We start from the raw sequence: 142,640 nt of genomic DNA on the forward strand, positions 1-142,640 counted from the left end.
TTAAAAGGCTCTCCAATATATGACAAATTTTCATCGATATTATAGGTTATTATTAATCAGAAACATCGTATTATAAGTACAGGGTTTTATATCTTAAAATTGCAAATATTATAGAAACATTATTCTCTTCTTTTCCCCCACTAAAATTTTCTGCTAAAAATATGCTGCTTTTTTCTTGACATCTATTCCTTACAGAAACAAACTTGAATATTCAATAAGCTTGGGTCACCCTAAAAAAAAAAAAACACTCCCTATCACTCACAATCACAATCGCCATCAGTGTTACAATCACATTGCATGTCAATGACAATTTAATGCATTTCAATCACAATTATATGTTATATCTCGTGATTTTATTGTCTATCGCCGTCTCAGTCTGGCACCCCTTCTGGCCTTCTTTGGTTAAGACATTTATCAAACAATTAAATTGTAATTTGCGCAATCACCAATAAACCATTAAAATTAATTCATGCGCCATAATGATAGACGACTGCCTCGCTCGGTTTCTTGCTCTTTTGCACGCCCCAATGCACAACTTCTGCCCTCTGGCCACGCCCTTCCTCCGCCCCCCGCCCCACTGTCAACCACACAGCTCACCCGATTTACAAGCAAAATCTGTCTGATTTATGACCAAAAATCATGGCATTTAACATCGCGCGAATCTTGCAAGATAATGCCGTCATTATGATTTTAATGAGTTACCAAATGAAAGTGTTTGCTGCGCCAGCAACGTCGCAGTCGACGCCAGCTGCCGTTTTGGCCATTCGCAAAATTGTTTACTCATTTAGTTTATTGGTTTGTTCGTCTTGTTGTTGTCTTGTTGTTGTAGTTGGCGCTTATGTTGCCATTGCCTGCGGCCGGCAACTCGTGCCACACTTTGCCGTTATTAAATTCCTTTTAAACGCGTTCGCGTTTTGCCCCACAACTGTAAAATTGAACAACTCTGTTTGCCATTTTCTGAATCATGTTTCTCCTTTGCTAATTTATTTATGTGAAATTAATGACTGCTCTTTTTGAATACCCTGCATCCAAAAGGTAGCAAAAAGATGGACAAATTTTTGAATGAATTATAAATTGACTTGGCTAATTGAATCTTTTGGACCGACCTGGCATACATAGCTCAACGAGCTATCAGGAATCCCATAATGACGCTACCATCATCGCAAAAGCAACTCTAAAATTACGAATAAAATACTTGAAGTTCTAGGATTGTGTAGGTACAAAAATTGTCAGACTGTTGCACAAGAAAATAAACAATAAACTTTAAAAACGATACATAAAATAAATTATACCACCAACTAATCTATATAGTTTGCTTGTTGTAAATATATTGGTTTCTGTTAAAACGAACCAATTTGTAAATTACTTTTCAAAGTCTACTGTTTTATCATCGCAAATTAGTGTGCAAATTATTACTTTCCTAATACAGTAGTTACACAAAAGCTTGTACTTTTTATTAGACGTAGACAGCTTAAAAATTGTCCCTATTATCAAACAATACCCAAAGTTATTTATAAGTCGATTTATTAGTAAGATTGATCAATCATAAAATTAAATACAAATAGGCTTAAACTAATATAATTAAAAAGACTTCACAACTTTGCATTCAAAACTTAAATGTCTAATCTTACCAATAGTCGAGCTAATTTATTAAAGCGTATTCTTCAGTCAATCTTTTCTATACATACCTATATTTGCTTTGTGCGGGTTGCTAAGAGTGTATCCGAAAAAAACCCAATAATAATCATTGAAAGGGAAAAAATAAGCATTAATTATACTATATGAATGATGTTTGAAAATAGAAACAAAAAACTATGTGACATTTGGTGTTGTTGTAGCAGCGAATTGTATAATATGGGTTAATTAATATTTATGAGTTTTGAATTCGTAAATGTGCCAAAATATTTGTGTAAATCATATTGTGAAACAGAAGTGTCTAAACAAATATTTTTTAGGCTTGTGATTTATTAGTAATGCTTTTAAAGAGAAAGTCAATAAATCAATCACTCTTTGAATAACGTAAGTAAGTAAGTGCGAGTAAATACAAGTTTAATTGAGAGAAGAGTTTCAAATCATTCACCAAACTAAGTAAACAGAATTGTGAAATAATTAAATTAATTTTAAAGTTGAGGTGAGGCATTTTTTAGAAAAAAAAGCTTTTATCGCAAATTGTGGTCAAACAAAAAAAGGGGGTATATGATTATATTATAAAGAAATATAAAATCAAATTGTTTCTTCATTTTGTGTAACAATCAGTTTAATAATTAAACAATTTATCATAATAATTTATAAGTAAAGTAAATAATATAGAATATTTCTATAGCACTTATAATCATTTCCGCAAAAACTTTAACTGCTAGTTGGCAGGAAAGCTCTGTGCTATTACTGAGTAATTACTATGATATAACAAAGCTCTTAAGTAACTTACATATTCTAGTTAATAGCGTTAATCAAATGCTCACAACTATCCAAAGGTTCATTAAATTGCTACTCTTTGTATATTTGGTTTATGCTGATTCTTTATCTGTACAAGTAGTCGAACTAAAGACCTTTCTTTCATATTAGCTTAAGAAACACATTAAATAGAATTTCGAAACAAAAAGTTTAGAGCTGCTATATGTAAATAAATGCAGTCTCAACTTTCTGATAGATGATCTATTAAGTGCGCTTTAATATGCCCTTTGATGAGAAGTCTAGCTCTGTCACTGCAGGTTTTGTCACTTAACTTGTTAGTTGATCACACAACGTCTTGGGTTTAACAAGAACTTCTGGCGAGCAATTTGTTTTTGTGTTTTTACTTTACTATCAAATTTTCAATTTTTTCCTCTTGTGTTATTCAATCAAGAGGCGAACCAATCAACGGCATAGCCACGGGTGTGTATGATTGAAAACTGCATTTTTGTTCACTCTATCCAGTCGGGCTTGCATAAATTAATGCGGCTGGGGTGAAAAGTGTGTCAGCAGAGACGACTTTGTTAATAAAATTCAAATTCAATATGTACTTTCGTTCTGAACGCCCTGTGCCAGCACCACCTGTACACCCGTATACCTGGCCTTATCGGATGCGGGCAAGGTGCCCGGCTCATCGAGCTAGAAAAGACAATAAAGCCCGTAACTAAATGACCAAAAATATACAGAAACATAGGAGAGAGATATAGAGAGGGGGCGGGAGATGGGGAAGCAGCGGAGCAGCAAAAACATTAAATTCGTATGCAGTCGCTAGAATATTTAATGAATATTGAATGAGCGCAGCAAGCGCTTTCTGTCGTCGTTCCGAGACACTCTTCTGGCTGTATGTGTGTGTGTGTGTGTGTATCTGTGTGTGGAGCTTTCTCAATGGGTACGGTTCAGTGGCAATGTTGAAACTGCAGCTGAGTGGGAAACCAGTTTGTTGCATGTTTTATATTGCTGGTGTTCTTTCGCTTTGAACTAATTCGAGTTGTATGTTTGTTTAAGACTTTATTGATTTTAATTTAAAATTAGCATGCTCGTTACCAAGTTGAAAAGTCAGAGGAAATGGCATACTAAATGGAATTAGGAACGAGACGGGGATGGTTCAAAAAAGAAAAGGTAATGCTAATTCTTATTCCATTGTTAATTGACAACTGACACACTTTCTTCTTCGTTTGACACATTTATTTATCCTTAAATAGTAGTGGTTAAATAAATGTGTTCATCGGAAACTTGAGATAATCAAGCATAATCTGCAAGTTCCTTCGATTCCTGCCTTCCAAACTAGCGTACTTTTCAAAGGATTGAAAAAGTGAAGGGAATGTGGATCGCCCAAATCATTCTCCTCAATTAAATTCAAACAAAAATATCTCTCGGTCAAGAAAAAATTGGCTCATTTCAGTTATTTATTTGCTTGTCTTAGCTCTTTGCTTGGGTTAATTTAAAATAGTTATTATAGAATGGCCCACAATCGCATTTGATTACAGGCCCATTTAAATGAATTATAAACCTGGAAAATTGCGGAAAAGTTAATTGAATTTTCCCAAATATTCAATTGCGTGAAGATGCGATTCCAAATACAAACATGACAGCGAGCATGGCCAGAAGCGTGAGGCAAACCCATAATTTTGACCGCACGTACATTCACATCGTCATATCTATATCCATATATGTATATCTGTGTAGGTATACTCAATAGTTTGGCGCGTACAATACGGTAATGGAGCAATTACTATGGTGGGCCGCATCGAAATGTGGCAGTCAACAGTAATAACAACAACTATGTATGATTGTGTGTGTGTACACTGATAGAAAATGGTTGTTGCTTGTCTCTAATCGAAATCTGCTTAAGTGTGCTTAAGTCAAGACCAATCGGGATTGAACAAGTCCAAGAAATACCAAGAGAAAATTAAAAATTGAATGAGAAATTTTACTTCCATTTTACCCAAAAGTTAGGGCTTAACAATTTGAATGTTGATTTAGGCATTGGAGAGTGGTTAAAACTGTAAAAGGGCCAAGAAATTCCCAAATAATATAAGTATAAATGTCACTTTAAATATAAACTACACTTAAATGCATTCCAGAAGATTCATAATAACAATACAATTTAACCTGATTTAAGCATTCAAAAGAGGCCTAAACTATTAGAGCGGCATGAAAACTCACTTAAATAACAGGAATGACTAAAAAAGTGTTTTTTTTGTTAGTTTGAACTATAATTCCCAACTCTGTTTTTGAATACTAATTTTCAGCGATTTTGTTGAACATATTTAAAATAATTTGTGTGGCTTTGAATCTTGTAATTCAATTTAAGGTTTTTCAATTGATCGAAAGAAGCTACTTATTTATTTATTAATATATCATTTGTTCATAATTACTAACGCCTGACTGAAGAATGTGGAGTTGAAGTTTCTATATATAACAGAGGCTAGAATTTATTTTTTATTCCCCATTAATTAAGCATCATTAATATTTTATATTTTATTTATTTTTTTTAGTTTTAACTTTAAGCTAGCCCATAAATAAATAAATAAATAAAATAATATTTTATACTAATTCCAATCAATTCAATGATTAATAAAAAGGTGCAGCTAACAAACGCAGGTAAAATTTTTAAAATGAAATCAAGGCAAGACGATGCTAAAACGGTCTAAGATCAAGATTATAGTAGAAAAAGCTCTGCTACTGTTTGATAACGATTTAAGCATAAAACTCTTAAATTTTTCTCTCTGTGTATGTACCGCCAAAGCCCAGCAAATATGGGTGAATGGGCTCAGGCACGACGCTGCATGGCCTACTGAGTGGTCGATGTTGTGTGGCGGATGGCGGTTGGTGGATGGCTGATGAGCGGGGAGTGTTTTGTTTGTGCCGCTGCTGCCGGCGATGGCATGAGCCGAGCGTTGAAGCGGCACAAGTGCGGCTTGCCAAGGCGGCCACACGGCTGCCGAATGGCCGGCTGCCCGCCTGACAGGCTGGCCGGCTAAACGTAACGCTCGAGCGAAGCGGCAAATTGTAATGCAAACGTTTTAGCCAACGGGGCATATCAACAGTTGGCTTGGACAATACTTATATTGTATGTATGTAAGTGTGTGTGTGTGTGTGTGTGTCTGTGCTGCAAAACATAACTCTTTATTTATGGCGTGTCGTTACATTTTTGTTGTACCTTTTCCTTCTCTTTCCCTTTTCCCCTTTCCCCTTTCGTTGGCGCATTTTATAACACCCGCTATAGTTGCAACGGCTTCGTTACGAAGTCAACGATAAGAAATTGACGCTTATGCCTTTCCCATTGCTACGTTTTATGCTTTTTTTCTCCCTCCCTCTTTTGCATTGTTTTTTGCACCTTTTGTTTAAGCATAATAGAAGACACAAATTATTATGTTGCCTCGCTACCGCTCGTTGTTTTCTCTCCTTTTTTTAATAACTTTATAGCTTAAGTTTTGCTAATTTATCTCGTCATTGTTGACAAGCCATGAAATAATGCTCTTTGTCTGATATTTCATATGTGTTTGAAAATGATTTAATTTAATTCAATATTACAAATATGCACTCAGAGAAATTGAGAAAGAGAAATTTCAAAAGAAGGTCTTTATGTTTTAGCCTAATAGCTTAATTTTTTAAATAGAGTTCGGTGTAGTCTTTTCTTTGAGTCTTTGTTTCACAATAACTTTCCAAAAGCAGCAAAGTGGAGTTCCTAGGGTTTTTCTAAAAGACTGCTTTTCTCTTGAGTTTCCTAAAATTAAAGTCAGAAAACGAAACATTTAAAATTAGTTGTAATTATAAAATGAATATATATATATTTTTTTAAATCTGTTTAAGCTGCTAACTGAATTACTTGTAGTTTTTAAATTTCTGCAGTAATAATAATAATTAAACTTTTAATTAATGGCTGCAATGAATGCTTGGATGAAATATATATTAGCTTAGCTTAACATTCTATAAGAATTATGCACTTTTATTAAATCATAAGAAATTAATTAAAGTATTCTTTTATTCATTATTATTATTATTATTAATTTGTGCTTTTGAACATTGTTAGAACACAAAATCGTGGGTTATATTCAAATTGGTATTGGTATGATAGCCAAGAAAATAGTAATAGGAATAGTTGCTGTTTCCATTTTTTTAAGTGTCTGGTCATTTGAATTATGTAGTATTTACAAAACCATCTAACGTTATTATATACTATACGCTTTGTTGATTTCAACCCATATGAAATTATTATAAAACAAATTGATTTTCACAATGTAAGTGTGATTTTCTGCATGCTTCACATTGAAAATATTAAAATGATTTAAGTAATTATTTTAATGATTTGCTGCTGTTTTGCTTTTTGAATCGCCACTCGGACAGTTGCGTGTTCAAAAGCGCGTCCTGCGATTAATTTCTCTTTTTTCGTCTATACGTTTGCTTGTTTATTTAGCACAATTAGAGGCAAACAATTTCGTGATTGAAATGTCTGGCATTTGTTTGTTAATTTTTCATTGAGCGGAGCTGCACTTTTTGTTTAACGGCCATTAAAAGTTGTGCACTTAAAGCTGTCGGCTTAGTGTCCATTTTTTTTTTTTTTTTTGAGAGGGGGAGGTGTAAAGACCCAGTTTGCTGTTTCTGTGTTGAGCCGCCAATTTTCATTAAATTGTGATGTGATTTTAACATTCGCATAGCCTGTGTTCTTTTAATAATTTAAAGTTCAATTTGTATTTGTTTTTAATGGACACCCGCGGGGTGATGCACGTACGTGCATGTATGTTTGTGTTTTCTGTGTCTCTCTTATACGTTTGATGGCGGTATAAGAGCGAACGAGTTGGCTGTTCGATGCTATGCAACCTGTATGATGTTGCCTGTGGCATGCTTTATAAATGTTGATTGCTGCTATGTTTATAATTAATTAATCGTCAACTTTATGGCGTTTGTCCATAAACTGTTTATAACAAATGTTTCTGTTAACTACTATACATATGTGGGTTTTCACTTAAGTTCAATAATAGTCGAATTGGTTATTAATTAGTTGTGTATGTATTATTGTTAAATGTCAACTAATATTGCTTTGTTTTGTATTGGCTTGGGTTGGGGAACAAGAAATCCATTTAATTGCAGTTAGTCAACTACTTATAATACTAATTTATAAATCGTAAAGCGTTGGTTGCGTTGGCTTATTTGAACTAGGGGATTCCCGTTTAAAAAAGGAATCTATCCATTCTTGATAGATCGATTCAATTCAGAGATTAATTGCGTTATCAATTTCCATGACTGGTGATGAAAAATAGCTCAGATACAGTATACAAGACTGATTAAACATCTTTGCACACAGCTGTCATTAAGCCGATCGTAAATGTCTCCCTTTCAATTTATTGGGACTGCAATAAAGTTGTATAACATTACCGTTTTAATTGCTTGCATTCAGAGTATAAATGTTACTTCTATGTTGAGCACAAAAACAAAAACACCCGCTGCAGTGAATGGTGTTGGTAATTGCGTTAACGGCCTTTAAGATTGCACAAACAAGCGAGGTTGCAAAAACTCAAAAAGCGTTGCAGTTGCATGAGCAGCAGATGCCACAACAACAACAACAACAACAGCAACAACAACTCAAGTTGTTAATGAGGCAGATGCAAGCAGCAGCGAGATACTAAACAAAAGGCAGATTCTTTGAAAGAAGAAAAAACAACAGCACTACTGAGGCACTCTGTATATGGAGCATGGATGCGCCCATTTTGGTTGCATGTGGCACGATGCGAGACCAACTAATTGGTTTTGCATGAGTTAGTGGCCGCACGTTAAAAATGTTGCCACAAATATGTGGTGAGCGGCAACTATTTGTTTGTTTGTTTATGTTCCAATCGATTTGTTTAAAGCACAGATGGGCGTATGAAGTGTGCTTGTTTTTCTAAACAAACATTGCCAGCAGCCGGCGGCATTTTATAGTTAATTTATGCACAATTAAATAAAATTGTCAGTTTATAATATTTTGAGCATTTTCAGCAAAATGTGTGCGTACGTGAAGTATTTCAAAGTTTTCACTTTGCAACGGCTAACGAAACGATTTGTCTGCAAAATAGTCCATGAAAGCAAGTGCCAAAAAGTGTTCTACCAGATACTTACTTTCCTTCTTCTGCTTGTTTCAATTTTTTTTTCACCCCTCCCACCCCTTCGAGCTTCGAGTGCCTGCGAGTGCTGGCCTGAAATTTATTTGCCTGCCGCCCCCCCGCCACCCTCCTGCATGTTTTTATATTTTCAGAGGCAAAGACAGCCAACTTTTCTGCCAGAGCCAGAGCCAGATCCAGAGCCAAGCCACTGAATGCAAAATCTGTTATGTAGTATATAGAAATTTGTAACTGTAGATAGCTCTTTTATTATTTTTATTTAGGCGGCAGGCAGCCAGCACGAGATACATAAATAAGTTTTGCACATATTTTACAATTTATTGTGCCTGTCAATTGCCGGCGGGCAGAAATAAAAATAAAGAGGTGATATTCCCCAATAAAAATAAAATACGCACATATGAAAAAGAAGCATATTTATTCGTGTGGAAATATTGCATTTTGATACCTCATATACATATATTTAAATGCACGAAATATTGATAGTCTGGCATAAATGGCAATATAATAGTAAATATCACGTTGCAGAAAAATTATTGAAAATGCGGAAAAGAAATGTTTTTTTTCAGAAAAATAATAAAGAACTTTCTTTTCTTTTAAGGGTGGAGACAAAAAACTCAGCCAATTCCCTCCGCAACTCCAGAGAAAGGAATGCATCCATCCAGTCTAAGAATCTGAGCATCACAACAGAAGACAGATGCAGGACATGCAAGGAACTCGTATCCTGTATCCTATATGTGCCTAATTGTTGTAAATAGTATTAAAAGAAATACATTATATATATATTTCAACAGAATGTAAGAATATATAGATTTCGTTATGAATAGACGCGAATACAAAAGGCTCTGAACTTTATACTCGAACACTGAATTAATTAGCGTTGATTAGTTGTGTGTGTGTTAGTTTCTATATTTTAACAATTTCTGGATTCAAACTAATAATAATAATATTAATTCGGAATAAAGCATGTACATATATTGTTTTTGCAATTTTAGAATATTTATTTAATTTTTGAAGAAAAGAAAAATATAACGAAAATCGATCGATTTACATCGAAAAATTTAATTCTTTGCATTTTGGTAATTGGTATTTAACTTTTAACTTTTACAATAGTTTTTAACGAGAGATTAAATGATTACACAAAGCTTTCAACACTAACGAACGCGAATAAATGAGAAATATTTGTAACATGTTTTTTTACATTTTAACAATTTTTTGAGAATAATGATTGGCTTTTTAACTTTGGTTATGCATAATAGCAAACAATTTGCAACATAAGTTTCCAGTTTTTAATTAAATACAAAAAAGGAGTTGAAATAAAAAAATTTGTTTAAACAACACCATTTATTCATTCATACATGAACTTTCATCTGCTAGCCTGTAAAAACTTTAATGCTTGCATTAAATAAACGTTGTGTTAAATTATTTCTTTATTATCTTGTTTATTTAAATAATTTTTCTGTCTACTGCTTTCCATAATTTTTTCATGCTATTTTTCCCCCACATGCGAGTATTTAAATATGGAAATAAAGTGCCTAAAAAGTGATAAGGCTATGAATAAAAAACGTAAAACAAATATCAATAATTGGAATAAACTTTGTTATTATAAGCGTTGATTCAAATGTGTTTTAATTAACGCAAATGATTTCGTATTTATTTAATGATTTGATATGCGAGTCAAATGAAGAACACTTTTTATTGATTTTTGAAAGCAAGAAAATGTCAGCTAATTGATGTCTTCTGCCACACTAGACTAACCACACTTTAAGGCCCCTGAGCTAAGCGAATTTGCACTTGGAAATCAATAATTGATATCCATTTAGCAATGGCCGGAGGCACTTAAGGGCCACAGCTTATTTTTAGCGTGGCATTCAACTTAGTCGTGACCTCAGCCCAGCAGCTCCGGTGTCTGCAAGTGGCACTCTAAGTTTGCAAATTAACACAAGCCTGACACGTCGCCTCGTCACCATGGCAGTAGCAGTAGCAGTAGCAGCTAGTAGCTAGCAAGTGTTAAGTGTTGAGAGTTGGCCATAATGCGAGCATTAGCATCGGCTTTCAAGCTATTGCCACATGTGCAGTGAGCGCCCACAGTGTGCGGCGGCATTGGCAAGATGTGGCTTTGATTTATGATAAGTCACGATCGAGACTGCTAAATGAATCTTTTTTTAGGACAATGTTTTATGCAACGTTGCCGCCAACGTTGCGCCTCCATTTGGCAAACAGTGGCTGCTCATCAACAGCAATTAAGTCGTTTAATTGAATTTGCAGAGGCGTGCTCGAAGGCAACAGAATGCAGACCCAAATCGGTTTGTGTGCCATTCGAAAACTTGACAAGGCTTGCAGTCTTCCCCCTCCAGTTTTCTGTTCTATTTTACGCCAGAAAAATGCAAAAAATCTTGTCTTGATTTCGCCCACTCACATAATTTCGATGAACCGCATTTACGTTTCAGTTTTCGGTTTATCTGCATTGCGTCGTCGCCGTCGTCGTCATTGCCAATGGCAGTCCTTGAGCGCGCACATTCGTCCTGTGGTTAATGCCAATCTCAGTCACTCGCGACCAAGTTCGCATCAAGTCAGGCGTAGCCGCGCAGATACGCGCTCTTTACGCCTCCTCGACTGTTCGAGTGGGTGGCATTCCGCGATTCAGTCTACTGGAAGCGCCACAATTCCGCCGAGCTGCACACAATGCGTAAATAATTTGTGCCGTTGAAATTGCGGATGCATGCAGTTGTTGTAAGGAAATACATACCTCTCGAAATCCCACAAAACCACAACCAGAACAAAGGTATAGGATACTCTATATACTTGTATGTACCTACATACATACTTGTATATGAACAACACAAGAAAGCGATTTGTTGAAATCCGCTGCGAAATTAGGTATCGTTGCCAAACAAAAACAGCAAGACAAATGCTGGGGTAGAGCTTTGCTGGCTCTCTGCTCGATTCAAGAAAATACTTATATGTTTACCCTTCCACGGAGAATACTAGAGGGAGGCGAGGAAGGATGCTTTTTCGATCACATTTAGTATAAGCGTATCATTTAAATCAGCATAATAGGGCGACTCAATCATATGATATCCACACTTTCGTCCTTCCAACCCTCTCTATAAAATTTTGAAAGCTTAACAAGGTTCTTCTTAAGTCGTACAAAGCGCAGAACCTGCCTCTCTTTGTTTGCTTTACTTTGAATGGAAAACATTTTCCTAATAATTTGTTTCGAACCACTAATCAGCAGCTAACACTTACTTTCCTCAAACTCATAGGACCACACCTAACAACCTATATGATTTCCTAGTTGAAGCATAAACACCTTAGACCATTTAAAGAAATAGAAAAACATCAAGACAATTGCTAGGGTCGAGCTTTTCTGGCTCTCTGCTCAATTCGAGAAAATACTTATTTGTTTGCCTTCAATGGAGAATACTAGAGTAAGGGGTGGAAAAAAGGAGAGCTAATCATCCTTTCGTATAAAATATGAAACCTAAAGCAGGTTCTTCTAATGTCCAATAAAGTGCAGAACCTGCCTCTCTTTATCTGTTTTTTTATTACAATGGAAGAACCTTTTCTCAAGAATTTGTTTCGAACCACTCATCAAATGTTTGCTGTTAACATTAACTTCATAATTTATTGACCGCAGCTAATTCTTAGTTTCCTCAAACGATGACACCTGACGATCGATATGATTTCCTATTTGAAGCATAAACACCATAAACCATTTCAAAGACCCCCATGGGGGGCGAACCTTGAAAGTTGGCCAAAAATAACATCAAGAAGTGATGAAGCATGTGAATTTATGTATTATCTTCAATAATTTATTGCCTCTGTTCACCACAAAACAATTATAAATCGATAGATTTCGACATTAGTTTATGTTCTTGAGCTTCCTCTTGCTATCAGAACGATAGCAGACATAAATCTTGAGAATTATCACTTCATTGATGATTACATGTGCGTTCGAAAACGAAAATTCGCCCACTCGAGCGCTAATCTATAGATTAGATAGGCCAGCTATTAAAAATCGCCACAAGCAGAGCCATTCCAGTCATTCGGCCTGCAACTTCGGAAGACAGCTAACATGCTAAGAAAATTCAGTTTACTACTAACATTGGTGGCTTTCGCAGCTGCCTATGATTTGGAAGCCAATCCCTTCATCGACATACCTTTCAAGCCCATAACCACTTCGGTAAAGTTGACGCATCACTGGGAAGTCGCTGGTTTTTGAAATGGTCTAGCTTTTCTCTTATAGGAGGATCGCATCAAGTCCCATGGCTATCCCGGCGAGTCCCACTTCGTGGAGACTGAGGATGGCTACGTGCTGAACATGTTCCGCATTCCCTACTCGCCCAAGCTGAACAATGCACAGGAGCAGCGTCCTGTGGTGTTCATACAGCACGGCCTCTTCAGCTGCTCCGATTGCTTCCTGCTGAACGGACCCGATAACGCTCTGGCCTATAACTTTGCCGATGCGGGCTACGATGTCTGGTTGGGCAATGCTCGTGGCAATCTGTATTCGCGCCAGAACACGAAGATGAGTGTGAATCATCCGTACTTCTGGAAGTTCAGTTGGCACGAGATTGGCGCCTACGATCTGCCCGCCATGATCGATTATGTGCTGGCGGAGACGGGTGAGAAGGCTCTCCACTATGTGGGACACTCCCAGGGCTGCACCACGTTCTTTGTGATGGGCTCCTTCCGACCGGAATACAACGAGAAGATCAAGACAGCCCATATGCTGGCCCCGCCCATTTTCATGGGCAACGTCACCGACGGCATTGTCGTGGCCACCGCCCCCTATGTCGGCACACCTGGAACGGGCGCCTCCTTGCTCGAAAACCAACTGTTCATTCCCCAGAATACCTTCATCTCCCGTCTGCTCGACACAATGTGCAGCACCGAAACCATTATGCTGGAATACTGTAAGACACTCTTCCTGATGTGGGCCGGACCCGATCTAGGCAACCTGAATGTGGTAAGTTGGCAATTCACATTTCCATTATGCAGAGTTGCTTTAACTTTTCGAAATTCCCGGCAGACTCTCTTGCCGCAGCTGGCTGAAACGCATCCCGCTGGCATTTCGTCCAACCAGGGCATACATTTCGTACAGTCCTATGTCTCGAACGACTTCAGGCAGTACGATTGGGGCACGAAGAAGAATCTGGAGGCCTATGGCCAGGCAGAGCCCCCGTCCTATGACTTGACTAAAATTTCCTCCGCTGTCTATTTGTATTATGGACTCGCCGATGGCTCGGCCAACAAAGAGGATGTGCTGCGCCTGCCCGAATATTTGCCCAATATGCGACTCCTCCACGAGATTCCCGAACCCACTTGGGGGCACTTGGACTTCATTTTTGCCCAGCAGGTTAAGGAAGTTATCAACGATAAGGTTCTGAGCTACTCTAATTCCTACGAAGGCAAAAAATAAACACATAGACGACTTTTTACAAAAACAAACAAATTCGCAATCTTATCTTCCAAACCCGCTAGCCCGGCATTTCCACAAAAAGAGAAAGAGAGCCCTCTACAGACAAAACTGAGACAAACTGAGAGGTCAGTGGCAAGCTGTAAATGCGCTGGCTAATTACCAGCAGCTGGCCCTCCAAGTTGGCCAACATGGTCACGCCTCTAGACGCTAGACAAACTTTTTTTTGCACTCAAACATGGCTCTGGCTCTGCCCCGCATTACAAATGCAATTTATCTCTCGGTTTTATTTTCGGCGTTGCATTGTCATGAAAGGGCAGTAAAGTTTTTGCAATTATCAAGCGGCATTTCCAATGCTAACAACCCGCTAGATGTAGCCATAATATCAATCTGATTAAAAGGCATTTGCGAATTATGAGGCGCATATTGTGGGTTAGCCAGAGATTGTGAATTAGCCATAGCTACTATATTTTGATAAGAAAACCACTCTGATTAGGGTTGGAGGAATGTTTATTTCTTTTTCTTTTAATGGCAAACGGCACGCGAGCAAAAAATAGAAGAGTTGTGTTAATATCAAAAGATTAATATTAAAGACAAGTTAAGTTTAATACCAAAAGATTAATTTTAAAGACAAGTTAAGTTTAATTAGGGTGTCACCTTTAAGAACCCATAACTACAAAACTCTTTTGCTATTCAGGCAAACAATTTTTTCTTAATTCCCACAACCTGATAATTTATTTATTTATTAAAAACACACTTTCTATATATTTAAGTTGATAAGGTTTTATAACCTATACTCTTCATTATTAACTAATTATAGATACACACCAATTTATGAGCCAATTATTGTGAATAAAACAAATGGAATAAAATGAAAATTTTTTTAATTTCCCACAGCCTGACAATTTCCATTTATTACAGTAACATCTAATAAACGCCTCCCACTCGGTGGGGGAACATTATTTTCCTTTCGACTAGCTATGCCCCGATTCACAGTCAAGTGTTGTCAGAGGCGTCAACCGATTTATCAATTAAAAATAAAAACTTAACAGAGAAAAGAAGTTAGGAATTAAAAATGGAATCATAGACCCGGTGGGGGAAGATTTATTAGCCAGACTGGTTCTATACAAATTAATGAGGCATTCTGCAGCTGGAACTTTATAGTATTTAAAGTTTTGAATGGAGAGATAAAGTGAGTTTTATGTAAACCCCGAAATAACAAGGAATTCAAAAAGCATTTGGGAGGTTTTTGTGTATACTGGTGATTAAATTTCCTTTCTTTTCGTATGACTTTTTTCTGATTTCATATATAAATAAAAAAATAAAAAATATACGTATTTTTAGGTTTTTTGAAATTGTTTGATTTTGTATATTTTTTTTAAGAAAAAACGATGTGTTTTATTTTCACATTAAAGTTGTTTCTGGGGTCAAAAAATGTCTGTAAATGAAAATTTTAAAAACAAATTACTCAACTATTCAACTGGCTTGTAATTTTGAAGGAAGGGTGTCAGCCACTTCAAAGAGCTCGTTAAGTGGAGAGGTGTGTGTGGTTGACTAAATGATTGAATGAACTTAAGTGGTGGTGTAGTAAATCCTAAAATATTCAATGACATACTACATGTATCCTTCAAACAATTAAGTACACGCAGTGCCAGTCAGGCAGAAGTCTCCTTCGCAAGTGCGTCAGCAAACAAGATGAAGAAATTGAAAAATTTCAAGGACGACTAAACAGAAAATTAATAAACTGTCAAAACAAATTCGTTGCATCGCTGAGCACTCAAACCATTATCCAGAATACACCAGAATGTTAACGTCTACGTCAGCTCAGCTACAGGACCCCATTCCCCCAGTCCTAGCTGAGCATAAATTTGGAAAACAGTGCTGGCACGTAATCCTTTATTTTCATATTGAATTCGGTGTGGAAAAGGCAAACAGAAAAGTGTTAAAAGTATTTCTCAAGCGAAAAATTTCACAAGTGCCCAGGCGGAGTAAAACTTTTGTCGCGACCAGCGAAAATCTGGGATTATTTTCTCGTCTATTTCGCGTAGTTATTGTTGTTGCTACCATTATTATTATTGTTGTTGTCGACTGTCTAAGTGGCGGCGACGCTTTTGTCCGCATAACTTAAAACAAAAGCTTCAAAACAGCAGCAGCAGGGCCAGCGCAAGAAACTTGCGATTGCAAATTGAAAAAATTCGAAAAGCGTCCTCGGAAAACACGAAAAACAAAAAGAAAACAGAAAATATGTGCGAACATATACGGGTGTACGAGTAAATGAAGAAAATGAAAAAATTGCACAAAAAGTTAGAAACAACAAGGCGAATGTAACTAACGCCGTGTCGCTGTCGCTATTCCATGTTGTTTGCCAAATGTTTATTGTCAAAGTTGGGTTCCAGCTGCCGATTGTTTGGGTAAGTAGCTCGACGTTACTGCCAAAAGTCTCGGTGCATGTCTGCCAGATTAGCTGCAACTTTTGCCCAAAGTTCACGGAGCAGAGCACAAAAAAGGCCGCAGTGCCAAGCAAACAAAAATATCTGGAAATGCTCGCACTTTGTTTACGCCACTAAAGTTTCTAGTTTGAGTAATTACAATAATTGTATTTGCATTTCGACAAATGAAAATACATAAATTTAATTGCTCAGATGGGAAAATTGGAAACGTCCTAGCTGGAAAAGTGCCAAGCTGAACTGCATATTTTGAAAAAACATTATCGAAAACTTCTAGTACATGTTTGGAATGAAAACAAAAATTTTAATAATGCATGCGAAAAGGTTGAAACTTAGGAAAAAACAACAAAGGCAAACATTTCCATTTCAGGTTTTTAAATAGGCATCTATTAGTTGATACTTATTATATGGAAAAATTGGATAAATGATACAAGTTCGGAGAAAACAACATCAGAAACATCGAATTGAGCTTTTGAAGTCGACCAGCGACAAATAGTAGTTGATTTTGTAAGAAAAAAAAGTTATTTTAAATATATTTATATTATTTAAAAATATTGTAAAAGTTTTGAGCAATTTTCGAATAATAGAATTAAACTGACACAGTCACTCTTAGGAAGCATTTCATATCTCTGAATACATTTCATTAACATGCTTATAAAATAAATAATACTAGTTAATGCATACAATATTCTTTATTATATAAGTAAAAGAAACAATAAACAATATATTTCTCTTAGTGGTAGAAAGATGCAAATATTGCTTATTTTATGATTGCTTACACTTTTTATTCAAATCTTTCAGAAAGCGTTTCCTACTGCTTTAACAAGCAGTTGTTGAATGGCAAGCAGTGCAACGGAAACCAACAGCCGCAAAGCAGCTTAGTCCGCCATGGTTGGAAGCTTAACTAAAGCATGAAATTAGAGATGGACACATTATTTAAAATGTTTTCAATTACTTGAGCCACGCATTTACCAAGTTTAAATATTACAGAGCATTTAATTAATTAATTATGCTTAAAGTTGCTTAATTAATGTTGCTTAAAATTGTAACAACAATTCTCTGATTGCACGATTGTTTTATTTATAATCTATTTGTTTTGTAAATGTCTAGAAATGCATAAAAGAGATAAGCCTTAAGAAAAAATCGCATCCTTCTGCCTATAAATGAATTAGTTAGGCATATATGTGCAATGTAATTAAAGTCTATTTAACGTGCTATGCGTAGATTTCACAATTTTCCATGCCTGGTAAAATGTTCAGCAAATAACCAACAAGCTTAGCATTTCTTGAGCATTTCTTTCAAATCGCTGAAGATTTCTTCTACAAGTATATTACAGAAACTTTAAAGCATTTCTCTAAAAAACTCTATTTTTACTGGTTTTCGCCATTTTCTTCTAATTCCATTTATTAAAAGCTAGAGTCAGCTCAATTTCTAAGGTCTTCCCAAATATGCGCCCAAATGAGTTTTAAAATGATTTCAATTTCAATCTAATTATAGAAAAAATGTACAATAATTGGCAGTTCATTAAAGATGCTGTGCGCGCGAATGTCAGTTAATATTTTAATAATTAACTCGTTGAATAGGAATACAGCTGTTCAGTAGAAATTGAAAGAAATGGCAAAGCCGACTTAAGGCTCGTTAATTTCTTTTGTATTTTCATTGCCAAACGGCAATTCGCACAATATACACAATATACTCGTATGTGGACCTATTGCCATTTGTTATATTCACGCACATAATCCATCCAATCAATTGAGAAACTTTACAATTTTGCTTTCACATCCAATGGGTACAAAGAGCCCTACGCCCACTTATGCTGAGCCGAGCATGACAAGTATTAAAAAGTTGGCTTTTATCAAACAAATTTATCGCACAGCTTCGCTTCATGATGTAACAACAACAACAACAACAACACGAAGTAATTGTCGGCGGTAGTTTATTGACACGTCTTGAACACAGAATGGCGAACAGCGAGAAAAGCCCAGCAAGCATAATTCAATGAACATATCAATTTTCAATCACACCAAAGCTTATTAACTCCACGGTAGAAAATGAAAAGCCAGTCGAAAGTGGTGTGTGAAATGAAAAAAAAAACATAACTTTTAACGCCCCAGCAACAACAACCAGCCCGAAGCTAATCAGGCTCTAATGGCGATAAATATTTCATTTTATATTTGGCAAGAACAAAGCGCGCGTGCGCGAAGGTTGCCTTCAAAAAACAACAATAGCAACAACAACAAAATCATGGCCATGGCCCGCCTGCAACCAACTCCCTCGCTGCTGGCCCTCCTGGCCTTGCCGGGCCTCCTGGCTGTTCTGACAAAGCGGCTGCTCAACAGCAATGGGCAGACAAAATCTCAAATACGATCGACAATCGTGTAGTCGATGAAGACGACGATGGCGATGAGGCTGTTGCTGTTGTTGTTGTTGTTTTTTTTTTTTTTGGTATATGCCTCATGATGATGCACACTATGGGTTTGTGGCTGCAGTTGAAGTTGCTTCACTGCGGTTCTTTTACTTTTGTTTTTCACCTCTTATTGCAATTCTTATTTTATGAATCGCTTGCCTCGCTGCCTCGCACGTTTTCTTCGCCATGGGTTGTTGCCTTCAAATATGCGAACAGATTTATGCAACTTGCCAAGCGACATGGGCGGCTCTACTCTGCCCCCTCCCCCCAACCCTCTCCATCGCGCTCACCCACCCGTTCGGGCTGCCACAATGAGTAATGCCTACAAATGTCGGCTCCGGGCCTGATTGGCGGCATGACTTTCCTTGCAACGGCGCTGAGTGCGCTTCTTATGGTTCTTTAAAGATGCTGATTTGCCCTGAAGTTGGTTTTATGTGGGCCTCAAACGACTGCAGCATCTGCTTTGCTGAAGCATTTGTCACTGCTCGGGCGATTTGTTGTTTAGATATGCGAACAATTTACTTTAACGTGAGTCATAACTTATTCCCAAAAATAATTGATTTGTGAGCTATGACTAAGGATTATGTTTTGTTTTAACTTCAATGTTCTAATCTGCCAAAAAATAAATAAGCTAGTTAACCAGCTAGTTGCATCCTTCATGGGCCAAAAAAATGCTGATATAATTGGCGAAAGCTGGAAAACATTTCAGCGCCGTTACACCAATTACAATCCCACCAGATTTGGCATTTTGTAACCAATATCCATACCGAAAATTCACAATCGAAAATGGACAGAGCATTATTTAAAATTTAGATTCAAGCTTTGCTCTTTTTAAGCAAATTTGATAGACTAACATTTAAACTGATTCGCAGAATTTATTTCCGACTGAAAGGAAATTGTTTACTTTTTCCAATTGAGCTCTGCTTCCATTTTTATCGCTTTAGCACCATTGTTTTATATTGCATTAAATATATAATTATTGTTATTTATCACAAAACAAATCATTTATTTAGTCATAGAAATATTTGAAATATGTCTCCATGTCTCCAGAATGAATCAGCTTATTGGTTTTTCAAATTTATGAAGACAAGTAACAATGTTTCTTTTAAGCCCCATTTCTTCATATTTGATTAAATAAATAATTATTATTATTTATCACAAAACAATTCATTTATTTAGGCTGCTTTCATGATCACAATTGAGCACTTGTTTCATTTGAATATTTTTTTAAGCCCAATTTCTTCATATTTGATCAAATAAATAATTGTTATTATTTATCACATAAAAGTTCATTTATTTGTTGCATATAAATGCTTGTCTCCATGAGCACATTCATGCTTATTGGAATTTATGAAGACAAGTAGCCATAAACTCGAGCGGCTCTCCAATCTGGGCAACAATTTTTCATGGCTCAGCAGATACTTAATTAAGCGAGAAGCTTATATAATGAAGTGATGCGTTTCTTGGAAAACGCCGCAGCAATTCTACTTATCAGCCTGCCGTGCAATTAATTGCTTCATATTAAAAGTTCATTTGATAAAAATCTAGCCAACGGTCAACACTCAATTACCGCCTAAGAGAGCGACTTAAGAGTAACTTTATGGACAGAGAGAGAGAGAAAGAGTGCAGCTTTCGAACAAGAATCTTCGCTGTGGTCCGACAATGCAGAAACTTTCTTCAGTGCTTTTCTTAAAAGCGACAGCCAACAGCGCTCGGAACCTCAGTTGTGAGCCAACACGCGACGCGTAAAGAAGGCCAAAAGAGCAGACGCAAGAAAGAATTGAGAATAGTGTATGACAAGGTGAAATAAAGCCCAAAGGATGGAACTCAAGTGTGGTTCTTCTTGAAGTCCAAAGAAGTGCAAGAAATAACAAACAAAAAGAATCATATTTTTTATTGCTCAACAACAATTCGTGGAGTACGCGGAGTATGTGTGTGTGTGTCTGTGAAAATTGAGTTGTAAGGCTGGAAAAATAAACATAGAGTGTAGCAAAAACAAATAAAATTTAATAGCCAGAGCACAAGTGGATAAACAAAAGCAACAAAAACAACACACCCGCACAGCAGTTGGTAAAGGTATGAGAACAAGAACTCAAGCCATAGAGCTGGAGAAGGGGGAAGGGGGATGGGGTAGGGGGAAGGGGGGGGGACACTTACATATATCTGCATGAGAGTGTGTGCGTATCTCATTAGCATGGAGAATGACCAAAAGGAGGCGAGCAGCTGCGGAAATTCTTTTCGTTTGTTTGTTTTCCCGTCTGTCTGCGGTTTCTGCGGCCACAATTGTTTTTATTATTCTTCATTTTTTCTACTTTTATTTTTTTGGCATGCAGCGGCGGAAAATGATAAAATTTAATAAGTGTTTTCCGTAAGTTTTGCACAACGACTTGGTGGCCATGCAGCCAGCTACGAGTATGTGTGTGTGTGTGTGTATCTCAGTCACAATTCACAGCGAACCGTTAGGCGCCTTTTTTCACGCTTTTTTTTCGCCGATTGTTAGAGTTGTTAGAATGCGCTCCAGCTTGGCCCCAGACTGCAGTTAGATTCTTTGATGCATTGCCATGTTGCGGGAATTGCTGGCGTTTCTGTTGTTGCCGCACTCTCGCACTGCGTGTGCTGCCAAGTCAAATATGCAGCCAAAGCGTGGCGCATTTCCCCGGAGAGTGCAAAAAACCTCTTCTTCGGCATTGAGATCGGACAGCGAATATTTGTGTATCTGTATGTGTAGGTTGCTATCTGTCGGGTCGTGTTAACGGTATTGTTTACATAGTTAATAGTAGTAGGGAGAAGAAGAGAAAATAAACAACAAATAAACACTTGACTGCACAAAAAACGAATGACTTAGGCAACAAACTTGCGCCGCATTGTGGCAAGTGAAGGAAGACTTTGGCAACGAACTTGCCAACAAATTCTTTCACATGTGTATGGGAATGTATGCAAAAAAATGTGTTTATATGGCTGTTTTAGATTTCTGTGTGGGAAAATAATCTGAACTTTCTATAGCCATATATGTAGTATAGGTATGCATCCATAATTATATCACAAGATATTTGTTGAGGAGTTTTAACAATGTTTAGTAATATGTTTACTTTTTCGTCACTGCTAGACAAGTTGCCTAAATCTACAATCGAGAAGGTATAGTTTCTGTTGTTTAAAATTCACCACAAAAGGAATTAACAAGCTTTATACATCATTTCATAATGTAAAGGATTTATTTATAAGTATATTTGTTTGTGTTTGTCATTCAAAATCAAAATACTTTACATTTTTATGACCGATTTTCTTGAATATATATTTTTTTTAATTTTGTCAGTTGATTTATAAATTTTCACTTCAGCAAAAAAAAGGAATTAACATTTGTGCTACATTTTGGATAACTTCTTTCAACTATCAAGCTCTTCCTTTCCCTACTTAGTAAGAAAACAATTATTCTCTATTGTAACGCTATAGCTGGGGGCAACTCTCCTGAAGCTTGGCAGAATTTATATTAAATACATATTTTGATTGGGCCTTAAAGCTATTAATAACCCACAAGTGTCACTTTAAATTAAATAATATATGAGGTAATTATGTTAAAGCGCGGCAATAAAATACACGAAAAAAAATGGAAGAAAATTGCTCATTTATTAGGCAACAAAATAGTTGTAGATGAAAAAAGCGAAATACAGCAAGAAATAAATACAAACATAAAATGCGGCATGCTAATGATGTAAACTGGCCACTTAACTGTTAAATGCGGATGGCCAGAGTTGGGCCAAGACGGCGACAAAAAGCAGCCAGAGTCCCGAACATGCTCCCCAGAGGCTACAGCTGAAAACTGTGTGTGGACTGAAAACTGAAGATGAACCAAAAGCGACGACAAAATCATCAGCGAGAAGAGAGGAAAAAAAGCAGAAGCAGCAGCAAAGTCAGGTCTAATCAAAGCCGTTACATTGGTCACAGAATGCGGCAGTAACAAAAAACTGCTGAGCAACAGAGCCAAAGGCAAGAGGAAAGAGAGCGAGGCGGGAGGTCGGTTGGTTGCTTAGACAAAAGGGTCCAGCATATAGTCGTATATACACAAAACAAACGGTGTCTCTTTGCTTTGGTCGCATGAATGTAGGTTGCATTGCCAATGAGTGAAAATGTTCACGGTAATCTTTCAGAAATTACCGTTGTTGTTGTTGTTGTTCTTGTTGACAAAGCTGCCGCAACGGTAGGAGCAGTGGCGGTGGAAGCAACATTTGCTGCTGCTGTAATCATGTGATGCTGCTTCTGCGGGTTCTTGACTGCCCCTCCTAATGATCATCATTAGATTGCCAGCTAACACTAAAAGGGTTTTTTATTACCAACAACAGCAGCAGCAAAAAAAACAACAACATCAATGGCAGGCATTGCTGCTGACGTGACGACATGCAATGTGCCGCAGCTCTGAGCATGAAAATGTCTCTGAGTTAGCAGTTAGCAGAGGAAAACTTACGCTACCAATAATATTTGATAATGTAAAGCGGAAGCTATAAAAGACAATTGCAGTCAACGACTTCTAATGCGGGAATACCTAAAAATAGGTAGCGTAAGTGACAGACTGAAGAAGGATGATGAGTTGACGAGATTACTAGACATGCTCGACTTCAAGTATGAACAATTTTATATAATTAATTATAAGAGCTAGTTCTATCAAACTTGGCATGTAGACTTGGTCTATCTGATATGTAGAGCAAGTTTATAACATATCATATATTTCTTTTATAGAACAATCGGCTTTTGAAGAGCTTTGTATACTCTCTTACTATATTCTGAGAGTTTCTCTATATTCAGTTTTGCGTCTTTAACTAATAGATATTTTAAAAATTCACTCTTATCTTAAAAAAACAAAGCATTTATCAGCTCTATCAAAGTATTATCAAAATTGGTTCAATTTATTTTATAGATAAATTAATTTTAACGAATTTTTATATTTTTATACTAAGTCCATTTGAGAACACTTGGAAATGAATGCATAGTATTCAACGGCCATTTTTTGAAGCTTGTTACTAAATAAATTTCATTTAATAATCAAAGCTGGACCGCTAGGAATTGGCTAATTGTCTGCAATTGGAGGAGGGCCTCCAGTCAGCTAGAAGTTTAGTTAAGTTTAGTGGCAGCTTCATTATATTAATGGGCGCATAAAGCTGTGTGGCATTAAAACACGCTTCGAACTCTCGCTCCCAACCTATTCTTGGCTTTCTTTATGGCATTGCTAATCGTTGACGCCCGAGGAGGTCAAGAGCACCAGCACTTGAGACAACACGTTTGCATTTTTTGCTTTGTATTTTGTGCTCTGCGATAATTATATGCATAATGCCCTAGGGATCGAGTCAGCGTGAATTAAGTTGGTAAGGCGTCACCTTTTGCTTGACTGCATTAGATAAAAGTGAGGCGTGGTTAGTGTCACGCTAAGGCTGATCATCATCATCATCATCGGCAACTGACCACAGAGCTGGCATTAAAGTAATGCTGCAATAAGTCACACCGACTCCTTTATATAAGGCAATGCCCGCAGGAGCAAGCTGACTAATGCACTTGATTTTGGAGCACAGATAACGAAGGCATTGAACAAAATACAAAAGCTTTTACATATGTGTTTGACTTCATAAGATAGGAATCTTGCATATAAGTAGTTATCAAAGAATATGTTGACGAACTGTAATGAGATTTTTGATTAAAACAAATTTCTTTAAGACTCTCATGCGTCTGAATCGATAAAGATTTTATACTTTTATGTATAGTATACTGCTAATGCGTTTGGTGTCTATAGGATGATGAGGATTCAGATTCAGATTGATTCGGTTTAGTAACACTTTCTTCCTTTTGCTCTTCTTATATAGAACTGGGATCCCAAGCTTCGCTTGTCTCCCTACTCAAGCAGGCTTTTGCTTATTACAATGACGTCGATAGCTAACTTTTATGTCGTCTCATCTTAATTAATTCTCTGTTCCTTGCAGGCAACAAGAATTTATATCCCTTTTCTCCGAAATAATTGATTATGCTTTTCACATTCCTTTTCTGGTTTTATGTTTTCTGCATAAATTATAATAATTTTACCTGCTTTTCTGCTCCTTCCCTTTCTAAAAGCTATCTCTGGCAAAAGTTCTGACTACACACTGAGGCGAGGAGGGACATAATAAATCTTTAACCACCGGGTCGAGTACAAAATGTTTGGCCAAACCTTTAACTCCAGTATCTATTGGGCGGGAAGCATTCCGAAAATGGCACACAGCTCTGTAGTTTTCTGTGTCATCTAGTTTCCAGTTTATACTCGATCTATCCCTCGTCCATCCACAGAAAGCACTGCACATTTGCCATCTCCGTAAAAAGCCTTCTACTCCAATATTTTAATATCCACATGCTTTGATGTCAACACACACGGTCATATATATAGTATATAGCATGCAGTCATTGTCTTATGTGCGCTGAGTTGGAACTCGTCTATGCAACGTGTGGCGCTGCAAGAGAATGGGTTTCATAGCTTATGGAAGCGTCCGCAAATGGAGTACCACCGGCACCACCGGCACCACCAATGCCAGTCTTGGCGTGCATTTTTCTTCTGCACACTCTTCTCGATATCAGATTACGTGCGGGCTATCTTTTGTTTTCATTTTACATTTTTTGTGGGCCGGCAGCCACATGCATACATATGTCTACCACTTTTGGCATATCAGATTTGAATGCTAATGCTATGTGTGGCAAAGATGTGTGTAAGTTGATATTCGAGCGAGTTGCGCGCCACATAAAAGGATTTATACGACAACATAATGTCTTTAGATGGGCATTTGGCATCCAAAGTGACCTTGGAATATTATCTAACCAAGTGACAAGTTGGTGGACGTGTTGCGAATATCAAATATTATGTGAATGATGGGAGAAAAAATCAGACCCTTGCTTTCAAAAGAGACAAACATAATCTCTGAAGTGAGAAATCTCTACTATTAGAAATATGAGCTGTTACAAAATTTTTATTTATACATTTAAATCAATTCCTTCCCCCTTCTTACACATTAATCTGTTTTCAGAAAAGCCTGTTTGGAACATTGTATTTTATCTCTGACCCGCTTGGCTGCCTAAGCTGCCTAAGCACTTTATGTCCATGGCCCAGCCCAAGCTTGGCTCTAACTCGAAGTTATTTATCAGAACTGACTGCGGCCCATAAGCGTGCTTTGTCACTACCATCTATGGGCAGAGGTGTAGGCAAAAGGCCTGACCATAAAAGCCTGTGAATGGCGATAAAAGTGCAGTCGGCACGCGCACAAACACATGCGAACACAGTTCTGCGTTGCATATGAGTTTTGCTTTTTGGCCCAAGATTTGGCTTCGGCTCTGGTGGAGTTTGTTGCCGTTCTAACGGTGCCATTCCATGTTCTACAAGCCGCTTGACAAATAAATGTGCGCAAATGGCCAAATGAGCGGCAACGAAAATTTGCATGGCAGCTGAAATGGAAATGCATTGGAAATGACGTTACTCGTTTCCTGCTCCATTAAAAATTGTTTCTCCTTTTGATTGTTTTTTGTTTTGCATTAATGTTGCATTGTCTGTGCCTTAAACGAAAGAAAGGCAAGGAACGGCTTGCGTTGGCAAAATAATATGAAACGGTAACAAAAGTCAGAACGAGTTTGAAGAGATGGCCAAGAGAGACCAAACGACGCCAACGCACAGTGGTTGAAGAATCAATTCGAAGATCATTATATTTATGAGAAGTATATTAACTTATGGCTTTTAAATATATACGAAGCAAAGCTGTAAAAAGGCACTATGAAATGCATCTATAAATGAAAAATAATCGATTTAATAATGATAGAAGCCATTGATTAAATGTTTTCACCTTTTCTATAAAGACTTCATTTAATAATATTAATAAATTGAAAACTAAGTCAAGGGATATAAAATGTAGACCTCAATTCGACGATTCACATTACAAGCAACCTTAATATTAAGGAAAAGAAAAGCAAGGGCGGATAGAAGTGTATCTCCCAAAACCTTTTCGATCAAACAATCATATTTGTTTGTATTATTATTTATATTTACAATTGGAGCTGCATGGTTCCATTGCATTTCTAAGCGCCTTGTTTCAAATCCAAAAAAATACATAAATATATGAACACTTATCCAAAAAAAAAAAAATGCCGACAATTATTCTTTATTGTTAACCATTTCGACCACTGTGCAGTATTTGCGTTGCAAACGCTTTGAACTTGGCTAAGAGTCAAGTCAAGTTGTTGGCCGGGGCATCATTAAATGCTAGAAAAGCGGCCAAAATGTAAAGCAAAAAATTCATGCGGCACGTTCGTGTCTTGAGTCTTTCGTTTTGCGATTATCTGCGCTGTTTGCTTTACTGAGCAGCCCAATGATTTATGCCTTATAAATTGAAGTCTATATTAATAAGAGCTGTCATGTTGACAATTTTATTAGGGGGGGCAGAGGCCCCCAGCCAAGAAATTATGCACACCAACCAACAACAATTGTTGAACGTCACGACCAACACGTAAACAATAATTTCGTGTAATGGACCTCGCGGTGGATGGGGGCGACATAAATTTTGTTGAGCAGCGTGAAAAAAGCGGCGAGCATGAATGTTATTGTTGTTGTTGTTGTTGTTGTTGTCTTTAATGATGCTTAGAACTAAGTCATAGACAGCAGTCAAAATGTTGTTGAATGCCATTTTGCTATTGTTGCTGTGGTTGTTGTTGTGAAAGGCAGCTTAGTGGGCTCTTTGTATTTAAAAGAAAAAAACAACAACAACCTTTCCTTTGCACTTGGCGCTGTGCTGTGCTATTCGTGCTGTTCTAGATTATTTACCTTTTCCCTCAATTACTGCGGGCGACTTTCACCCGATGGACATTAAACGTCTCGTTGCTGCCTGATCAGCCCTATTTAGCCAATTAGCCAAACACCAAACTCACACACACACGTGCCACACACAATATCGGCTGTGCAAAGCATGAAGCATAACATTGAAAATACTTCTTCTTTTTTCTTAAATAACCAATTATAGCACCTTTAGGGCAATGATCGCGTGTGTCTGCATAACTTCATCGAGCGGCTTAGGGTTTATCTAACTATTACATCGCTAACCGACTTAGCCGCATCGCCATGAAATTCAATTAAATTTTTATGACAAGCTCTGGGTGCGAAATCCAACGCTGGCAGGTGAAAGAACACACTGAAAAGCGCCATATAAGACCATTCTAATCATTAAGCTGCCGTTTTGATACACTCCTTCCCGGTACAGGTATTTCGCTGATGGCATTACGTTTGCAAAGCAAATACAATATTACCAAGATATGTGCTTTGTTATGCTTCATTGATGACTTTAATTAACAAACATTAAAGTCCCTCCCAGAAGCTCTAGAAATCGGTCGGGCTCTTCGAAGCTTTGTTATGTTCATTTGATGACTTAAATCAGCAAAAATAAAAGTCTCTCAGCTAAAATCGATGGTCTTTGAAGAGTTTAATATAATATACAAGTATAAAAGGAATTATATTAATAAGCAGGCTTCAAATTTCTCATTGTTTTATAGCCACTAAGTTTATTAGAGGTGGCTTTTCAAAAATGCCTAATCAGACAATTAGGGTTTTTTAAAAATTTCGTACCACATGCAATAACGCTGCAAAATTTCTGCTCAGATCGTACCCTTCTATAGACTGGAAATAAAACAAATAAAAAACCAAACTGCTGGAAAATAAGTTGCTATATTTAGGGAGCACTTAAATCTACAGTACCAATCTATTTGTCATTTTTAAAAAACAAAATTATCTTTTGAATGATTTGTCTTACTTGCTAAAACGATGGAAGAGTATGTATGGAAAATATTTTCCCCCATTAATAGATTGTTAAAAAAAAACTAATAAGTTGAAAGTTGAACAGATCCTTTCTAGATAATAGTAATATTTAAAAAGAAATTATGGAAAATCCGTCAACTATGATATTAAATTTTTGGCAACTTGCTTACGAAAAGGTGTCGATATGTTTTATGAAAATATTTCAGTGCGAGACCTGCTCCCAGCTTCAGTAACTTACTCCATGCACATATTTCTCTTTACTTGTCATTCGCATTACTCTTTTCCTTGGGTTGACTAAAAACCTCAGCATTTAATTGTAAATAAAGTTTATGGGTTTTGTTATTTACTTTCTTTAAGTGCTTTCCTTGCTAGGTTTTCCATAAAGCTGATTTATCACATCATTTCCAAGAGTATCTCAAGCACGACATATAAAGCCAACCCGTTCGCGTTTAGCATGTTACTGTGTTGTTGTTTTTGCTGCTGCTGCTGCTATTGTTGTTGTTGTTGTTCATTAACAACTTCCGCTAAAGAAGAACTGCAAGCTGCGCTGGCAGCTCTAAGGCGCATAAGCGAACGCCCATTTATTGAGCCTTCGAGCGTTTAATAACTCGGGCTCGAGTGTATCTGTGAGTAATCTGGCGGACTGCTGGACTGCAAACAGACTGACCAGACACAGTGTGACTGTTTGACCAAAACATGTTTGCTGACCGACCGCTGCCCAACCGCTAAACGACGCGTCGGGCATTTGTCTGAGCGGTGCAACGAGAGGCAGTCCTTTGACAGCTCGACAACAACTTGTGGGCTCGGCCCCCGTTCTAAGATGCTGCTGTTGCGTCAATTGGGTTTGACATGAAAATTGCTGAGCTGTGGAGTTGTTGCTGGTGTTGTTGTAGTTGCTGCCGCTTTTTCGCAGCATATTTAATGAGCCACACATGTTGATGAACATAAAACCAAACGCGGCACGTCAGGCAATCACTCTTTTCTGAGTTTGTGGCATGTGCGCACATTAAAAAAATATTACCACTACGTACTTGCGATTCTTGTATACACTTTTCTTGCTAAAGCTAAAGCTGCAGCCGAACTATTCATTGCATGAAAACCAATTGTAAAAGAGCATTAACGATTTAAAGCTTAGAATGTTTATGAGAATAGAGCAAGAAACGCTATCACAACAAAACAGTAAGAGATTAGATACTTAGAGTGGTTGTAGCTTATGATGCTTCTATTTTAATTAAAATCAACAATATAGTGACATATTTCCTAACATTTAGAAATACAGAGTTTTCTGACGATATCTTTTTAAACAAAAAAGCTGTGCTATTAACGAACAGTCGCCAGACTTAGTTCTTTTACAATAAACTTTATATGCATATATGACTATATATCATTAGAAATCAACTTCATCTGTATATGAATAAGACAAATCCACATGAAAAGTCTGGTAACTCTAAAGCTCAGACGAACAATTACTATCTAAGTTCTTAACATATATTTATTTATACTACAAATCTCCCATCCGTTGCATACATAACGAACTTTCCAACATACTCTCTCAACGTTCGGGTATAGGGTATAAAGAAGTATGATTATAACAGGAACCTGCAATATTTTCCACACCATTGCGAAATGCCGAGCTTCGTGCTGGTATGCCATATGCGAACGAGAAAAAAATAATAATAAACACAAATGAAACAAAATACGTAGAAATTTGTTCTTAACAAGCTTAACAACAACTGACACAAATTTCTCCACCAATGAGACTGAAATAACAATTTGCCGTGTACGAGCATAAAATATTCTTTCTGCCAAAGACCAGCATTAGCTTTCATTTATGCTGGCAGATAATGAGTGAAACAAATTATAAATTGCCGGCCAGGCATTTACAATAATGAGTATTGATTTCAGTAAAAGTTCTAAGCGCGCTCGCAAAAGTGAAAATGTTTTCTGTTTTCTGTTTACTGATTTCTGATTTTGCTCGAGATTTACATAATTTTCCATGTGGGTTGCGGCTCTTGAGTGGTTTTTGCCTCCGCATCAACAGACTCTAGACTCTTGAGTTCATCATAGTTTTGGTGAAAGTTGCCGCAAATTATAGCTTAGAATGCGCACTTGGGCTGCCCAGTAGCCTAAAATGCTGCACTCCAGTTTTCCTTTCACAAATCAACAGCACGGTCACACCAACAACAACAACAACAATAGCAGCAACTTTAACTTCAAAGTCACAAATTAAAGCGTGTCCAAGTCCAAAACTGTCAGAGGGGCGTGCTACTGTGTCAAGAAAAAAAGAAAATACAGCCCATAAGACCTCTGATGAAGTATCTATCAGATAGATATGGCTGAATAGCGCAAAATATGGCGAACTAGTTAATAAATTTCAAATTCATGTCGCAGCTATTTGTATAGAATTTATTGCGACCAATTCAATGCTAAGCTGCCTTTTGTGTAAAGATTTCAACAAAAACTAAAACTAGGCTATGATTCAAAGAAACCAAAAGTGACCATCAAAATAAAAGCTGGAAACCGGCCTAGTATGAGATTGACTTTAAACTTATTTAAATTTCTTTTCGCACTTTCGTTGAATAACAATAATATCGAAAAGGTATGCCAACTAACCTCAATTGTTAAGAATAAATGATTAATGTTTATATTTGCCATACTAGTTTGAGAAAAACTTTGAGCTTATTATTTAAAGTTTTGTGCAATGAAACTGGTTCTATTAAGTTATATTTACCATATTAGTTTGGGACAAAATTAATGCATATTTTTCAAAGTTATCAACAATGCAACCAGTTATATTAAGATTGCTGTACTGACCTCAATTGTTAAGAATTAATGATTAATGTTTACTTCAAGTTTAAGAAAATCTTAAGGTTTATTATTAAAAGTTTTGAACAATATAACGAGCTCTTTTAAGCCCTATTTTCCACATTATTTTAAGACAAACTTGATGAATATTTTTCAAAGTTATTTAGAATGCAACGAGTTCTATTAAGATTGCTTCACGCGCTATGATTGTTGAAGTTGCATTTTTTGTAGCTGTGGTTCCAGGATCAACCAATACATTAGTGTCTATCTACAGGTCTGGTCTTCTATTTTCGTTCAATTAATCCATAATTTGCCGACTTGAATGAAATCTTTAACCCTAACTAAATATTTGCCAAACAAGTAAATTACATTTGAAATTTTATTAAGCATTGCTTAGCTGGTAGTCAACCAACATGGAAGCAAAAACTAAATTATAGATAACATTTTTATTTAAAATCTTTTTAAGCTTTTTACTATTAATATAATTCCCACATTATTTATATTGTTTTTCTTATTGAGTATTTAAAGATCTTCTTTTTTTTTTGAAGTTTCTCTGCAAAGATTTGCTAAAATTTTTCATTGTATTTGCAAAAAAAAATTTGCAAGCCAGCCAATATTTGGGCACCGCTAGCTTAATCAAATGATGCTATGAAATTTAATTGCTTTATTAATTATTTACAACCGCTATCTAAATTACTCTTTCAATTCTTGTTTCTCTTCTTTCTGCTTTTTTTTTGTCGTTTTCTTCAAATTATGCTGTTGGGCGTAATTGTGGTTGGTTGGTTGGCCTCTTTGAGTTCTTCTGGACGCTCCCACAGCCTCTTGAGGTAGCTTTTGTAGTTGATTTGTTGTCGTTGGTAAATAATTGCGGTACATAATTTATTTATTGTTCAGTTGCGTGCCTACACACGTTCTAAATACATACATACAAAAGTCAGTGCTGACTTCATTTGGATTTCATTTCTTTTGTCTGACTGTCGAGTCAACTGGGCGGGTGGTCGCAAATCATGAGAACTGCTCGCCATGCAAATCTAAATCCGAGCATTAGGCATTTGTGATTATGAGTGGCGCAGAATTTCTCCAGATGGCTGTAATTTTATTGTGCTGGCAGGGTATTAAAGAAAGTGCCAACTTAATTGTGATTTTCGGCTCTGGGCCAAACACAAAGAGTGAAATTTTTCACAGACATAGAATATTTATACGTCTAAAGAGTGGCAGTTTCTCTTAAGAAATTATAAAAGCCTTGCAGTTCTAAAACAACTAATTTTTTTCAGATTTCATGACCAACTTGTTGGCATGCAAATCAGTCCAATAAATTGAATTAAAAGTCAGACAAGAGGCAGCAAAAAAAAACATGTCAACTGCAAGTGATTTAATGTGTGAAACTGAAATTCAGTTTTATTTTTGGTTTTTCGAGAAAGTTTTTAGCCATGCAGTCGCACACTTGGCATTAAGATAATGGCTTGATTAACAGTTGTCAGCGCTGTGCATGGGAACGTGAGTAAAAATAGAGAAGCAGAGAGCTACTAAAGAATGGGGTCTAATTAGCTCGAGCTTAGCCAGGCCTCATGCAGTGCGCAAACAGTTGTTGGCTCCAATTTGATTTTTGCATGCAGCCTGCAACAGGCGAGCGCTAATCACGTTCTTAATGAAAGTGGATTTCGTGCCACGGCTGTGGCAGCAACAACATGCCACAGCAACATCTTGAGCCTCTTAGTCTTGGCCTCAGTTTAAGACTTTTTGTTGCACTCTCTCACTGGCAATGACCGTCATTTGAATTCAAAGTTGTTTGCCTGTTTGTTTGTTTGTTTGTTTTCGCAGGCAACCGGCCACACTAGCTGGCAAGAGGGTGGGATTGAAAAGTTTTTATTCTAATTAAAGAAAATTGTCTAAGAGCATTTAAAAAAAATCTCTTTTAATTTATCATATTCTTAGCATTTTAATAAGTATTTCTAAGAGAACTATTTCCATATTAGTACATAAATATTTTCAATAATACTTCTAATCCTCCTATACTTTTTTAAGCATTTAATAAATGAATTACATATTCAAAAATGTTAAACCAATTTTGAGCGGCATTTAAGTTTTAGAGTTCATAAATATTGTAGTTTCGTTTCTATTCACACCTCCAATTTGCAGTCAAATCAATCATTAGGGAATGTTCGCTTCCCACTTTCATTTTTTTTCCTCGACCACACAACATTAAACATGCTTATTTTTAATCAATTGAATATTTGAATATATTGAATATTTTTAGTTAGTCTTTAATAGATTTCATTTCATTCAATCTAAATATACTTTCCTTAGCTTTTTAGCATCGTAGAGAATAGTGTTTCAGTGTTGAGTCTATTTATATCATTTTTCATTTATTTAGGGGTGCTCTTCATTATTTTTGGTGACTTTTTTTCCCATTTCTGTCTGCAAATTGATTTGTTAAATTGTTAATATCACAACTGTTGGTAAACTTTTCACCCCACCCTCGCACGGTGCTCCATTCTGCAGACTGTGCCGATTCTAAGACCAGTTTTTCCCTTTTTCCTCCTCCTCCCGCCCCTCCCACTGTTTATTTTGGTGCTTTTGATTATTATTATTATTTACACCAGTGACCGACGCCGTTCAAGTGCCTGTTCATTTGTCCAGACCATGTGTGATGTGTGTGTGTGTGTGGCAAGCACTTAAAGTCTTAGCTGTTATTTATTTATTGATAAGTGCAATTGTCGACAGGATGAACACGATACAAGTGTCTGAACATATACGTGTATGTACACTTGTTTGGCCTATTTCTGAAAATCTGTATCGATATATCAAAGCCATAAAATCATTTGATGCTCTACAAGTGGTGTGTATGGGAATTGTAAGCAAAAAACAAAAATAACACCTATTTTGCAGCCACGGTTTAATGACATGGCGCCAAGCAAAGGGGAAAAACATTTCGAGATTATTAAGGCTAATAAGACAGGAAATTATTGAACTATTTATGGTTATCATAAAACAAGTTCGTTTTCTGGTCTTCAGCAAAAAATGTCTTATCCCATTATTTCTAAGAGTACATTCTGCGTATAAAATCTGATTCTTATTTATGGGAAGAAACAATAATAGTATGATTAATGACACAAATATAAACCTTAAAATTTTATATAATATTCAAAGACGAATATTTTAAAATTTCGAATGGAAATTACATGCTCTTCGTGGCAAGTAAAAGTAAATAAATGGGTAGGTTGTTATGAGTTGAACGCCAATTAAATTTTAATAATAAATTACTTAGTACAATGAATAATCCAAATCAGTTGTAAAGTAAAGCAAGAAGTATTTAACTTTCTCATTAACTAGTGTCATAATATATTAAATATTAAAAACAATATATTACTTAAAACATAAATGCAATTGGGTCGATCTATTTTTAATCTTTTAAAGTTGATATAAATAATAATATTAGTCAACAAATGAGCCCCGGTCTAAGCCGATAATGGCTATAAGTTAAATAATTCAATGTAAATAAATGAAAATATAGAAAGGTAGATATGGCATAGATTTGTATAACACCAAGAAAGAGTGTTTTTATCACTTCTAAAAAAGAAGACACACAGTTTTGAAATGCCTTGAGTTTGTTACTGAAGCAGCTGTGATGACATTTAAATAAATTTCCAGCTAATTCTGCGAAGTCTCTAAAAACATCTTTAAGTAGATAATCAAAATAATTAAAATAACTTCACATTTCGAAAATTTGCTTAAAAAATGAAAGTATTTTCTTTGAGCCAACAAACCAACCAGATATTTATCTAAAATAGTTGTAATAAACAAGACCCTTGGCCTCTGCTTACTCATCTACTCTCTTTTTTGTTTGCAGCCAACAACAACAGCAACAACAGCAACAATTAAAGACGACGCCGCGTATTCTTCACATTTTTTCACGGTTCATTAAGAGTCTGGAGCACAACATTTGCACTTAACGACGCATCGGGGAAGAGCGACGTGTTCTATATGCCATACTACATATACTATAGCATAGCAATTGTGCGGGTAATACATATCTAGTTCTGCTTCTTCTTCGTCTTGGACTTGCTGTCATTGTTGTTGTTGTAATTGTGGTACGCCTGAGCATGCGCTGGTCGCTTGTCATTCGAAAGTTGCCTCTGCGTGACATACATTTCATGTGTTAGAGAAGCGCAGCTTTTGTGGAGTGGATTGCCCGCTGGAGGCAGCCCCGCACTTGCCACATAAAAAGAGGCAGAAGTTGGAGAGCAGACGTGCCGCATGTTGCATTATTCATGCTCGCACCTGAAAGAAACACGCACACTAAACAAATGGTGACCCCAACGAAGACGAAGACGACGATGACGTTGCGTTTAATCAGCATATTATCAATGGCATTACTCATTGTTTTGCCGGCACAACTGGACGCATTCATAACACAAAATGCAGGTAAGCAAGCAGCTGCGAAAGGTGTCGTGAAAAGTGTATCAAGGAATTCAAAGAATAAACAACATTTGCATAAGTGTGTTGAATAATTTCAAAAGCCCAAACGAATGTCACAACAGGGTGTCCAATTGAAAACAAACTTACAACTAGCTTTAACAATTTATTAGATTTTTATGGCTTTATTTCAGTCTCCAGTTTTTGATTTAAATTCTCAAAATAAGCCTCTAAAACCTACAATAAAAGCTTATTATTTAAATAACTATTAAGCTATAGAACTTATATCTGCAAATAGAAATGCTTAAATATTGAATGGGCATAGAAGCTCTGAATCATTATTGTGTTTTCTTCGTGCACTTTTCGATGATTAGTTTTTTTTACAGACCTCCTGCACTTTCCATTTTTGTTGTAGATTAACTTTGTTGTATTTCCCAGCTAGCTTTGCAGCAGCATTCAAATGAATGTCCGTTTGCAGGATTTCGTAAAAGTTTCAGTACTACTTCTAACTTTGCACAGCTCACATCGTCTGATCAAAATATTGCTAGTAAAAGTAAAATTAATTTTTTGTAAAAGTTTCAATTCCACTTTGTAACGTTTCGTTTTCTGGTGTGTGAGAATCATGTGGGCACAGCAGTACAACGTGAACTTGGGCCAGCCACAGGGCCCATACCAGACAACCGTCTACTTGCCGGTTTCGCCACAAAACCTCATGCCCGAAGCAATCGGCGCCGGCGTCCTCAATATGCCGAATGCCGGGCCGGCACAAGCCTTCATCGTTGTCACCCATCCCCAGGGTAATCATGTTCAGCCATTGCAGGTGGCTCAGTGGGCTCAGCCGCAGCCGCAGCCACAGCCTCAGCCACAGCCACAGCCACATGCACAGTGGGGCACTGTAGAGCAGCAGCAGCAGCAGCAGCCACAGCCACAGCCACAACCACACTGGTATCCACAGCCATATGTGGGACCAGGAGTAGGACCGCAGCAACAGTTTCAACAGCCACCAGTTCTTCCGGCTGAGGGGGAGCCGAGCTCGACAGATGAGCATAAGGACGATAAGGAGAAACCCAATGGAAAGAAGAAGCAATATCGCTATGGAGCCTCGCCCGAAATGATGCGCTCGGGCGCCGCTTTTCCCTCCTACTATGTCAACCCCATGAAATTGATGCATCGCTACTATATGGAACAGTAAACGGAGGGCAGGGCGAACAAACTTACAATTCAACCATATGGCAGGATTCAATTTCTTTTCTTCTTCAGTTTTAGGCGTTCTCTGAATATTTGTTAAAGCACGCAAAATAAATTTGAGCATGTTAAAAACAAATCCCACAAAACTCCACCTCTTTACAGGCTGTCATCACAATGGCACTTGGTTTGCGGATAAATCTCTGGTGCCCACAATGGAGAAGTGTCTGAATTGCCAGTGCAATAAGAAGACATTGGTTTGCCGCTTGAAGGTGTGCCCAGAAATGCCGATGCCACCGCCGCGTGGTTGCGTGGTGGTGCAGAAGCGAAACACCTGCTGCCCCTACCTATCCTGTGCCCGACTCGATGCCTTCTACAAAATCCCCACCAAGCGACGCATTATCGCCTATTTGGACCACTATGAGCGGGAATCTATCGATCGTGTCGTTAACGATAACATGCTGCAACGACGCTCCGACGATTCGGAAGTCGACCTATTTGGTAAGCTCTATTTGAGAACCAATTAAATGAAATTGCTAAAAGAGTCTACTTGCAGTATGCGTGAAGAACGGCACGGTTTACAAGTCCGGATCGGCCATGTCCTCTTCTAATTTATGCACTTACTGCTATTGCATTGGTAAGTTATCTAATTTCTAAATTTATAAATTAGTTAGAAATTAACAAACCTTCTTCCATCTTTCCAGGTGGCACTGAGAAGTGCGTCAAGCCCAAGTGCATGCTGCCAGTGGAGGGCTGTAAGCCCATTTTTGTCGACTCCACTTGCTGTCCAGTGCGGTACGACTGCAGCACCAAAACATCGGGCAAGTCCTCGCAAGAGGTGCGTTATCGCAAGAACTCGAACAAACATTTTCAGCGCATGTCGCAGCGCTTGCAACGAAATCGCGGCTGTACTGTCGGGGCTCAGTTCTATGCTGAGGGCCAGAAGATGAAGTCGGATGTAGACAGACCCTGCGACATATGCTTCTGCATACGCGGCACGCGTCGCTGTGCTCCTAAGAAGTGTGCGCCGGCGCTGAAGAATTGCATACCAGTTGTGCCGAAGGGCCAGTGCTGTCCCTCGAGCTATGATTGTGGCAGTCAGCGGGACTACAGACGTTCCCAGAACTCGAGGCAATTCAATTTGTACAATTTATTGTTCGGCAAGAACGAGAAAGAGGGCGCCAGCACAGGCACTAACGGCATGGCCGAGCATTATCCGCAGGACAGACATCCTACGGAGGCGTCTGTGGGCGATGCTCCGCAGGCCAGTAGCGAGAAGAGCATTTTGGATACTCTGCGAGAGGGTCTGGAGTTCATCGATGGCAACAACAATCAGATGTTGGCAGACAATCTGGATCTGCTGGCACTACAGGGCACACCCACCCCGAGCACGGAGATGCCAGCGACCGCTGGTAGCAGCAGTAATGTTAGAAGGGAAGAAGCCAGCAGCACAACAGCGCTGAGTTTCCTGGACTTGCTGCTGGGTCCGAGCACAGAAAGTGTGAATAGCGTTGAACAAACAACCACCACATCCCAGAAACCACTCTCCTGGATGGATATATTACTGGGACCCGACGAAGATGATCAGCAAGCAGCGTCATTGGAAGCCTCAGACTCCAGCACAGAGTCAGCAACAACGCCAGCAAACAGCATCAAACGCATCGCCGATGACTTCGATGAGCAGCTGGCGAGCGGAGAAATTGCCGTCGGCGAGCTGCCGGCCGAGGCACAACAAATAGTGTTGACCAACTCGTATGGCACAGGTTTCCAGAAGCCGAAGAATGCGACGCTGCCGCCGCAACCCATAAACCCAAAGCAGCCAGCCAGCTTAATAAACGCCTTCCTTGAAGGCTTCTCCGATATGCTCAATGAGCCCAGCAATGGCACCACCACTACAACAACAACTAGCACAACAACAACAACCACAACAACATCGAAGCCACCTCTAACGCGTCCGCCACCCATGTTTAGACCACTGCCTTCCACCAAGCCGCATGTACGCATCAACTCCAAGCTGGCCAATTTGACAGTAACACCACCTATGGTCACGACAAGGTATGGCCAGCCTGTTACCTACAAGCCGCTGCCCACTAAAAATCACAAGCAGAGCACCACCAGCACTGCCCGACCGACAACAACAACCACCACCACCACCTCAACCACATTGAAGCCAAAACCGAAGACCACAAGGCGAACCACAACTACAACCACAACGACAACCAGCACCACGACTACAACTCGCAAGCCAACCACAACAACCACCCCCAAATCAACAACAACAACAACAACCACCAAGAATCCCATACATTATATCATTACCAGCACTTCCAAGCCACCGCTGCTCATAAAAACCAATCCCAGCATCTTGGAATCCGAGCCCTTGGACACACAAACGCCCACTCTGCCACCCAGCTTGCCAAATTTAAAGATCATACCCTTCCTACCCACCGATGCTGTGAACACATCGCCGAAGCACACCGAACAGAACTACAACTACTATCAGAGCAAGCCCCTGCATGCCTCAGCCTCAGATAAAATCGATGCGATCTATGATGACACGCTCTACGAGGAGGCAGCTCTATATCCGGCCCTAACATCGGCCCAACCCATTCAGCAACAACAGCCAACTCACGATCAGGCTGCCTACAAATACAAGTTCAAAATCGAGGGTCCAGATGCTCCGCCCGAGCCAGTGATTAGCTTGGGTGGCAAATATGAGGGCAGTGCTGCGTTCGTCAAATACGATTTCGATGAGAAAATGCCAATACGCAACGGCTTTTCACCGCCCAAGCAAACCGAAGGTGGTTTCATGCCGAAAGAACCACTAGTTATCGATGGTGAAGTCCTGCAGGATCACGTCACACAGAATGTGCTCCACAACCTGGCCGAAAGGTATCAAGTGACGCCGCACATTATTGACATAACGACGCCGGATGAGGGAAATAACACAACTGTCGTGGGTAAGCGCAGTAGCAGTTTATTTGTAGATTGCAGAATAATTAATTGGCTTGTAGGTATTTAAAGCCGTTATAGGAATATCTACTTCGGCTTTATCTTTAAATTTATTTTAAAAACTATTTTCCGTCGAATAGGGTTGAGTCCAAAGATAGTAGTCCTTTTAGATAGTCCTCTTTTATTCTAACATTTTCTTTACAATCAAATTATTTGTTATTAGTGACTTCTAGGGATTTTACATCTAGATCATTGAATATCTAATTGGCTTTAGGTATTCAGAGTCGTTATAGGAATATCTACTTCAACTTTATCTTTAAGAGTATTCAAAAAACAAAGTTTTCCGTTGAATAGGGATGAGTCCCACTGGCTAATAGTTTGGAGCCATTAGATAGTACTCTCGTTTCATTCATTTTCTTTACGTTACATATATGTTTTCAGAATCCTTAGTTTATTTGAAAGACACCCCCGATCTTATTATACTATGATTATTTTTTGCATTCCTATATTTAATTGCCGATTATTATTAATACCTCTTACCCATCTGGTTGAAACTTAAAGTACTATACTGGTTCGTTATTTTCAATCAATGCAAGCTAATCTCATACTCCCATTATACAGTTTTCAATTCCCTCCACAATAACGCTGGCATCTTATAAGCCATAATATCTGAAGCTAAGCTTGCTGCTCCATCATATGCCTCATATTCCTTAATCAATAACTTATAATATTGCGTGTTATTAGAACCAAACTATTTTCTATTCCTCTACAATTTTAATGAACTAATAATTTACATAAATGCTCGCTTAACGCCAATACAGAAATCACCACACCGGACCCCTTTAAGGATGTCATACACACCGAAACGCCGCCAAATCTTCACACCTTAATTGAGGATAAAGAGCACAATAAATCGATTGAACGTATCGAGAGCAGCACCAGCAGTCAGACACATACCGTCACTGTCAGCTTTACAAACTCCACAGCAGAAGCAGCAGCACCACCACAACCACCACCAACAACAACAAGAACAACAGCAGGAAATCACAACCTAACAGCCTTCGATAAGAGCGAAATCAGCAAATTGGACAAGCTTTTGGATGAGTTGCTGGGCGTGGAGAGCAGCACGGTGCCGGCTTTCAAAACGTTGCCCGAAAAAAAGAAGCAGCAACAGCAATCGGGCGAACTATCCGCAACAATAGCAACAGTAGCTCCAGCTACAACAAAAACAACAACAACAACAACTAAAAGTGCGACAAAGGCAACGCCAACACGTGCCAAAAGCAAAGGCAACAAAACGAAACCGAAGCAACCGCCAAACAATCGTCGCAACACAAGCACCGCAAAGCCGTTGAGAACTAAAGTCCAGTCGGCCACACGGCGACCCGCAACAGTTGTAGCGCCGACAGGTGTTAAAACCAAAACCACGCCAACAGCAATAGCAACAACGACTCCCACAACAACAACACCAACAACTAGCACAACATCTGCACCAGCAACAACAACAACAGCAACAACAGCAAGAGCAACAATGATGACGACCACGACAACGACAACGACAACTTCCAGTACAGTGCATCCATTTTTAATGTCACCGTTCGACAAATTGCCCTTCATGGACACCAGCTATGAGGTGAAACCGCATATGTTGCAACCACAGCAACAACAACAACAACAGCAGCAGCAATTGCAGCTAGCTGAACAAGAACAGCAACCACAGCAATTTATTCACTATCAACATGCCCATTTGGGACACAGTCCAACGCCCAATGAAGCAACGCAGCGTGTTGTTGGTGCCAGTGCTGGTGTTGGGGGCGGAAGTGCTGGAGCAGGGGCTGCTGCTGCTGCTTCTGGTGCTTCTGGTCCCTCTGGTGGTGGTGGTGGTGGGGGTGGGGGTGTTGGGGACGCATTGAATAATTTAATCGATCCTACTGGCATGCTCAAATTAGCGGGCTGCAATATATACGGACGCATGTATCGCGTGGGTCGCATTATAGTCGAATTATCCAGCCAATGTCTGGAATGCAAATGCACTGAGGTGGGCGTCAAATGCGGCCCATTAGACTGTTAATTTAAGCACCTCTCTAAGGCCCCTCCCCCTCCCTTTACCCATCTCTCTCAGGCACTCTGCATTGTGCGCCGTCTGGTTTGTGTATTTTAGTTCTCTGACATTTAGCTCTTTAGTTAACGCCTAATTACGCATTTTAAAAAAAAAAACAATATATACGAGTATGTAGAGTGTAAACGAACTTTCCAGCATTTACGCTAATCTCTAACTAGATGTTAAGCGTATTTTCAAATATAACATTAATACTATGGGTAATTTTTAGTTGCGTAGCGAAAATGTAGCACTAAGTTGTATTATAGACATAGACATTGATTTAACGATATAACTAATGTAGCGAAAGGCATTTAAATTATATGAGTAACAATAAAATATTGCGTAGATGAAATAAAAATATAAATAATTACAAATAAAAGTGATTTGTTTTCTTTGGAAACGGGCGGGAAACATCATGAATGAACTTTTTCTAAAATATTCAAAAAATTAAAAATGTACTTTCTATTGCAGAAGAACTAGTGTGTTTCTTTAAATGTTTATACGACGATTGGAAAACAAATAAATGTGCGTAGAAGTGTAGATTGATTTCTAATTTAAAATATATTGCACAATAAACTATTACTATTACGATTAAGGAACTGCTTTTCCGACTGCAACCAAAACGAACCTTCCTTCATACTGGACAACAATAATAGTAGTGGAGCCAGTTTAGTCCTTTAGAAACCTCTCAGTACAATATTCAATAAACTTATCATTGTTATTGTCTATTATATTTATGAAGTTCTTGTTGGATATTTCCTTAGCTCTTGCTGTTTCGCTTTTATTCCTTTTACTGTTAGTTTCTACAATGACTAAACTAAACTAAGAAAAATATATGACAGGCTTAAAAAATTAATCTATTGTTTTATTATATGCTTAAATGAAAAATATTAATATTTTATAATCGGTATTGCATCAAAAAAGTTGAAAAAGAATTCTTCTCACGACTCAGTTGCAAAAACTCATCAATCCTTGGTGAATTTCCATTAAAGGACCACACTGGACATTTTATTTTGGAAGTTTTTAAATATCGTGTCTTCACTAAGCTAAACTAAACCTGATTGCTGAGGAGCCTCTATGTCAATCCTTCTTAACAAATGCAATTTAGTCTGATTTAAAAACAAAAAAAAAAAACACTTTAAAAGTCTAACTACCAGCTGCAAAAAACTGAGCCGTAGTGCAAATATTTCATGAGTAATGCGGAATGTAGACATTTAAAAGCGTATTACAAATTGCAGTCATCAATATTGCAGCACAATCCACAGTCAACTTTATTGGCCAATTAGCTGAGTGTGCACGAGCGCATAAAATTATTTATTTATGAATCGAGCATAAAAAACCAATACAACTCGCATAGGTGTAAAAAGAGAGATAACGGCGCCTATAATTGAGGAGGGGGATAAATCATAAATATATATGTATAAATATTTTATGCAAAACGCACGACAGCCAAAAACATAAAAAAGGGAAATGCAAAAGCGTTAACCATAAATGTTACATGAGCCGCCCAAAAAATAAATCCCAACACAAGCGTTTTCCGCTGAGCAAACAACGAACGCGCGACTTGGATTGAATTTCAAGTGATTCGCCATTTATTGTTCATGTTAAAAAACTAATTTAATATCTAAATTGGTTGGATTTTTAATTAGCTAGCAATCGAATTACATTCAGAGGCAATTATTGTTGCCGGTCTGCCAGCAGCACCGGGGTGGTCGCCGCAACCGGCGATAAACGATGAAGCCACAAACCAGGCCCGCCACGCCCCCCGCCACATGCGCCTCCAGACTGATGCGCGGCTCCAGATTGTGCTTAACGAGAACATGAAATATTGTGTGGCACACATCGCCCAAGCACAAGAGTACAAAGGCAGCTATCCGCACATAGCGATGCGTCAATTGCGAGAAATTCTAAAGAGAGGAAAACAAAATAAAACACGAGAAAAGAATTTAATTACAAAATTAAATTGCGGTTTGCATGCATTGGTGCGCGCGACTGACCTTAACCAGGTGCGGTATATGGCTCAGCAGCATGGCATAGACGCCTCCAGAGGCCCCCACGACCGGCATATGCGGCTTCAGCCAACCGCTGGCCAATGAACCGCAAACGCCGCCCGACACATAAACGAACACCAGACGCCACTGACCGTGCTCCAGCTCCAGGCAGATGCCAATAAAGCACTGACAGAGACAAAGAAAACAAATTGGATATGTAAATAAAACGCAGATCCATGCCACGTGCTCTCCCAATAACCGCTTCTAAATATAAAATGTCATTTCGATAACAAAGAAGGCAACACTGTGCAACTTATTTTTACACAAAATGCAATTAATAGTTTATAGGAAAGAATCAGAGTTGAAAAAACACATAAATAAATCAATTGGATATGTAAACAAAACGGAGATCGTTGCAATGCAATACACTGATGCTCTTAAAACATACTTTTCTAAATATAAAATAGCATTTTGATAACAAAGAATGGCTTAGTTTCAAAAATGGGATTCTTAGATCTATGAATTTAAATTGTGGTTGAAAAAATAAGATTTGGATAACTTTACATTACGAATAAAACATTAAAGAACCTCCAAATCGGGATTAATATGTGCTTTAAATCAAGAACGATTTCTACAACATAATTCCAATTGTAAACTTCTCAAACGAAAGCCAGTTGTGTCTAAAATGTTTACTACCAATGGCAATGGAAAGCAGCTTTCAAGAAAAATAAATAAAAAAATAAAGTATTTTAATCGACAGTCCTGAAATAACTTTATAAATACCTTTTTACATTTAACATTTGAAGCTATGGGGCTTGTATTGTATTCAAAATCTAAACGAAAAGTGAAATTAAACCGTGAGTTTATATTATAGATGTTAAACGCAATTGTCTACATTGTTCTCTTTTATTTTTAAATTGTTTGTAAGTCTTGTAAGTCTTCTTGTCAGTACTAAATATTTTCCAGAAATAATTTTATAATTTAACACTTAACATTTGATGCTATGGGTCTTGTGAATGAATACGAAATTCATGATCTAAATGAAATTTGAAATGTAACCTTCAGCCTATATTGTAGATATTACTATAAATTCAATTACCTTTTACTACATTTTTCCCTTTTATTTTAAAATTGTTTTCTTAATAAGCATTGCTTATATTTTGTAAGACTTGCTGTTAGTGTTAAATATTTTCCAAAAGACAAATCTCACACACTTCCACTTAAGATTATTTGTCTTAGCACCTTACACTTTTCTATAAGTTGTATTCACCTTTGGGTTGCTTTAATAAAATAAAAGTGTGCCAAAGTAAGAGCTTTATAGCTGCTGTTTGATTAGAAACACGAAATATCTTTTTTCGATTTTTGATTGATCCCAAAGAGCTGATTAATTTGGCAACCTTATTCGCTTACTTGCGGCATCAATATCGCACGCCCATCAATTCGCTGTAGTGCTTTTCAAAGAGTTGTTGCGCACTCTTAATTGAGTGCAATAGAGCAATGAGCTGTCGGTGACCCACTCACCTGTAGAATCACATTCATCCACAAATGCCATTGATCGGAGTGCACGAGCATGTAGCTGAGGAAACGCCAATACTCGCGCTTTAATTGCGGCTTGAAGATCAATTTGGCCCACAAGTCTTTGGAGGCAAAAAAGTGCAGCGTAATCTGTAAAAATAGTGTAGAGCGGACGTTTTTTATAGAATGCAGGTAATGGATGCGCTGCTGCGCACTGACCTTAAACGACAGACCCAATTAACACACACAGTCACAGGCACAGTCACTGGGACAGTCACAAACACACAGCAATCTGTCACTTTCGCTCAGCGGCAAAGTGTGAGATTTAATTGCGCCTCACGATGAACGCCACAGATGACAGCAACCGCAGTGTGGCATGGCGGTTGAGGCTGTCACCACAGGCGAGGCGGTGACACTATAGCACCAGAAAAAACAACAACAACAACAACGTGCATAGTGATAATGCAAACACCAAATCGGTGCAATAGCAGCGACAAGTTGGCATGCATCGCACCAAATATGACAAATGCCAGTTGCAACATTTGGTGGCAACAGCAACTGCTTATGTTGCCGCTGCTGCTCTAAAATGGCAACAACTTGGGCTCAGAGATTGTGCAATAAACATTTTTAGCCCCGTAATGAATATGGTTTTGTGGGTTGACAATTATTTTAATGACATTATTGTGCGTATGCTTCAACATTTCAAATATGTAAGCAACAGATATTATTTAGTGAGGAAAAGTTATTAAGAGCTAGCAGATGAATGGATTAACAACATTGGTTGTTTAGTTTTCAACTTATATTTTATTTTTGGAAATTGACCTAAAGAGTAAGCCCTAATGCTTAGAATAAAACAAAAATCAAAAGAATATTCTAATAATTATTTTTTGGCATTAATGTGAGTTAAATATTTCAAATATTCTAAAAATGGGTTAAAAATTAGCGTGTAAATGAAAGCTATTTGTTGCAACTATAAAAAAAAGAACACTAAGTGGAACAAAATAAAGTTCATTAAACGTTTTTTGGCAATCAAATTATATTTGTTTTATTAGAAAATTAACAAAAAATTCATTTGCATGCTTCATAAATATAAGTTGCCATTCAAAGCAAAGCAACCAAAACCACAATACAAACTGCTTCAAATATTTGAATTCAATCACATGGATATAAAGAGGTTTTATGAGCGTTGTCGTTTGTAATATAGCCTACAATAAGTTGAATTATTATTACAAATCAATGTTCAACTTGTTGCCAAATTCTCGAATGATAAGCTACGGCACTTTACTCGATGGAAAACCCCCCAACAATTTACGACCCACAACAGCAATGAGTGCTAAAAATAAAAATCTCTTTGTGTGCATAAAGTTGAACAAAAAAATATAAATCCAATGCCAGAAAACAGCAGCAACAGCAAGCAAACATGCATGGAATCACAGCATTATTATACACAAATATATATACATAGCATATACTATATGTGTATGAAGTCTGAAACATAAACAAATGCGTTATTAACCGCAACAAGAACTTATGTTTGTACAGCAAGTGAATCAAATGGAGCAGAAATATGGGAAAGATGACTAATGTATGTATGAAATGATTAATTGTAATGCAACGGAAACTAATTGTGTGTGTTGCTAAGAAAGTAAATTAGTTGTATTTATGTAGAAGTTTGATAAGTGCTCCGTGATAAACAACTTATATATAAAATGCATTGCCTCGCCGGTGACGAATAATGTTATAGGAATAGGTGAACCATTCTAGACTGCAATAAGCCATAAGTGATCTTATTTCTCAATTAACATTTTTAAATACTTTTTGTTTACATCAATTGTAAGTTGTAAGTTGGCTTTGATTGCCAAGTTAATCACTCTGTGATTCAGTTTTATAAATAAACAACCAGGTGCTTGCTGTTCGCCAAGGAATTGTCTTCATTAATTGCAGATACTTGTAATTAGAAATGCAGATAAAAAAGATCTTGAGACAAAACTAACATAATAGATGTCTCATATTAAGCATAATTTTGAATAGATACCTTTTTCAACAAGCAATATTTATTGCTAAGCAATTATTTGCTTTATAATTATTATTACTAAGATAGAGTGCCTGCTGGAAATAATGGATTGTGAAATAAATAGGACTTTCTCACACACAAAAAGTAGTAATTAATTAATGTTGCAACAGCAAAAAATTCAATTTGGCAAATAAATGCTGTAAAACTGTTCAATTTTCAGCATACTTGTATGAGTTATTTTTTGTTTTCTTGCCATTACCACTGATATGAAGAAGGTAAAATGCGCACGAAATGGAAGTGAACAGCGTTGAGAAAAAGGCAGAAACAAAGAACAGACACAGAAAACAGGCACACGCTCATAGCCAGGCAGACAGACAGACGAAATGAAAGTAATATAGCGCAAGCAGATCACTCATACGCCATGTTGCAGCATTCACAACAATTGGAGCAACTGCACGCTACGAGTAGTACCTGAAGAAAGCACATTAGGAAAATGAACCAGGGCACACGCCATAAACGTCGACGCTCTGTCAAATCATCAATGAAAATTTTACAAAGTGGCGCAGCTGCGGGCATTGTTGTGGATGTTGGTGATGAGGCTGCCGAGCAGACCGAGGATGAGGATGAGGATGTGGATGAGGTAGTTCTAGGTGTTAGCGTGACGTTGGCATCCAACTCATAATCATCATCATCATCCTCGTCTTCATTGTTAGCCCTTGCTGGCATGGCATTGCACTTCTGCAGCAAATGTGCTGCATCACTTTTGTTTTTATTTTGTTTATTTATTGTTGACATGTTCGGTTGTTTCTTATTTATTTCTTATCAGCCTTAAAGGCATGCACTTTTATCAACGATCAACGGTACTCGTATTCGAAAATTTCACGCACGTCTGTTGCGTTTAACGTTAAGCCCACGACTACAAGCGAATTTGTATTGAACGTTCAGTTTTTGCTTTGTTTTATATCAACAACAATCGATTATGGATTGGGCGCCAGTCAGCCACAATGTAGCAACAACAAAAACACCAAAAACAACAGCAACAACAACAGCAGTAGCAGCGAACAACAAAGGCGCTGATTTATTATATTTCAAAAAAATTGCAGCATACTTTTAGGCAGCGCGCTTAAAGTTATTTTTAGTTTCCAATGCAGTTTTGCAGCGCATCTGCGATGCTCTTTTGCTTTTGGTTTAGCCATAGCTATAGCTTTCGCCTTAATTGCTCATATCGTCCACATTCCAGTTCACATCACGCTCCGCACCCACAAACGGAAATAGCCTGTTCCGCACACTGCCAGCTAGCCAGCCAGGCAGCCATTGATGTCTGGTCCGGCAGCGACAAGTCACAGATGCGTTTGTCGTGCATGGTGGCCGCTCAAATTTCAGCACGTAGCGCTTTACGTGTGCTTCTACATGTGTAGGTACATATGTATGTACCTTTGGCATTAATATGAAACACAACTGCTGCTAATGGACTACATGCGATACATTCGAAGCGTGTGCACACGCAGTTGTCACTGTTTGTGGAGATTGCTCGACAAGGCTGGCTCTCATCCCTGAAGTATTGTGTCATGAATTCTAATTCCACACAGAAGGCATTCGTACATTTCAAAGCAAATGTGATCTCAGGTCAGGAGAGGGTCTTTAACCAACCAAGTCCAACAATTAAGTTCCTTTCTAAATCAAGATCGCCTTCACTGATTATAATTCTTTCTAACTGCCAACTTGCAAAAAGATCCAACAGACTCGTTTGCTGCAAGCTATGCAAGCTTTCCAAATCAGTAGTAAGTAATAATTAGTTCTTTATTATTTTCCAACCTTTCCATTAATTTAATTAAATAATTCACTGTAATGCAGTCTTGTGGTCACTAAAACTGATTTGCGAAATCAGCAACGCATCTTGAATGTTCAATTACCATTTCTATCGATGTGGAGGAAGCCAAAGCCCTTTAACAGCATCAGGCACCAACTTGCCTTGGCATTTGACATTTCATGCATTCAGTGGCCATCGAAGGCGCTGTAATGCTTTAGACGAGTTGCAAAGCACACAACAACAAATAAGGTGGAGAACTCAACACGCGCGACTCGCAGAACAGTGGAAAATGTTTACACAAAGTTGTCGCCCCCGCCATATTCATATATGTTTGTGTGTGTGTGTGTGTGTGTGTGTGTGTGCATATGTATGTTAATGTGTGTGTGTGTTGGTGAGTGTGGTGAAAAGCTTCAGCCGGCGCTCTCGCATTGCCAGCACACGTGGCCAAATGCGTTTCGGCCAAAAGAGACGCGCCGCGGTTATGAATGAATTTTAATAAATTATTTATGTAATAGACCATCCAGCCACTTTAAAGCTACAATTTGCAGCACGACATGGACAAGAAGAACCGCACGCCATTCAACTAATTATGCGCCACTTAAGCTTTGTGCCAGCCAATGAACTTTTTCACTTTATTTTGGCCGCAGCCAGCCAGCACAGGCAATGGCAAAGAGATAGCATTAATGAACCCTAAGTCAACTGTACGTGCTGAAGCCTTTAAGACGCACAACAACAACAACAAATTATTAGGCAAATGAAATGAAACCGTTTACGGGCCAAGACCAAAATACTTACAAGTAGCTAGACAAACTTATCGGTATGTTGCTTATTTACTTGCCACTTGGCTCACAGCTCAATGCGAGCGGGAAACGCTGAAAAGGCACAGAAAGTAGAGGCGATAAAGAGTAGTGCATTAGCTTGGATTGCCAAATGGCTGTTCTTGCCACGAGGCATGGTTGAAAAGTTGAAAGGCAAAGCTGACGATGACCTCCCTTCTCAATTTCCTCACATTATTCCCTACTAACCAGCATAGATAAAATTTTGTATTCTATTTGAAATACTTTGAAAAAGTTTACGAATATAAAAGACGCCTGTAAAATTACAATCCGCCAAATAAAAAACATTTCGATTATTTCAAATGATTTAGGAACGTTTCTAGAAAAAATATACGGTACAATTAATAAGTATTAATAATAGAATAATTAATATAACAGCATATATTTGCTATTGACCTTTTAATTGTTTTGTAAATAAAAGATAAAAGAACCATTAAACCTTCTAAACAGTTTGATACATTTGGATTCGATCGTAAAACAAAGGCCAATAACCAGTTAATAATATAAAAATTTTAAAGGAGAAGAGATTCAAAGCTACAAAATAACGAAGGCGAAAAATGATGAGATGATCGGCGGGCATGGAATTCAGCAAACAAATGATTGGAGGCGACAAGAACGGCTTCAAGAAGTGCAACATAAGGCTGTGACGAGCAGCATTTGTATCAATCGATGAGAAGAGACAGACCCTCTATCAACTACGCGTAGATGAGTTCGCCTTGAGTCGCAGAACAGCGCAATTTAATGATTTTGAATACCTTTTGTAATTGCAAAGCTCGTATTATTTGTATTCTTTTTTAAATATGAACTCAGCTAATAAACAGCACCCCACATATAATGTTTAAGTTAGTCAAATATTAAAAGAAAATGCATCCAATGCATTCGTCAACCCATTGAACAGCCCTCTCATTGGGTAATGCGGCTTTATAACTGCCCGTAGGAGCAGGCGGTTTTTGTTGGCAGCTAGTGCCCCAAACTTCAGGGAATAGGCCGCATTGCTTGCCTTTGCAGCTGCTGTGGAAAAGGAGAAAAACATTTAAGCAAATCTTTGTGCGAAATCTTGAGCAAACAAACTCATTATGACGCAACACACGAAAAACAAAAAGGAAAAAACGAAAAGAAAGGAAAATGGCGAGGGTGGACGCCGAGCACTCGAAAGTATGCCACATGATTGAGTGGCAGAGTATGAGGATATGTTTGAATGTATATGTTAAGGACATAAGTATAAATACAGCAAGCTGTGTGTGCATCTCAGGGGTCGAGGGGCGTGGGCAGCAGATTTCCGCTATTTGTACGCACTGCAAGCCCATTTTGGTTTCAGTTTATGAGCGCTATTTTATTGATACCGCCAGTGGGGGCGAATAAAAAGCGAGTTGGCCATAAAGCTACCCAGCAAAGGGAACAAGACGAAGGTGCTGCGTCTGCTATCTATCAGAGTAGAGAGAAGGGCGTGTTTATTACAATCGCCGAAAGCGAAACCAGTTGAGAGGCGCCTCACTAATACACATGTTAAATTATATGCTCGGCTGCTTTCGGGCCAAATTTAAAGACACTTCAAGCTCAATGATAGTTGGCTTTTGTTGCCGCTACTAGAACTGTGTGGGAACAAACCCTAACTGTGATTTAAAATTGGAGCTAGTTGTGATTTTACAGCTTTTTTAACAGCTTTTCCCTAGTATATAGTCAGTGTGAAGCGCGTGAAAATGTCACAAAATCGAATAGCAAATATATTATTTACTATTATTTTTTTAATGGAAAATTTTTTGCAATTCATGGTTTACTGTGAATGTAAGATCGGCAGATGCTTCTGCTTTTTGTTTCTCAGCTTCAGCAACCAAGGCTGGGACTGCGTTCCCTTGGCAAATATTACCAGACGCCATTTCATTAGTTCTATGAACATACTTATATATGTGTGTGTGGGTGTAAACATATACATATGTGTATACATACTAAGTATATAAACGTGCTACAAGTATATATGTATACGTAAGTTCGCATAAGCCTCAACGCCGTTTGTTTGCCAACTTGTACATACTTGTGCGTGCCTCAGTTACAAACTCAATTATTAACTAAACTAACGTACGCAACACCTTAAACCCAAGCACACACACACACACACATACAAACGTACATATATGCACGTACATGTACATGTTCATGTATATACCCCACCATCCATGTATTTAGTTGTAACTCTCAGCAGCAAGGCTTAGCATTTGAAGCATCAAGGGAAATTTTCATTTTATCATCATGTTGTTGGCATCGCCTTAGCCTTCGTCTTCGTCTAGCTTAGTTATGTTATTGTCTTTGTTTTATATGCCCAGCTAATTTTGTTAGGGGCTCTGGTTTTAATTGGTTCTTCCCCACAACCACTGCAGCCAGTGCTTGGCAATTTCCTTGGAATGCCAGCCTGAACGCATTAAGTAATAATTGTTTAATTAGCAAGTAAAATGTTATGCAACAAACACTTACTATCTGCAGACAACGAGCTTCATTGTAACCATCCACCTATCAGAGCGTCTAATGTGCGTAATAAAATTGTATAATTACGCATGATTTGTAATGCCATTGGATTCAAATATGGCCGCTTTATGGCGCAAAGGCTCGCCAACAAAATTAAATTAGTCCTCATTGGGGAATTTTGTTGAAATTTTTGTTCCATTCTATGCTTTTATATGGGCTCCCAAAAGAAAGTAATATCCTCAACAAGGATCGACCAACGCAGTTCTCTCAGTGTACACACGGCTGACATTTAATAAAACTAAAAGCATTGACTATCGGCTTTTATGGGGCGCAGAACTCCGAAGATATTTATCTTAAACATATGCGCATTACGAGCTTAACTGTCGGCACAATGAAACCATTTTCAATATGCCAACAAAAGCAACAATAATAACAACAACAACAACAACAGCAACATCCACATTAGGTTCAACAAATATTAACCCTTTTTAGGCGTGTGTACATAGTTAGGCCAAGGGATTTCAGTTTGACGCGTAACGTGACAAGTGCCAGGTTGTTGGAGCGGCAGAAAATCGAGAGCTAAAATCGAGAGTCAAAATGATACAAATAATGAACTGGTTTTCAATGGTGAGGGAGAATTGTAGTTCTATTAGCTCTCGTTTACTGTTGCTGTCCATATTTGTAGGCCATCGGTCTCATACCCTTAAACCGTCAAACGGCCAAGTCAACCAACGCCATAGACTATGCCATGATGGTTATTGTGCCGTGCTTCTATCTGGCCTGCTATACTACCATTAACTTCCTGAACCTCTACGGTCTGCCCTATTTGTCGACCTGCAACAGTGTCTGCAATCTGAGCAACAAGCTATTCATGCATTTGGGAGCCTTCCTCTACGTCACCATCACACTGTGCAGCCTGTATCGCCGGAAGTTCTTCTTTTTGGAGTTCAATGAGCGACTTCAGGAGATCGACGCCATCATACTAAAGTGCCGCCGGGTCGCCGAACTGGACAAGGTACGCGTCACCGTGGTCAAGCACAGTGTGGCCTATCATTTCACCTGGCTGCTTGTGTTTGGGGTCTTCAGCTTTGCGCTCTACTATGATACGAAGGAAATGTTCGGGTAAGGTTCATACTTCCATATATATATATTTGAATACATATATACACCAGACAGAATTTAGAAAATGCTGTGAATTGTTAGCTGCTTCATACAAGTATTTGGCTTTGTTTTGTGAAAATATTAGCGAGCAACAAGTTTTCTTGATCTGACACATTCAAGCAGTATCCTTCAAAAGTAAACTGCACATTAAAAACAAGTAAAAAAGCTAAAGTCGGGTGTCCCGACTTCGAAATACTCTGTACATATGTTTACAATAATTATAGAAAATAAAAAAAATTAAGAAAATAAAAAAAAAAATTTGATCGATTTTACCTCTCTCGGTATTCGAACTCACGTAAAGGGTGTATAATTGCACATTTACATAGCAATTGCGTTTGTGTGAGTGTATGTATGCCTATGCGCATCTATTCGTGTCTGTGTAAGCATTTTCGCAGTCAACCAAACAGCAACATCAACAACAGCCGCGGGCAGCGCTTGAGCAGCGCTGCAGCAGCGCTGCATCAGCAAATATATTTATGGCTATAACTTCTTGTTAAATCGGTCTATCATAATGAAATTTGGCATACGGACACATAATAACTAACTGGGGGTATTTCCAAAATTTTAGTTCGAAATTCCAAGAATTACGGGAGTTACGATTTGCGGGGTAGAGGGGGGAGGGAGGGGAATTCCAAAATATACATTTTCTGCGTATTCACATAAGGCATCTGGGACTAAAATTTGGTGTTCCTAGGTCTTATAGTCTCCGAGATATAGGCGATTATACGAATGGAAAATCGGGAAAACCCCCATAGGGGGGAAGTGGGGGGGAAAATCAAAAAAATAAAACAAACTCGTATAGAATACACACATAACGCATCTTCGTGCAAAATTTGGTGTCTCTATCTCTTATAGTCTCTGAGATCCAGGTGTTCATACGGACGGACAGACGGACAGACGGACAGACGGACAGACGGACAGACGGACAGACGGACAGACAGACAGACAGGGCTAGATCGACTCGTCTCGTCATGCTGATCAAGAATATATATACTTTGTGGGGTCTGCCACGCCTCCTTCTGCCTGTTACATTTTTCAGCTCCCGCAAACCTAATATACTCTTGTACATTTCATGTACAGAGTATAACTAGCCTTTTTTCCATTGCCCACTATCGATCAGTACTATTTTGATTAACGCATTTTCAAATAAAGCTAAAGCATTTAATAAGCATGCTATCATTAAATTATTCGAATAGCGTTTATATTTAATCTTGTCTAAAAGTGTGGATGGATTCTATGCAAATCGCTGATTAAAGACCCATTTTCCTTGATCAAATAAATCGAACTTCATTTCATATCCTTTAATAGCATTTGAAGCTAGTGCTTTTGGGCATGTTTCCCAATTTATTTTTGATTCACAGCAATGATCCATATCTAGTTGCGATTTATAGGAATGGATTCAGAGATCGAACAATTTTTACTTACTGCGATTTTCCCATGTTTTCCCATGCTTAATTAATAAAAAAATCGCCATAGAATGGGATATTTATTTAAATTCTTAAAATGTTGTTTAAACGGTAAAAGAATTAAGTGAATTCCAATACTCATGTATAAATAAAAATCTGTAATGGTAGCTCTTTAGCTTTATCGCTGAACATTTGAGTGATTTTCTGTGTTTTCTTGTGTGTATCCGGAATATGTTGAAACAAACACTTCGGCCAATAAAGTGTTGACGCAATGGGTCTGCTGAAAGATTCTGATATATAGTAATTGTTTGGTAAGAATGGTTAAAAAGTGCACTTTAAACAAAATGTCTGAGGCACAGAGACTTACCTAGCTACTTCTTTTAGAGATATATATTAGTTTAAGAGCCAACTCCTTGGTGGTTCATTATTCACGTGTATAGTTTCTGAAGCAGAAACATTCATTATAAAATAAGAAATCATTGTCTCTGCAACACAAACCTTTTCATGAAACTCAATGTTCTGTAAAGTATTTTCGGAATGTGTTCGAAATCATTATATGAGTGTATGCCAAGCTTAAGAAGATTAAGGCTTAGAACCATCACTGGTTGAGTTGTCCATTTTCTCGAGACGCTCACGTTCTTTTAAGCGGAACTGCTTGCGCTGAGCCTTCGTAAGGTTAACTGGCTGGCGTATCACCAGATTCTGCTCGCAATAATTGTTGGGATCGTAGGTTCCAACATCTGGGTCATCATCCCACGATTCGCCGACTGGCAATAGGGGCTGCTCTACTGGCTTTTGGACCATTTGTTGATCCTTGAGCTCGCTTAGCGCCCTCGTATCGCACACATTGAGGTGCGTTTCCATCTCACCCGGCGGTATAATGTGTCCCTCGTTGTGTGGGCAGCGTACCTGAACATTGGGATGATTGCGTTGGCATCGAACCAAGTGAACAATGAAGCGTTCCGCTTGTAATATGTGGTTTTTGTCAAATGGGCAGGTCTTTAAGGAGCTCATACTAGTTCAAAAGAAGATTAATATTGAGATTTGAGCCTTGCGTTGCAACTCGACAACTTACTTTAGGCTTTAACGGCTTTAAGGCACCAACAGCGAATAGTGACCAACAATACAAGAGATCGCAAGTGATCTATTTAATTTGGAGCACAGTTAATTCTAATCGTTTTAAGTTGATTTTTCGATTAGTTTGAAAATCGATTAGTGAGACAATCGAATAAAAAATCAGCTAGCGAAGAATATTTTAGTTGATTCTTCGATTTTCCAAAAAAACACACGACTGTCGCAACTTCCAGCTAGCGAATGATTTTAAATACACTAGAAACTCGAATACACAAATTCGCTGCCTGCTACGATTTTTGAAAAGATACTTTTAGTTGGTTTTTCGATTTAAAACAAAAAACACACGACTGTCGCAACTTCCAGCTAGCGAATGATTTTAAATACACTAGAAACTCGAATACACAAATTCGCTGCCTGCTACGATTTTTGAAAAGAAACTTTTAGTTGATTTTTCGATTTAAAAAAAAAACACACACGACTGTCGCAACTTCCAGCTAGCGAATGATTTTAAATACACTAGAAACTCGAATACACAAATTCGCTGCCTGCTACGATTTTTGAAAAGAAACTTTCAGTTGGTTTTTGAATGACTTTAAATAAACTAGAAAATCGATTACACAAGGAAATAGAAATCGAATTCACAAGAAATTACATGTTGCTTTGTAATGTAATTAAGGAGTATTTAGTTGAGCTAATCCGGCATAGTTTGCTTTCCACTCGATGGAAGGGCTTTGTTTCCGCCCAAATCTTCAGCTAGCTGTGTATTTGGATCCTATTTTGATTCTTCATTTAATTGACTGCACGCGTTGCACGCTCAAATTAGAATACGTATGTACTCTAAAGCTTATTCTACTTACATATATCTAATTCATTCATTGATTAATTCAGTATGGAAAGTGGATAATTCACAATGATATTAATACTAGTTACAATAATTGGCAGTTGGTTATTGTTTAAATTCAAATTTATTAATTAAATGCGCTTATGGCCGCAACAGGCTTATTAAATCCATTCACTTATTCTGGTTACTTATTAAATTGTTTGCTTGCAGCATCTTTGGTCAGTTCTCGTTTGTATCGCTGATGGTCACCAGTTTCCCCTTCCTGGCTGGCAGCGTAATACAGGGTGAATTCATCTATCATGTGTCTGTCATATCGGAGCGTTTTTCACAAATAAACACGCTGTTTGAGAAAATTAATCAGGAGGCGCGCCACAAGCAAGCGCCATTGACCGTTTTCGATATTGAGAGCAATGGCGAAAAGCAGGACACTAGGGAGGCCACAAATGCCAATGGAGACACCAAGTTGGCCGATGAAATGAAACGTCAAGTGGCAAAAAAGGATAAACAAAAGGACAAAGCAGAGTCGGAGACAAGCTCTGATGAGGACGATGAGGATTTTGACTATGATGATGCTACAATGGCCGAGGATACAGGGCAAGCAGCAGAACTGTCATTATTCTTAAAGTATTGAAATTAAAGTTTGCCATTATAGCAACACTTCGGAATCGAATTTGCCGGATCTGTTTAAGCTGCACGATAAGATTCTATCGCTCAGTGTTGTGACCAACGGCGAGTTTGGCCCACAATGTGTGCCCTATATGGCTGCTTGTTTCGTGATCAGCATTTTTGGCATATTCCTCGAGACCAAAGTCAATTTTATTGTTAGTGGCAAGGACAGGCTGCTCGACTACATCACCTACATGTATTGCGTTTGGACCGGCGTCACCATGCTGGTGGCCTACATAGTCCTGCGCCTCTGCTGCAACGCCAACAATCATTCCAAACAATCCGCCATGATTGTCCACGAGATAATGCAGAAGAAGCCGGCCTTCATGTTGAGCAACGATTTGTTCTACAACAAAATGAAATCGTTTACACTGCAATTTCTGCACTGGGAGGGCTTTTTTCATTTCAATGGCATGGGACTGTTCGCCTTGGACTACACATTCATATTCTCGGTAAGCGTCTAAAACGAATCGAAATAAATGAAATAGGAAATCACTTTCTTGATACACCTTACAACTTGTTATTGTGTATACTTTTATGTCAAAAATGCTTAGCTCACGAACCAATAAATTAATAAAATTATGTAACATATTTCGTAAAATAAAACATTATCTTGGAGTTCCTATAATTCATAATTTATCATATTTCACTGTTTACTATTCATTTATTCTATTATCTTCGAGTTTTTTAGATCGTATTTCGGGAGTACTTGTAATTAGTTAGTTTATTTTTTAAACAAACGACCTTTAAAGCCTGCTCTTGAAATGCTCTTAGCTTCCTTTTGACTGATTTTTGCATGCATTTTTCCTCTTAAATGATTCGTGTGCTTTTTTTTGTATCCTTTTCAGACTGTCAGCGCTGCCACATCCTATTTGATAGTGCTGCTGCAATTCGACATGTCCACGATATTGCGCAACGAGGGGCTGATGTCGTAGGCCGCTCGCAGCTGTCTGCTCCTATTATGAAGAGGCGTGACGCGGTTCTCACTCGATTTTTTCCAATTCATTTCAATTGCAGCACTGACGCGCACTTAATTGCATCAACGTCCAACACTTAGGGCTAACACAATTTTATGAAATGTCAATTGAAACATGATTTGTCAGGCATAGACGAACTCGTAGATGGAGGGAGGCAGTCATGCTGATTTTGCGGCTTTTCTCCGGAAAAAGGAAAGCGGCCATGACGCTGGAAATTGTTAAAACAGCATCAAGCCAGCAGCAGTAAAGTGAAAATTCGCGGTCGTCAAGATGGAAAGCCGAGGCGTAATTTCCGCTTTGAATCGCATTAGTGGGTGTAGGAAATTTGTGCGGATGCTTAAGTTGGATATAAATTGTTCCTCTTTTTTCTCTTGTCTATAACTCACATCGTGCTCGTACGAAATTTATAACCAGCACTTAATTAATTTTTCATTAAAATGCCAGCAACGTGTCAAATAAAATTGATTCTCTTCCCATATGTGCATTGGATATGTGGCGGATTCCATATACTCGTAGTATGTGTGTAGGTGTTGATTGGTCATTTTAGCCAGACAAAGTGGGGCTCATATTACAGGCATTGACGAGGCTGGCGACAACGGCAACCACTTCAGTCAACCAACCCATGCCATTAATCAATACATGCACATATCAATTTATGTGTACATATGTACATATAGACCCAGCAGTACTGTGAATAGTAATTATCCGCTTTTTGATAATTATTTCCGCCCTCAGCCAGAACGTCCCACATCCTGCCTCTAGTCGTCCCTAGAGGCAAAGTGCGGTTCTCTGAGGTGTTGGGCTGTCCCTCAGCCAGAAAGCATAAATAAAATGTATATACCCCCCCAAAAAAATGAAGTAATTTATTAAACCATGAAAGCAACCAGTAACTACCAACCTCTTTGCAAGGCTTCGGAGCACGGTAGGGTACACTCATATACTCTGGGATGGGGCTGGCCAAGGACGCGCAACCTTAACAGCATTGTCGCTTCTTCCGCTGCTCAAGCATAGCGCACATAACAACATACACACACACATTACCTGCAAATTACGTCAACACAACAAGCTGTGTGTAAGCGTGTGTGTGCAAGCATTTGAAAAATAAATAAAGGCAACGTGACCAGCGCTCAACGATGGAGCTACAAACTAGGCAGCTGAAGCTGAAGGAAGGCAGCAGTGCCGACGGAGAAGTGAAATGTCAGGACGCTTTTAAGAGTTCATTTAGCGTGTAACAAATTTTATACACACCCACATTCACACACACACACTCACACACACAAGGGCGGGCACTCAATTGACGTGCGAAGGAAAGAAGCGCAAAAATTCCAACAGGTTGTTGTTTGAGTAATTGAGGCTAAAATGCAATGAAGAACTGACCCGACGACATTGCCTCTGCCGGTTGCCAGCTGCCAGTCTGTGTGTTTGTGTGTGTGTGTAATTTGGTTTGTAATTGAAAGATGGCAGTATATGTGTGTCTGTGTGTGGTTGTTGGCAAATTCCGTTATTTATACAATACCACTCTGCTAAGTTGAAGGTTTTTAACCTCAACCAACATAATCGAGTTGAGGTCAGAGCAATGCTTTTTAAGCAATCGATAACACAATTTTTGCAACTGTAACCGACAATTACTCGTACTTTCCCACTTGGCATGAATAAGGGTCATTTAATGTTTCCCGTCTGTTAATCTTTTAATAGGTAGTCTCTCTTGTTTCAACTTCTGCGCTTAATACATAAATACTCTGCAATTCACAAAAATGCTCAGTTCAATTAGGCTTAGGTTTTGTTCTATTGCGTTATATCGTGTTTTATTGTGTTATATTTATATTGTGTTATATTCCGTTACATCGTGTTTTATTGTGTTATATTTATATTGTGTTATATTGCGTTATATAGAGTTTTATTGTGTTATATTTATATTGTGTTATATTGCGTTATATCGAGTTTTATTGTGTTATATTGCGTTATATCGTGTTTTATTGTGTTATATTGTTTAATATTTTGTTTTATTGTGCTTTGTTTCTTGTGACCAGAAATTAAACTAATTGTGATTGGGTTAACATAGCATTGATTAATATTAAGTGTCATGTATATAGCTTCCAGTATAGCTAATCTAATCTAATCGCTTCATAACCGCGATGTAAGCAGTCTGTGTACTACACATGTAAAGTCTTCTAGCCCATTCAATGTGTATCGTGTCAGACTTCTTTCCAAGTTGGTACCTGCATGCGAGTCAGAGATATTACGCACGAAATGAGTTATACTTTTTTATCATACCGGTATCAGCATCTAAAAGGATGGGCATTGCCTGAGTTAGTATCCGATCTGTTAATGGTTTAACAATTAAACTCGATCAGAACGGAAAGTGTCAAATTCATAAATACCCGTGTGTCCAATTGGCGTTTCATACTTAATTTTGGGAAAGCACCTTTTTCTTCTCCTTCTCGTTCTCCTTCTCCAGTTTCTCGTGACGGGAACGCTCACTTAAGCGAAACTGCTTACGTTGCGCCCACGTAAGGTTTATTGGCTTTCGTATTATTAATGCTTGCTCACAACGACTGGTGGGATCGTAGGTTCCCTCATCTGGATCATCGTCCCAGTTCTCCCCTTTGCCAAAGTACGGTTGCTCCTCAGGCTTTTGCTGCACTTGTTGGTCCATCATGTACTTGCTTAGCGCCTTCGAGTCGCAACCTTTTAAGTGCTCGTCCATCTCACCAGGCGATACAATGTGTGCCGCATTGTGCGGACAACACACCTGAATTGTGGGATGGCTGCGACAACACCGCACCAGGTGCGTTATAAACCTTTCTGGCCGCACCTGGTGCATTTTATCATACGGACACTCTTTTAACTGTTGGTTGTTGTCCATTGCTATTTAAACTTATTGGAACGAAGAAATTTAGTTCGTCAGATATGTAAATGCGTCCTTTAGTAATACCCGATAAAGAGCTTCAGGTTTTTTTTTTCTAAATTTGGAAATTTGGAAAAAATACTTGTTTTCGCAGTAAACGATCACCGACAACTGAGAAATACATTCAAGTGAACTGAAACACATTCAATACACAAATACGTTGAAGTCAGTGCCTACTTTGATGTCACGTTTTTGTTTTAATTGGCAGCCAGAATCGGTTGAAATAGGTTGGAAAATAGGCAATAATATTAAAAGAATTTTAAAGGCAAGTACTTAATTTTATAAAGTTTTTATTCATCAACTATGCTTTTGATTGTTTGCTGTATAGTTAAATGTAAGGAGCATGTTCCTCCTTAAAATACTAGCGGATTGATTAGATTTGATTAGAGATTATATGGTAGAATTCGTTATAATTAAAACACAGAACACGAAAAGGAGAGTCAACTGCAAACTTTAAAGTACAGCGATAATAAAATAAAGCTAGTCACTAAAAGCATATTTTATAATGAGGAGTTCTCAAATATGCTTGAAAGTCCCACTAACAAAGACAACACTGCATACAAGTATATGTGGAGAATAATCTTCATTTGACAGCACTGGCGGCAAAAGCTTTGCCACAGGTGTCTGTGAAATAAGAAAAAGTGCCTGTTATAGCAAAACATAGACAAAGAGATGGAGGGAGGGAGACTGGGAGAGTGAGAGCGCCAGCCGACAAGTGTGGTGAATACGAAGCGGGATTTATGCTCTCAAATGCTCACATCCTTGAAACCGCCACACACACGCACAAGCTGTAAACAAATGTGAGCGGGTAGGCGAGGTGTGGTGAGGTGAGGTGAGAACCTCTTGCCATGGACAAGCGAACGCAGATTGTGCGAGGGCTTTACCAGACTCTTGTCCTAACGCGAAATCAAATCAACTGATAACAAATGTTGGCAATATGCGTGAGCAAGACAGGCGAGAGAGCAGCGTGGAGAGCGCAACGACGACCGGACGTCGGGACGACCGGCGGACGACGACACGAAGTGGCACATTTTTGAACTTTTGTGGCAACGGTCGAGAAAGGATAACGAACAGTTCGTGGCGGAGTTGCAAATGCGTCGGTTGTGCTTCAGCGGCAAAGAAAAGCGCTGAAAAATGTTGTGAAAAACCAAACAACTACTACAGCAACAGTGAGTGAGTGGTAGTTGTTGTTACTGGCCATGGTTGCAATAAAAACGAAACAGCCCACAAAATTTATCTACATGTCCAAATTTAACAACAAAAAAAAAAAAAAACAAAAAAAAATGAAACTATGATAAAATTGAGAATGACAATTGTCTGAAATCAAATAGAAAATTATGAAAAATTATTTTTAAAATAGAAATGCTGGAGCTTTAGTTGAAAGGATGTGCCATTAAAAACATAAAGCTGCGTAATTTGTTGGGATCAGAGACTTGTGTTGAGTAACAAGCGAGATTTGCCTTTTTGCGTGGGCGAGCATGCAATTTGAAAAAAAATAAAAGCTGTACTTACAGGTTGTTGTTGTTGTTGTTGTTCTTGTTATTATTGTTGTTGTTACTGCTGCTGATGCTGCTGCTGTTGTCGCTGAGACGACTACCGTTGCCTCTGCTGTTGGCCATGAAAATCAAAGCGTAGCAAAATTCGTGTCTATGCCATAGGTGGCCTGCCAGTCTGCCCGCTTGTCTGCCTATCTGTCTCTCTGAGTGTCAGTAAGTGTGTGCAAGTGAGTGTGTCTCTGTGTGTGTGACTGTGTGTGTGTGTGTCTGTGTGCGAACTTCCTGTTTCCTGCGCTGCGTATTTCGCCAGCATTTCAACTTTGCCTTTCATTTACAACAAATTGCTTTTAATTCTCCTCTCTCGCACGCTGCTTGTTTGCACCTTTCAGCATCATTTTAATTTTCCGGCTGCAAATTTGTAAAACAACAAAAAACAAAAACCATATAAAACGTTGCCTTCTTACGCTATAAAATGTTTACTTATATTTGTAATTAACTTGCCAGCCAGCCAAAATTTATTAGTCCTCCTTGTTGTTAATGGGGCAACAGGTTTTAATCGCAGCAGCCAACCGTAATAGCAGTAACAGCAGCTTCAATTAGGCTTTAATAAGCCAGCAGCTATGGCGACAGTTTGCAGATAATAAATATTCATTAAAATTTCAGACACCATTCAACATTTTTGTGCCGCCATTGGCATCTTAAAGTCTAATGCACACAGTTTTGTACATTGATGTAAGCTTTACTCTACAACTTTCTATGCCAAGCAACAACTTGCTGCTACCTTTTTGGCAGCTTCTGTAGCTAATATGGCTCATGGCAGTTGGCTATTAATTGAAAGACTCGCTTGTCAGGCAAATTGCGTGAAGATTCCAAGAATTTCCAAAGAATTTTCCCCACAACCTGCTGGGACAAGACGTCCAGACGTTAGGCTACATATTCCTTACACAATGCCTTAATAACTCAACGCAGACATGTGTTAGAAAATATATTTGGCCTTTTGTTCATCTTGGCTTTAATTTGGCAAGCACGTTGAAGCTTCTAGCGAGCTTTTAAAGTGTTCTTCAAGGCCATCAAAAACAAGCTTAAGAAAAATATGATTGTAATAAAAATGCATTTAAACGAGTAAACTATTTTCTTAAGTTCTTTCTGTATTTTATTTTGCATAAAATAAGTAAACCGTTTCTGATAAAAATGCAAGTAAATAGTTTCCTTTTTAATCGATATACAATTTATTTGAATAACAACATTTTTTATTATAATATAAACTTGCTGCACATATTAAAAATGTACTTCATTTTACTTTCTCCTTTTTGTTATATTGAACAACAATTCTTCTTTGTTAAAGGATTAATGCAATTTTTCTGAGACTCAAATTTCTATGGCAAAAAGTAACTTGCGAAAAGTATTTTAAAACCCAGGAGATAGATTTGTATATAATTGTAGTTATGTTCCTATTCTTTTAATAGTCATGAGTTATATATATAGTAAACTATGCCTCGCTATCCGAAAGAGGTTGGAAATACAATCATTTGATGCTTCTATAACACCACATAATTATAAATGCTATTTGAATATGTTTGAATAATGAAAATAAACTTTTCAGCCTTTATTAAGAGTTTTCTGTTTTCCGAAAAATGCTTGATGTTCTAATTTAAAATATTTATACGATTAATTAGAAATTAATTAATTGGAAGCTTAAGATACTTAAACGATTATTAGAAATCTCAACTAGTCATTTGATTCATACTTTATATTTTAAGTTAAAATGGATTCTCCGTTGAATTTTCGAAGCTCAAGTAGCCTGTGTTCCATTGAGTTGAATAAGTCTTATAGGAGTATTATGTTCAGTTTTTGCAATTATCCCAATTGAAATTGTTCTTTATGCTCTGAGTGTAACAAAACAAACACCAGATTAAGCTGTTAAATCAAGCATGAAGAAGAGAAGCTATAAAGCTGCTGAAATATTTGCCAAATATTGTATTTCTGTCCACATTTGCGCTTTTTACTTTGTCACAAAGCCTGATGTAGTTATCAATAATTGAAAATCGACCACAAAGCTCACAAAACCATTTGGACGTATGTTTTTCGCAATTCCACTCAAAGGAATAACTTTTAGAAAAAGAAAACATAGCCAACAAATGTTGCCACAAAGTTATGTCCAAGTTATTCATTTGAAGCCAACAATAAACAAAAGTAAATACCACAAATTCAATGGACAACACAAGGGCAAATTAACAATGGACATTTATGTATATATTATAATTTATTTTACATTGGGCCTATTGAGTCGAACTTAAGGCACACACACTAATGTAAAAGTGCAGGCACCCCTAATGTCCAAAATTTAAATATTTCAACCCACATTTTCTCTATTCCCTGTATTAGAATTTGGCAGCGTAGGCAAATTGAATTATAACATGCAATAATAACAGTAAAAATAAAAATAAAAAATAACAACCGAAGTCGAAATATAGAACGCAGCAAGAAAAGCCGCCAAAAAAAAGAAGGTAAAGTGAAAATACCAAAGCCAGTGTGAAAAAATAACATAAAAGCCGTAATAGACACAAACAAACACACATACATATGCACATATAAGCATTTATATAAATACGCCAACACGTCGGCAACAAAAACAACCACAAAGGCAATACAGCGTCTTACCAGTTTGAAGACGACGACGCAGTATCATGATTTGATTTTTGGGTACAGAGGTAAGCGCTACATTTGTACACATATATATATATATATATATATATATATATATATATATATAAGTATATATATATATATATATATATATATATATATATATATATACTATATGTATACTAGATGTATGTGTAGCATGTAAAATTATATTTAGCGTACATTTTCGGTTTCTATATAAAACTCGATTTGTTGTACATAATTGAAAGCGCGTTGAATTATTTACTTGATGGATTGTGACGTCGTCCACAATACTTTCCGGGCAACAAGCAACATTTGCCTGCGTGGGCTGTGGCAGCCATAACTTTGGCACGCCCTTAAGCACTTTTAAGCCCAGCCATTTAAGTTCATTTAATAAAATTAAATGGCTTTAAGGGCAGCCAATTTAGAAAAGTGTCTGTCGCCATGGTTGCGCCATACGCCATGAGTGGTGATGGTGTCGATTTAGAACTTTTGCAGACAGCTCTATAGTTATGAAATCAATATTTTTCCATTGACTTTTGAAAGGCACAAAACTCACCTAAAATGGCTTAAATGTGGTCTACTGCGGCGCTTTAATATTTGGATAGCAATGTTGTTGTATGAGCTTTTGAAAGGCACTAGATTCATCTGTCGCCTTGAAAGATTTCCGGATAGGTCTATCATTACAAAACCAATATCTTGTATTCATATACATATAATTCATCCAATGTATTAAACAATATCTTTAGCTAAGTGTGTCTCTTAATTTATACCAACTATTCCAAAGATCGACTTGCTCTAAATGGGCATTTTTAGCATTGTGCTAAGTGGAAGCAGTTTATTATAAAATTATAGTTTGAACTTTAAATAAGGCGTGTTGTTATGTATTAATATTTCTTTATATCTTGACTAAATTTGATTAAACTTAAAGGCTTGTTAGTTTTTTTAAGGGAAGCAGATCTACTGATAATAATAAAATAAAATTCAATTTCAAATTCAAGTCTGTTGTAAGCAGTTAGGTGCTTGTAACAAAACAATGTTATTTTGAATATTTTTTTTTTAAATTTAATCTTTATCTTTATTTGTAACTTAACAAATGAAAACTTTAGTACATATACCTACTTATTTTATATTATAAATATGACAGACTATCAGTTTCTGTTAACATTTCAAGACTATCTTTAACAGACGGTAATACCTTCTGCTTGCCAGCAACGCTGCGGCATCAGTGGTTGCGCTGAAAAGTATGCTATGGCATTTGACAGACTCCATTCTCACGTTCAGTTTAATGGCTTTCAATAGGTTTTGTTTATGCACATATGTACATACTGCTCTTGCTGCTGTTGTTGTTGTTCATTCACCTTTTTAGAAGCACACTCCGTCGCATATTTTACACTTGAGACCAAAAGCAACCACAACCGCAACCACCATGTCTATAACTTTCATTGTGGCTGTGCAATAGCTCAGTTTTAAGTACATACAAGTATAAATAAATATTCAGTATTTTGGGCTTTTAGTTCACTTCACATTTCATATCAGCTTCTACATAAGTATTTGCATTTCAAATACTCGGGCAGAACGAAGTTTCCGACTTGGTCTATTGACCCTGGAGACACTGAACTCAAGGTGTATAGAGAGCAGGCAAAGCCTGCATGTTTATGCTAATGTTAAATGCATAATCAGTGTGCCAGCATATACATTATTTATAAACTATTGCTTACAAATATAAACGGGTTCATGTCTCAAATTATAATATCCTGTCAATTCCAATTAAGTGCGATAAATGCAACTTATGTAATTCAAATTCGTTGGCAATTGTTGCAAAAATTAGTAACCCTATTCATTGAATATTAATTAGCAAACCAAATCAAACACGCCACAGTACACAACTTAATTAAAATGCATAAACCCACACAGTTGACCGTAAAATTAGCAGAAATTTAATTATGTTCGAATTGAATTCGGTAATTGTGCGAGTATATTCATACTTATGTGCTCGCATGTATATGAAAATATACAAGTATGTACAAATATATTTGCGATGCTCACATTTGTGGCAGTTGGACATATAATTCACCTGTCGACATATTGACGTGTGCTTTTTAGTATAAATAATCCATTGCAGATGATATGCAGACTTTTCGTGAATTTAAATTGGTGTTTGATTCGTGTTTGGATTAAATTGTAAATATTAATGAATAAATGTCATTATATCATAGAAATAGTTGTCGAAGAAGCCATTTTATATAATTGAATTATTTGATTTCTATTCTACTTTTTTGCCAGTAATAAAGCAGTTTCTTTAAATGTAAATAAATGTATATTTTTGAATGGTTCTTCCATCTTATGCACATCATTTTCTCATCCCCATCAATCATAAAGTTCTTTGAGTGACAATAATTGATAAGAATGTTTGCAGACATTCAATGTGAATTTCATAGGCCGCATCATACAGACTAACTTATGTGTCTTCATTCTTCTTTGTTTCATTTGCTCAGTTGGCTTTGTTCAATTTTCTTGTTTATTTCTATGTACATATGCCTGTCTGTATGTACATATGTGAGAATGCCTGTTAAGTCGGCTTATTCTCTTATGTTTTATTAGAATGTAAGCTGCTTGCCAATGAGTGCCATTTTAGCTGCAACCCATTTGTTTGCTTGTCAATGTTCATATATGTTTCTATATATCTGAGCAACAACAGCACATGTACAAATCTGTCTATATACATACATGTGTATGTGTGTGTTTGTGAATGTTTTTCTGTTGGCTTGTACAAAGGCCCTGTGGCAGTCAGGCAACGACAATGATGTCCATAGCGATAAATATTAATGACATCGTGTCGCTGACGGTGGCTTCATTTTTATTTGTTTACATTCAGACGTGTATGTCCCACATACGACCTACGAGTATAACAACAAATAGTACCTATTAAGATATGTCAGCGGTTGGAAAAGGTTATGTTGTTCTGGCCAGCTGGCCAGCTGATAATAATTTCATGTCAAGACACATTCTATCATTGAAGCAGTAAAGTCCTTCGAACTAAGTAATTCCAGCTAAAATTAAATTTGTTGAGTGTATTTTATAAACAACAAGTAAAGCACAAAGCAGCTACTATTTCAACAAAAGTGGAAGCCAAAACAAATTCAAGTTTCTGCAAATTAAATGAACGAAAGTTTTCCTTTAACTAAGAAGCAAGCAAAGCTGTCGGAATTTTCGCTGCACATTTGAGCGAACAAAATTAAGTACTGGAAGTTTGCATTTCATCCCGACAAACTTCTGTAGAAATTTCTAATGATGTTTAAAGCTACAAACGTTTCAAAGTGTAATCGGTAAGAGCAATCGGCTTAATGTATTCCTAAATTAGTTTCTAAAAGCCGATTGTATTACAAGTGTTGCTCACATTTTCGAGTGCTTACTGAACTAAAACAGTACTCTGTATTGCGATATAGTAGTGTAAAATGTTTGAAACAAACCATAAAGTACTCAAATATTTTCCACGCCAATAAGTAGTAAAAGGTTTATGAAAATAGCCGTTAACAATAATAAATTCACTATCGAATTTAGAATTACAATCGTTTAAGCATTTTTGATTAGCAAGTGTTATAGTGTTAATGAAAGTATAAAAAGAAACAACGGATTAAAGTCTTTTTAATTATAAATTGATTGTGACAGCAAAAATAAAAATGTGCCGCTGAAAAAAGTACAAAGTCAGGAAAACATTATTATACTTGTAAGTCACACAAAAGACAGCTTGTAGTATAAATAAATTGAATCTACAAAAAACATCAGTTTCATTTGATATGTTTTTCTCAATATCTAGTTTTTCACACGATAAGTTCCAAGTAAGCTTTTTTCAATAACAAAAACTCCTTAGTGTTGAACAAAAAAATCCACACTTTTTGCTGACAAAATCTTCAATAAATTCCACTGGCAATAAATAATTATCGGTTTGTTAAAAAGTGCTTTAAAAACATTTGTCATATTTTACGGAACCCTACGTTTTTCCACTTGGCGTCAAGTTGACATTAAGCTTAACACCCACCCTCCAATAGGGTAAGAGCCACGCACCAAACGCTGCCAGAGTGCCAACTCAAATCAATAAACTCATTATAGCTATATTTATTTGTACGAGTGTGTGTGGTTAGGCTTTGAATTCGACTCAATTGCCATTTGAAGGCGGCCCACTGTTCCATGTGGGGCTAAATTATATGTAATTTTCAATCAAATCGCCACGAAATTGACAGCACGGGGCACGACCAATAGTTTATGAAATGCCAAATTAAAGATAATGATATCAGCTGGCCAAGTGGCATTCTGAAATATGCACGTAATTCAGTAATGGAGCGAGTAATAAGGGAAAAATATACTAAAATGATTATGCGAGCAGTTGATTAAAAGCTAAAATAAATATAGTGGACTGCTAATGAAAACCCTTGACTATTTTCATTAAACTTTTCTCATTTTTCCACCAGAAAAGGGGGGAACAGGAAATAAAATATACACACTATACATATGCAAAACTGGCAAAACGCTGGCAAAGTGAACAAACGTTGCTTTATCCAATTTTGCGGCTGGGCGTGCATTTTAAATGAGAGACTTTTACAGATTAATTTGCATCCGAGCTGCTGCTGTGTGCAAGTAGCAGCAGCATTGTGTGGAGCCTACTAAAATGGGCGGGCTCTGTATTTTGCTTTGGCATGCAAAACACAACAGCCGCAGCACAACAAAAACAAAACCAAAAACGAACAAGAAAAACAACAACACCAGCAACGAGAGCCACTCCAAAGTCAAATGAAAAGCGTTTACAGCAACAAATACAACAACAACAACTACTTTGCAATGTCATTTTTCGCATTTTTCCGTTGCCGCCCATTTTGACGCCTTTTCCCCGAACCACCCACCCATACCTTACCCTCACTCCCCTTAAACGTGCACATATAGTACTTGTAGTTTATTTTTACAGCCAAAAGCTAGAGACGCAAGAAAAGTGGAAATTGTTGTTTTTAGTTTTTACAGCTTAAAGCGCCAACTGCAGTTAATGTGCACTTTTGACCAAGAATGCACCACACTAAAAGACATTTAGCAAAAACCAAAAAATAATATGCTGAGAGCATTGTAACAAAACACCACTGTTCATTGAAATAGGGATCAAATGCCTAACATTAGCAGCTGGAAAAAATAGTCCGATGATCGTCCGATAAATAGACGACGATTTGGATTGGGACGAACTAACAGCAAAGGTTTCAAACACCGCCCAGCTGAATAGTTCAAGAAATTATAGACTTTTGAAGTGTATGGCTGAAATCTTTAAAAAAAGTTGGCCGATCTTATAATGATTTAAGACTGTTTACTAAGTCTTTCCACAATAATTGCAGAGCTATTCATGTTTTCGCATACTCATCATAGTTTATTCCTCCAAGCTTTTTAATTACCACCATAACTAAGTTATTAAGAAATTAAAGAGCCTAAAAATAAATAAAAAATATAGTATATAGTTTATCATCAATTACAGCAAAAATCAGTAAAACCAGATTAAACGCTCGCTTTCAGTGTTTAATGTTGGTAAATCAAATAAATCCGCTGCCAATGTGGAAAATATGAAAGACCAGTCAAAACTCCACATTAGCCAACAAAATTGGAAGAGTTTTCTTTTGGCTTGTATATACATACACACAACACATATACATATTTGATCAACAACAATATACAAAACTAATTAAGAGTCAACGCATTATATTTTTTCGGATCTGCTTATTATACAAAGGATTGTCGGTTTTTATTATTGAATAAATTTTGAAAACATCGAAATTCGATATGCCTGCTTAACTGAAAATAGCAATGTCTATGCAACTTTTCTACTTATCTAAAAATATTATTTATAAATATTTCAGAATAAAGTATATCTAATTTTTTTCAATTGTAAAACAGCAACTGATTCGTTCTTTTCTTCAACTGAACAAATGAAAATGTTATCCTTTTCATTTCCAAAAACCAACAATAAATAACTCTTTCTCTTCTTTAAACTGGCAATTGATTTCACAGAGCTATTCTTTTTTGTAATTCATAAAAGTTACTTCACATTTTCGCTTTTGCTTAAACAAGCAAACTTTGTGAAGCCAAAGAATATATTTTCTTTTCTATTCAACTGTGCTGCAGTGTTGTGTAACGTGCCGTGCGCAGTTTCAAGTGTCATCAAGTTCAGCCATAAAATGTTCACACATGCACACACACACACACACAGCCATACACACACACACAGCAACTCGTGTGCGTAAATGAAAAACGAGAAAAAGGAAGCTCGTTTGTTGCTGCCAGCGTCGAATTTAACACTGTTGGTAATTTTTAACACTTGGCAGCTATAGGGCGAGAACGAAATAATTATTGCAAAACATCAAAAAGCACATTTAACTACAGTTCTTGTATAATTTCGCAGCACTTGTTCAAGTTTTAATTACGCTAATTTATATGCAAACTGCAATTGACGTTGCCATAGAGGCTGATGGATGAGGCGCCGAGGGCTGCCGATTGCGGTAACTGTGGCTGTGGCTGAAGCTGTGGCTATGGCTATGGCTATGGCTATGGCTGCTCTTCTCATTACACAACACAGAACTCCACACAATGTACAATGTATATTTACAAACCTACAATATTTTAGAGCTGTGCGTTATGGCGTGCGTCATGGGCCCAAGAAGGCCGTGAAATTTAAGCAGAGCTGTATTTACGCATTTTCACTTTTCTAATTCACGAAAACAATAAAAACATCAATTTATTTACGACTTTTCCATTTTCAAATTCACAAAAACAATAAAATTTCAATACATAAATAATAATTATAATAATATAATTATTATTAATATAATAATTATATAGTCTTCTATTTGTTACAGAAACGATGACCCATAGTTAAAGTATCGCTCTTACTGAAAAGTTTGTCCATTGATTTAAATAATATTAGAATTATAGTTTTAAAAAGTACTTAACTATTAAAAAGTTTTAAGATGCATCAACATGGTTTTTAAATCCAGCAATATTTTTAAACTGATTTCAATAAACTGGAGGTATTTGATGTAACTTTGCATTTAAGGAACATAAACTGTTATAAATAATTAAAATTGTATATGCATATTAAAGAATTATAATTAGTATACTCTTTCATCCCTTTGGCTACAGGGTATAAACAAGTCTGGAAAACTTGACTTTTAAAGACACTTATTTAATAACACAATGTGCCTTAAACAAAATAGATTTCTCGACATATTCTACAGTTGACATTAATACTTACATACAGCACTAATACTATGAAGCTACTTATCTTCTATCTAATCCTATCTTCTTCTTATAATACCAGAATGTGTAAAATTCAAAACTGAATATTAAGAAATTATCATTAAAAACGCACAAAAAGACTCAGTAAATTTCGTTAGCAAAATAAAAAAGTTTTGCTCCGCTAATCGTGATTAATCGTGACACAATTCATTATCACGCGCACAGCACTGCTACAAATATATGAGAAAGTAATGAGCATGTATGCATGCTTTATGACAATTGAAGCAGCGTCTGTGTCCTGGCAACATGCTGTGTCATGACCTCACCCGGACGGCTGCCTTTGATCTATGACTGCTGGCATACCTTAATTTGGTTTGCAAAGCTCATAAGAACACCCAAAGAGACGGTAATTGAGCAGTTTTCGTGTGTATTTAGGTTAAGTGTTCTTAAATAAAACAACTAAAATGTGAAATGTATCTAATAATATCCCCTTTTACATTGCCTTCTGGGAAATGATAATTGAATCTTATTTATTGCATGAGTAGTACTTATATGCTTGACAGCAATTATAGTTTTGTTAGGTTTCATATTAAATTAGCTTTTAATTAGAGATATTCACAAAAGCCTCTTGAAAAGGGGATCTTTATTCAAATATTTAATAAAACTATGAAACGAATATTGAATATTTCCTATACATATAAAATACCTCTTATCATCTGGAGATACTTGCTTTTTCTGCTACTTTATTCCATAATTGAATTCAATATTAATCGACAAGCTACTAATCTGAATATTTGCTTGGCTCCTACTATTTTCCCCCAACATTCAATTGCTTATGATTAGACTTTAAATTATAAATGAATTCTTAAAATTGTTTCAAATTTTTCGTCAAAATACATTTCTTCTTTAACTATTACATAAAGTTTGAATGAGCAGAGCACGCTCATTGAAAAGTTGTAGAGGAAAAAGGAATACATGAATGTTTAATCAATTTTCACGAATCGACAGAGAAATAAGTTTGAAGAAATGCAAAAGTATCCAGAACTTTGGGCATTGTTTTAGTTCCGCTTCGTTAAATTAATATTTGATCCGCAACTTTTGAGACTCAGCACGAAAAATCGCTTCAATGTTGTTGCCAAACGATGCCATCAAAGTTAAGTTAGCTGCAATTTTTTTAGCCATAAGTACCGAGCAATGTGTTGAGTGCTGCTGTGGCTGCTGCTGCTACTACTGCATTTAACTAGAGTTTAACTTTATGCTACACAAGAAATAATAGTAAAAATTTAATATTTATGCCACACAGTCAGCAGCAGCCGCAGCACAGCTTGCAATGTCAGACCTTGCTCGTACTGCTTCATTCTCTCACCACAGCGGGCGGCACATCAAGAGCAGCTGCTGATTCCTTGCTTGGCTGCCTGCCTTGCTGCCTTCCTCCTGCCTTGAAAGTATTTTACTTTGCGCCATTTTATGTGGCTTGGTTGCGTTTAAATGTTGGAAACTGCGACAACGGTGGCATTATGTTGTAACATTTTTTGTGGATGCTTTGCTGCGAGAAATTTGTCAACATGCTTATAAGCGTTATTTTTATTATTTGTTGTTCTTTTTTTTCATGCTTCCTCAACCCAGTTGCCGGCTAAGTTTAAAAAGGAATTTTCAGTTCAACAATATTTGCACCTATAAAGTTGTCTCCGCATATGAAAGACGGGCTTATGGGTTAAATTACTTCCTCGTTGGCATAGTCAACAAAAAAGTGTAAACACACTGAGCACACACACACACACACACACATACACGCATATGCCTTTATGGCCAGTGACTTTATTTGTCGCCATCAGTGCCAGTTGCTGCCAAAGGCAGCGCCAGCATCATTCATACAGCAATATTCCCTTTCCACACACACACGCAGAAAAACTATCTGTATGCCCTTTTGGTCCTTTTCATAAGTACGTGAGTTTTATCTGGCCTGCGCATTCGTTTATGGGGTTTAGTGCGTCTTTAAGCCTCAACTTAACGTATTCTTTCGTTCAGCTTTTTGCGATAAATAACAACTGTTTTCAAAGCTTGACACTTTTTCCCGCCAACACAACGTTCTCCACAGCCAACGCACAGTGGAAGGATTTCTTTAGCAATGTGAATAGAAAGACTAAAAGATGCTTTAACCTCACACACACCTTATATGTCCACTGTTATCGCACTCGCAGATAACTTACTGCATGCCTTAGTTGCTGATTTTGTCAGTTTTCTTAGTCATTGATTTTCGATCATAATAATTTGATGTGCTTTATGTAGCGGAAAGGAGCAGCAAAGACGCAGCACAATTCAAAGCAGCTTTATTGCCACAGAATGCATTCATGAATCTGACCAGAATGCTGACAATAAAGTTTGAACGTTATGTGCATTTGATTTTATGTGTGTCCCACACCCACACCCTCCCTTCCTCCTTCTCTCTGGCAGATTGTATTTTTATGACTTTATAATGCGGGCTTACTATCTCGGTTGTCGTTGGCCACAAACGATTACTGATTTACACTCGCATATATCGTACATATTATATAGTAGATATACTTGTGTGATTGTGCAACTAGAAGCCAGTTAAGAAACACAAAGCACAGAATAATTTGACGTGTGCTTGGGGCAAGCAATAACCGGGCTAAGCTAAAATTTTCACATTTTATCAAACTTATCCGACTCGCCACATCAAAAGTCCAATCAAAACATCCGCTCACATTATGCAAAGCACATGCACAAACTAATGTAACTACAAGGACAATAAAGGCAGGACATCAACAGCTGACAACTTCACTTATTCCGCTTGAGCTGTGACGTTTTGGCCCAAAGCCAATCCCATCCGTCCGTACAGCCCTCGTCCCAGTCCGACCAGGCGTTGAAACGTTTCATTTCCGTCGCCATTTTGGCCAACACTTAAAGCAAATGAAATGCCAGGTCCAAGTCAAACCGCAGGCGTAACACAAGGACAAGAACAACAACAACAACAACAATCAACTGAAAGGCTCAACGAAAGGCAAGAAAAAAGCTCATTAAATTAATGCAAGCCTAAGGAGTTTCTTCTGCATCTTCTAAACTAATTCTCAGCACAAAAAAACGACCGTCTCTCGAAATTTGTCAAAAGATCTGAAATGCTGATAGTCGTCGACAAGAAAAGCCAAAATGACGAACAAATGAACGAACGGATGCCAGCCGTGGGCGATAAGCAGCAGCTTATTTATATGTATTGGCACTCTTAGGTCTGTCTGTCTGTACATATGTATATATTTGTATGTACATATATACTTGTATGTATTTGTCGCCTACTGAGCCCGCAATTGTCAATTATGTTAAAGTGTTTATTGAGCTGCATTTAATCGCATTCAAAACGCTTCTGGTTAGCCATATCTTCCATTACAATATCCAGGCTATCGAATTTATTGGGGTGTGACAGTTAAGCCAGAAAAATAAACAAATAAATTGTAGAGTTTTCTGAGACATGCATTTTGTGATACAATTTTTGGTATTTATTTTAGGCATTTAAAATTCCTAAAAGTCTTCTATTTACATTTATAAGTTTAAAGTGTTATATTTTTGAACAAAATGATGATAAAGAGAAAGGTCTGTTGTTGTTAAAATTGCACTTTTTATTAATTTTAAATATATGTTTAATACAATATTATAAGTATTAACTTTCCTAGGTATATTGTTAAGCACACAGTTGCCCCTTTTTAATTTTTTAGCAGCAAAAATCGCCTTCATTAACAGTTTTCCACACACACACACAAATACATACATTCGGTCGAAATAAATTAGTTAAGCTGTAACTTTTAATGTTTAGATAGGCTTTCCTTTATTTGGATTTCCCAACAAAAGCCTTAGCTTGCTCGAAAATGCCATAAACCTTTAACCCATGCCTCACATATTTAGCCATCAAAATTGCTTATGCATAAAAAGTCATGTCGTGCTCAAAAAAAGACGAACCACACACACACACACACAAAGCACATATGACAAGGTAGCATAAAGCTTAAAATATACAAAGTCGCTGCCCAACACACAGCATGCAAAACATTTTATGGACGTCCAGCCAGTATTTTAACCCAGTCTCTCACTATCACTCAGCGAGCTGTGTTTATTTTGACAAGCGTATAAAAAAGATAAATAGCCAGAGTAACAACAATAAAACAACAACTGTGGACATGTGGAACAAAAAGCGGCGCATTTCCGCTTACCGGTCTTTTTTTGTGGTTCAGTTCCGGCCAAGGCCCGGTATAGCTTTTCTCTTACCTTTTTTCTATTTGTTCGGTATTTCAAGCGCGCTCTACATATTGTTCATATTGCTTCAGCATCGCTGACTTTCTATCGCATGCCACAAGCACACACACACACATACACACACACACATACACTCACACACAGGGGCTGCTTAGTCATGCTTATGATACACACGCGCGCACACACATGCTGCGAAATTGTCTAACTGTAAACAATAAATATAAACATACCGCAGACGACAGCAACCACCTTATCCCCTCAAGTTCAAATAGAAATTTGTTTGCAATTTTTTGTCATGCATAATATTTACGGGGAAAACGGCTAATGCTTGTCAGGCTACCTAGAGATTATGCATACGACCCGTGCACAGCATGTGGGAATTGATTAAGCCACAGTGAAGGGACTAAGTCCCTTAAAGTTAGACACAAGCCAGCTAGATGAGCTTAAATTTGCGACTAATAAGCCACAAAGTGTGGAAAAGTCACATCAAAGTTACTAACTAAACTGAGTAACATTCTTGACTAAAAACATTTTTATTATAAATATAAGGAATATCTTTAAAATATACTCAATTTTTATAGATGAACTCAATTTTAATATGAGGCGAACAATATTGCCTGATAATCACTCAAAAGAATGAGCAAAATATCATTTACTTGTAGCTTTGATCTTTACAAAAATTCTTTTAACTTTTGAAGTCTTTTACTTCATAAGCAATTCAACAAAAATGCTATCTTAACAAAAAAAATGGCATACTCTGTGAAAATTCCCTATGATTCTGGAGCCAAATCGATGAGGCGACCAACGATGAGTCATTTCTAAAATGGTTTAAGCCTGTTTAGTTTGCCTGCCAAATATAAACCAGTCCTTAGCTGTTAACATTAAAAATAAAAGCTTTCTGTGACACTTTTTTTTTTATTATTAAAAGTGATTTAAAGTTTAAAAGTTTGGTCCTGTAAGAAATACCAGTTACCTCCCAAAAATTTCCAATTGCCGATAAGTAGTCAATACGTATTGATAATTGACTTCAATTTTGCTGAATTTATAATTAAATTTGAAAGTATTTATATAAAGTTGTACAGGATTAAAAGTTAATCAATTCTCTGGTCGACAATTATAAATGACAATAACGTGTTTTCTTTTATGTATTTTTAATTGCAATGAGCTGAACAATTAATGGCGTCAACTTTCCATAAGTCAAAAATTATATTATTTTGATTAAATATTTATTTTTTATATTTATTGCAGAATACATAAAGCCACCATATTTTATTTTCATCGTGCGCAAACAAAAGTTGCACAGATTATCTGAGCTATAAAATATTATTCATTTGCTCATTAAGCCAAACTAGAACACTAAAAAAACATAAATAGCCACAAATTTAATACTGCCTGCCAGCCAGTAGATAAGAAATGAAAGCTGAATTAAAATTTCAAACAACTATGGCAGACAATTCGAAAAGAAGAAGGAAATAATGTACGCAGCTAGTTTCTTTGGCCAAAGAAGTGATGAGACCGATTTAGAAATTGGTGAAGGCGAAACTGAAAGAAGGAAGCAGGATCTATCAAAATAATACCCACTTGAAATACTTGTATGTATAAAATTTAAATGCGCAATTGCCACTCAGAAGTTTAAAAGACGTGCTGGGGATATGTAGAAATGTGTTGAAGCACTTTAATGCATATACTTGTATACAACAATATTTCAAAATAGGACTCGGCAGCCATTTTAAAAGCAGCGCAAACAAATGGAGCCAGCAAGCAAGGAAGCAACAGGAACCACTTTCAGAGACCATTTTTTATTACCAGCACACAACCCTTAAAGGAAAAGCTACGTCGCTCCATTTGCTTTTGGCCGCATGTCTGAGGGTTTTGAATTTAAATGCAACATGCCACAGTCACACTTGCAGTTACAGTTAGAGTTAGAGTTACAGTTAGAGTTCGTCGCCACTAATGTACAAAACATGTAACATATATTTTTGTTATTTTAGCGAGACGAGTGGATATTTACATTTCGTTCGCTTTCATCGAGGAGGCGAAGAGTTAAGTGAAATGAAAAAAAGGCGTTCCATTTCTTTGCTGGTCCGTGTTTTATGTTCATTTCTTTTTATCATCCAGCAGGATTTGGCGAGCAAGTGGGCGGGCAGACAAATGTACACAGACCTTAGGACGCCAGGTAGACTTTAAGTGCCATGTTGAATCTTTACTTTCCATGTTGATACTGTTTCAGTTGTTGTTGTTTTTCTTGTTGTCGCATAAACTGTTTGGCATTTTTATGGCCTTTCGGCGTTTCAGGACCTGTCTCACTTTCAATGGACTTGCTGTATTTACATTTTGGTTTGCTCGCACAAATATTAGTGCAACTTATTTATATGTAAATATGTGTATGTATGTACATATTTATGTAAACCAAGCTCGCTTGAAATACTTTATGGCTTTCGACTGGGTAGGCAAATAAAAGTTAAAGCTGCCAGAAACAAACAAAGCACTAAAATAATGTCACAAAAGTTAATTTTCGAAAGGTGTGGTAGTATTTAGCGCAGACTAACATATCTCTTATTTTAAATCTAGGCTCTGAAAGACGTCAGCTGTGGGCTTGGCCCACATCAAGTACTTGTTAACTTGTTGTTGAAAAATTATACTTATTTTGAATTACTGAGTGCAACACTTAGCCAGAAAGTTTATCAGAAACCCACAAACTATGGGTGTGTACAGTTTTAAGTGTTTTACTTTTGTTCACACTGCAGCAATGGCTCTGAAAGACTTTCCATTAAGTAAATATATGCAAGTGTTGTGTGAAAAGCTTTCGCTACATTTGCCAGACAACGACGTCGACGACAATTACAAAAGTTGGCCGAGCTGTTGAATTACTTATTAACAGACATTATTTGTATGCGGCTCTTGGCACGCAATAAAAACCCTACTGATGATGATGATACACTCTCTCTCTCTCTCTCTCTCTCTCCATTTCAGTTGCACAGTTGTTGCAAATGCACAACAACAATGAAATGCATGTTCAATGCAGGAGCAAACGACAACAACTACAACATCAACAACAACAACAAGCTGTGCAGGCCTGCCTGTCAGCTGCAGAAGGGGCAGGAGCATCGGCAACAAGTGGACCGCAGTCATGTAACTGGCACCGTAGGACGATTGCATTTGGCATGGCTGCTTCTACTGTTGTTGCTGCTATTGCTGACGCCAGTTGAACATGCAAATGCGACAACAGCAACAGCATCGGCCACAACAACAGCAACAGCAACACTCGCAACAGCAGCAGCAGCAGCAACAACAAGTCTAACAGCAACATTGAATACTTCAACAGCAGCCTCATCGTCAATTGCTCCCGCCCATGCGCCCAGTAATGGATCTGGAGGTGGGACTGGGACTGGGACTGGCACTGGCCAGGCAGCCATTACATTCGGCATTCCATTTAAAAACATTGTGCGCATCGGTGATGGCAACATAGTCACTAGGGTGAGTATTAAAGTCCCATTTGTGCGCAGGGACGGACAAATTTTTACAAATGTTTACACATTTCTTCATTTGTGGGACGGTCCAAGTACATAGATTAGCATAATGAAAGAAAATATGAATATGAATATATTGATATGATTCTGCCGATTGGAATGCTCTGTTGCCATCCCTGGTTCCTTGTTAAAAGTTGGGGCGCCCGCATACGCCCAAGCAGCAATATAATTTATCATTAACTGCAATTAGCGGAAGTGCAATTAAAATAATGAGACACACTTCAAGCTAAAGCGTGTCGCAGCATGGCGTCTGGAGAGTGTCTCCTAAGTGTTCCATGAATAGTGTGCATATGTGTATGTGTGAGTAAGTGTCTGTTTGTGTGTGTGTGTGTGTGTGTGTCAAATCGCACTTCATTGCACACTTAGTCTGACTAATTGACTTGTGGTGCGATTGCACTTCACTACCAAATATTAAGTGCTCCGCTTACTTAAATGTCCTGAGCTGTGTAATTTGTTAAGTGGATTTTAGGAAATCAAGAGGCAGCAGCATTTGCCGCAATTGAATTCAAGCTCTTAGTGCCAGCTAATTAAATGGATGGCCATGCAACAAAAAAGACGAAACTCAAGGTTTAGCTCAGCATTGAATTTATTTGAAGGTATTAAGAATTAAGGGAGAATAGCTTAGTCTAATGAATGACCTTCGTGATTTTCTCTTAAAGATCTTAGAAAAATCACTATTCTGATGCAAATATAGCCTAATTCAAGGCGTCTTTTATTTAATTATAGATCAACTCAATGGGATGGCATGTATTTAGTTAGGGCGTGAAAGAAGTTCATTGGTTCATTGGTAGCCAGAAGCATAAATTATTTTCTTAAATCGCTTAATTTCTGATTGTGATTCAATTTGTATTCGAAATAATCACAGCACTGGGACACACACACATACACAATATCATAAAATGCTCTACAATACTCGTATATACCCTTTTTATGCTCACACTCAATTGCTGTAACTTTTCTGCTGCCACACAAACAATCAGAAACAATCTCATGGACCTACAATCAATTTCTAATCAACTACTTTCAACAAAAACTCAATTGTGCTGCCATAAAACACTGCCGCACAATGGCAGAACAATGGACTTCCCAATGCCTGAGACAAAGTCAGTTATGGAGAGCTGTCTGGCACTTTTGTTAAAACAATTTAGCCTTTAAAGACGTAAGCGTTACGTTCTAAAACAAAAACTTTCTACGCTTAGAACAAAGAGAAAGCCAATAACGCAATTTTCCACTCAAACGATAAAAGGGTCGTTGCGTCAAAACTCCAAAAAAAAAAAAAAAAAAAAAAAAAAATGGCGAGGGGCTGGTCCGCCATTCCTTAACCACACACGCATGAAATAAGGAACAGCGGCGTTCATTGTGCTGGTCAGTGGGCCACGTTTAGAAAATTTATTTTTAATGCGTTTGTGTACAGGCAACGGTGTCGACGATGCCAGTGTCAACAGCAACGGGCCCTTTGCTTGTCGGTTAATAAAATGATTTAGGTTAACAGAGAGCGTTCGGTGTTCGGTTCGCAGCCTCCTCACTCTGCTTATGCACAAGTGCGTCCTGACAACGCATAAAAGTAAATGCTAATAGACACAAAGTGCTCCAAACACACCCACACAATGCGTAACTAAAGTACACGCTCGCTACAACGAACTAACTTCCCACAACTGAAGACTTTTTGACAGAACAAGTCCGTCCGTCATCTTCTAGCCTTATTGCAGATATTTATTTGTAGACTTGTGGATGTACAAAATAAAAGACTCTGACCCTTTTTTTTATAAACAATTTTTCACTATTTATTAAGCTAGTATTCTGCTACCAATATGCCAGCTTAAGCTAGTAGTACATTAATATGGAATACAAATATTGTCCATAGGTATACATCTATAGGAAACATATATGTAAATATACAATGTAATATTTACAATAGGCTTAAATTAAATATGAAATATATTTTATGAAATTCTTTATTTCACAAAAGGGATCTTGTGGGGAGATCCTTCGGTTGGCACTTCACTTTCTTCACTATTCTTAGAAACCATTCGAAACTCTTAAAAAAATAAACTTAAATAATTTTATTTGTAGAAGCAAATGATAATTTAAAAACACTTAGTAAAGAAAAATATAAAAAAGGTTCCCTGACAATGCATTTTCGTAAAATAAAGTTAATTTCAATTAATTGTTTCCGCTCAGAATACATAAGACAGCAATCAGCTTTCTATAGACTTGAAATAAATGTTAAAGGCTTCGTTTATCAAAAAAAAAAAAAAGAGAACTTAAACATTTTTGATAAACAGACTGATTCTAAGGTTGAAGAAAATATTCTAACCTATTTGAAAATATTCTTAGTATTATTTGTAGATAGTTTTCTGTTGAAATATATAGGTTACTTCATAGGAAAACAGATTTGGGGTAAAAGTTCTTTTCAACATACACAAACCTTCTAAAGAAATCCAACACAAACTTCTTCGTAAAATTTACAAATGCGTCTCCACTTTATCGAATGTTTACTTTACTTGTGTATGTGTCCATGTGCTAAGACTTAACTTTGTCTCTCGTTGCTTCTCATTTTCAGTCCGCCATCGAACAATCGCTGGTCACGATACACGACATTGCCACAGAAAATTTGGGCACGCTGTGCATATCGACGCTATATCGGCCGCTTCAAGTGCCCATTAACTCGGAACGCTATGAGAGTTCCAGACAAAAGGCTGATTTGGCAGCATCGATACTGCAAGAAGTTGGCATAATACGGCATGGCGGTGAGTACAATTACATACATATTTACATACTTATGTATCTCTTGTAGTATGTATATAGGACGAGTGCTCCCACATAAAACAAAATGCGGGCTTCACGCTTCATGTCCCTATTGATTATTGATTTTATTTCGCCTGTTTGGTGTGTCGCTTCACTTTTGGCCTGATTGTTGTGCATGGCCAGTAAAAATTTAATTTCCGGCTGTTACAATTCAATGTCAATGCGTTGGCAGGGGTCGGGAGTTTTTAAATGTGTTGTGGGAGTTTGGGGAACTTTTAGAAACAATAGTTGAAAAAGTTTTTAAGCAATATGAACAGGCATGAGGAAATGACGCTTCAAAGTAGGATTACAAATTTGCAGTGAACTGCTTAAAAAATTTTATATACAAGTATATATATTGCTTTCAAATAATAATAAGCTTTTGTTACAAAAATGTATTCAAAGCAAATTATCAAATGTTGGCAAACAAATGAATGAATCATTCCTCTGTGTTTTTGTACGTAAGAGTTCAATAAAATACATAAAAAATTATATATTATTTTTATTTAGTCGCATTTATTGTATAATTGAAGAATATTGAATGAGCTCTGCAATAAGCTAATCTTTATTTGTATAGGAAAAAAAAGTAACAATACAAGCTAATACGTTGTGGAACAGGAAGAAAGTTCATTTTATTTTGGAAGTTAATTTTAAATAATAAAAGTTTAAGGAATAAAGAGAAGATGTCAACTTTAGAGCTGAAGTATTTTAAAAATGTAGTTTAAAAATTGGAAACTCATTTTGTTTTTAAATTTAATTTCAAATAATACAAGCTTAAGGAACGAGAAGACGGTGTCAACTTTAGAGCTGAAGTAATTTAAAATTGGAAATTCATTTTATTTCTAAATTTAATTTCAAATAATGTATAAGCTTTAGCAATAAAGAGTAGGTGACAACTTTAGAGCTGAAGTAATTTAAAAATCTACATTTAAATATTCAGTATATGTGATACCCTTCACATATAATGCACAGTACTTTTGACTATTCGTGTGTGCATACAAGTATGAAAACCCATAAATTAGAACACGAAATTTCTTTGCCTAATCAAAAAAGCAATTAAAAATATGAATACCAAAAATTTGGCTAAATTGAAAATATCAAAAAGTTTCAGTTGCAAGACTGCAATCGAAAATTATTTAGAAATATCGATCACATCCAATGGAGAAATTGAAATAAAGTATAGGAATGCCGACGCCCAAAAGTAGGCAACACATTTTTGAAAACCCAAGCGCCTTTTTGTTTGCTTTTCACATGGCCCCATAATGCCAATGCCAATCAATCAGGCAATTGATAACCTTTTTAGTAACTGGCGCTTTCGAATTGGCTTAAATTTATTCGATTTTAATGCGCACATCCGCATTTAATATGCATGCCAGCAGAATTTTGAACAGGCTGTGGGAACGAGCCAAATGGCACGCCAAGCCATCGAATGTACATACATACATACATATATACTTGTACATATCGCAGGATTAGTTGTGTATGTATAAGGCGGCTCCTGTTGCTCCCGTTTGAGTGTGTAGCACCGAATTCGCTTTCACTTTGTGCGATTTTTGCTGACACGTCGCACCTTTTCAGTGTCAAAATGTTGGAGTGGTACGGGACCGAGCATTGTGGGGCATTGAAAACGTGAAAGCGAGAATCAAGTGGTGGTTGGGGTTAGAAAAGCAACTTGTATGCGCTTCAGCACGCAAGCAACAGAATGTACCATTGTTGTTTCAGCTTGTGTTGCTGTTGCTGTTGTTGTTGTTATTATTATCCAGAGCATTGTAGTGTGCGCGATTTTTGCTCGTCTGTTGCGGAAGCTACGAATCATGGCGTGTCCTTGACTACACGACACACTGATAGCTTTGGCTTGTCGCCTTTGCTGGCGTTGTTGTTGTTGTTGCTGTTGCTGCTACTGCTGCTGCTGCCGCTGGCATTTTCAAGGCTTGCCATGACAGGACACAATTCACCAGTGGCGACAACGACGCACTTGCGGCAACGCATCAAACGCCTTCATTTTCTCGCAAAATATTGTTGTTGTTGTTGCTGTTGTTGTTGGTAGGCCAACTGACTCTCATATGCTTGACAACGCTGCTGCTGCTCTCGTTGTTGTTTCTGTTATTGGTCCCTTGTCGTTTTAAGTTGCTGCTCTTGCCAGCCTTGTATATTAAGTTTAAAGTTCGTCTCTGCCTCGTTATTTGACACATGATGGTCCCATTCCACACTCTGACTCTGGCTGTGATTCGCTGCAAATGCTTGGGCTTAAGCCGCCATCAACCTTTATATGTATGTACATCTACATACATGCATACCCATATGTCTATAGTTGTGTGCGTTTAATGGCCGACAGTTGTGGGCCAGATTTTTATATATATTTTGTCTCTGTTTTGAGTGAATTATGCGTGTGCCCTGCCCAGACATCTGTGGAAAGTTACAAACGACAATGTCATGTTTAAATTTTTTGACTGGCAACAGCAGACATGTTAAAACACGCTCATATACTCGTGTGTATCCTGAAAATATGTATATCAGTACATGCGAGTATGCTTGTAACAAGCAAGGGCTATTTATTTGGAATGAAAGACAGCAGAATTCAGTTGTTTACTTCAGAGCTTAAGCATGTATTTTATGTTAATTTTAGTCCCCGACACATACATCAACATGGCTGCCAGAGACATTTTTCAGACACTGTGCTGGGTAGTAGATTTTAATATTACTGAAGATGTTGATCTGGTTCTAAATACTTGGTTGTCAAAAGGTTTTAAGGAGCTTATCTAATAATTGGCACTATAAGTATACATAGAAATATACTTATCTTTCTACGCCTACACAACAAAAATATAAATGAAATAATTTAACAATAAAGTGTTTTTTTGCTCACTCATAACTCACATATTTTATGTAAGCCGGGAATTTTTTATTCATTTTCATAATGTATTTCAAACATTCTTTTTTTATTCATAATTTGCATTTTAAAGAATGCTTAACCCAACATTTCAATTTCGCTTATGTTTACCCAAGATATTAAAATATATTAATTCTAAAATGTGATGAGAATATTAATTTTCTATGCAGACGGCTCTCCAGCTATTTGGCTTTAGATTTAAACAGATGGGTGAAAAATGTTATATTTTTGCCTTTCTGGTTATCAGTCGTTAACACATTTTGGCAATCGCTCTTAATTGTTTTAAAAAATACCATAGCAATTGAAATCTACATTAATTATTATTTAAAATAATACTTATTACTATTTGAAGTAAAGATCAATGAGAAATATATAAAAGAAATATAAATCGAAATATGAGCGAGAAATATTCTGTTAACTGCAATCTCTCTCTACCATCCACTCAGACAAATCAGAAACATAAAGAAGATTTTTTTGCAAGCACCCAGAGGCTACACTCAGTTACAATTGTGCAGTAACTTGGTACATTCATTCAATTAACCCCATCTTACCTTAAATATGAAATCCAATTTCTAGAAACAGATTTATACTTTTCCACAAAAAATTCTGACACGCAGCTGTCGCTTTTGGTCTAATTTGATAAAGGTGGATTGCATTAAAAGTAAACAATTCAATTTTGAATTTTAAATTTCATAACATGCTACAAAAATTCCAAACAAGGACCTGCTGACAGACTGACAGAAAGACAGGCGGCAATTCAGGCAAATTTAATTATAACAACAGACAGCAGACAAATACACCTGCCAAGACAACAGAAACGCACTCACAAAAACTTGAATAATTGCCAATTTTGCATAAACTGCAAACACAAGTATATATGTGTGTGTGAGTGTGTCGACATTTCTTTTGGCCAACTTACAAATTGTAACAATTGCACAAGCGTTTGTTTATTCCAAACACCCACACATACTTACACTCCTGAACACTTTCTTGGTCATGGCAATAAATTCTCAACTCACATAAGATTGATTATGCGCTAAGCTAAGCAGTGGACCAGCAGAAGGTGTGTGTGAAGGGACGGGCGTATAATTGTGTATGTGGTGCTTAAAAGGCAATGGCACGCAGATGATGAATGGCAGAACATCACGAGCAAATGCTTATGAGCTGCCACACACATAGATGAGCGAAAACTGAGCATCAGAACTCAGCACTCCAGGCGGTGACAGCAGGAACTGACAAAAACAATACCGTGCCATGTTAATGCTAAGGTCAGTGCCAGCCGACAAAGAAAATGAGTTGCACTATTGAGTTTGTCTCACAAGAAAACTATAATATTGGAAAGCCAAAGATATTGGAAATTTATTGCATACTTTGTATCTTAAAAAATCTATTATTAGAAAATGAGTTTGCCTCACAAGTAAACTACAACATTGGAAGGCCAAAGATATTGGAAATTTATTGCATACTTTGTATCTTAAGAAATATTTTATTCACTCAAGCGTTCTAGCATTTCTACTGCAGTTCATAGTTCCTCTTTTTCAAAGCATAAATAAGTTTTCCATTCTAATTAAACTGCCCTATAGTAGTTAAATATTTCGGAGTTCCTTAGGAACATTGCTGATTATGGAAAATTTAGACAAATCTCTGCCTCTGCCTAGCATGTGCGTTTGTTGGCCGACGGGGCGTATGAGTGATGTAACATTGACAGTCGCCAAAGGATAAAACACTTTAAAATTGAAACTGGGATAAAGGGATATATAGTTCGGTGCTCCTTAGGAACTTTGCTGCTTATAGAAAACGTAGATAAATCTCTGCCTCTGCCCAGTATGTGCTTTTCTTGACCAACGGAGCGTATGAGTGATGTAACATTGACAGCCTTTAAAATTTGACTGTTACGCTAGCATTTAAAAAAGAAATCGACTCAATAGTTAAGGCCATAGAAATAAATACTTTACATTTTTAATTTTTATAATTATTATTTCTGATAATTATTCGACATTTTATTTGCAGCCTTTAGTCGTATCTATTTTGTTGTTGAAAGTAAAACAATTGTTTTTGCTGGGCTTGCCGATATATTGCACACTTAGTTTTTGCCTCCATAACAAATATTAGAGTTTGAATAATCCGCACAGAATTTGCAGGCATCTGCAACAACAGGGATTCACATTAATTTTAAATAAATATTAATTACAGCTATCAATATTATTGTTGAACATCTTTTGGTAAGAAATAGTCTTCACTAATAAGCTCTTTGAATGATTGCCTTAGCAGAAAGATTTAAATATATTGTATAAGCCTTAAATGAATACATTCGTAAGCCTCTTTGGGATTACAAAATATTTCAAAGTAGTTATTAAATTATATTCTCTGACGAGACAAGTTGTGAATTGTGTCCTCCGCCTTTCAGTTGAAACTCTGATGACTGCATATGATTCATAACACACTTTATATAAACAGACTACTTATACACACATACGTACATATACAATAGTATAAAAATACATGTGTGTCGCATCTGTCAGTGCAAACAGTCGCCTTCTGGCTGGTTTTTGTTTCCATTTCATTTCGACGCGCAGGCAAAACTTTTTCCAACTAACTAATCCATGTCCAAGGGCCGTGTTGACGTTTAGCTGGACCCGTTTATTTGTTTTATTCCTTTATTTCTTTGCGCTTTTGCACAGCATGCTGGCGCACAGAGAAAGTGCTGAAAAGTAGCTCCCAGTAGCAGTCCATTCACAAGCAAACCATTAGCAAGGATGCAAGGGGGAAGGTAAAGGGAAATAAAATATGCATGTAGGTATGTAACGGAAATGGAAAAATGGAGCCCAATGCCAAGTTGTAGGGCACGTGGAAAAGTGCTGTGGAAGTTTCGCTAATCGAATTTAAATAAGTTTACTTTGTAAACAGTTGGGTTTTTTTTGTGTTTCGTCCTTGCTGGCTACACTTTTCATTTTCATTCACACGGTGTGACTTGTTAAAAGTCAAACAACAAGAACAAAAAAAGAAGGCAACACGGGCAGGCGTTAAGTTGCAGGGCCTCCAGACGGGGCAAGTGTTGTGAAAATATTAGCTTTTTAAGCCCAACAATGAACATCCGCACTTTGCTGCCCTGCATATTAATCATTGCCCCTTTGTTGACATGCCTGTCAGGATAAAAAACTTGCAACCGCCCCACACGTTCTAATGATTGTCGTCGCCGGCAATTAGAAATGCCTTAACGTCAAGTCGACATTTAAAACAGAGGCAGGTATTAAATTTCATTTCCAAAATTATCAGCAAATTAGAAGTGCGCCGCATAATTATGTAGCCTTTAATTAGACACCTTTTGAAGGCTCTCATTAGTCATACAATACGTAAGTATTTGATTCGACCAATATCAAAGCCGAGTGGAATTTTTATCGGGCTAGTCCGCTCCATCTTTTACAATTGGCTGCGGTTCACCAAATGGTACAAAATAAATCCATTATGGAAGTATTGGTGGGCATTTCAAAAAGTGGTTTTTGGTAGAAAATGAGAAAGAAAGAAAATGAAGCCGACTTTTTGAGTTGATTTATAAGTAAGGATGAAACAGAGGTCCATTAATTCACACATGCGATGAAAGAACAGTCAAAACAATGGACTAAAAGGGCAGAATCGGCTTTAAGGAAGGCACAGATAGGTTTATCTTCCGCCAAAGCTATTTCTAGAACATATGTAAATTGTTTTTAAATAAATATCATTTTATTTATATACAAGCAAAAAATATGAGATCGGTTAATACTTTATATAGATTATAGTATTATCGACAAAAAAACAACAATAAGCTGCATTGTTGCATTATTGCTGCAAGCGGAAATGCAATCAGTTACTTAATCACTATTCATTTATGAAATGTAAATTGCATGAAGGAAAAAGCTATTGTTGCTGCAAACATACACATTTCTCATTTTAATTTTGTGCATGTAGAGAGCCCGGATACTTTACAATTTACTAACGAGCTCAGCATGGCTCTAATTAATTGTAAGCGCCAGTTACAAATGCAGAAAATCATAAAAGCAAACGAGAACGCTGTAGATGAGTGCAGAATATGAAATACTCTGAAATATTTGAAATATTCATAAGACAAATTAATTTACAACAATAAATGAAACAAATTATCAAATAAAATCAAGTCGGTTATTAAAATTAAACTTAGTTCAAGGTATGCCTTGATTACAATTCGACATTTTTACATTTGAGAACTAAAATTGAAATATTGTTCAAATATAAGGAATTGATAAAGGAAACTTAAGTTATATGTAGAATTTATATTCCATTGCAAAACGCTTATACTATCTTCCCCCATTACGTGCAGGGTATTCAGTAATAAAACCATAACAATGGAGCATTCATCATTGCGCTATTTAAACAATTTTAACTCATCCGCGTACACTTTTAATTAAATAAAATTGAAAATGCCGCTGCGCAACGAATAAAATACACAAAACAAAGGCGTTCAAGTACATGTGTCCTATTTTTGCTGCGATACAAGCATTTACTATCATTGTTGACAATGGCATGGAAACTGGAGGCTCGTTACGCGTTTTAAAACATTTTAAATAACAATAGGTTGATTGCGAAAATGTTCAAATTTATTATTGAAAGAGAAAGCAAACAGATCAATGCTGTTATAATAAACAAATTAACAATAGCTGAGCAGATTCGACAACTTGCTATTTTTTAAAACCAACGGCAATACATTTAAAAGGCAGATGGATTTCCCCTGCTCCGCATACAATTGAAGTACAAGTAGTTTTGGGCCATGTTTTAGGCACTAATCCAGCTTAGGTCTTATCATAAATTTTGATCCAAGTTTTAAGCACTAATCCAGCTTAGATCTTATCATAAATTGGACAGAGGCTATGTATTTTGGCCAAGGGGTGCCACTAGCCCACATATTATAATTACCGAGGTATCGTTCATGCATATTACTGAAAAGACAGCACCAGTTTAATATTTCATTATTAAGAGCGATAATATTCTATTAACATACCGATCACAAGCTCCTTTATACCACCAGGCCCCAACAGATGCACTTGCACAATTATCCGAATCCACGCCGTCGTTATCTCGATCGTAGGTTGAAAACTTTCCATCTATTCTGTTCGACATAAAATCACGAGCATCACCCGAAAACTTACCCAATGTCTTCAGCATATAGGACTCGCTCGCATTACCAATAGAAAAATTGTCGTAATGTGCAAAGCTAGTCTCATTGTATTCGTTTGAAAGATGAACATATAGCTCGTGGGGTTCCGACTTTAAAGTGTAATACAACTTCTTGAGACCGATGAAGAAATCGTCGTCGAAATCACCAAACCCGTTCTCATATGTCTGCCAGTCGCGTTGGAAATTACTCGAATCTTTGTCAGTGGTTCGGCGATAAATGACCATCCAGCCAGATCCAGCGATTTCAGCATCGCAGACTGCTCTGAATGCCTCGATCTGAGGTACTTTTATTTCGAAAACACCACTCTGATTGGCAAAGCTACGGCAACTGATTGGTTGGCAATAAGCCAATTGGGTTTCCAAATCCATTATCAGCCTTGAATTCGTATCGACAGTGCTCTTCAAGTCAGATATTTTACTTTGCTGCTCCTGAATAAGTTGTGAATAAAGAGTCAGAAGATCACTCAAAAGATTTATCGCTTGGGTTTTATACAATTGATTGTCTTCCTCTATTTGTAATTCCTGAAAATCTCCATTCGATAACGTTGCATAATGCAAGCTGTCGTAAAACTAAAAAAATAAAAATATATTTTTAAATGATTGAAGGTAGATGAAGGTAAATTAAGGATGTTCTGACAATTTTCCTACTTACAGGGTCTTTTGGTGTTAAATCCCCTTTAATGCTGGCTAATCCAGTTACGAATAGAAATATATACTTGATCATTGTGTTTGCTATTATTCGAGCTCTTCGACTGTGTCATTCGATGCACTGTTGATGCTAAACTGAGCTTCCTCTATCAGAGTGTTTATATTTATAGTCAGTTTTTGATGCGCCTATTGAACTCAGATAGTCAACGGGTTTTGTTATCAGCAAACCCAATCACATCTTATACTTGTTTTTTGCCAATAATACGTAAACAATTCTTCAAATAATGTAACAGTGTAGTAATTCTTAGAAACAATGACAATCTAGATAATGGGAAAAAGTTAATCCCCGGCTATATACAAGCACTCGAAATCTCTCGCCCCGGAACTTACAGCCATAAATTTGAGGCAGCAACGGTTGTGAATGCATTAAAAAAAAAAAAGCAATGCAGCGAAACGTGGGCTATATTTTAAATTTCGCCGTTTTTCTCCCCTTTTTCCATGCTTTTCTCTGCTGACCTACAAACACACCCAACCACCCACTCGCATACAGGACTGTCGGATGCTTTGGCCAAGGGCTTGCTCACGGATGAATACATAACGGGTGCACGCATTTTGGCTTTGAACCTCACAAATGGGGCTGTGCAGTCGTATGTTTGGTGGGTGAAAAGCAACCATGAAAAGATTGGCGAAACGCAGCGCTACGAGGAGGAGGGACTGCAAATTGGAAAGAAGCCGGCGCACAGCTATCCGTGGTAAGCATAGAAACGAATACAAAACAACAACAACAACAACAACGATAGCGACAACGACAAAAAGTCAAATTGGGAGCGAAAGTCGGTGGAAAATATTGAAATGAAAATTGGCACGCGCTGGCGCTAGCAATTAGGCAAACAGGCAAAAAGTTTGCCATAGGCTTTAGGCCGCAACAACAACAACAAACACAACAATAACAACAACAACAAACACAACAACAACATTATTATCAACAACTGTCTTTTCCGCAGGTTCGACGATGAAACCAGCACCCCAACACTACGTTCACCGAAATTCGCGCCGAGCCCACCGAACAATTACTATAAAGGCTGGTGGACCTATCCCTATTTCTCCTGCTCCCTGAGCAGCTGGCTGGTCTCGTACAGCATCGCCATACCGCCGACTGGACGCCACGGACTGCGGGGCTTCATTAGCATTGACATTGATGTAACGTCCCTGCGTGTGAATCAATGCGAGGCGGCGCCCTATCGCTTCGGCAGCCCACAGCAGAAGCACAAACAGCAGACAGCGGCTCGACGGCTATATGTGGGCGCCAGTATCGGAAGCAGTGCGGCCCTTATTATCGGGAATGATGTGGAGACCATCAACGACTTGCAGGCCTTCCACAGCTCACACAAATGCCATCGCAACTCCATGGTGGTAGGTTCAAAATGCAAAGGCCAGAGTGCTTTCCGGTTGATTGCAAAAGCCCTGCAACATGCACAGTGGAGCAAACTATCGGGAAAAGTCTTATCGATCGTTTTGCAGCTCTAGTACAAATATATCTTTCCCTTAGAACCACTCATCATGTATCATCTCTCTAGCGAGATCAAATATTAGCACTCTCTGTCTTTTTAGGGTGAAAGTGTCCCTCAAAATTTGACCCTCAAGTGGGTAAATGTTGAAGTCAAATTGCTTTCAATTTTTTCTTTTTCAAACTCTTAAATAAAATAAGTTTTAATTTGACCTTCAAGTGGGCAAAAGTTGAAGTCAAATGCTATATGCGATTGCTTTCAAGTTTTTCCTTTGTCAAACTCTTATTAGAAATAAGTTTTAATTTGACCGTCAAGTGAGTAAATGTTGAAGTCAAATGCAATAAAAGATTTCTTCGAGTTTGTTCCTTTTTCAAACCCGAAATATAAATAAGTTTTAAAGCTTTTAAGCCTCCCCTCCCTCAGGTAGCTCTTTTTATACCCTGTACCCAGGGGGTGAAAGAGTATGCTAGTTTTCCCTCGTTAGTAAAATAAACTCTTTGTCACAGTTCTATAGATAAAAGGGACCTACAACTAACCTTCCCACAACATTAATTTTTTAGAGAAATGATATCTCATGTACATTTCCTGAAAAGTTTTGAATTTTCTACTAATATTGTTCGTTTTTCATTTGCATTCCCCATCCCACTGTGCAGTGCGATTACCGTCAACCCAGCAGCGAGTCTCCCACCATAACGGGCAGCAAAATACTGGCTGCCACACCCAATACCTGGTCACGGGGCGCCTATCAGTGCCTGTGCAAGCGTGGCTTCTACTCGCTGCGGCATCCGGACGGCTTCAATGGCACCATCATGGAGATTGCCTGGCAAGAGCATCAGGACAATATAAGCAATTACTATACAGATGTATTCAAGTGCTTGCAATGTGCGCCCGGCTGTGACTATTGCACGGGTCCAGAGCCCTGTCTGGCCGAGTACCATTGGCCATTTAGGTAAGTAAGCCACACACACAGTCAGCCAGCTCTTCAGAACAATAGAGGACACTTGTTCACTTCTTTGCAGGATATCCCTATTGACAATATCAATTGGCTGTGCCTGTGGCACCTTTCTGATGGCCGGCTATCTATTTCGTCATCGTCGTGTGAAGGTCTTCAAGGTGGCCAGTCCAATATTTTTGTTGATCACGTTGATTGGTTGTGCCATTATGTATCTGGAGGTGAGTGCGAATGTGTGTTAAAACATGTCAGCAGCACAAGCTACTTAACCCATTAAAAGTTATGAATGGCAAACAGCTAAAGACCATTAAAGGTGCAGGCTTATGAGCTGCTAATGTGACAAAAGGTCTAGCATAGCCTCATTTATAATTAAAAGCACACCATCTGCGGACGGACAGACGTGTGGCCATGTCTTTCACTTACAATTTACCCGCATGGGCAACCGCAACATAAAAGTCCTGTTATGTGTTTTTAAATGGCAGCCATTTCATACCCTACACTCAAAGGGAGCAAATGGTCTTGTTCAGCTTTTAAGATTGTATGCAACAGCCACGAGTAGGCTGCCCGATTTCAACTTACTTGAAGGTGCCTATGCTTATCCAAAAAATAGCAAATATTTGTTATAATATTTCCAGAAGTCTGACATCTTCAGTTAAAGCTGACTCTTGACAAATTAAACTAGAAGCTAATGTATTTAAATTAAATCTTTAGAGCTCTCTTACACCACTCTTTCCACTTCTCATGTAATGGTTTTCTTTTGCGGCAAGCAAAGGGTATACAGCAGTCGCTGTTGCTGGCTTTGTCGTCAACTCTTACAATTATATTGTCGCAGCATTAGCTAGCTAGCCAACAATGTGTCTCTAGTGGCACATACTCGTAAAAAGGTGTAACAACCCAGCAACAGCAACAAACAGGTTAAGAGTCCTGTTGGCAACACAATAGAAAGTGGCACGCGGAGTCAAAGGTTACAAAACAGAAAAGAGAATAACGAAAAAAAAAATTACTTTAGGATGTAACTGATTTTTCAATCAAAGTGTTATTAAAAAAAAAAAAAAGAGGACAGCTATGGCTGAGAATCAACAAAAGAAGCAGCCCGATGACGATGATAGCGAAGATGAGGAGGCCATGATTCAGGCCATGCAGGAGCTGCTTAAAATACCGGACATAGATCCTGCGCAGGCCGGAACCGTGGCACCAAGGCCGCTTAGTCCGACATCGCGAGCAACCACAGTCCATGAGCCTCACAGCGAAACCGATGGGAGTGCGCCACAAACCAATACGGATTACGAGGAGAAACTGCATCGCATTTGGGAAGCCTCCAAGCCCAAGCGGAGGAGTGTGTTGCACACAATGAGCACGCAGACGAACGAGAAAGAAATGGATACAAAGTCCTTAAAGGTGCTGCCCAAGGAACTAAACCGGCAAAGCTCGGAAATGATAGAGCCGAGCAGCACCAAGTGCTGTGGGGTTGGCAATATATTGGGCTCGCCATTTTGCAGGATAATGAAAGCAACGCAACCACCTGAAAGGAAATTAGTTATAGACGAGTCGCATGAAGAAGCTGCCGGAAATGCGAATGAGGATAACAGAGGACGAGGAAGTGGCGAGCGAAAGTCAGAAGAGCCGCCACCTTCCGATCCGCCACCACCACCACCAGTGTCCAGATCATCCGATGTGCCCAATGAGAAAAAATCGGAGGTTAGTGAGCAGCGTACAGGGAAACAATTGAGACGCTCGGACTCAATGCGCACACTGACAATTGTGGGACACTCCCACATAACCACCTACCGGGATCATTGTCATAGGGATCAGACCAAGCAGGGCATGGACAAGACAGCGCGCAGAAAACTGATTGTTGCCTGTGTGCTGTGCCTTGTATTCATGATCATTGAGGTCATTGGTGGAATATTGTCTAAGAGCTTGGCCATAGCCGCCGATGCAGCGCATCTATTGAGCGACCTGGCTGCCTTCCTCATCTCGCTATTTGCGCTCTACGTGGGCGCCCGACCCTCCACACAGCGCATGAACTTCGGCTGGTACCGGGCCGAGGTAATTGGAGCCATGATCTCGGTTTATCTCATTTGGGTCATCACCCTCATACTCGTCTGGCTGGCCATACAACGCCTGTGGACGGGGGAACATGATGTGGATGCCATCATCATGCTGATTACTTCAGCATTGGGATTCCTCTTTAATCTCATTATGGCCATACAGCTGACCCACGGACACTCCCACAGTCACGGTCATTCGCATAAGCCTCGCAAGCCCAAAGTTCTGAAAATTGTCACCTCGGAGAAGACTCTGGTCAATGCACCGATGGATGCAACCAAACAGAATCTGATTACCAGCGTCTCCATGCACTTCGCCCACGGCCATTCCCATGGCAGTCCTAATGATAATATCAATGTTCGGGCTGCTATCATTCATGTCGTGGGCGATATGATCCAAAGCATAGGCATTTTCATCGCTGCTCTCATCATATTCTTCAAACCGGAATGGGCCTTTGTGGACTCCATCTGCACATTCATTTTCTCAATAATTGTGGTCGTAACGACCATTGCCATAATGCGGGACGTTCTGCTGGTGCTAATGGAGGCCACGCCCGATTATATGGACTACGAGGAGGTGCGACAAACTTTCATGCAAATCGAGGGCGTCGAGCATGTCCACAATTTACGCATCTGGGCCATAAGTGCCGACAGGGTGGCATTGTCAGCCCATTTGGCCATCTCGAAGACAGCCGATTCACAGGAAATTCTCGAAGAGGCCACCACACTAATACACAGAAAACACGATTTATTCGAGACGACCCTGCAAATCGAAGAATACAAGCCTGGCATGAAGACTTGCGACCAGTGTCTGAACCCAACGCGCCAATCCTAACCAGCATAATGGAATCTTGGATTTTATTTCGATGTCTTAGAATCTTAAGATTAAAGTACGATTTAAACTAGTGTTTTGTGTTAAACATTATTCGAGCTATAAATTCTTTATACAATTCTGCATTTATAACACCTTTTATGGGCTCTACATTTTCATTTATAAATACTTGGTTTGTAAGAGCAATCGATTCGGTAGCTCGCGATAAGAAATCAAGGTTTCCAAGGTTAAAATAAATGCAGTTCAAAAAATCAGTAACTAATTCCCTATGTGGCTATGAAAGAATTCCCCTCGAAAGTCAATATGTTTTTAGACTAGATACGATATTTGAGAACCATTTTGAAGATTTTTGCGGTGATACTGTATCAGATGTGAATAGAAAGTTTTATAAGCGTTTAATTGTATCTGCTTTGAATAAAACATTGCTTTTTAGAACTATTGACTAAAGATTCAAGTCCAGCCATAACGAAAGCACCTCCGTTAAATATAATTATTTCGAAACAAAGGTATTCTAAAGCTTCTTAGTTGTTCAGCGGTGTTGTCTCAGAATTTTATTATTATACAAATTAGTTAGTATAACATTCTTTGACTAATAAACCAACTATGTAATTCTACTATTTATAATTATATTTTAAAGCTCCGGCGACTCACAAGACAAGGGGTGTTCCTGTATTGTTATGACTGAGGCCTTTATTTTGGTTGTAATTTAGAGTATACGAGGTAGAGGGCCGTACAATCATATGTATAATGTACATATTGCTTTAATTTATTTATGAAAAATCGCTTTTTGAACATCTGTTTAGTAAGATATGTTCATACTCTTAACGCAGAGCTCAGACGTTCACTTACTTAAGACTTGGAAATTGTATTTTGGCCAAGAGCCAGTATTTCAAGATATTTATAAGACCAGTATATTTTTTATACAATTTACACAAATCAAGAAATTATATTTCCGAGCAGCCAACCACCGTTTTATCTCCGCAATAACGTCCAAATCGCATTGTAAATAATTAAGGCTTAATCTGTAACTAAGCTTATTTAAGGCTCGACTTTTTGACCTCAATTATAAAGCAGAATAACACGCTAACAACTCCACTCCCCGGGGAGTACATTCTCATTACTCGCCACCACTATGCCAATTGACACTTGGCATGTCTGCTGTCAACTTACTGCCAATTCGAGTGTCGTTTGGGTGGCTTGGGAGTTGGGGGGTTTGGGGCAACATCATCAAATTGCCAGTCATTAAGTCAGATTAAAGTGCTTGAAGCAAATTGGACGCAAAACCACTGATTTGGTCAGCAAGCCGCTTTCGAGAAAACTGAATTCTCTTTATATTTTTACAGATGGTCGCCATATTTCCCTACTTGGACACCACCTGGTGCATTGCAACCAAATGGACGCGTCACATGGGCTTCTGCATCACCTACACATCGTTGCTGATGAAAACATGGCGGTGAGTGAACGATAATTGTAAAACATTTGCTTATTTTGTAATAGAAGGAGAGATACGCTTTCTACCACCGCACTTAACTTAATTACTTACTCCCAACAAAAGCAAATGAAGGGTATTTCCAATAGCACAGCTGCAATTAAAAAAGTAGAGAATACCGCCCTTCTTCATTATATATATATATAAAAACATTAGCTTCTTTTCACATCCTCCCTAAAGGAACCGTTTTTAATAACAACAAAAAGAACAATTATTTAGGAACTTAAAAAACATATTTTTCCCGAAACGTTGAATTTAAACCCACAACAACGCCGTTGCTATAAAAACTTCGACCCTCAAATGGGGTTCTTAGAAAGAATTAAACAAAAAGTACAAAATTACAAAATACATCATCATTCTTTGTTTATGAAAATGAGCTATATTTGAGGAAACTTGTAACAAAAGCCTTTCCAAATGGAATATCCATTTGTAGTTCACTTTTTAGGCATCTTCTTTCAAAGAAATCTGTCTGAATAACATCGAAAAGATCACTTATTTAACAAGTTTAAGAAAACCTTATCCGTTTCGCAAATTGTTTAATTGGAACCCAAAATTACGCTGTTGGTGTAAAAACATTGACCCAGAATAAATTGAACAAAGAGTAAAAAATGTGAGAATTTAAATAAATAAAATTTAAATTTACTCTTATTTATGAATTTGAGCTACATTTGGGAATATTAACTTATAAGAAATGATAAGTATATCCATGTCTAGTCCCCTTTTTGAACATCCTCTTCGAAGAAACCTTTTTTAAAAACAACAAAAAAAACAATTATTGAACAATTAATGAAAAAACATCTATTTCCGGAAATGTTAAATGTTAAGTTTGAACCCTCAGAACAAGTTGAAGAAGAAGCACAAAATTTGGTTATTTGCTTCCATGAAAGATTATGTTTTATTCAATAGCACCCTTTCCGCTTCACATACACCTTTACAGCGTTTCCTTGACGTATCGCGTCAAGTCCGCACATAAAGTCAAATTAACCGATCAGCAGCTGCTCCAATGGATGGTGCCGATTCTATTGGTAATGCTCATCTATTTGGGCACCTGGACCATTTCGGCCACACCCTTTGCACAGGTGGTAAGTATTCCATAAAAACTAAAGATATAATGTGCAATGAAACTAACTATATTTTCATTGGGCAGATCTATGATCAGAATGGCTTAAAGTTTAAGCAGTGCTCCTATAATTGGTGGGATCACAGCCTGGCCATTGGAGAGGTCCTGTTCTTGGCCTGGGGTATACGCGTCTGCTACAATGTGCGCAATGCGGAGAGTTTGTACAATGAGGCGCGCCTGATTTCGTATGCCATCTACAATATTGCCATTGTAAACATTGCCATGGTGGCGTTCCAGTAAGTGCGGACCATCATCCACCTGTCGCTCACCCACCTAGCAAGCATTCATGCATTCCCTTCCCCAACACCCACACACCCCCAATACACCCATTCACCCACAATTTAATTATATGTGGCGGGTGACACACATTCGCGTTGATGTGTTTGGTTGCCTAGCCGGGTAATACAACATGCTTTTCGCTGGCCTCCACATCCAAGCCCAGTGGCGTAGTCAGCGAAGCAGTTGGGGAGAAAAATAAATATTAATAGTTGGTTAAAGTTTAGCAGAAGAGTATAAAGAGATCTTTAACTTAAGCATTGAACTTAAGCACTTTCGTTGTCGATTTTCTTAATCCTGACGGACTAAATAAATAAAATAGTTCGTTTTTAAACAAATTCAGCCCATAAATGGGGTAAAAAGGCGCTCATAGTTTATAAACCTTTCAAAAGATTATCTCCTATAACTGACTATGATTTTCTTATGCATTTTTTATATATTAACTGTTATGGAGGAAAATAGATAATTAGTTTGGAAAAACTAATGTCAGGTTTCTAAATGAACAGGAAAATATATTTAAGTAGCTTCTATCTATGGAAACTGAAAATAATTCAATCTTCAATAACTTTTGAAACTCAAAAGTTTTCTTAGTTTAAATAAAAGTTTATTATTAGTTGTTATTATGATTTATTTTATAGGCATTAAAATCATCATCCATTGATTCCACTATTTTATAGCTGAAACATTTTGTTATATCAAATTTTTTTGTCTGTTTGAAATATTTTGTATTTATCTAACTAAAAGATAATGCCACCATCTATGAAAACAGTTTCAAAAAGTTTTTATTTCATTTCCAAATAATTGAAAATTCGCATTTTTGAGAGCCATCGTCCTTCCCTAGCTTTCTCTCTCCCTTCTCTGTTCCTAGAACCCCACAAGCCACGCATGTTGAGGGCGTTTTGAGCTTTTTTAATTAAATTCCTACGCTTTATGCGCGCTCTCGTTCGCGCTGTAATCCTTTTTTGTCGGTCTGCCTAAATGCCTCGTCGAGCTTGTCTGCCTCTCGCCATATCGTTTATATAGAAATTCAAAGGCATTTCTTTCTCAAGTTCATATCCTGCCAGGCAGGCAGGCAGGCAGGCAGGCAGGCAGGCATGTCTGTCCATCTCTCTGCCTGTCTGTCTTTCTGTTGTTCTCAAGTTGTCGGTTGTCTGCTGTTTGTTGTTTATATTGTTCGGCGTGCGGGTATTTCCTTCAAATTGAAATCCCTTTTAAAAGTGTTGATAATTAATGCAATTTGTTCGTAAACTTGTTTCTATGTGTACAACACAATTGTTGCTAAACGTGTTATTTGCTTTGACTTTTCACAGTCCTGAATTCGTTTGTGACCCCAGTTCCAGCTCTCCCTTTAGTTAGGGACTAGAATTGAATTATTCTAGTGACTTTGTTTACAACATTAAGTGCCCGAAAAATGTACATCTTTGAGTCTTAAATTACTTACATACCTATATTTTAGACTGATAGACTTGCTATACTCGTACTTATTAAATAATGCCGATATTCTTGAAACAATATCTCAGATCATATTCCGTGAAGACACTGTGCTTTAAGTGATATTCTGAACAACTTAAGTCGCTAATTCGATCGGTATTGGTGGTTTCAATTAATAATTAAGTTTATTTGACAAATTTAACCCATAACTGGGTTGAAATGCGTGTTGAATTTTATAGCCATCAATCATTTTTACAACTTTTATTAAATTTGAAGCAAATTTTATATTTAAAGCTATGGAAGTGAGCTTCTTTAGGCAACTAATATACATACATGCGGGAATTCTTACAGTTTTCGATATTTGATAAATGCGATATCTCAGTTCAAATCTGTTTCGAATCTGTTGTTCAATTAAAATTATAAACTGTGACAGCCGCTTATTCGATTTGTTCTGCCAGAGAACCAATTTAAAAATCATCAGACCGTAATATTTTAAAACCTACGATCTAAAGACGGAGCAAAACAAAAAACACACACATCGAAATGTTCCTCAAAGTCTCATTTTTATCCAGCTAGAATCATCCTTTTCCCTTTCAAAACTTTAAAGCAGTCTAGACACACTTTTCTTCAAAAATCTCAAAAACCTCTCCTCTATTCCAATCCTGCCTTTCCTTCAACCTAACAATTTCCCTTCTGGAAATATACAGCTTTTTACTAATTAATACTCTTCATTTGTGCAGCGTCATGCTCTTTCCGAACGCCGGACCCGATTATAAATACATGTTGGGTTTCGTGCGCACCCAACTCTCGACGACCACAACCATTGCGTTGGTCTTTGGTCCGAAAATTGCTCGCGTTTTTAAGGGTCAGGGGGACAAATGGGATCAGAAGGCCAAAGTGCGCAGCATAACCGCCTCCTTTTCGCTAAATGGTGTGGGCCTGGTGCCCGAGGAGTCGCCGGACTTGTATCAGGAGAATGAGGAGCTGAAGGTAAGCTTTTCGAGTGCTTAGACTGATGGAAGCATGGAATGAATGTCTTTTTTTTTTTAACAATAAAAAGGAACAAATCCAAAAGCTGGCGCATCAAATTGAATTTATGAAGACTGTGCACATGCAGATGAATAATCGTCATTTGAAACCGAAGCCGGGCGGCTATTTCACCATAACGTCGACCTCATTTCAAGCGCCCTACAGCAAGAATCAAGTTTCCACGGCGCAAACGCAAACGGGCAAAGAGGAGGCGGGCGGGTGAGTCTCTCAAACATTATCGCGAAAGAAAACTCTATAATTTGGATATAATATGATTTGCAGCTTGACCGGCAACGCGACGCCCTCGAAATGCAAGTCGCCGAAGGGTAAGGTCTGACGCGGTCAACGAAGTGTTAAAGATTGCTCAATAGAAGTTGTTGATGTGAACGAAGACGCAGTTGTGGACGAGGAGGTGGATTTTTATTTAAGACAAGCACAGCAGGAGCCGCAGGATCAAACAGAGAACTACGACGAGGCGGCCCTATTGCGTCAATTCCGACGCTTTTTTGCGCCCATTCTCAACGATAGTCTAGAGCTGTATTATGCGCTGAATGATCAGCAGGAGGAGGACGTGGAACACATACGCATTCACCAAACGGTCGCTGAACTGCACGAACTAACCAGCTCGGAGGAGGACACCGTTGTGACCATAGTCGGCACAATATCGCCGCCAACACCACCGATCGCTACCACCATCACCATCACCACCACCACCACCAGCGATGTGCCACCCTCCACGCCCAGCTCGGCGACATCGAGCAGCTCGCTCTATGCCATATTCACGCCCTCCCCCCAGCCGGCCCACGACCATGGTGGACTCCTGTTGCTGCCGCAGCGACTGGAGTCCCCGCTGAGTGACAGCGAGCCGAGAACTTTGACGGAATATGTGCAATGCCACGGCATCCCGGGCAACAACAATGGCGAGGATGTGGACGAGCCGATCAGCGGCAATAACAACAACACCTCCTGCTCGCTGTCCTCCACACTCACGGACAGCAAAACCTTGGATGCTCGCACTCCAATCGTCGTCTGAGTCTCAGTTCAGAATGAAATGCGCTCTAAAGTGTTAGCTCTGTGTTTGCTTACAATGTGATTATTTTTGTTTTTGAAACATTTCCAACAGCAACAGCAAAACAACAACAACAACCAACATACTGTTTAATCTTAGTCTTAATCATATTTGTGTGTGCGTGTGTATGTGTTTGTCTGTGTTCCGAAAACAACCAAACATTTGACTCAACAGACTGCGTTTATGCGTCGTCATAAATTCGAAAGCACTCTAAGAATTTGAGGAACTGACTAAACAATAATCCACAATTAATAATTACGAAAATTATTTGGATATGCAAGAGTTTGGAAAAAAATAACACTTTGGAATAATTTCAAAAATTGGCCAAAACAAAAGAAATGCTTTCAAAAAAGCAGCTCTTGGAAAAGGAATTCCCTCCAGTTCCATCCAATACGAGTACTAAACAAAATCTAAGTGGCTGCTACTCCTGGCTTGGACACCATTTGAGCCATTTGGGCGATCTTAACTTATAGCATTGTTTTACCTAAGCCATTGCGTTTAATCGCTCCAATATGTTATTTTGCATTAATTCGTAAAATCTAGAATTGATTGAAAACTGTTTCATGATCAGTTCTAAGTTCACAATGTTTTGGAATTTTTTTTAGAACAGGTCTACTTATTCTTAGTACTACCTTCAAGTCGAAATTTCCGTAACGAACACGTTGAAGTCCAAATTGCTGAGACAGTAGCAGTGCCAGAAAATTGTTTACATTTTCAGCCTCAGTTACATTTTATACAGAAAATTGTTTCTTTCTTTCGTTCTTTTCATCTTTCTTGATAAACCGAAGAATTGTGAAGTCCCCCCTATCCAGTCAGCTCTAGCATAAATTGTTGTGATCAGCTAAAAAATTTGGATTAACCAAATTATCTAAGTCAGTATTTTAAATGCTGACTAAAACCAACTCAAATTCAAGCTAATTGTTCAGTTGCTCTACAATATAGTAGCATTCAAATAAATTTCACCCCAAAACGAGTATAAATAGTCAGTTTTTCAAATTCTTCTTTCATTTAGCCTTATTTTCAAAAAATTAATTTTCAACCGAGGTGCAATTCTTCTCTCGCTTTGAACTACTTGTAGTTCTCTCGCATAAACGCAGTCTACGTTTGTATTATTTGAACATTTCCATTTGAGTTTGCTTCTTAAACATACATACCGATCAGTATTATTTCAATCAGATACTCACTCCCTCTCTCTCTCTCTATTCTTTAACATGCGCATCAAAAACATTGAGCAATATTTTTCACTTCGTTCGGATATAAAAACTAGCCCTATGCGAAGGGCTTAAAATTTTGAATAGCCCTACATATTGCACTCAACTGGCATGTCTAACGTGCCGTTGGGTCCAAGTGGGGGCCTCACATTTTCTTCTAGACACATTTATCAGGCACCTAAATGTAACATTTGTTTCGCACTCAATCGTCACTCACTCACGATTTTGGTTTGTAGCGCTCGATTAGTTTTGTAGCTCTGTTTTGTATAGTCCGATTTGATTTTTACATATTTATATATATACTATACATATATATGCTATATCGTACATATAATATGGCTAATGAATAATGATAAGCTAGCAAAGAGTCGATTTTAGAGTAACGGTACAAAAAACAAAAACGCAAAAACAAAGCAAAAATAAGGAAATCTTTGAATTTTAGCATTAAATCTCAAAAACGTTAACAGAAAAGATTCAAAAAGTTGGCTGCAATTTCGGTTCGACAGTTCGGCATTAAATACAAATTATAAACAACATGATAATAAATTAAGTTTACTGTTTAAACATAAATAAATAAAATCAAAAATAAATGTTACAATTAATGAAATACAAAGTAAAAGAAATTTGATTTTATTTCAGTTTTCGAAAGCAATTTTAGCGACTATATAAGTATGGAATTATGAACTATGTATCAAAAATCTGTTCATCTGTTTGAATTACAATATTACATAGTTTCCAGTTATTGAAGGGAAATCCAGGAGAGTTCCGAAGAAGCTGAAGACGATTTTACAAACCGTTTTTGAAAAGAATTGGAAGAATATTTGGAAATCTTCTCTTGAGAATTGTCAGGAACCAGTTTATGTTTTGGATCTGAATTGAACCTCTTGTATTCTGTACTAGCAACGTCAAGTTGAGGGAATTAGTTTCCGGTTCAGAAACATTACTGCAATGGATCCCAGTTTTCAAACACAGGTTCGATGTCGAACTGTTTCAGAAATCGGAATCGACATGTTCGTAGTGTCTAATACTTTAACAAATGATGGTGACGAATCAAGCTAATTGCTTGCACTGGAGACTAAGTACTTCGAAAGGAATACAATTAATATCAAAGAATCGAACCATTTACTGTTTGCTAACATACTTGTAGTATTACGAGTTTTGATCATAAGGTATACTCAAATAGAAGCTGTATTTTCGTTCAATCTCTATTTCTTTATCCCAACTCCCTTTTGGTTCGGGTCCTTAAAACTGTTTTTCAATTCAAAAAGTTCACTCTTTATAGCTCATACAAATAACCTAATAGCTCCATTTCCCCCCACACACAACTTATCTACAAAAATTCCACCCCCATTCTTTTCAAAATCATTTCAAAAATGTATTTCATTTTACGTAACTTTTGTAAATCTGCTCACAATACATCCCACACTTAGCGTACAGAGTTCAAATTTTTAGGTATAGCTCTGATCAAAATTAGGAGGACAACGAGTAGCGCGCGTCAGAATGTTGAGCTGCTGTACTGGTCCGCCGCCAGCACCGCCCAAGGACAAGAGAATCCGCATAGAGCAGCTGCTGGACGAAGATTTCGATTGCATGCGTCGCATGGCGCAGGGAATTTGTCAGACACTCGGTCGCCCCAAGGATCGCGAGGTCTGTCGCAGCACACTCGACGAATTGATGAAATTCAATCAGGTGGACTCCTTGGAGGTCAAACAGAACGTACACAAATTCATGAGATTCTATCTGAAGGTGCTGCGCTGGACACAAAAACATCAGCCGGCAGAGTACCAGCAGTGGGTGAGTTGCCAGTCGCTAGGAATTATAATTATAGATTGATATAGAATTAATATGCCCCGATTCCTCGCTAGTATGGCAATGCGTTTAATAGCACACGCGACAACACCATGTCCAGCAACTTCAGCATGTTGCAGGGCAGCGCAGTTCAGGGTGAGGTTGGCGCTTTGGGTGATATGCGCGTCTGGCTGGAGGAGGCCGGCTCGTATTTGGCCATGAAATCGTTCGAGGATGGCTCGACAATTATTTATGCTGCTGTGGCGAAAGATCCAAATGCTGGCTGGGCGGACAACGGGCTAAAGGCGCTGACTCAGCGTCAATGTGGGGGAGAGCGAGATAATGCCTAAGGCCATATGATTGGATTATACAATTGACTCTATATATTTAGGCTTTTCAAATATACAAAATGTGTTTCGATTGATTCGATTGGTACGGTGTATAACTTTCTCTAGCTTAACGTAACAAAAAGTGTGTTTTAAATTGGATGGAATCATTATACAATCGACTCTATATCTTTAGGCTTTGCAAATATACAAAATGTGTTTCGATTGGTTCGGTGTATAACTTCCTCTAGCTTAACGTAACAAAAAGTGTGTTTTTTAAATTGGACGGAATCGTTACGGGTTCGACTTTGTGCTTACAAACTAATTGCAAACTGAGGAGATTCTAAAATACCTGCATAATCTTATACAGTCGCGGAGTGAAAGGCACTTTTTGTATGGAATGTAACTTATTAAATGCACATTTGTGCCTGTTCTATGCTCTCACAATTGCCGCTGCGCCTGCCAGCAGCATTATGCTGAGTACAGCCTGCAGCGTCTTGTGCATGCCTAGCACTGCGGCGGCATTGCAGCTGTCGCTGGAACAATAGCACTCCTCCCAGTAAACGCCATTCTCGTAGACGCCCCAATTACAGACGCCCGTCACGCCCGTATCGGCAACGGAGGCGCAGCGACGTATGACCTGACGCCAGCGCCCATCCCCTATAATTAACAAACCACACATTAGTTAATAATAGTACAATCACCTCCGGCTACCTACAAATGAAGCCACGCGGTCCTTGCTGCACCACTTTCATGCAAAAGGAGCCTGGCATGTGGGATTCGTCGCTGTTGCATTCTATGGAGATGTGCTCGGTGCGATTGAAGGGTTTGTAGGCGCCGCAGCTGTCATAGCCTTTCCGGTCCTGGTCCGACGAGCACTGATAGCAGCGTATGGCCCAGCTACCTATAAGTCAAACCAGATGTAATGAGTAATTGACGCAAATTGATAAACAAAAGTCTGGCTTGAGGCCACACCCAAGCTGAGGAAAAATTGAAAGAGAATCGCATCGTAAGCTTACCACAAATGCTTAGGGTGAGCAGTAAGAAGGCCCAGCGTGTGAAGGTGGTCATATTTAGTCACTTAAATAATTCTGCTGCGCTTATAAACTAAACTAAAACTGCTTTAAAACAAAATAATGCGTTGGTATGTAAATATGTTGCAGTGTGACCGTATCAGGTCGAACAGAAAATCTATGCAACTGTGAGCGCAAACAGCCACGTTGAATATCATTTAGCTTTAAATCGGATAGGAGCGTATTATCATTGTACACACCACACCAGCAGTAAGTTCACCAACAATGGTGGCCACTTTTAAATATTACACTTAAACTACTGACGGCGACATTTTTCATCAATAACTAGGGAGTATTGCGAAAATTTAAAAGTTTTATTATAACGGAGACGTGAAAATTGAAAATCAATTATATTTATAACATATTTACAAATTTACATATTATTGGGTATCCTGTGCAAACCTTAAGCAGTTTTTCATACTAAAAGCGAGAATAAAATGTAATTAAGTTGCACATAATATGATTTGAAACTATCATACAAATAAAATTTAAAACTTTGCATGGTACTTATTAGACTAACAAATAATTACAAAAATTCTAACAAGTTCATTTCAATGTGACCGCACCATGTGATGAAATACCAACAACGAGCTAGAGTCGCATAGCAGTCAGCATTTGGCTGGCCAACAGCGCATCATAATTTTAGGGCGGTGCTCGTGTTTTGTTGTTTTTCATTAATTTACTGCATTTTCCGCTGAAATTTGTTAAAATAACTCTTTAATTCTGCACAACAGACACAAGCAACATGCGAGCAATTGAGAAATTAGCGATTGCTGCGGCTCTGCTATGCTGCATGCTGCAAACAGGTAAGACGCCAGCGTTTACGTTTGCATGTTAAGGAAAACAAACAAGCGAACCCAAATAATTAAATATTTTTCCAACTTGTGCACAGCTTATGCCATCAAGTGCTGGGACTGTCGCTCCGACAACGATCCCAAGTGCGGCGATCCCTTCGACAACAGCACACTCGCCATCACGGATTGCCAGCAGGCGCCCGAGCTTGAACACCTGAAGGGGGTGCGGCCGACCATGTGCCGTAAGATTCGGCAGAAGGTGCATGGAGAGTGGCGTTACTTCCGGAGCTGCGCCTACATGGGGGAGCCGGGCATCGAGGGCGATGAGCGCTTCTGCCTGATGCGGACCGGCAGCTACAACATTTTCATGGAATACTGCACCTGCAACAGCAAGGATGGCTGCAATGGCGCCAATGGGCGTGGCGGGAGCGCCGGGAGCGTTTTGCTGGCCACCTTCGCCGTCGGCCTGGTGGCGCATTTCTTGAGGCAGTAGCAAAAATTGCCACATTTATGGTGTTGGCTTCTAACTAATAGTGCCTTCTGCTCGGCCGACACACATTGTTCGACCGAATCGAATCTAAACTAAAAACTTAACACTCGGAACGCAACTCCATCCATTTTATCTCAATCTCTAAGCACATTCCGCATAGTTTAAGCAAACTGCTCCAATATTTCTCTGTCCATATCTATTTTGTATACAGTTTTACAATGTTTAGAATTAAGTAAAAAAGTTTACAAATTTTATTGTAATGCCGTAGTAGAACATTTCTGTCGAAGAATAAACAAATTATACACATATACAAGAGTTTTTACTGCTCCGATCAATGCATAGCTTAATCTGTGCAAGTAGAAAGGCGTACTTTGCGGTGCCTTGAAGAAATGAGAACAAATTGGAGTTAATTCTTCAGATAATTAAAAATGCAAATTTTGTAGTCAGCAAAAGAATTATATTGTGTTTTAAGGTCAGTCTGTCTAAATTTGTTATTTATTTATGCAAAGCTTCAAACTTCTACCAAATTCTTATTTATAACATTTTATCAAGATATTTCATTTAAATCATTGATGAGTCCATTCTGCAATTGTAGGGTGTAAAGTCGTAGTGATTTGAAAACAAATGCTTTTTGTACATTTATATATTCAAATATATTAATATATCATTAATTGAACCTCATATGCATTGTTAAGCAATTTATTAATAAATTTTAAATGATAAATTAACTTAAGACAACAAACTATTTCATTACCAGACATTTTAAATTAGCGCCTTACGTGTGGCAACACTGCAAGCCTATCGATTAATGCAACGCAGGTGTAATCGAATACAGCTGTTCAATTCATCGACGCTAATAAGCGGCTGGAAAAAGGTAAGTTAGCTATTTTCTCTCTTTTTATTGTTATAACTGAAGTGCTTCTTTGTTATTTTTATTAATAGAAGAAATTAAGTAATAGAACCCTCCTGACGCGCAGATGCAACAACCAACGGCAACAACAGCACCCAATACTGGCGGAGCATCGAGCAATGAGCCTGCGCTCCGCGCTTGCAACACCGCGGGCTGCAAAGTGGAGAAATACGTGGAAGTGACAAAACGAAAATGTTCGCAGTTTGTGTCAGCACCCTACGTAATGCCGAAGCCGCTTGTAGTGAACGGCAGGACGGCTATATTCCAGGTGGGCGGTGAAATGGCCAAAATGGGCGACATACCTAGTCTATCTGGCGTGAGTGGCGGCGACGGAAGTGGCCAACCCATCTATCGGATCAAGCCAGGTACACACGCACACATAATTAACTACGTGCTGGTCGATGAGGGCTCCGAGTCCATGGAAAAGGCCAATTCAGGCGACCAGGAGGCTTTGCGCATGATGCTCGATGCACAGCGAGAGAGTGCGAGTACCAAGCTTCAAAGATTGGTGACTAGCCATCGTGGCATTGCTACGACTACTTCAAACCCTGCCGTCCCCACCTCCGTACCTAATCCAAATACTGCATCAGCACTTTCCGCAGATACGACTTCACCATTGGTGAGTGCAGCACGCCGACCGGCTGCGACGCCAACTACAGTCGCTCCAAATTCTACAAACACTCACGTATCCACGCCACAGATCCATCCAGACTTCTCCATCGCAAACGTGGAAGGCGCTGTGCCATTCGTGGCAGCACCTAACGCACTCCCAGGGGCGACTGTGAACAAACAGAACAAGCCACCGGAAGTCGTCAACAGCCCCATTGCTGTTAACCAACTGCAGGCCGAGATACTAGAGCTGCGGCGCACCGTCGCACGCCTCGAGGAGGGGGCACATCGATAATAGTTTTTGTAATTTATATTTATTTATAGTTAAATGCAATGGACGCCTTTCAGATGGACACATAATATAATATACAAGATATCGTATAAAGCAAATAAATAATGACATTGTTCGTAGAAATTGATAGAAACAATTGGACTTTAATTTATTGTGGTCTCCCTGAAGAATATGTTTGCTGAGATCGGCACAAGGTGCTGAGTGGATTTCAAAACTAATCTTTTGCTTTTTACGAGACTTTAAAGCGAATGACCTGATTTGAGGCCAGTTCTTCTATAATAAAAGGTATTTTTCTAAAATTGTTATAAAACGCAAATGATGTTCCAATATTTTAGTTAAAAAGCGAACGTATATCAGAAAGTTGTCACAGGGACGATGTTTTTATGCTATTTAAAGGATATACAGGCTATAAGGTCTAGTGGCGTTATGTAAACATGGTATATAAGGTTTGTAAAAAGTATGTAACCTGAAGAAAGAAGCATCTCTGATCCCATAAAGTATATACACTGAAAAACCCTCATTGGGGACCTCTTTTATCCAGACACTCCTTTTAGGCGAACACTTTACAAGCTTCAAAATATAGTTATATGTACTTATGTTTATGTACTATATGTATACATATATGTATATACATACATAAATATTACGTATAGCTAATTAATGAATTTGCATCTTCATTTTCATTATACTAAAAAATGTAACAGGCAGAAGAAGGCGTGGCAGACTCCACAAAGTATATAAATATGTTCTTGATCAGCACGAGTCGATCTATGCCTGTCTGTATGTCCGTCTGAACACCTGGATCTCAGAGACTATAAGAGCTAGAGACACCAAATTTTGCAGAAATATGCCTTATGTGTGTACGCTATACGAGTTTATTTTATATTGTGATTCTCCGATAATAGCTTTTTTCCGCAACGCCTATATATTCACCTATGTATATCTCGGAGACTATAAAACCTAGGGTCACAAAAATTTAGATAAATACGCAGAAAATTATAATTTTGGATATTCCCTCCCTCCCCTCTCACCAACGCAATTCGTTATTATCCATAACTCCCGTAATTCTTGACTCAAATTTTGCAAATACCTCCAGTTAGTGATTATTTGTCCGTATGTCAAGTTTCATTATGAGCGACGGCCTTTGGTTCTAATAGGACAAATATGAAGCTTTGACTGCTTTATAATACCAAAAATCAAATGAATTAGCCACCGCAATTACTAGACCCGATCCGAAATGAGCATCTATAGTATGCAATTTTCTGGAACGTCCGGGTCTTCTAGTAATATTACATATTAATTTGTGTTGAAATTTTTTGAAGTCGCTTTTTTTTGTTGTTAAAAGTGTTTTTTATTAAACAAAAATTAGTTCAATTAACTCCAAAGTGATTACTAGACTAACGGTATTCTAATTTTTTAATTGTTATTATCAAAAAAACCTTTTTCATTGCTTCCTAGTTTTTTGTACGCATACTTTTTCTAGTTCAAAACTCGCCCTTTTTATACAAAAATTAGTCAAATTAATTCCGAAGTGATTTTTAGACTAACTGCATACTAATTTTTCAATTGTTATTAAAAAAAAAACGCTTTTAATTGATTCCTAGTTTATTGTGCGCATACTTTTTGTACTTACTTTGATGTAAGCCCGCCCTTGCTAGATTTTTAGTTGTATTGCGGTTATTTAATAACTTAGATGAATACAAAATGCACCAAAACAAAGCTAACAAAGTGTTTTATTAAAAACACCGTGGTAATATCTTCTCTATATCATCTGTTTCTAGATCGACAAAGTTACTAATTGAGCTTGCACGCATAGTTTTTCTGGTAAGTGTAATATCTGCATATCGATATAGCCATTTACGATCAATATGATATCGAAAGTCAAAAGATTATCAAATAGTTTAATGCACAACCAACTAATCTAGCTTAAAAAATGCTTAAGACTGTTACTTTTATTTGTTGCTTTTCTAACAAAATATTATGCAGATTGTACCACCGATAATTAATTACTCCGGTTACGCATCAACGACTATTCACAGCGGGTAACGAATAATTTGAACCGTTGCGGTGCGCTGCCGTTCTTCTTCGCCATCTTTTTCTCTTCCCTTTTCTTCGTGTCCTTCATATGTTCGTGTTGCGGGTCCGCGTTCTGCAATTTTAATTTGTTTCGTTTGCGTTGTAACGTGGCAGTGAGTCCAAAAAAATTGTATGCCAAGGCATTTTTAACTAAAATTGACATTGTTTGTTGTTTAAAATGAAGTGCGCGTGCAAATTTTAAACTATTAATCTGTCTATAACATTTGTCCGGCGAGGCCAAAGTGGATGCCGTTATATATTTCGGCAGTGTTACCCCATTTTTTGTTTTAAATATTTTGTTTGTCCAATTTTTTTTTCTGCTTTTGTGCTTTGTGAAATTAGCTATAAAAAGATTTGTGTTTACTTAAACAAATTAATATGTTTAATGCTAATATGGAATTGAATGATCCGCTTCTACGGTATTGGTTCTCTCAGGGCATGCAGTCCCCTTACAAGTGAGTGCATATTTTGTTGTTGCATTATCTTTCTCTTACAGCTTTATTTAAAAAAACCAATCACATCAACAAATTGAAATTTAGTTAACATAGATTTTACATAATTTTTAGTTTGTACATACATAGTTAATATTATTTGTTGTTCTCATTATGCTTTTTTGACAACCATTTTTACAAAGTCATTTGCATGGCGAACACTGCCAGCAGTGCTGCGAAGCCGACGGCCATGAAACGCGCAGCGCCAGAAGCGTTGCACAGATCCCCCTTGCACGTGTAGCAGCTCTCCACTTGCCGGCTGTGCGTTACCGTGCAAACATTGTCCTTCTGTCCGACAGTCTCGAAGTGGCAGTCCCGCGAAACGATGACGCCGGCGCGATCTGTGTGTGTGAGATGGAAAATGAGAGGAGCTTAGTACTTATTGTTGTTGTTGTTGCGTGAAACATTTCGACTAAATTTTGCGTGTTCGGCATACAGTGGTTCACGGATTATTTAATCTGATACGAATTTAAAGTTGAGCTTATCATGTTAGATGAAATGTATAAATAAATTTAAACTATTTTAAGCTGCATAGAAAAAAGTATTAACGTAAAGTATTTTAAATAAATACGAAAACCTTAGTTAATAGATAGTGATTAAATTTTTTTTAAACAAGTTTAAAAAGTGTTTTAGTCAACATATTGAGGTAGCATTCAATATAAAAACAGGAAAGGAATGCTAAAGTCGAGCAGGCTCAACTCTTAAATACCCTGTACCACCCCACAAAAAAGTAATTAAATTAATTAATTAATTTAATTAAATTAATTAACTAAATTAATTTAATTAATTAACTAAATATTAACTAATTAAATATAAAATATTCCATGCATGCATACATACATTTACAATTACATCAGAATCGTGTCTATGCGTGTTTGTGTACTTGTACATATGTATGTATGTGTGCATTGAGCCTGGTTATATGGCTATAACTTTCTTTCCGATCATTCTATCATAATGAGACTTGGTATACGGTTATATAATTACTAACCTAATGTGACTACCAAATTTTAGTTCAAAATTCCAAGAATTACGGGAGTTATAGAAAATCGTTAATAGGGGGGGAGTGGGGGAGTGGATCAGAAAAAATGAACAAACTCGTCCTTTCTCGGTCTCAGGAGAATCTGTATACCAAGTTTGGTTATTCTAGCTCTTATACTTTCGGAGATCCTTGCGTTCATACAGACAGACAGACAGACGGACAGACGGACATGGCTATATCGACTCGGCTTGTCGTGCTGATCAAGAATATATATACTTTGTGGGGTCTACCAAGCCTCCTTCTGTGTGTTCCATGTGCACTCGCACTAAACTAATATACCCTTGTACCCTTTGGGTACAGGGTATAAAAACAGCTTTGGGTTAATGACACATTATATTCGCAGGAAAATGTACAAATATAAATAGCAGGTACATAGTTAGACTGTGTCGAGAAATTCTAAAGTATCTAAAGTAATAGCGTCACTGAAATGTTTTGTATTAATAGCGCCTGCTTTTTTTTTATTAAATCGCAAAAATAACTGGTAAATAATATGAATAAATCAGGAATGGGTGCTTCATTGGCTTTGGTTGAGTGCACAATCATATTTGGCGCCCCTGTTAATATAAAACCTTTCCAGGTTTATATATAAAAAGTATGAAAAATTCACTTAAATGTTGAATTATATTATTAATAGTAATTTTGCACCCTTTTTTCGTGTTCTTTAATAGTACATTTGAATAAGTTCTTTTATTAACATTGAGAGAACCTATATACGAGTATTAGTTCAATATAGAACTTGTCTACCAATACGTATAAATCTTTGAGTCACAGGAGGTCTTTATTGTGAACTAAGTAGAAGAATGACTCACTTTTCTCTTCACAAATCGAAATGAATTTCTTTTAAGCACAAGAAAAAATGATTTAAATAATTTTACCAACCACAAACAGCTAAATATTGAATTCATTTTCCTTTTGAAATATTAAACAATATGATTTAATTTGTGGATTTTTGTTCATAACTCGATTGCAATTTAGCGTCGCAAAGTCAAATGTTATTGCTCTCAATTCTGTAATAATTTTATTAACACATTAAAAGCACAATGTAGATATTTTTGTTTTTATATTTCTGATGCGACTCATCAGAACTTAATTAAAAATTGATTAAATGCTAAAAAAACATGCATGTTTGCCAAATTACATTATTCTTTCCATACAGATATTTAGTCGAAAATCATGCGTTGTTTTTAATTTTATTTATGTTAATTGGCATTGGACTCTGATTATAGAAACACACTCGCACGCATGTACAAGCATGACATCACTTTATTGAATTGTTTATGATTCGATCGCTTGTTTATTTGGTTTTTGTTTTCTGGAAGGTGTGTGCGTAATAAAATTCAAATGCAAATCACACACACCACCCACTATCCAAAATCCACCGTCCAGCACCCACTTTCACTTACCACTAGTGACCACTTTGTTGCATTTGGTGACAGCCTGCAGTTGCTCCATTGTGTTCGGCTTCGCCACATTATCGCAATCCACCTGCCGGATGTTCGAGTTGCCATCGATGTTGTCTTTGGCGCAATTTGGATCCGTTAGGGACTTGCATTGGTAGCATTTGATGGCCGTAGCTGCAAATGGAGAAGTTACATTTGTTTATTAAACGAGCTCTCAACTCAATTAGCAGAAGGTGGAAGAGTTCTCTTGTTTGCATATTTTTTCTCTCGGCTCAAGTGACAATAAACTTGAGCAGAAATAGTAAGTTGCTAGACTTTGGAAATGTCGTCGACAAGGTTGTTGTTTGTAAATGAGATTCAAATTTACTCGCGCTATATAACCAGTTTTTGCGTTGTTCCCAAAGCTATAGTTATTATGTAACGCCTCTACACTATATAAATTGTCTTAAGTAGCGGTTATCCATACACACAATATTTTTGCTATGAAGTCAGCTTTAAATATAATTGCGTTAAGAAACAAGCAAATATGCATGAGAAATTACTAAGTACGTGCTTATTTTGGATTTATTCTTGCTTATTGTTGTTTTTCGTGTGGGAATTCGAATAATATTTGTTTATTAAATGAATTTGAATGTTTTAATGAAAGAATTGTCACCTTTCTTATAACCACACATATTTACTCACATATAGAATGTTTATCTGTGTTCATTTGTGTAGCTGCAGTTTTTCTTTTCCACAGTAAAGTTATTAGAAATGCGACCCTAATAGCAAATACAAATGCAAAAGTTAGAGAGCATGCTTCAGTCGGAATTAAATAGCTCTTCTAGAATATTTTATCCATAAAGATTTCCCGCCCCGCTCGAATTTGATTTTATAAAAAAGTAATATATTCTTGCCAACCTATCGCCTACATTTTTTGAATAGATTTTGGTGCAGGAAACTTTTGCTGAATTTATTGTTGAAAATGTTTAAAAAGTTACATTGTTCCAAAACGATCATGAAATCGAAACTCAAAATATATCCACAAAATATTTAATTTATTTTGTTCGCTGCTGCGAAATTATTGTCTTAACTATTAAGCTTGTCTGTCTTAAAAGGTTAAATGACGGCACACTTTTTTTTAATTAAACACAAACTGTATATATTTTCACTGAAGTTCCATTTTCTTTACATATCTTCATGGCATTTAGTCTTAATATTTGATATATTTACAGACACACACACATATATATTGCAAACGTGTTCTAATTGTTCAGAGTTGTTTCCAAAAACAAAACCAGTTGTGTTGCAACTTATGTAAAACTTTTGGCTTTATTTTGAATATTTTGTATTATTTGTTAGGCGATTATTAAAACTTACCACTATGCATAAAGCACAGCAGAGAAATTAACAAAATGGCACACATTTGTTTCAACATATTGACTGAAAATATTGAATTTGAAAAATATAATTGTCGAGCAAAAATCTGTCAATGCACTCTCAAACGCTGCCGTTGAATAACTAAAAAAACATATACAAATGTTTTAGCAGCAGCTTACATCAAGTGAGCGAAAGCTTTTTTTTAAATTGTTTAAATAAAAACAGCTTTGAGTGCTTAACTCAAAAACCGTGAGTTTCACTCATAACAAGTTTTTGTTTGAATGGACGAGCGAGCGCACGTAACTATTTTGTTTTGATCTGCAGCTTCGCATTTTTCGAAACACTTTTAGCAATTGAGATACAAAGATACATAGATAGATATGTGTGCTTGGAGATAGGTACGTAGGTATGCGCTTTTGTGGCTCTTGCACTTTAGCGTGTACTATAATTTGATTTAAACGAATTTAATTGTACGCTGACACAGTTTTGAACTGTGTGGGTTTCGCATACAAGTATTTAGTATATTTTATTCTCTTTGTCATACACTAACAATGGGTGTTTTGACTTTCGCGCGGTATTAGTCGATGATACAACGTGAAGAATTGCAGAAAGATCAAATTTATCATCGTTTTCTCTCACCTCTTTGCAGCTATCCTCTGGTCGGGCTGAAGTAAAACAATTAACGATATATACTTTCCTTTCTCTAATAACGGGCTTATTTGAAAATTTTTAATTAATTATCATTTTATCTGCATAAAGAGAAACATAAATTAATTTCCTTCCCCCATAGTTCATTGATTAGCAAAATTTGATAACTATACGCGAAATAGATCGGGCTGCGATAACTTCAGAACTATCATTAACTTACAAACTTGTTCTATCCACAGCAAAAATGTTATAAATTGTTCACATTTTTCAACATATTTCACGCGCATTTCCCTTCACATAAAAAGAGGATTTATAAAAAAAGAACACATTTTAAGCATACAAAAGAGCAATTTTTCTTATCCAAAAAGATTTGCTAAGGATGCACAATCAAATTGGACAGACTGCTAAGCTCGTTGGTGTATGCTACAATTTTCTGAGCATATTCTGTTTCAATGGAAACGTTTATCCCTTAAGGATTTCTCAACACATACAACCACGCACACTGCACTTCGTGCCAAAGCCAATGTTGCCAAGACAACAGACAGCGGATTCAAAAGTCAATAGCTCATATAACATGCAACAAATGGCAATCATTGAATAGAAACATACAAATGTACACACAGACTTGCATAGATTTCTGCTCTTAAAGCTGCAAGACAACCGCAGAAAAGTTGAACGACTTATCCTTCATTCATATTTAAAGAATATACTCTGTATTCGGAACGTGAACATGAAGTCTTGTCTGCCCTGGAATAAGGCAAACTTCTTTTCTGCGGGGCTTCTTGTTCACTTCTTTCAGTCTACTTCTGTGTGCCTTAGACATATTTCTTTGATTCAATGTTATTTCTTACTCTCTCATTTAAGGCTCAGTTCCGCGCCTCTTTAAGTAAGACAAGTAGATTCAAACCGAAGAGATCATTATATCATCATTAATCATTAAACAATAGATGATTAAAAAGTTGTATTAATTAAATCGATCTACATAATTGTTTATTAATTCAACTTAATACAGAACAGATTAATTGAATAATTTACGTTCAAGCTTATAATTTCTCTAGAGAAGTTCCATTTTTATTTTCACCCTATCTTTACTTCATAAAAGTATTTATGCATACGTATGTACAAGTATATCAACACTTTATTGCCTTGGCATGTCCAAATAGTTTACCGCGCTCTGTTCTGTATTGCTACTATGTCTAATTATTATAGTATATAGCAGCTCCCTTGAGTTTTTTTTAGCGAGAGCATCCAAAGCTCTGAGCTGAACTTGAATTGTGGCTGTTTGCGATGAACTTGTTTGAATTGCGCAGCAACTCAAAAGCTTGACTTCAAGTTAAAAAGTATTCTCATTCATTGATGCGCTGCTGCTGTGAATAACAACTAAGCACACACATTTTATTGCATCTGTAATTATATAGAAATTACCTTGCCAGATAACAAAAGTCATGCCCAATGAACTGCAAAAGGTTTTAGCGCTGAAATTGGCAATCACAATAAAGGTTTTTTCAGAAGAGCTCAGTATAGGAATAAAATATAAACTTCATTAATATAACAAATTTGCAGCTATTTTAGTATTACATTTTATTTCCACACCAAAAGAAATTTAAATAAATATTGCTTACATTGCTCAGTGAGTTTTGTTTATAAAACAATCTCAAATTATTCTTTTACTTTTACGGGACAAAGTTTGAGCATTTTTTTCGAGATGAAGCTATTTTTGTTTTATATTTTTTTTTTTGGTTTTATATTTGTTTTGGGTAAAAATAGCTAATTAAATTATAAACCCAAAAGACTTTTACATAAAGCAAACTATCTGAAAGCAAATAAATATACACAGAGAAACATAAGAGGTCTATTTATTGAACGTTCGCTGTGGATACTGTTTGGCTATATAGACTCGCTTCGAAAGGTATATCTAAACCCTTTTTTATATAGAAGAAAATCAGGTCATTGGAGCATTGAAAACACTAACTAAAAAATTATTTTCGATTTGCTTGAGCGAAACCGTTATGGCCTTTTCAGCAGTTTGTTAAAATGTTGCCAATTTCATGGCATTTGTATTCTTCACTAACTTTTCATCAATTTTCTTAAGCTGCTTTGCGCTGCACTCCATTCAGAGAAATGGAAAACTGATTGAATTCGCTGGTGAAAAGCAAGAAAATTGAAGCACAAACCCACACAAAACACAATATTTTTCTATTATTATTTGGTGGTGCATTTGGTAGAAGTTGGCATACTATTTGTTGTTGCCTGGCTTATTACCCTGGAGACGATACGCCGCATTTCATGGGGTTTACAATTCAATTATAACGTGCGGCAGAGTCGGAGGCGAAAAGAGTTCCAAAGGAAAAAGACAGACAGATGAGTGCAACATACAATTGCAGCTAACTACAAACAAATTGTTGCTGTCCTTGTTGTTGTTGTTGTTGTTGTGGAGTGTTTGTTGTTGCTAAGGCTACTGCTGTTGCTGCTCCTTCTGGTCCTTTATTATCAATAATAATATCAAAAGAGCACAAAAAGGTTACTTCCTTTCCTAACGTTGACTATTTGTTCTAGAGATGAGCAACTGACAAAGTGAAAGAAAAGCTAAATTTAATTTAAAATGAAATTTAATTTAAAATGCGATATGTATTGAAATAATATTCAAAATGACTGGTCGTGAAAATCCGTAAAAACTTTAAATAGAAAATAATGCAAAAGCTATCGAAAAGGTATTGAAATTATTCAGAAGTAGTCACTAGAGTTAAAGCGTTCTGTGGATAATGAATTCTCTATTTGATTGAAGGATTATTGAATTAAATTCTATGTTATAAGCAACTTATCTTTCAAAAAAAAAAATAGTCTCATCAATAAAGGGTTTAAATTCCTTTTTGTTTCTGGGCAGTTAGCTTAGATTATGTTTATTTTATTTCCATGAATTCTTTAAGAATTACTTTCACCGTTTTTTTGGATCAATTTTCTAAACGTTTTTTTCCTTTTGTTTGGCTTTTTTGTTTATAAAAATTGACAATCAAACGTTAAGACAATATTTCTGTGATCAACATTTTTACCTGTTGTTAAAAAATGCACACTTCAGCCCTATATGAATGATTGCACGCCGATCTATATTAAGACTACAGTTTAATACTTGAAAAACAAAAAATAATAATAATTGAAAGAAGTGCTTTATTTAAATTCAGTTTTTGACTTTTGTTTATTGGTAGCTTCTTTAAATTTCTCAATTCCTTCCAAGCTAATTTCCAAGGACACGTCCACTCACGCTGCCAGCACTAGATCGTACTTAGTTTGGCGCGTCGTCTGTCTAGCTGTCTGTCGGTCCATCACCTGGGCAGACCGAGCATTTTCTGCAATATGATATTTATAGTTGTATTGTGCTTATTAAGATGCTGCTTATATTCAATCCTTGTGGCTGACTGCTCTTCTTGCTGATGCAGCCAGTCACGGCCTCCAAAGCGGTCCATTGTTGTGGTGACTTGCCAAAGATTTTGTAACCAAAGTAGTATTTCAGTCAGTAAGGGCAGCAACAGCTTTCTTGAAGGCATCGAATAGCCAATTCGACTGTGTCTGCAGATTTTAATAAGCTCTGGTCACTCGCCAAGGTGTGCAACAAATGCAATTCTGAGAACCTAGGGTCCTTGTCATTTCATTTGGAAAACCTACTGTTGCAGAAACGAGCAGACTTGCAATTTAATTTCAGGCGTTTGCATTTAATGGCGTGTTGAAAACTAACGACAGACTCATAAGTTACAGAGGGGACAGCAGACAAGATATGGCAGCGGACGGTTACTCAGCACTGCACGCCAGAAAAGGAAACTCATAGCAACAACAACACCAACAACAACTACAATAGCGGCACATAAACAAATTGTTTAGCCGTTAAGGGCGAAAGAAACAAAACGCCCATATAATCTGTTCAATAACTTGGAAAATCATTGGCAATAAATCAAAATGACTTGCAGGATGACGAAGCCATATATACACAGTATTCCAATGTTGTAAGAGTATGTGGAAGCATATACATATATATATATATAAGTACAAGTCTGTTGGCTGAGTTAAGCAAATTTAAAAACTTAACGCATGGGCGGCATAAATTTGTTTTTATTCTTGATTTCTACTCGAGCGAAATCAGCAAAAAATCAATGCCCGAACTTCTTCCTTCTTAAGCTATGCGTGTGTTTTTAACGCTGCAGTTAGCACATCATTTTTAGGCACGGCGTGAAATGGCGAGCTCTGAGCTCTGCTTTGAACACTTTTGCCCATTTCCATTATCTTTCACTTGCGATCAAATGAAGTGTGCAAAGTGTTGTGGGCTCTAAGCCGCCCGACAGGAGGAGAAGTTCATACTCGCACTAATGCGCGAGGTTGTGCATGCAATGAACAGGTCGTCCTATTTAATATGTGTGTGTGTGTGTGTCCAGGCAGCACTAGGACAAACATTCGTATAGCCGGAAGCTAAGAATGGACTGGGATTGTGAGCTTGTAAAGATAGGTATAGATATGTTAACGAGAGATTCTTTTAAATGTTATAACTCAGTCTGCAGGCATTCTCTCCATTAGTTTCTGCCATCAACCATCGAAATTTGAATCCTTAATCCACGCTGGCTTTGATTTAATTATTTGCATAAGTGTGTAAAAGAAAATTAGTACCTATATTCAAATAATTGTATGAGGAGCTCGGCATAAAATCAATTTATTTATCGATTTCTGCAGTATGCAAGCTAGTATTATTACCGATGGATTACACACATAAATTTAAATAATATCAAGCCAGTTTCTGCATAAGTTTATAAATGAAAATTAGTACTTATATTCCAATTTCTAAAAGCCATTTGAAGAGCTTTTGGAAATTGAAAAATGATCGAACTATGCAGTATGCAAGCTAGTATTAAATACCGATGGAATACACATAAATTTTTAAAAATGTAGCCATGACTAATAAACGTGCGTTAGAACTAGACATAACGTTTCGTCTCTTCGATTTAATGTCTTCATTAAATGAACCTTAATTCGGTTCCATTATTTCTAAAATTCAAGTACTCGATCAATTGGCTTGCTCGATAATATGTTATTAATTGTTTGACAGCCAAGATGCCAGCTTAAAAATTACGTTGTTTGGGATAGGATCCCATATCTTTCTTCACCCAAAATCAGTTCAAATCCGCTAATAAGCAGTTATCTTTATTTTAAAATCTAGAACACATACCTATTATTTCAATTTTAAAAATATCTACAATCAAAAATATCTTGGCAAATAAAATTCCGCCACCGTGTAGGATTCGTTATTAGTTATTTTTGTCATTTGTATAGGCTTTTTTATTTCTTTAGTTTTACTTAGTTTAAGTTCACTATTGTATTGATTTTTTTCATGTACATCGACTGCATTGTTTGTCGATAAAAAAATAAATAAAATAAAAACCACTAGTTGGATTGTCAATGGTCAGTTATTTAAAACAAAAGTTCTTACGCAACAATATTCATTATTCTTTAGTTATACCTACTACATAATTGTGTGTTCTTATTCAATGGATTGTTTGATCGTTGCTCACTGTAAACGATAGTTTTACATAGTCACGCCTTTCTTTTCCTTAGAAAATCCTAATTAAAAACGATCATCAATGAAATCATGCGATCAGAGACAAAGGTTCTTCAGTAACTATATAACTAACTAGTTCATTAGCGATACCTATGAGCCATGTTTTTGTCGGTTGCTGAACGGCTTGGACGGTGCTGCTGTCTGCAGTGCTTTGTGTATCTGTTTTACTGGGGACTCGTCCCATTGGTGCTGGCCACGTTTAATGTCAGTCGCAAAGTCGCAAATTGCTGTGCATGAGCTTTTTATGTTCATGCAAATGTCAGCAGTGCAGTGATAGGGTCCCATAATGTGCTCGGCTCCTATTGTTTGCACCGACGAAAAATGCACTCAAAAGTTTACACAGAAAGCCCATAAGTGGCCGTAAGGACGTACAGATGGACGGACATGCGGACGCACGGACGGGTGGCGAGACGGTGGAAAGAGTGCATAGGAACAGAAATGTGTCAGTACATGTATGCCTGGGAGGCGCTTGTTCGGTAATTTTGTGCTTAGGAGCTGGCGATGCCGGACACAAAACTGTCGCTCTATCTCTTGTTTTCCGCTTAAAATCAGATGTCGAAATAATTTGCAACACGGTGCAGTACACGATGGGCTGGCAACTGAGCTGCTGCTGCTGCTGCTGCTATTGCTGGGGTTTGGTGTTGGATTTACACTCACAAGCAATCTCTCTAAAGTGGCACGTGTTTATGGACCTGGCAAATGGCACATTTGTTTCGAGCAGCAGCTTACCAGGCAAAGTCGCTCGAGTGGGATCAGCTTTAGGTTCAGTGGCAATCAAATTGCAAACGAGACTTAACATTTCCAAAAAAATAAGTTCCAAATATACTCGTAGCTGAGAGAGCAAGAATATCTGATACTTAAACACAACATAAATGAGCTTAGCTGCTTTTCTTTTAAAACAGAAAAACACAGTTCATCGATGAAGTTTATTTGTTTTAATTGGATTGGTATTCAAATTGTAAAGTATTTTCTTAAACACAGATTTTCAATTATTTGGTAATAAAAAGGAGGGCGTTGTTAATCATATTGTTGTCTGTGGCTTCTTTTGAATGTTTGAAGGCAAGAAATCTGTGCAAATATCAACTGTCCAAAATCTGAGAAAATATAAATTTAAAAGTATTTTTTTAATACAGTCTTCATCTAGCTTTTACGGATTAGTAAGGACGTTAGGTTTCTCTGATTTTGCAAGTCATTATCTTTGTACAAGTAGATTATAGTCATTATAGAGCTGTTCCAAGACAACATCTTGGGGCATGATGCCAACGATTCAGGCCACATAGCTCGTAGAATTAGAATAAGAAACGATAAGCAAAGTAGTTCTTGTCCTTGCTAGTTAAAATTGTTGTGCCAGATTCCAATAAGATCTATATTGGTATTATTAGACACTGGGGAAAAGCTTCTAGAATTCGCAACACAATGCTGTCTTTATCGAGTACGCAATTATATTATTAATTATCGTATTGGGATTATTGAAAACTTTTCGCTGCTGGCGAATAGGGGACAATGAGCCCACCTGGTGTCTACTTATCAATAAAGTTTAAAGCAAAGGCTACACCCTCTGTCGAAACTAGTAATAAATTCCATAAAAGTGGAATCAAACTTGTTCATAGTATAACCCAACGAATTAGAAAAGAATGAAGGGAACATAAGTTATTATTTGTAATGGAAATCTCCCAACTAATTACAATTCTGCAGTTAATCGTAAAAGTGCAACGAAAACAGAATTTTTAATCTGTCGGCTTAAATGCAGCTTAGTCACGCCCACTTAGTAGAGCAGACAAAGTAAAAGTATTAGCCAATCCACTCACAAGTTGCAGCAACAGCTGGCCCTATTTAAGAATCGGCTTACAAATGAAATGTAAAGAAATGGTTATTTATGGCCAATTTCATGAGTGTGTGTTGCTGCTGCTGTTGTTGTTCTTGTTGTTGTTGTGATTGTTGGTGGTGCTATGTGCTCCTTTTGATGCTTGAAATGCAATCTGTAATGCAAAAGTCTCGTCTAAACGAGCAGGCGAGCACTTTGCTGAGGTTGCACTCAATGCACTCGATAATGGACAGATACACATATGAGAGCTAGCCTGAACTATCAGAGCGGTGGGATTGTGAGGATTGTGAGGATGTGAGAGTGTGTGTGGCATGAGAATCGAATGCAGGTTAAATGAAAATGTTATTTCATTTGCCCGCCACTTAGAGTGTCGGAAATTGAAATTTATATCCGTGTTTCTAGCCAGATATGCCCAGACAGGCAGTTCCCTGCCCAGCCACCGACGCCACTGCCATTGCCATCACCATCACCACTGAGAACTCGATTGTGGTTTATTGCTTCGATTGCTCAGCTGCTGCTGCTTCTGCTGTTGCTGCTCCACATTGACTTAAATTTACAGTTACAGCTGTTGGAAATCGTTGCATACATATGTAAGTCCCTACTTACGGATACGTACATATCTGTTGCCCGCTTGGCGCTCCTCCAGCCACCAGCCAGCAGCCAGCAGCCATTTGATTTTAATGCGCTTTGACATTTAGACGATAATATCGAATTTATTTCTTGGCCGAACTTATACAGTAAATCATCGCAGAGCTCGCTACTGCTGCATATTAGAAAAGGATACATGAGAAATGTCAAAAACACTCCTTTAAATCCGCTATAAATAAAGGGAAGGGGGAGAAGACTGTTTTCAGCTTGTTTATAAAATAATCAGACCCGTTTTCGAATCCGATTCAATTATGCGGAATTTAAATTGATTTGTGATATGAAAAGGTGAGTGTACAAATTCAAATATGACCCGGAAATGTGACCCTGATAGGAACTAATCTGTTTTATTTGTACACCAATGCCTTATTTCTTTCTTGTGAGCTTGTGTTTTGTCAATATATAAAGGAGATTTTTTTTCGATTTAAAATATTTAAAAAATAAGTTCGGTTGAAAGTTGTATTAATAATAGAATTTCTGCACCATCAAATGTTTCAAGAGGGTGGAAGAAAGCGTTGCAGGCGAACCACTTCCAAGACGATCAAAAGCATCAAATGATGATGTTAAGAAAATTAGAGAATTGGTATTCTAAAATCAATCTAAAATCATCACAATTTTAAAGAAAATTTGTGCAAATTCTCGTTTGGTTCTAAAAACACTGCACCCTGCAACTGTTCTTCGTGACCATTTCTCCAAAAATGAGGCGCATATCATTTCACAACTACCATAATCGCCCGTTATAGTTCGGTGTGACTTCTGTTAATAAGACCACTTTGGAGAAACTTTTTGATTCAAGCCGGAGACAAGAAGGCCCTTACAGAAAAGAGGTTTCAGAATGCTTTTAGGAGTGGAAAGATTGTTGTCAAGGCTTTCGAAATGGATTAACTTTAAAGGCGATCAAATAGATTTCACTCAATAAAGATTTTGAAAGTTGAAATAAGTAAATAAAAAAAAAAGTAAAACTATACATAATTTTACACAGTGCTATTCTAAATTTGGACTCTTTCGACTATGGCCAGGTTTTACTTTATGGTTGGCAAGTGCGTAGCCGCTGGCTGGTGCTTAAAACCAAAACTTGTTATTTATTGCACTTTTGGGTGCCTAAGATGTTTACTGAGTGTTTGACTGTGTACGAGTATGTGGGCGCATTATCTGCGGCTGCTTCGATTTCTATTTGCTGTTTAGCTTTGGCTTATTTGGTGGCATCCTCATTGTTTGTTGGCTGATACTGCCTGCCTGCCTGCCTGGGGCTCAGCTTGCACTTGCTGCTTAATTTATTGTCATTCTCGCATTATTTGTATTATGTAAACACATTAGACTGCAGTACATACATATGTACTCGTATATTTGTGTTTGTTTATTGTGCACGTTTATAGATTTAATTCCAACACTGCTGCCAATGCACAATTTAATTAACTTTGATGTTGTTATCGCTGCAAACGCCAGCTGCGTCACTCAGTGGTGGCTTTTCCGGCTCCTCCTGTTCCGATGCATTTCAATTTAAAACACATGGGACTGTGGAAATTTCACACTTCCTGCTGCAGGTTGGTTTTTATACTCTCGAAGAAGTACAATTTGGAAACATTCTTCTACATATACATAGGAGTCGAAAGCAGATGAGCGACGAGTTGATTTAATATTTTTAAATAAGCTAAGCTCTCCATCAGACTGGTGTATGTAAGAGCGCCTTGTTTGCATGTATAAACGCCTGTTTGCATGTATGAACGCAGTCATTAGACCCTGCGACACCAATCCTGGTGAACAGTGTATACAAGAGTCGGACTTATAAATGCATTTTTTGATTGCGTACGTGTGTTTGCATTTAAAGTGCATTAATTAATTGAACTTGGCATGTGTGTCAAATTGTTGTTTGTGATTTGGCAGATAATTGACTTTTGAATTGTTCGCAAACTCTGAAAGTTTGCAAAAGCCTTTTAATTACAAAGCATTGCCTAAGACAGCCAGTTTATTGGTTTGCTCTTTAAGCTTGGAATGATTAGTAATCATTTAATTAAGAAACATATCTCTTGTTTGTTTTATCTAGACCTGAACTTGTTGTTGTCTATCTGTCTAAATCCAACGATAATGAACAGTATCAGCGCTTGAGTTACCGAAATCGATAGACGTATTCTGCCAAGCCCGAGATATTCAATAAATGTACGTACTTGTGTCTTACATATTATTTAAATTAATGTTTTATGATGCATTCGTTTAAATAGTTATTTTGAAGTGCTAACAAGTTTTTGAAATAAGTGGTTGTTCAATTCTGAAACACTTAATCAAGTTTTTGTATACAGCCGCCGAATAATTCCGAAATTGGTAAACACAATTGTGCTAAGCATGGAGTATTGTCATCATTACATGCATAAGTACTGTTTATGTAAATTGCCAGCACATCCTAGTTGAAGGGAGATCATGAGAAGCAGCATATGAACAACAGAAGCAATGACCTAAAAAAACAGACACATTAAGCAACAAATGCCAACGGAAATCAGAACTGGAACATGAGAGCGCAAATAACAAAGCAAAGCACAGTAAAGAAAGGAAAAGATGAACAAATATTGCTACTGATTTCCCCATGGAAATCATTTTAGCAGTGGGTAAAAATCATAAAATTTGTGCTACAAATAAACAACCAATAAAAGAGACGAGCAAAAAAAGGCATAACAACAATAACAGCAACAACAACAAAGGCAACGGGAACAGAGCAAGCAGCGTTGTCATGAAAATCAAAAGACAACAAAAAAATGCGTCACGTTACGCATACGCCATGTAGAACGCACATTGGTATTTTGTAGATTTTATACTTGACGCTTCTGTCTCTCTTGTGTTGGCTCAACAATTTCGATAAAATTTGCAATTCATTGCCAGTCTGTGTGGTTGTTTGTCCGTCTAACTGTCTATCTGTCTGCGTTTGTTGTTCATGTTCTTGATATTTTATCTGGCTCGTCGACTCTCGTTTTTATACCCTGTATCCGCATATTGAAAAAGAGGTATAGTAGAAAAGTTTACAATGTTTGTTATGGGAAGATGGCAGGCATTATGTTTACAAATTTACATACATATATGATCACAATATCGGTGTGTATATGTCCGCGCTTTTGCCTGTAGGTCTGTATGAACATCGAAAACGTTTGAATCATAACAGCTGAAGACACCAAACTTCCTTTGAAGATTTCACTTGTGTAATTGCAGATCAAATTAAGTTGAAACCATATAAAGCTGCTGACTATCACATTTACTCTTATACTCTGTATAACGATTTCGAATCTACACTTAATATTTATGTGACTTTTAAAATGCCGCGTTATTAAATGAAGTTGCACTGCATTGCATTATATCGTACCATAAAATGTTTTGGTGGCTTTTACAATGAATTACATCTGTAACCGAATGGTTCTTAATATACATAATGAAACATGCTCATTAAGTTCTTATTAAATAAATATTTTATTTTATTGATATTCCATTGAAATCGGCGGAAATAGTGGTTTATATATGGCCGTATGAATAAGTGAATCACACTCTTGTGATTTTTATAATGCCTAGCTACATATATTCAAAAGTTTAATTAACATCTTTGCAATACATCATTAGGGAAGAGCTAAGCATGAATAGGTGTGAGCGAGAAAGAATGAATGTCCTGGTGATAGTCAATTAAATTTTGAAATTTTATACCTTTTACTACTTTACGATTCTATGAAAATTCATAACAAGAATACACAAATGATATACAAGTTTTGTAGTTAAAAGCCCAGCCCTTAAATAGTGATTTCATAAATGTGCGTGATCGCAAGGCCACACACACACAGCTCGCAAAGGGTATATAAGAGTCGGACCAACTCCAGTTGATGGCTTGAAATTTTGCTTATCGAAGGCGGCAGCAACTCTTAAGTTTATTTCATGCATTAAAAGCTTTTAGACTGCAATGTGCGTGTGTATTGACTGCCTGTGCTTTGTGGCTGCCTTGTTGTAGTTCAAGGAAGTAGTAGTAGTTGTCGTTGTCGTTGTTGTTGTTGTTGTTGCTCTCTTCCTATTGGGTTTTGCGGCTTTGGCAACTTTGGAGCAGTTAGCAGACTTTTGCTCTTGTGGTTTCTGTCTGCTGTTGCTTATCAGTTGCCAACAATCGGCATAGCATTTTAGACTTCATTGCCTAAAAGTTTGTTGTTGTTGCTGCTGCCGTTGTTCCCAATTGTGCGGAAAATGACTTGCAATATCTAATTCAATTCTAATTTGTTAGTTTCGCCTTACCAGCCAGCCATATGGCAGCAGTAAAAAAAAGAAAACAAACAGCGCAGTTTTATGCGCAGCAACCAATAACAATTATTTAGTTCGATGCAACGTGAAAATTCACACGCGTTCGTTCGCTTGGCCACCAAATTTAAATTTATTGGCAGAGAACACGTTAGACAACGATAACACACAAACATGACTATAAATTTTGTTACTAAACAATTGATTCATGGAGTTGTTGAGCACAACCGACTCCTAGAACAGCTGGCCGGCCAAATCCTCCTAAAATAATAATGAAAATTTCGATTGCATGAAATAGCAGCACTTATCTTTCTTAGTTACACCCGACGTGTCGTTGTTGTTATTGTTGTTGTTGTTGTCGGGGCTACACAACGTGCACTTAGTAATACTTATTGCACCACTCACACACACACTCACGCACACTCACTGTATGCGTATATTTGTTAGAGAAGCTTGTTTGGAACGTTCATAGCTCCCTGGGGTCGTTTGGTTGTTTGTGCTGCTGCATAGCTGCGAAATAAATTCAATTTCGTAAAACTGATTCCCCACACAATTTCAACGCGTTTGTGCATGTGTATGTGTGTCGGCTATGTGTGTGTGTGTGTGTGTGTGTGTGCGTGCATATGTGCAAAATTTCAAGCGAAATGAATATGTATTGGCATTTAGCTGCTGAAGTAGCCGGCTAGGTAGCATCAGAAGCACAATATATATAACAATTTATTGCCGTCATGTGCGCCAAAATACGCTATAGTAAAAGTTAATGAAAGCAGTTTATATATGTATGTGTGTATGCTGCTCTGTTTAGGTCATTGTGCGTGCATTTACCGGCTGTTGGACATACGAGAAAGCCACTCACCTAGCTGAAATGAAACATAATCTATTAGAGGTAAAGCCAGAAGTCAAGTGATTTGCAAGCGATTCGATTACTCATAAGTGGAGCAGCACTCAAGAACAACATAGTTATTAGGGATATTATCCAAGCCTTCTATTCCAAATTCGAACCCTAATTTGCTGTTAAGTTCGATTGTGATTCGCACATTTGAGTAAAAAATTTGGCAGTTTATCTGACAAATATACGAGTATATCAGCAAAGTAAAGCAAGAAATGTTTGGAATGCTGTTTTTATCCTCCAATGAAAATTAATTTAAACCCTCTAACTAATCTAAAAAAAAAAGGACTTTATACCAAAAGTCAATAAAAAGCATTCAATAATGCCTAACTGGGGTGACATTTTCTTCCCCTCCTTTTAATAATTTTAAAACAGTTAGAGAGAGATGACATCAAAGTATTGGAATAAATATATGTATACGAGTATGCCAAGATGCATTCCATTTTTGTTCGTGTGGCTTAACCGTTTGATTTGATACATTCTTTTACGACTCAACTTACAGCTTATTCAGATTTTATGGTTAGCTGAAACCCTATAAAATGCAAGTTTCATCTTTTATTACCCTCAATTTTTTTATGTTGCACAAACCGTCAGGTGCTTCCATCACTTCCAGCACGAAATTTAATCATGCCATTGAAAAATGTTCAATAAATACCTCGAACTCAATTGCTGGCTGAATCTGCCACATGCTTCTTCCCCATCCTGCTTTGATTTTTATTGTATTTTTGTGAGATTGCGAGATATTTTCATAATAAACAAATATTTTAATAATTCAGGCGCTAAGGCATAAACATTGCGCACATTCTTGTTTTATTTTTTTTTCTTTTTTTTTTTTTTTTAATATGTAGCAATTTAATGTCATAAAATTTGAGTGCCGGCCGCCAAGCCGATCTGAGCCGCGTTGCGTCGCGTCGCGTCGAGCCGGAGTCGCTTCAATTTTCAAAACTCCCGATGACGAGATGTCGCTTTTGGGGAAATGCCATGACAGCTGCGCGCAAAATGCAATCAAAACATCTCCGTTTGGTGCTGCTGCTGCTGCTGCTGCTTGGAGTTTTCAATCAAATGCTGATTGGCCATTTGTAAAGGCCTTTTTATGATTGTTTTGGCACACTTTGCTGGTGTTATGCTCCAGCTTTGTTTTAACAGCTCCTGTGTATTTGTGTGTATTTGATTTTGCTTTCGCAACAACAACAAAAGGTAACCCTTTCTGACCGTCGTCCCATAGGACAGCTTCCGCTTATATATACACATATACACACATACACATACACCCACACAAGTGCACATCCACTGAGATGAAAATGTTGCCAATTCGAGAAGAGGGCACTCAAATGAATTGGCGGTTATTGTGAGGCGCTTGAACCATACAAACATTACACTCACTTGGTAGGTTTGTTTCATTTGTGTGTGGCACTGCGTTTACTTTACGGTTCATTGGATGGCCCATCTCTGCTGCCAATCTTTTGGGTATTGGTGGCGGCGGACAAAGTAATCACATTTAATATGAAACGCAATGCAGCAAAAGGCGAAAGGGCTCGAAAACATTTTGCTACGTGTGCTCTGAATAACTGCGGCAGCCATACATACTATACATACATATACTATATAAAAATAAATGCGGGTACACTTTGAAAAACACAAAAATAAAATTAAAATTGAAACGGTTAAAGTGTTACGGTACTGTGAACGTTAGGATCTCTCCAATTTCGCAAAGAAAAATGTAAAAATAAAACAATATTTTATTAAAAACAAATAATTTGTTTATTATTTTCATGTTTAATCATTTTCATTTATCTTGTTATTATTGTTTATTTTTTTTAATATTTATTCAGCCATATTTTAATATTATTATTACTTTTTCGACATTTATATAAAAATATATATACATTTTTTTATTCTGTTTTTTTATTTATATTTTAATTTTATAACTTGCTTATATGTTTTTTATTTATTATTATTTTTATGGCTGATAATCCGTTGAATTTCTAAACAATGGTGTAGAATAATATTTATAAATATTCAAAACAAAGTTCACGCTAAGTGCTTTGTTTTTGTGAGTGTGGCACTCGCAGATACATATTTCAATATTTTTATGATGCTGGCGGGTTTTTTTTTTTTTTTTGTCGGTTTTCCTTACTGCCATGTGCCACTAATTGAGACAGCGGAAGTCTAGAAGCCGCACAACATAATTTGAATAAACAAAAATGCCACTAAGTGAACTTTTAACCGCAACAGGACGTCAAGCAGACAGTGTCCGAGCCTGCAGTACGCTGGCTGCTGGACACTTCCGCTTACAGAGCTCGCATGGCGGAGCTGAGGCTGCACTTGCGGACCTCTACCAACAGAGTATGTGTGTGTGTGTGTGCCTAAATGTCATCATTGTCACACACTAAACTCATTTTTCAAAACGCTTCCGCCGCATGGCTTTTTGTGTAAATGAGTTATTGTGTGCGTGTGAGTGAGTTGTTATGTTGCCCATACCCGTGCCATTCAGTCCACCACGACATCCTCACATATTCGCACAGTATACTATAGTTGAGTTAAGTTGTGCTAATGCAATCACATAACATTCATATTCATCATAACCACAAAAGGCACTTGTGCCGCCATAGTCTCCGCCTCTCTGAATGCTTACCATACCCATTTCCGCTCTGCACTCTGGACGTCTATGGCGTCCGTTTTTGCTGCTCACATACTCCACAAAGACGACTACGTGCGTGCCTTGGCCAACTGCTTTGACTTTTGTGCTACCTTTTGGGTGGCTGCTCGCTATTTAGTTTAAATGCCATTTGCGTGCTTGTCACTTATATTGCATCCCTTTGCTCCTATTCCTTGCCCATCCCATCCTTCTGTATTTTCTCTGTTACTGCCCAACCGGAAGTGGCACGCATTCTGTTTGCTCAAAGCGTTAAGAGGCGTGCTCCATTGTTTGTAATTGTGCACTTTGCTTCTTCCGTTTGTATGTGTGTGTGTGTGTGTCTAAGGCTGGTAGGAGGCAATTGTAATAGGGTTTTTAAATTGCAAACTAAAAGCTTTAAAACTATAGTGAGGGGGACACTCACCAGTCTAACGGATTAACGGATTTTAAAATGCACTTTTACGTGGACGTGCCTTGGACTTGATCATCGGTAGTTTGGGGACTAAATTGTATTGATAGTCTTTAGCTCGAATTGGTATTAACTAAATTAAGATCCATTTAAGGAACACGTAAAGCTCTTTAATATGACTAACCAGAAATGAAGTTGGTTGCTAGATTTGTTTGCTTAGCAGCTTGCGCTCACAACTATTCAGTTCTTAGAGAGTAAAACGTGAACACACTCTTTCACTTCTAGTCCGTTTCACTTTTTTTTTCATTTGAGTAATATCTTTATATCTATGATAGTTTCCTTTTGTGCTTCTCTGTGCCACCAACTCTGCTCCTTTGACTATACAGCTGCCACATGGCAAACATTTATCAACTGGCAGCTTTAAAAAAAAAAAACACTTGATTTGTGAAAATTGCTGCCGCCTCTTTTTGCAGGCATCTGCAGTATTTTGCCTTTTGCCTTTTACTTTTTTTAAATCATAGCTACACCTGCTCTTTACAGCTCTGCATAATTGTAATGTTTACCAAGCGAGGTTAAGTGAAGCGTTAAGGCGGCGGCTCCAGCCTCTTGATTAAAATTTCTGATTACACTCTGATGGCGAAAGAGTGCAGCAGAAATGGGAAATGCAAAAAAGTGGCGCAAAAGGTGGCACAAAATTGCAACGACAGCGCTTTATGACAGCCAACACAAACACACACACACACACATACACATACACAGCCAACACAAACACACACACACACACATACACATACACAGCCACAGCCACATCTGTGCCACGCCCAACGCCCCATTCTCCACTTCTTCAACAAAGCGTCTAATAACATATTGCTTAAAAGTAGAGTAGAGAAGAAGTTTCTCTGTGTTTGGTTTTCATTAGTTTGCTTGCCTCAGCTTTTGGCTCTGGCTCTGGCTTTGGCTTTGTGTTTTATTTTTATTCTTACCATGATTGATGATTTCAATTTGAATTTCCATGTTTACCGGCAAGTACATTTGTGTGTCTGAAGCGCATCATAAACAAGCAGAACACGGATGCTTGCCAGGCTCGCCACCTGACTCCCTAGAGATGAGTGCGTGACAAGCAAAAGGAAAACAAAGAGCAAGGGGTGCTAAGCATCGTTAACTAACTCGTGAATACTTGTACATAAACCATAATGATTTTTATTGTACTCAACAATAAACCATAATGTTGAAAACAAAAGTCATTTTTAATATTATGCGCAAAAAAAGTGATATTATAGTAAATAGTAAAGAGGATTGTTTGTATTCTTAAAGATTTGTCAAAACCCTTTACAAAGTATTATTATAATTTGCAAAACTATGTTTTCGTCTTATTTTGTTGGCAAGCGTAAGCTTCAATAAATTTATAAATTTGCTAAGAGAAAGCTCTTTATAATTGAAAAATTATCTTTTGTATCTTTAAAGGATGTACCTTCTGACATAAATATCAAATATCTTCGCCGTACCACAAACATCTTTGGACTTAACTCAACTGCTTAATTAAGAATTCGGGAACTTACCAAGGGCATTATAATAATAATAATTTACCACATATGTATGGGTCGTGATCACGTTGGCTCACGTCCAGTATATTCCCATAACACGCTCGCTTCTACCAGCTAGCTAGCATAAAAAACTTTACCCAATTTAACTTTTTCAACACATCAACTGTGCGCGACTGTACTTCCGTTTTGGGCGCGTTCATTCGCCTGCTAATTAATGATGCCCATGACAGAAATTTATGTGCAAAACAAAAACTTTTGCAATATTTGTTCACGTTTAGTTTGTTTGTCTGTCTCGGTCTCCGTCTGTGCTCTGCCTCTTTGCCAGTCTTTCCGTCTGTCCGTCTGTCCGCCTGTCTGCCTATCTGTATCGCTTTTAGACATGTGTGTTCGTGTATTATGCTTTAGCTGTATAAGCGCTTCCGCTTCCGCTGTGCATGCTGCCGTATATTAGAAGCAACTTCATATTTGTTTATTAATAACTCGTTTTGCCTTATTGTTTGTGCGCCTGTCCAGTCTCACACGGATACAAGCGCTTCAGGCTGTTTTGCCGCTAATGGATATTGGCTGTTGTCCGTACGTTGCTTTGGTATCGCCTTCATTATGCATTTTGTGTGAAAGTGTGTGTGTGTGCATGTGAGTGTGTATGTGTGTGCGCATCGTTAGCACACGGAAGTAGCTTAGCCTCTCCCTTGTTTGCAAATAAAACTTTGTTGCATATGGACGCAGCCGCCATCATCATCGTCATCACCATCGTCGTCTGTTGCCGCATTGAAGTGGCGACGATTCCTGCCTGCGTTTGAGGTGCGCTTCAGACATAATCATAATCATCGTCATCATCATCATTATCATTATGTCGTATCATATCACAATCACTCTTTGCGGGCTCGAGAAGACAGACTTGAGGTACTTGAGGTTCAATTGAATTGCAGTTGCCTTGTCGTTGTCCCTCAGATTGGAGTGACTAAGGCTCTTCTTTACTGTTTTTAATGTTCAGATAAATACTCCTGTGCATTGCAAAATTTCATTTCGTTCATTGCGCTTTTAATAAGTCGTTTTGAGACATGTTTTTGGCACTCATTCGCTCCTTTCACAACTCTTGCCAACTTATCAATACGCATGTGGAAGCCGGAGCTTATTTGCGGCTTTAAATAACAAAACTAGTACGTTTAGAGGGCTTATTCAAAAGTTTGAGAGCATTTTAATATCCCTTTGCAGCTATAGCTCTATTTTTAAAATATTTGTCCATAATTTAAGTAAAGTTTCCCGCAAATTATCGATTATTGAATACGCAAACATATTTAAGTGAATTCAGGTTACAGTTTACATTAATTTCTTGTCAGTGGCTGGAGAAATTCGTGTTTCAAAGTTGAAATAAAATAAATCGAGTTAAAGAAAAGAGAGTGGAAATATGAAATTATGTCAATTCTTTTGAAATCTGTATAAGATGGGCTTTGCGTGAAACGCTTTAAACTATTTTATATACATTTTTTAATATTATTATAATAATTTCATTACACTTGTAAAGGATTATTTTTACACACTTTTATGAAAATTGCTTTTCATAAAATGAAATGCAATAAACAGGGAATATATTTAAACACTTTCTTATTAAGTTTCTGTTCCTTAATGATTTCTTTAGCACAGATATTGGTACTACTTTTATTTGTCGTCATTGTTCAACAATTTCGTATTTCTCTTCTTTTTCGTTTCCACCATTGTTCTGTAAAACTGTGCCTGGTATTGTTGTCCTTTTGTGCAACTCGGTTCCTTTCTCCGGTTAGCTTGAAATTTATGTAGCTCCATTTGCTTTCATCAAATGCACCTCGCTGCCCTAGTCGTGTGTTCATGTCAATTTTTTCACAGCTTACTCCATTTGCCACTGACAACAACAAACTATAAAACAAATGCAACTATGCATAAGTATCTCGAGGAATAAAAACAAAAGGGCTTGTGTGTGTTTTTGGAGGGGAGGAAGGTGCGAATGGGAGCTAAATGCACAACGACAATGACGACTTGTCAAATATTGACGTATCTCTTGAAAATTGTGCTCTGGCGGAGCTCATCCAGTGTAAGCAGGCATTGGCTCGCTCTACATGGTTGGGCAGCGTCAGCAACATCAACTGGTTGGCAACACACACACACATCCCTATATATACATACATACTACAAGTATATACTATGTGTGCATATCATATGTGGGTGTGTGGGAGAGAAAAGCAGTTTTGACATTTTCTGTTTGCCAGCTACTCGTTCTGTATTTATTTCAAGTTGCTGCCGCTTTGATACTCTTCAGTTGAATGACTAAAAGGGTATATTAGAATTCTGATATGCAATAATTGTTGCATCGAAAACTTGTTTATTTATATAGATATGACAGCCAGATTGCTTATTGAGAAAGCTTAGTAAATGGTGGCCATGGATGCTTTGTAATGAAAGATAAGTTAGTGAGGAACAGTTCACGTCCATAGAGGAGTGAAGTTTTGCTCTCAGACACTGTGGGAGGGTATTTAGCTTCGGCGTAGACAACGCAGATAACTTTCCAGCTTGTTTTTTCGCTTTCGTTGCACTTTTACTGCCGGGCTAGCGGCATCGTTGGGTCACAATGAGCCGAACCCGTCGACGGTCGACCGTCAACACTGACGACGCCACTTCATTTGCTGCGCTCAAGTGGATCCACTTTCATTTGTTTGCGCTCAACAATAAAGGAAAAAAAAAAAAAAACGTACAACTGGCACGGCCTGCAATAAGATTTTTTATTTTTTGCTACTGCTGCTGCCCTTTTGCCATGGCTCTGAGCGTTTTTGTCCTGTTGTTTTGTCACCCCGCCGCCACATTGTAGTTTGGAGGAGTAGCCGCCAATGCTGCTGCTGCTGATTCAGCTTTGTTTGTCTTAAGCCTTTGTGCAAACATTTTGCGCCTCAGACGCGCAGTGCCACACACGCGCACACTGTTGGTATTAGTGGGCGTGGGGCATGGGGCAGTTGCATAATAAAACCGAAAAACACTAAGCCCGGCAAGGCCGTGGGAGAGCTGAAAAAATACGCTTGAGCAGGAGCAACCATTACACATTGGATGCAGAAGCTTCCTGGGGCTGTCTTTTTGCTTCTTTGTACATCAACAAATACATCATCAATAAATGGGGCCCATTCGATGTTTCGTTGGATGGCAGACAGACAGACAGACAGCAGTCAGCACAGTCGGTCCACAGCTCAGAGTCCTGCGGCACTGCCGCCTCTCTGTCGGAATTAGTGGCACTCATCGATGAAGAAACGCACACACATGCATCCACTTATCACACAATCTGCTGCAGTCCTTCTTGTTGCTTGTGCTTTGTCTGCATTTGCTTTTGGTCTCTGGTGGTCGCCCTAACTCGGGGCCTTTTACCCTTGGTTTTGCATCTTTTTATTACCATTTTTGAAGAATTTTTTGCTGCCGTCACGCACAAAGCCTGAAATATGCACATATGTTAGACAAATGGTTTTCGGCTATGCCTTCAAGTTGGACATTTTTGATGTTTGGAGCGCTGTTCTGGGAAATCTTTTGAATGTGAAAAGTTAGGTATAATCTGGAATATTAAATAGTGTGGTTTGAAGTTTCTCAATGCTGCGTCAATTTTGTGAAAATATTGGCTTATCATTTGAATGGAATCTATATTTCCAGCTCGACTTTATAAGTACGAACCATTTTTCAGCTGCTGAATCTAAAGTTTAGCCTTTCGCCCGAGATTCTGCGGGTAATCTTAGACCTTTTTAACTTTTGCAGCACCAGTGAGTAGCTTCGCTCTTTGTCCATTGTCCCCATCCTTTATCCACCAGGCACTTCAGAGTTTGCCGCAACGTCGCCAACAATCAACAGCGTTGAGCTGCACAGTTAAATTGCAGCGTTGAACTTGGCAGGCAACAACTGCAAAATAAAAGCTAGCCAAAACCAAAATCTGCAGCAGCAGTAGCAGCTACAATAACAAAAACAACATCAGCAGTAGCAATGGCAACGGCAGCAAAAGCTAAGAAAACAACAACAACAACAACAGTAATAAAAGGCAAACAAATAAGGCAAAAGCAAACTTTACACTAAATCCTTACAAATGTTTATCTTTTCTTAATCCCGCACTTAACTGCAAGGACCCGCATGCATTGGGCAGGGTACCAGAGTCGGGGACGGGGTGCATTCCTTCCTCCCTGTGCATGTAGCTGGCAAATTGCTTAACGCTTCAAAGCGCCACAGCCGTCAAGTCGAGGCACTCGCCATTTTCTTAACACAGTTGTAAAAAAGTTTTGCGCACAATTTTTGCTTAAAACTCTGCCAAAGTAAGCTAAGAACTTGGGCAGTAATATTATAGGTGGGCGTGTGGCCATAAGGGGCGGTCGGTGTTTGCAAATTCAACTAAAATTTTTCGCTACGACAAGTTCTGTAAGTAGCGGCTGGAAGGTTGCTGCACGGCCAGCTGGCAATCACCACCACTTTACTCATCAGGCACCCTAACTGCTGATGCTGCATCTGACCACTTACCCATTGATGGGGCGGATAGTACAGTGGTTTAATGCGGATTTTTCATTCTAAATCAATTCTATTTGAAAACAGAGAGGCACTTGAAAAAGAATTTCTCAAAGCGCCTGGAAGGTGTGCAATACTTTTTGACATCAGCGTTTATTTATTTATGTCAACAAACATTGACTGTCGACATAGGAGAAACATATATAAAAATTATAAAAAGCATATTATAAGCTAGAAAAGCCTAAGAAGGAGAAATCTAATCAAATTACAATAATATCTAATTAACGCCTTTGCTTTTACGATGAGTTGATTTTAAAGATATGAATTTAAAAGCTTATTTTGATTCTTCATAATACCTTACCAAAAGGTTTGGCTAATTGAATAATTCATTAAAAAAAAACTAGAATAACCTGTAAAAAAATAGTAATAAATAAATCAACAAGCAAAATAATTAGCTATCGCTTCATTTCGTCATACAAGAAGTCATTTGCTGGCTCAAGTCTAAAATGTGCTTAAAAATATCTAACCTCACCAAATTCATTTCTTTTATAAAAGACACAAGAATAATCTGTGTAAAAAATAGTAATAAATAAATCAACAAGCAAAATAATTAGCTATCGCTTCATTTCGTCATACAAGAAGTCTTTTGCTGACTCAAGTCTAGTTAAAATGTGCTAAAAAATAACTAACCTCATCCAATTAATCTCTTATATAATATCCCTTTGTTATTATTACGATTTTAGGAAATAGTTGCTTTTTTACGTTTTTTCCTCATAATTTTGGTATTATTTATTTCTGTAATGTGAATCCACTGTTTCGTTTTTAGCTTCATTTCCACATCAAGACCACGAACGCACAAAGTTCTGAGCGCTGACTTAAGACTGGTTCCATCCAACGAGGAGACACGCCACTCGACAGTTTAACTTTCGGCTGCCCTGCCCCCCCCCCCCCCCCCCTGCTCTGCCATCTTACTTTTGCTGTCTATGTTTTAATGCGCTGTTTAATTGTTTTTTAGGCAAAAATTGTTGCAACAGCAGCAGAAAAACGAAGCAAAACAAATAAAAATATTTGCAATTTGTCGCCCAGTAGTCACAAGGTGGTTGGCTGAAAGCAAAGGTATGGGTGGTGAGTGGGGAGGGGGAGGGGAGGGGGAGGGGCTGAATGGTGTACTCAAATGCGGCTGGGAACGCGTCTTAATCTTTTGTTGATGCTTGTTTATTTTGCAATTACTTAGGCGTTTTGTTTGCGTCTGCACTGCGGCTGTGTAAGGACTGCGTAGTCGTTTACACGCCGAGTTTTAAGTGCTCCTTTTCGTCCTCGACTTACTTGGAGGCGTCCACCTCCTTCGTTTGAGCATCTTCGTCTTTGCTGCTCATTTTGTTTGCCTTGCTATCTCTTGTCGTCCTGCCGTCTTGTCTTGCCTTGCGTCTCCCTGACTTGTGCATGCCTGACTGTGCTTTTTTCGGCTTAGGCGCACCATTTGCATTTCCCGGCCATGTCTGTCTGTTCGTCCAGCTGTGCCACTGCTGGATTTGCTTACTGTGTGCAAAAGTTGTTTACCTCATTTCATGCTTTAATTAGTTTAAAAGGTGTGCAAGTTTAGTATGACT

At 37.6% G+C, this 142,640-nt stretch overlaps 14 protein-coding genes across 15 annotated transcripts; 8 read left to right on the top strand and 6 right to left on the bottom strand.

Annotated features, from left to right (window-relative positions):
- The first annotated feature begins 12,624 nt into the window (after window positions 1-12,624).
- On the top strand, window positions 12,625-13,978 carry LOC115631837 (lipase 3). Its single transcript, XM_030528679.1, has 3 exons — window positions 12,625-12,735; window positions 12,799-13,521; window positions 13,585-13,978. Exons 1-3 carry the CDS (start codon window positions 12,628-12,630, stop codon window positions 13,972-13,974), a joined length of 1,221 nt encoding a protein of 406 aa, XP_030384539.1. The 5' UTR covers window positions 12,625-12,627; the 3' UTR covers window positions 13,975-13,978.
- A 21,785-nt stretch (window positions 13,979-35,763) lies between these two features.
- LOC115631351 lies at window positions 35,764-42,050 on the top strand. The gene is made up of 9 exons (XM_030528067.1): window positions 35,764-35,851; window positions 37,193-37,528; window positions 37,584-37,664; window positions 37,732-39,230; window positions 39,360-39,987; window positions 40,801-40,923; window positions 41,020-41,186; window positions 41,520-41,736; window positions 41,809-42,050. The coding sequence occupies exons 1-9, from the start codon at window positions 35,764-35,766 to the stop codon at window positions 42,048-42,050; spliced, it is 3,381 nt and encodes a 1,126-aa protein (XP_030383927.1).
- A 1,697-nt stretch (window positions 42,051-43,747) lies between these two features.
- LOC115631352 (protein rhomboid) lies at window positions 43,748-48,395 on the bottom strand. The gene is made up of 4 exons (XM_030528068.1): window positions 48,072-48,395; window positions 45,593-45,736; window positions 44,078-44,257; window positions 43,748-43,987 (listed from the first exon to the last, which is right to left on the bottom strand). The coding sequence occupies exons 1-4, from the start codon at window positions 48,393-48,395 to the stop codon at window positions 43,748-43,750; spliced, it is 888 nt and encodes a 295-aa protein (XP_030383928.1).
- Window positions 48,396-53,303: 4,908 nt separating this feature from the next.
- LOC115631849 (gustatory and pheromone receptor 33a) lies at window positions 53,304-58,789 on the top strand. Its single transcript, XM_030528693.1, has 5 exons — window positions 53,304-53,333; window positions 53,392-53,828; window positions 57,399-57,782; window positions 57,841-58,306; window positions 58,703-58,789. The coding sequence occupies exons 1-5, from the start codon at window positions 53,304-53,306 to the stop codon at window positions 58,787-58,789; spliced, it is 1,404 nt and encodes a 467-aa protein (XP_030384553.1).
- LOC115631850 (gametocyte-specific factor 1-like) lies at window positions 55,323-56,653 on the bottom strand. Its single transcript, XM_030528694.1, has 4 exons — window positions 56,349-56,653; window positions 55,772-56,288; window positions 55,641-55,716; window positions 55,323-55,550 (listed from the first exon to the last, which is right to left on the bottom strand). The coding sequence occupies exon 2, from the start codon at window positions 56,285-56,287 to the stop codon at window positions 55,856-55,858; it is 432 nt and encodes a 143-aa protein (XP_030384554.1). The 5' UTR covers window position 56,288; window positions 56,349-56,653; the 3' UTR covers window positions 55,323-55,550; window positions 55,641-55,716; window positions 55,772-55,855.
- Window positions 58,790-60,776: 1,987 nt separating the features above from the next.
- Window positions 60,777-61,847, bottom strand: LOC115631869 (gametocyte-specific factor 1 homolog). The gene is made up of 3 exons (XM_030528717.1): window positions 61,213-61,847; window positions 61,106-61,153; window positions 60,777-61,050 (listed from the first exon to the last, which is right to left on the bottom strand). The coding sequence occupies exon 1, from the start codon at window positions 61,695-61,697 to the stop codon at window positions 61,239-61,241; it is 459 nt and encodes a 152-aa protein (XP_030384577.1). The 5' UTR covers window positions 61,698-61,847; the 3' UTR covers window positions 60,777-61,050; window positions 61,106-61,153; window positions 61,213-61,238.
- A 1,050-nt stretch (window positions 61,848-62,897) lies between these two features.
- On the top strand, window positions 62,898-104,191 carry LOC115631134 (probable G-protein coupled receptor CG31760). The gene is given in 13 exon segments (XM_030527802.1): window positions 62,898-62,908; window positions 80,405-80,908; window positions 83,525-83,711; window positions 93,024-93,225; window positions 93,478-93,886; window positions 94,635-94,930; window positions 95,001-95,154; window positions 99,157-99,266; window positions 100,240-100,384; window positions 100,450-100,658; window positions 102,870-103,119; window positions 103,190-103,377; window positions 103,441-104,191. Coding segments are annotated over 12 exon segments (3,375 nt in total). The 5' UTR covers window positions 62,898-62,908; window positions 80,405-80,434.
- Window positions 91,227-92,602, bottom strand: LOC115631135 (ficolin-1-like). The gene is made up of 3 exons (XM_030527803.1): window positions 92,478-92,602; window positions 91,650-92,395; window positions 91,227-91,587 (listed from the first exon to the last, which is right to left on the bottom strand). Exons 1-3 carry the CDS (start codon window positions 92,547-92,549, stop codon window positions 91,479-91,481), a joined length of 927 nt encoding a protein of 308 aa, XP_030383663.1. The 5' UTR covers window positions 92,550-92,602; the 3' UTR covers window positions 91,227-91,478.
- LOC115631173 (zinc transporter 2) lies at window positions 95,999-97,816 on the top strand. The gene has a single exon (XM_030527862.1). The coding sequence runs from the start codon at window positions 95,999-96,001 to the stop codon at window positions 97,814-97,816; it is 1,818 nt and encodes a 605-aa protein (XP_030383722.1).
- Window positions 104,192-106,827: 2,636 nt separating the features above from the next.
- On the top strand, window positions 106,828-107,653 carry LOC115631136. The gene is made up of 2 exons (XM_030527804.1): window positions 106,828-107,232; window positions 107,304-107,653. Exons 1-2 carry the CDS (start codon window positions 106,939-106,941, stop codon window positions 107,574-107,576), a joined length of 567 nt encoding a protein of 188 aa, XP_030383664.1. The 5' UTR covers window positions 106,828-106,938; the 3' UTR covers window positions 107,577-107,653.
- LOC115631137 lies at window positions 107,389-108,811 on the bottom strand. The gene is made up of 3 exons (XM_030527806.1): window positions 108,572-108,811; window positions 108,271-108,456; window positions 107,389-108,212 (listed from the first exon to the last, which is right to left on the bottom strand). The coding sequence occupies exons 1-3, from the start codon at window positions 108,621-108,623 to the stop codon at window positions 107,986-107,988; spliced, it is 465 nt and encodes a 154-aa protein (XP_030383666.1). The 5' UTR covers window positions 108,624-108,811; the 3' UTR covers window positions 107,389-107,985.
- A 478-nt stretch (window positions 108,812-109,289) lies between these two features.
- Window positions 109,290-110,206, top strand: LOC115631764. Its single transcript, XM_030528600.1, has 2 exons — window positions 109,290-109,431; window positions 109,518-110,206. Exons 1-2 carry the CDS (start codon window positions 109,371-109,373, stop codon window positions 109,910-109,912), a joined length of 456 nt encoding a protein of 151 aa, XP_030384460.1. The 5' UTR covers window positions 109,290-109,370; the 3' UTR covers window positions 109,913-110,206.
- A 491-nt stretch (window positions 110,207-110,697) lies between these two features.
- LOC115631646 lies at window positions 110,698-111,856 on the top strand. 2 transcript variants are annotated; one of them, XM_030528458.1, is made up of 3 exons: window positions 110,698-110,783; window positions 110,852-111,438; window positions 111,520-111,856. In XM_030528458.1, exons 2-3 carry the CDS (start codon window positions 110,887-110,889, stop codon window positions 111,721-111,723), a joined length of 756 nt encoding a protein of 251 aa, XP_030384318.1. In that variant the 5' UTR covers window positions 110,698-110,783; window positions 110,852-110,886; the 3' UTR covers window positions 111,724-111,856. The 2 variants fall into 2 exon arrangements, with proteins under 2 accessions (XP_030384318.1, XP_030384317.1); XM_030528457.1 differs by having other exon boundaries at window positions 110,852-111,856.
- A 2,419-nt stretch (window positions 111,857-114,275) lies between these two features.
- On the bottom strand, window positions 114,276-118,215 carry LOC115631753. Its single transcript, XM_030528590.1, has 3 exons — window positions 118,089-118,215; window positions 116,733-116,903; window positions 114,276-114,628 (listed from the first exon to the last, which is right to left on the bottom strand). Exons 1-3 carry the CDS (start codon window positions 118,144-118,146, stop codon window positions 114,423-114,425), a joined length of 435 nt encoding a protein of 144 aa, XP_030384450.1. The 5' UTR covers window positions 118,147-118,215; the 3' UTR covers window positions 114,276-114,422.
- Between the last annotated feature and the right edge of the window lie 24,425 nt (window positions 118,216-142,640).

Source organism: Scaptodrosophila lebanonensis, unplaced genomic scaffold (genome assembly GCF_003285725.1).
Source record: "Scaptodrosophila lebanonensis strain 11010-0011.00,11010-0021.00 unplaced genomic scaffold, SlebRS2 tig00001412-arrow-pilon, whole genome shotgun sequence".
In the NCBI taxonomy this organism is placed as follows: Eukaryota; Metazoa; Arthropoda; class Insecta; order Diptera; family Drosophilidae; genus Scaptodrosophila; species Scaptodrosophila lebanonensis.

What these genes read in the sequence shown, in the direction of transcription:
- LOC115631837 (XM_030528679.1), top strand. Translation starts at nt 12,628, where the DNA reads ATGCTAAGAAAATTCAGTTTACTACTAACATTGGTGGCTTTCGCAGCT. An exon ending in TCAAGCCCATAACCACTTCG is followed by an intron (nt 12,736 to 12,798) that starts GTAAAGTTGACG and finishes TTTCTCTTATAG; the next exon opens with GAGGATCGCATCAAGTCCCA. An exon ending in ATCTAGGCAACCTGAATGTG is followed by an intron (nt 13,522 to 13,584) that starts GTAAGTTGGCAA and finishes AATTCCCGGCAG; the next exon opens with ACTCTCTTGCCGCAGCTGGC.
- LOC115631351 (XM_030528067.1), top strand. Translation starts at nt 35,764, where the DNA reads ATGACGTTGCGTTTAATCAGCATATTATCAATGGCATTACTCATTGTT. An exon ending in TATCCGCAACAATAGCAACA is followed by an intron (nt 41,187 to 41,519) that starts GTAGCTCCAGCT and finishes ACAATGATGACG; the next exon opens with ACCACGACAACGACAACGAC. An exon ending in ACATGCCCATTTGGGACACA is followed by an intron (nt 41,737 to 41,808) that starts GTCCAACGCCCA and finishes GAAGTGCTGGAG; the next exon opens with CAGGGGCTGCTGCTGCTGCT.
- LOC115631352 (XM_030528068.1), bottom strand. Translation starts at nt 48,395, where the DNA reads ATGTCAACAATAAATAAACAAAATAAAAACAAAAGTGATGCAGCACAT. An exon ending in GGATGAATGTGATTCTACAG is followed by an intron (nt 44,258 to 45,592) that starts GTGAGTGGGTCA and finishes TGTCTCTGTCAG; the next exon opens with TGCTTTATTGGCATCTGCCT. An exon ending in ATATACCGCACCTGGTTAAG is followed by an intron (nt 43,988 to 44,077) that starts GTCAGTCGCGCG and finishes TCCTCTCTTTAG; the next exon opens with AATTTCTCGCAATTGACGCA.
- LOC115631849 (XM_030528693.1), top strand. Translation starts at nt 53,304, where the DNA reads ATGATACAAATAATGAACTGGTTTTCAATG. An exon ending in ACAATGGCCGAGGATACAGG is followed by an intron (nt 57,783 to 57,840) that starts GCAAGCAGCAGA and finishes TTGCCATTATAG; the next exon opens with CAACACTTCGGAATCGAATT. An exon ending in ACTACACATTCATATTCTCG is followed by an intron (nt 58,307 to 58,702) that starts GTAAGCGTCTAA and finishes TATCCTTTTCAG; the next exon opens with ACTGTCAGCGCTGCCACATC.
- LOC115631850 (XM_030528694.1), bottom strand. Translation starts at nt 56,287, where the DNA reads ATGAGCTCCTTAAAGACCTGCCCATTTGACAAAAACCACATATTACAA.
- LOC115631869 (XM_030528717.1), bottom strand. Translation starts at nt 61,697, where the DNA reads ATGGACAACAACCAACAGTTAAAAGAGTGTCCGTATGATAAAATGCAC.
- LOC115631135 (XM_030527803.1), bottom strand. Translation starts at nt 92,549, where the DNA reads ATGATCAAGTATATATTTCTATTCGTAACTGGATTAGCCAGCATTAAA. An exon ending in ATTTAACACCAAAAGACCCT is followed by an intron (nt 92,396 to 92,477) that starts GTAAGTAGGAAA and finishes TTATTTTTTTAG; the next exon opens with TTTTACGACAGCTTGCATTA. An exon ending in TATAAAGGAGCTTGTGATCG is followed by an intron (nt 91,588 to 91,649) that starts GTATGTTAATAG and finishes CTGTCTTTTCAG; the next exon opens with TAATATGCATGAACGATACC.
- LOC115631173 (XM_030527862.1), top strand. Translation starts at nt 95,999, where the DNA reads ATGGCTGAGAATCAACAAAAGAAGCAGCCCGATGACGATGATAGCGAA.
- LOC115631136 (XM_030527804.1), top strand. Translation starts at nt 106,939, where the DNA reads ATGTTGAGCTGCTGTACTGGTCCGCCGCCAGCACCGCCCAAGGACAAG. An exon ending in CGGCAGAGTACCAGCAGTGG is followed by an intron (nt 107,233 to 107,303) that starts GTGAGTTGCCAG and finishes ATTCCTCGCTAG; the next exon opens with TATGGCAATGCGTTTAATAG.
- LOC115631137 (XM_030527806.1), bottom strand. Translation starts at nt 108,623, where the DNA reads ATGACCACCTTCACACGCTGGGCCTTCTTACTGCTCACCCTAAGCATT. An exon ending in GCTCACCCTAAGCATTTGTG is followed by an intron (nt 108,457 to 108,571) that starts GTAAGCTTACGA and finishes TTTGACTTATAG; the next exon opens with GTAGCTGGGCCATACGCTGC. An exon ending in AGGACCGCGTGGCTTCATTT is followed by an intron (nt 108,213 to 108,270) that starts GTAGGTAGCCGG and finishes TGTTAATTATAG; the next exon opens with GGGATGGGCGCTGGCGTCAG.
- LOC115631764 (XM_030528600.1), top strand. Translation starts at nt 109,371, where the DNA reads ATGCGAGCAATTGAGAAATTAGCGATTGCTGCGGCTCTGCTATGCTGC. An exon ending in ATGCTGCATGCTGCAAACAG is followed by an intron (nt 109,432 to 109,517) that starts GTAAGACGCCAG and finishes ACTTGTGCACAG; the next exon opens with CTTATGCCATCAAGTGCTGG.
- LOC115631646 (XM_030528457.1), top strand. Translation starts at nt 110,887, where the DNA reads ATGCAACAACCAACGGCAACAACAGCACCCAATACTGGCGGAGCATCG.
- LOC115631753 (XM_030528590.1), bottom strand. Translation starts at nt 118,146, where the DNA reads ATGTTGAAACAAATGTGTGCCATTTTGTTAATTTCTCTGCTGTGCTTT. An exon ending in GCTGTGCTTTATGCATAGTG is followed by an intron (nt 116,904 to 118,088) that starts GTAAGTTTTAAT and finishes CTCCATTTGCAG; the next exon opens with CTACGGCCATCAAATGCTAC. An exon ending in CAACAAAGTGGTCACTAGTG is followed by an intron (nt 114,629 to 116,732) that starts GTAAGTGAAAGT and finishes TCACACACACAG; the next exon opens with ATCGCGCCGGCGTCATCGTT.